This window comes from Pempheris klunzingeri, chromosome 16, assembly GCF_042242105.1.
Source record: "Pempheris klunzingeri isolate RE-2024b chromosome 16, fPemKlu1.hap1, whole genome shotgun sequence".
Classification (NCBI taxonomy): Eukaryota; Metazoa; Chordata; class Actinopteri; order Acropomatiformes; family Pempheridae; genus Pempheris; species Pempheris klunzingeri.
Window position 1 is genome coordinate 5,641,815 of NC_092027.1, and position 115,152 is coordinate 5,756,966.

Below are 115,152 nucleotides of genomic sequence, written 5' to 3' on the forward strand. Positions count from 1 at the left end.
ACTAGTTTTGTCTGGGATGGCTGTGGCTCACAAGATCATTAATCAGAAGATCGGTGGTTTGATCCCCAGCTCCTCCAGTTTATCAGAGGCCGTTGGGTTGGTGTGTGAGTGTGTGTGATAGAATAACCTCCTCCTGTTTGAATCAATCAATGTAGTGTAGACGTGCTTTTAACGGTCAAAAAGACTAAAAGGTGCCGTACAAGTACCGTCTATTTACCGTCTCACTAATCATTTACCATCTCAGCCTCTAATAATATAAACAACTTATGCATCGCCTTCTTTAAAAAGGCAACACAGACTCGTTCTCACACATTCATACCAGCTGTTTGTCTCTGCGGTCCCTAGCTGCCATTAGCTCGTCCATCACCAGATCTCAACAACAGCTGGAGGAGCAGGGACACAAACAAGCTGAAAGCAGGAAAAAAGAAAAAAAAAAGACCCAGACGCACCAAACTTTAAGAGATTAAAGCACAGATTTGTACTAACTGTACCGAGCGGACTGACACAGTCTGTACTGCTGGTGCAGAATTTTAAGCCTTTTCTGTACAGAAATGCTTAATGCAGGAAAAAGAGCCACCCTGCAGGTTATCTTCTAACACTGGTCTGTCTTATGTTGACACTTCAAGGCCTATGTGTGTTTTTAACAATGGGTGACGGTCCCACGGGGCCCAGCTTGTATTTTTATGTCACGAGAGTTTCCTGCAGAGACATCAAAAGTGAGCCAAGCGGTTCCCAGCAGCACTGTGGATGATTTGGACCTCGCCTCCTGCAGTTATGCTCTTTCCTTGGCCCGGACTCAAGTGTGTCTGGCTAATTATAGCAGCTCGCCGCCCAGGATGGCTTCACACATCTGGTGTTATGTGCATTTGTTACTCCTCCTTGTCTGACGGGCTGAACAAAGTTCACTCAGAGACAACACCCTGTTTTTGTTATTTAATCTGTGCTTTCCACTGTTGTTTGCCTGTAACGTGGCAGAAGGTCACACAGATCACTCTCTTTTTATTTCTGTGAGAAGCTGTCAACATTTTTATGGGTCAGTTGTGTGTTTTAGTGCTGAAATAGTCAAGTCTTTAATTAGTGCTTGACTGAAAATGAATAAACAACATTTTGATATAATAATTGATCAGTTAGTTAAAGACACAGTCCACTGCTTTTACACATTAAGTTATTGAGAATTTGTAGTTGTATACTGTAGCTGTATAGCACCTCAAAGGGCTTTAACACTACATTCACACACACCATTCGTACACTGACAGCCTGCTCTACCCCTGAGCCACAGCCGAATGGCACCGGTGAACATAGACATGGATTCAGGGATTCTTCATGTGGTATGTAGGATCCAGTGAGATGATTTTGGCTACTTGTGGTAAGGTAGTATTTAGCTATGGTAGCTGATGACAACATTAATGTTAGCTTCTGTGCATTGTTACTAAATCATGTTTACTAGCCATTAAAGATAATTGTTAGTTAATAGGGTACACAAGCCCAAGATGATATAACCACGTTGACGAGTGCTTGAGCAACACTTTAATGGTGACTTGGTGTCAGTGTAGCTGGCCATGCTTGGCCCCTTTGCTGCTTTGTTGCTTGTAACGTGAATATAGCATTAGAGCGGCAAAAAATAATCATCAGATTAATTAAATCAATAGTGATAATCAAGAGTTTTAGTGTTGGTGTAGAGACAGAAAAACTAGGTTCCTGGGTCATGAAAGTTTGCAAAGAAAGTACAGAGCATGTTTTGCATTTAAACTATTTAGCTGATGCTTGCAGATGATCTGGAGCAAATGAAAAAGACTCAAACAGCAGAATAAGCTTAAATTAGCAGATCAAAAAGCAGCAGCGCATGCTAACAAGAGAGAGGTAAGTGTTTGGTCAGAGCCTGCTGGTAGGGGGGCAAAGACACAATAAATAAATAAATAAATTTATAAATAAATAACTTTAAAAAAAACCTTCAAGCCAACAGTTGAAAAGCACCAGAACCGACAGTAATTAGTGTTGCGTGTTGTTCCCACTGAGCAAGTGAAGCACCAACCAGGGGAGGAGGAGGAGGGGGGGGTGTTGGGTGATGAAGGTACAGCACAGCTAAATACAGTTCAGCGGGGACGAGTTGAAGATCCTGTGGGATTTGGGCTGCAGATAACAGACTTAGAGACAGATCACTGCAGACTTGCCCCTCTTTTCTCAATGAGATCTGTAATCAGGGAGCCTGCTGATGCGGAAACCTGCCACGGGACCAGAGCCGGGCTTCGATGGTCGCATCGATCGCCTGCTGTCAGCTGATTAGTCTGCTGTGGAAAATTCCACTTGTGTTCCTACAGAGCAGTTTGAAATATAACGTGGCATGAGGTCAAACACTTCAAACCATATATTAAATAAACCTTATGATGACTGATGGCTATTTTCTGCCAGTGAGCTAAAATGCAATGTTCTCAGTTTGAGTGCAACCGTTATTTTATTAGATTAGATCAGATCATATTTGAAACATTATTCCAGAGCCATTAATACAATAGAAGCATAGTTGTAAATCATTTAGGACCAATAATGCCTGGTCAGCCCTGGCCTCTGATTGGTTAAAATGTAAAGCATGCAGCGTGTGTATTATGTTTTCAATATTTTCTCGCCAATTTTTATTTTGCACTTAAGAAGAAAGTTTTAGTTAACAGTTGAACAGAAGATAACGGTCTACATCATTGATTGGACTCTATGGCTTAAATGGGCTTTTAAAGAAACAGATGGAGCCACACTAATACACTGCATAACTATAAACTATTTTTAGATAATTCAGGTAGTTATTTTGAGGTTTAGAGGTTGGTGGCTAAAAATCCATTTGTGTTAATAGAAAATGTGCATTTATGATAAGTGAGCTGTTGTTGGTGGGTGTTGGGCTGCACACAAAGGCAGGTATCAGTGGGAGGGAGCTCCTGACAAGCATGTTGCCCTGGTTACAGGCCGCTCACCTGGCCTTGGTCTCCCACTGCTTCTCCCCTTTGTTCAGAAGTCGAGAATAACTTCAGCTGACAGGCTAACGGGATTTACTCACACAGGGTGATGAGGGCGCCGTCAGTCGCTGCTCAGCGGTCTGTTAGAGGACTGAGGTGACTCACCTGTTGACTTACACGATACCCAACAACAGACTGTCCTGTACAATTCAGAGATTAAGAAGACTGTTTAAAAGAAGTGTGAGCGATGGGTATAATTAACATTTGTTTGATGCCTCATCGTGACAATAACAGGTGGTAGATTACAGTAAGGACATGTGTTGGTTATGATCTGGTCTAAATGAGGTAAAGTGTTATGCTGACATGGATAGGAGTCATAAGCTTTGGCCTCATCCTACTCCTTTTCAGTCAGAATGATATCATCAGTGTGCATTATGGGTAAAGATATATTATGTTTGCTGTAGGTCAGTAGAGGTTATGCATGTGTGGGTTTATGTACTGTATTTACTTTTTTATTTCTTTTTTTCCTTTTTTTTTTCCTTTCTCTTTCTTTTAATTTAGTTGACTGATGAATACATCCATCCATCTGTTGTCTATCTAATCCATCAGGGTCACGGGGAGCTGGAGCCAATCCCAGTTGACAGGTTACACCCTGGACTGGTCGCCAATCAATCACAGGGCCAACACATAGAGACAGAGAACCACTCACTCTCACACCTAGGGGCAATTTAGAGTCACCAATTAACCTGCATGTCTTTGGACTGTGGGAGGAAGTCAAAGTCAAATGAATGGATATAAACCAAAAATACTAACCAACCAATCAAGGAAAATCAGTTAGCACCCAAATTAAAAGTGGGAGTGGATTAAAAAATGGGAGCCACTGTAAAACACACAAGCTGTAGCTGTGTTGCCAATTCTTCTCCTTTTTTTAAAGAGGACATGTTAATATTTCTCGCTGTGTCCTCAGCAGCTCATCTACAGGAAGGACATGACACAGGATGCATCAAGCCTCCATAAAGTGAGTACTCAGGACATTTTTTAGGCAGAGAAGGAAAAAATTAAGATAATCTGATAAAGTCATTGATGCATTCAGACATGTGGAGTACTCTGGGGAGTTGGTGAAAATATCCACCCTCCCCATATCTGCCCCTAAAAAGGATTAAATCCATCAGAGGAAAAAATATCCAGTTTCCATTAGCCACTGATAATTGATTTTCCCAGTGGAGCCCCTGTGTAGATTAAAAAAAAAAGTGTTCCTGCATGGGCACCATTAAACCCTAATAGCTTGACTCCCGGCAGGAGACGCAGTGACACCGTGGCTTGGCTTTGAACAACACCCACAGGTAGACTGGGAAACAAAAGACCAATTATGAGCGGCAGCGGCAGATCAGCATGTTCTGTCCTGGACCTCCTCCCTCTAACCTGGCCTGCTGTCAAGCTGCCCCCCGCCTCCGTCTGCCTCCTCACATCTACTTCACAATTACAGCCTGTCTGATAGAGTGATCATCACTGCAGCGATTGAATCAGGCTTCAGATCTGCTCCTGTGTTTCTCTCTACAGTATCTGCCGGGCCGCTCTGATTAGGGCATGTAATCAAAAGCCAATCGAGGAATGTTAAAGAGGAGGTCACCTGCATGGTGGCAGTTTGGAGAACTATGAGTGGTGGAAGTCCTCAGATCCTTTATTTAGGTAAAACTCATCTAAAATACCTCATTCTCCCAAGTAAAGTTCCTGAATTCACTTGTACTACTTAAAGCAGCTTTAAGGAGTTTTTACCTGGTAATGAAACAGTCTCAGTTTGTTGCTGAGGCCTCAACATGACCTACAGAAGCAAACAAGACCATCAACAGGATGACTGACGTTTCTATTTTGTTACTCTACATGCCAGTCACCGAGTCTGATTCCCCGCAAAATCAGACTGAAAGAGCATTTACATTTTCTAAGTGACTATTTACACCAGGCGGCTGCTATCTGGCTGTTTACATCCAGTCCTTTCATGCAGTATAAAGAACAATAAATTCCTATTCAATAATAGCTCCATGCACTAAAAAGTAACCTATTTTTGAGGTTACGGGCTATTAATAAAACATCCGTGGCTGTAGCCTCGGACGCCCCGGCCTAACGACGTCACTGCTCCCTGAACAGCTTAAACAGACAAAATAGACATTATACATAATACATTTAAAAAGCTCTTTTTCTAGAGCGAATCTGAGTATTTTTCCATCAGCTGAGCCTGAATGTGAGAACATGTGATGGATCAGATTAAGTGTGTCAACTGCATGCGGATAAAAGAACCGCTGTGACCTGAAGCTACTTCAGCCTGAGTTCGAAAGTAGAGAAAAGGTGACATGTGACAGAGCAAAAACCCATAAATCTTATTTGTCCCAATGACAAATGGAAAAAAAACAAGCATGACAACACACTTTGTCAATGTTGTGAACACTTGACGTGTCCCTGGTATTTTTATGGGCTGTATTTCACAGGACGAACCGGAACCTCAATAAAATGTGACAACAAAACAATCACCACCTCTCATTTAGGGGAAGAAATCTGTTGAACCATTGCGACAGATGTTTGAACAGGCTGCACTATAACTTCTGTCGCTGATCATAAAACCACTCTTATCTCTAATGCTGGTGTTCTAGTTTGTGAAATACATTTTGTGTGCACCATGTTTCTGGCTTGTTGGCTCGGGAACAAAACATTTTGATCCACATGTACTGTAAACACTCATGAGTAACCATTTTCCCCGACACTGTGGGTTGTGAAATCCAAACACAGCATGCAGAAGGTGTCCTGCAGAGTAATGCTGCTCAGGACTCGAGGACTCATGTGCAGGACACGTTACCACAGTGCGAGAGTTATTCAGGCGCCCTGACTCAAAACAAAAGGACACCGGTTGCATGCTGTTCACTCATGACGAGGATTTCCCAGAACTAATTAGCAGATATGACGCTGGGAGGTGAGAGTGGCGAGTGGAGAGTATCTGCGGAGTCATGAAGCCGGGACACTTCAGGAGGATCTGGCCTCCGTAAATAACCTGGATTTAAGCCTTCTATGACGGTGCAATTGAGAGAAAAAGAGACGGGAAAAGCCGGTTAGGTGGTGGAGGATGGCGTGGATGGGGTGATTTGGTGGCACACAGGAGGAGGAGGAAGAAGAGGAGGAGGAGGGGTGGGAGAGGAAAGGCTGAGGCTGACTCAGAGTCACAGAGAGAGAACATCCTGCCTCGAGTGCTGTGCGGCGCTAAGAGGCTGACTAAGTCTGCACGGCGGGAAAATCATGTACTGGAAAACTTCTTAGTGTATGATCCATCTCCTGAATTACAACTGCACACGCAAATGAACCAGCTGCTCTCTGTTCAAGTGACCAACAGTCCATACGTGCTTTGTTCATGTAGTTTCAGGCTGAAAGAAATCAGATGTTTAACCAGGTGGATCTATATTTATAAGCTAATGTTGTGGAGCCAATACAAAAGCACTGATCTTTATTTTAGATTTTAGCAGTGGTGATACCAAAACTTCAACAGCGGAGGCCTCGTTGCTGCTGCTCAACAAAAATGTGTCTTGTTTTCAGCGAATATTTAAGATCCCTTTTACAGACGAGTCTGCTGGAGCTGATTGTCGGCCTCTAATTGAAGTCAAGACTCATGTTTTCAAAAATCACTGTGAATTTAAATGGTAAATGCTCCTCTGTTATTACTCTAAAGTGTATATTCGGTGTATGCGAACAGGAAACTTGCAGCAACATGCTAATACAAAAATATTGATTATAAAAGCTTTAATCTGGATATTTTTTATTTTGTCATGTTTCTATGGTGGCATTTTTCTACCAAAGGTTTCTCAGTTGGTGAAACAGCCATAAACGGCATCCTAATTTGAGAAAACAATCTCACCGCAAGGTCCATTTAGTAGCTGCGCTGGAGCTTTCTATCACAGCACCTGATCTTCATCAGCAGATGGAGCTGAAATTGCAGTTTTAAAGGCACTGATGAATCTTGATGTCCAGTCTGTGTAAGAAGAAAGTCAGGGATGACTTTTAAGTGGTTAACGTGGCATTGATGCACTCAGACTTAATAAAGATGACAGTACTTGACTAAATGCACTGAGTTCCAGTCCAGCATTGAAATGTTGAAAACAGAAAGGAGGATCACAATGACGTTGGGGCCTTTTTCTCGACCCTGTGGAATGAAGTATTTCACCTCATTTCGGTGAACAGGGATCAGGTGAAAAGGATTATGTGCTCATTAAACCCCCAAAGTCTGAATCAAACCTCAATTATCCTCAAACTGGGAGCGTAGAGCCTCTCAGCGCTGCGTGGTTTCATAAGAGTGGCCGCGAGCTACTGTACAGGGGAACCAGCTGGAGCCTCAGCTGCACCTCGGCTGTCCGCTGTGTTTCTGTCGCTGACGAAGAATCCTGATCAGACTGAACTGTGGGTCCACGTGAAAGTGCCCCAACACACAGACTCAACCAGACGGGGCCCTGCCACTTAACATTAGAGTCAGTAGAGTCAAAGTAGAGACAGAGCTTGCAGAATGGAGTAGACAAGGCATCCGTAGAGTCCCACTTTTCATACCGGATGATTCAAAAGATTTGAGTTCCACTGGCGCAAAGTAGGTCCAATTTTGACGAACATGTACTTTACTCGATTATTTTCATTTTATGCTACTTCATACGTCAACGGCAACAAATTTTAGGAAGCAAATATCACACTTTTTACTCACATTATCAGATTTGATCAGATTTCAAGCTGGAGTAATTGTGTACACGATATTAGAAGAAGACACACCCTCTGATGTGTGTGGGTGTGTGATCTGTTGGCTCTGATGTTCACTATTTTCTAACATTTTACAGACTAAATAGTATTAACTATTAACTACGGCAGTCTCTCAGTCAAGCTGGCATCTCCTGGAGCTGTGTGACGGTGGTCAGCTGACAGGAGGACACAGCACACGCACACAAAGGCATTATTCACATGCCGACGCAGTGAAGTCTAATGCCGCTTATATAACTCTGATGTAAACCTGTAGTCTTAAACAGTGTCTCCCCTCTGTATGTATATTGTGCAGCATTTGAACAAAGCGAGGATATAAACTCAACAGAGTAAAGGTGCATTACGCGGCCTCAAAGTGATTCTTAGAAAATGCTCTTACAGGATGGAGTTGTTACGTATGACTCTCTCAGCTGGAGGTGATCCTCAGAGTGTCACTTTTAAACAAATCAGAGAGCTGTGACGACATTTGGAGCGGCGTTCACTGCGCTGTCTGCCTGCCAAGAGGCCTTCAGGTGGATTACAGCACTTGTTTGGTAACGGAGTGGTTTCTATGATTGGGCCAATCCTCAGACTCAAGGTTGATTCAGCAGTCTAACTTTCCTGGTCAAGGTGTCTGTCGCCCTTTAGCAAACCCTCCTGTTGTTATTGATGGCTGTGGTTACTGCAGGGACAGTCAGGATTTTAGAAAACCCTTTATTTAAGAAATTTAAAGACGTTTAAATCATGTTATCATGTCATGTTAAATCATGACATTTTAGTTCAACCAAATAATCTTAATATTATATCCACTTATTAGCATTTTCTGGGGCTTTCAACTGTAAATAATAGTCATCTTCAGGGAGATGGAGATGTGTCATCATTACTCACCATAGGAAGTAGAGACAAAGACATTTGAGTCGTCTCTCTGAAGGCCACCATATGTGGTTAAAAGTACAGGAAAGGCTTAACAACTATTTTCCAGGTCTACAATAAAATAATAAAGTAATGCTGCTCTACCTTTTAAATTCTTATTGAAAACAGTAATAATTGATTAGTGACTTCCTACCAAACAGTAGCCTGTTTACACATCGAGGAACATGGAGCAACATTAGCATTGCTGAATTTAGGTCCAACATATTCACTCGCTTTCACTTTTTACTGTTTCACCAACTCGTGAGAAAAATATCTGACTCTTTATCTTCTAAACACTCCGGTATATTCACCAGCAAGTTTGTTTTAACTTTATTTGTCTACGGTCCGTGTACGGTGGGTTTATCAGAGCCAGTGGGTTCTGGGTCTTCCCCGGGGTCTCCATCCAGTTGGACGTGCCCAAAGACGTCCAAGGGGCGGCACCCACATGCCTGAACCTCCTCAACTGGCTCCATTGGATGTGAAGGAGCGTTGGCACCCTGTCTCCAAGGCTGAGCCTCGACACAACATTTTTCGGCAACTTCTATCCACCACCTCCTGTTTTCAGTCATTGCCCAGAGGTCATGACTATAGGTGAGGGATGGAACGTAGATTGACTGGTAGATCAAGAGCTTCACCTCCTGGCTCAGCTCCTTCTTCACCACAACGGTCCGGTGCAGCGCACTGATCCATCTCACACTTTATTCTCCCCTCATTTGTGAACAAGAAATATTTGAACTCCCAGCCCAGAGAGGGATATCCGTCATTTTCTGGCAGAGGACCACGGCCTCAGACTTGGAGGTGCCGACTCTCATCTCAGCCAAGAATAAAGTGTCAGGTGACAGCTGTCAGCGGGTTTTTCACATCAGCCTTTTGACATTTAACAGTTTGCCAATATGAGAAATCAATTAGTGTCGCTCTAATTTCATTGGTCTCAAGATTTCTTTTTAAATCTACTCTAAACCCTCCCCTCATATTACAGAGGACATGAGCTCACTGCCGTCAGCCGCAGCTACAGACCTGCCTTATTATGATTTGACAGTTAAACTAACTTTTGGAAAAGCATTTTAGCCATTGAGCTATTTTAAGAACCTGCCCAGAGGCTGAGATGTGATTATCTGATCATTCAAATCTGGTAAACTATTTCAAGCTTTGCCTGAACTGCAGTGTTTGTGTTGTTGGTATTGTACAGACGTATTAATGCAGCCAGACAGACTCTTTCAGGACATGGTTGAAATAGGAGATCAAATTATGGTAAATCTACAGTATGTTGTTTGGTGGAGTCTTTGGGGACAGTGGGTGAAAGATAGGCAACCTTTTCTTATTTATAGATTAAACAGAGCAGTGATGCTGAAGACTTTGCTTGGCTCCACTTTTGTTTTTACAAGATACACAAACTTTCTCCCAGTCGTGCATTAAACGAGCAGCAGCTACCACAGCCTGTGTTTTTGTCTAAACACAGATTCAGATTGTCAGTTTTTGGGCCTTCATCAGTATGCAAACCACGTCAGCTGAGCAAGTGGTCAGCATCACTGCAGGCAAACAAAGCTGAAATTCATCCTGGACGTCTGCTGATGGCGCAGGCCGCTGAGAAGTCTGCTCCTCTATGGTCTGTATTGTTGTACGGCAATGCAGTCTGAGTCATCCACCACGAGCGTCCTCCTCATGGAGCTGCCAACACCCACCAGCAACGGCTGTCTACTGGCTTATCAAAGCCCTCCTACATAGAGATGGTCTGTGGTGGCTGAAAGGCAGGTTCTAAATCACTTGTGGATGTTTTTATCTTACAGTCCTTCATAACCAATTTGTCCTTCCTAACCCTAAAATGTTGCAAAAACAAAAATCTGTCCTAAACACAACAGCTCTCTCCTGTCTTATAACTTATCTTGACTGTAGTACCAAGCTGCAATGTTCCAAACTTTCATGTCATCAGTGTACAAGGGGAAATGGAGATCATTTTTAAATGCTGTGATCGTAATGTAAGGACTTTTCCGTTCTGTAGGCCTCTCTCATTTTGGACCTCATGTCTAAAGGTGATGATCCCTCTGACATTTCCAGCACGAGGAAGTGATTCAGCCAATTATTTTACAAACTCCTTTTAGAATAGAATAGAATACATTTTAATGAATAATAATACAATGTTTTGTTTTGTTTTTGGGGGGATGTACTTACTGTATTAGACTCACTTTCACCATTCATCGTCATGTATTCCTGTATGTAGGCTATTCATCAATCCACCTAATTTCTTCAAGGTTTAACTAAAGTTTACTAACTTAACTAAAGTGCTAGACCTTTAGTTATTATTATTTCATCTTTATTTATTCCCAGTGCAGCGATCCATTTAAATATAAAAGGGACTTTCACCCAAAAAAAGTCACATTTTTAATGTTTTTAAAGACAAGATCACTTCAGCTCAAATATCCGTCCGCCATTTTTGGTACCTGACTGCCCCCTGCAGGGCGACCCCGTGCATGGCTCAGGCCTCCAGCGGCGGTAAGACACCAAAGAAGGACAAGAAGAAGAAGAAGAAGAAATGATCTACGTCACATCCGGAAGCAGCTAGGAAGTTCATTTCAACTATGGACTGCGGGAGAAACAGAGGTGAGTTTATTTAATCCACTTCCATCCACCTTAAATTTCTAAATGTATTAAGTTGCAGACTTTTTAAGCTGTTAATTGAAGTGATAACTGATGATAACATGGCGGTTTTGTTTAGGAAATGTTGAAATCAACTGTTCGTCTGCTAGTTGTATCACAAAACGTGTGTCTTGAGTTTTTAACAGCTATTGTTTATATTTGTTTTATTTACAGACAGAAGACGTGAATGCAACGTCGATCATCAACATGGGAAGGTAACACTGCTTTTTAAAATGCTGCTCTATATAGACAGCGATGTGCCAACACGGCCATGTGTATGTGCTGGATGTGGCTTTTAAAAGTTCAGACACGTGTGTTAGTAGCTTCAGTGGGATCTTTCACTGTTAAAGTAGTTATTTGTGCAGACCTTTCCAGCGAGGCTCAGCCTGCGGTGGCTCTGTCCTTTCCTGTTGTGTCTGCTAGAGAGACGTGGGGCTGTTTGAGGCCCTGCTGTGGCTCCTCACAGCAGGGTTATAGGTAAACCTCCGACAAACTGGAGAATCTAGTGCTAAAATGATCCACTTAATGGCTAAAGTTAATCAATTATTGAAAAAAAAAAAGGAGCCTATTATTTTCCCTCTCCTGGAGCCATAACCATGTGTCATGAAGGGCTGAGCTGCAGGTTTTCACTCCTATAAAATATATTATTCTTTCCAGCTGCAATCTTGGCTGCTCAAAAAAATCCAAATATTCAGAGGACAGTCTTTTCTCATTTTATCACTATCTGTATTTTCTGTCTGTTAATTTGTCAGTTACTAACGTGGTATTTTCTCCTGGTCAGTGTCGTATAGTAGAGCAGCCATGATAAATGTAATCAGTATTTCCATCCATCAGTGCAAAATGGGTTATATTTTATAATATTAAAATACACATGCCTGATGCTCGCTCATGTGGGAGTTCTTAAATCCTTCACTTTGAATTCTTGAGTCTGTTTTGATATCCCCTACTTTAAGAGAGCAGCTTCAGACCTGCTCATTATGGAGAGAGTCATGAGACAACATTCATGAACTGGGGCTGTATGAATAAAGATTGGTTGACATAGCACTTAGTTTGTGTGTCAAGCCATTCCCAGTGTTTTTAATTTGATAAATTAGCTTCATTGTTAGCCTCTCTACAGTATTGCACAGATCTCTTTAGGAGAAAACAACCCACTAACTGCTTTATACTGACAACTACATTGTGTTGTTTCACTCAAAGTTGGCAAAAGATTGCACAGCTTTACATGCACTTTGAAAACTCGTCCCTTCATGACACATTAAGCATTTTGGATACGTTTTGTAAGAATGTCCAGTACTTAATGTAAAGTTTTTAAATGTGTTTTATTTTCTACAGCCCCTGTGCAGATGAAACCAGGATGCTCAGGCCTCCTGACTGACATCTGGTGCTCAGCGATGACTCCAGGTCAGTTTTTGTGATGTACAGAGAACATGAGGAGTTAAAGCTGTGTTGTTTCGTACCTCTGCATCGCCCTGGTCCACTCTCCTGCCTGTAAACAGTGCTCGTGAACAAAGTAGTTTCTTGTATTTAAAGTCAGTGAAATAAATCCTTCAGATGTGATTAGTTAACTTGCAGGGTGGTTTAGTGAACACGGGGATGGATGCTGCTTTGCTAGCTACCCACCAGCTAACAGTAAATGTAAAGAAAATGTATCTTATTTTGACTGCCTCTAAGTGAGGCATTTTCAGGTCATCTCAATACACTGAGATTAGGATTTGTGTCAGATAATTAGAGCTGAAGTGTGATAATCAAAACGTACTTCGGATTCCCAGCTCTTGTATACAACACCATCTTGTAGAGCATTAAAGCTGACGTGTGCAGACCTTTCCAGCGAGGCTCAGCCTGCGGTGGCTCTGTCCTTTCCTGTTGTGTCTGCTAGAGAGACGTGGGGCTGTTTGAGGCCCTGCTGTGGCCCCTCACAGCAGGGTTATAGGTAAACCTCCGACAAACTGTCCTCACCAAATGCTTGGTGTGCTCCTCCAGTTTGCACATTTGGTACACTTGGTACTGTTTATAGTGTATATTACACTTTGTATTTATTTACCTGCAACACACAACATCTTGTACATTTTTATTTTGCTTATTGTTTGTATTCATGGTGGAGGTCACTTTTTCTATACTAAAACACCAGAATTTCCCCCCAGGGATCAATAAAGCATTTCTATCTATCCAGTCTGTTAGCTTATTGACTGAATCTCTTCTCGTTTTGCTTTGCAGGAGTGGAGAATTCAGCAGCAGTGCTGTCGGAGCTGCTGTCGAGTGCAGAAGCCTGGACGTGGAGGTCATGTGGTATGTTTATCTGAGCTGTTTTACCTGCAAATGTAACAAACATTGATCCCACCTGTATTATCAGGATCCAGTTTAATGCAACATACAACTGATTTACCACATTCTTATATTAAAATATAGTTTGTTGTCATTTTATTTGCTTAAATGCTGCTGTACTCGGTCAGAATCTGTACATTACCTTCTTTGTATAAAGTCCAGCTCAGTTCCCTTGTATTAACATAAATGTACAAAAAGTGTTGAATACAAATGAATACGGGGTTTTTATTCTTCCCCTGGCTGCACAGCTTCCAGTCCGCCTCAGTGAAAAGAGTTTACTAGTAACCATGTGGATACGCTGCAAACTTCCTGGTTTCACGCACATGACAACTTTGATGCAGATGAAGACACGGTTTGTCCTCCAACTTTTGTCTGAAAGCTCTTCATTTTTTTACAATAAGGAATTTATTATTAATGCGCCGTCTTTATCTACAGATGTCGTCTGAGAGTTGGCGAACCAGTTCACCTGCTGCGGGGAAACGAAGGGCATGTTTGGATGTTTAATCTTCAGATGATTCAGTTTTGCCTCGTGTGCAAATGTCATAGGTCTGCAGAAAAGTCCCAAGTCTGTAATAGTGGAGAGGAAAAATAATATTTAGGATTTATTTTGATGTTGGAGTCATGTAAGAAATATTGAGCAGAAACTCTGAAATAAACATCCTGAACACATTTGCTGTGGTTGTAACTTTGTCTGGTTGAAACACAGTAATGAGTTTCCTGTGTTTTAATTCTTTAAAAAGAAATAAATTCATACTACAGCTGGTATCACATTAGATTGTGGTGAACATCACGTATTCATGAATCAGGATTCAGACTTCAGCCAACTGGAAGAGAACAGATTAACTTCAATTTAAGTCCAAAAACTGAAATGTTTATAAATCAAAAAACACTGCAGTAAAGTTCTCGTCCTGATTGGGTGATAGATGCAGCTTTTTCTTGTCACGTGCAGTTACCTGCCTCTAAAACAGCTCTACCTGGTGAGTTTTTGAGATCAAAACACTTTAAAATCTCTATTTGTGGAGACCCAGATGTAATCCCATCAGATGTCCATGATTTAATACCTGAAATCACTTAAATCAGGCCTGAAGTTTGAAATTTGTGCGTAATTTCTTTATTCTACATCAAAATGTCTCACTGGTTCAAATCCATGTGAGGGCGATGCAGCACCACATGTAAACCACAGGACAGGATCTCTGAGGAGGAACATCATTTTTTAAATATGAATCTTGGGACCTTTTTACTGACATTGTGGATTAATGAGCTGTAGTTTGTTTTCATTCTCCATTTAATACCAGTGAAATTTAAATTATGACTCCTCTGGACATTCTTACTGTGATCTAGCAGGGATCTACCTCACAGCCTCAGCATTAACATGTCTATTAATTAAAGGGAAACTTCCAATCAGCCAAGTGATGGATTAAACCTTTAACTGGGTCAGATTAACATCTTATCTCTCTTAGCTGCCTTGAAGGTTTTGGTCATAGCCTGTACATATCCTTTATACAGTCTGAGGTTTTGGCTTATTTCTAGTGACTTTAGTGAATCTTGTATATAAAATATTCCTTTATTAGTGCCACAATGGGGAGATTTAAACGAGAAATGTATGTGTGTGTATATTATGACTGCTTAATGATAATGATATAAATGCTTTCACTGAGATACACCCAGTGGCCACTTTTTTGAAAGTTATTTGTTTTAAAGTCATTGAATGTGAATAAAGAGACACTAAAACAATAAAACACTAATTAAGCTCAACTGTTTTCTGCAAAGTTTCATCCTACATAGTAAATTCATTTATTTTATTTGTTAATTCATCTGTGGCTTTTATCGCCCTCTACTGACCATCAGTGGGAGCTAAAGTTAAATTAAAGTTTGTATTTTCTGAATTCCTTTGTCTGGTTGGATACTATATGAAAGCAGAAGTGGTCAGTTTTGTCACTTCATCCATGTGCAGACAATAAAGGACACAAAACACAAGTCTGTTGTCCAGACACTGATAGTTTTGTCCACTATTATTATTCACTATTATACTGTCAGTCAGGTGACGTAATATTAGAATAAAAAGTAATGATGATAACAGTACGGATCATATACAGTCTGCGGCACTGACTCTTTTCCTTTCTTTTGAATAATTACATGACTGGCCATCAAAATCGCCAACCTTAACAAAGTGTGACAATGAGATCTGTGCCTCTTTCATCTCTATGTGTTTGTACCACAATTACATTGTGTCTCCTTGTCTAATATCAGTGTGTGTTTCTGTCCCTGCAACACCTGAATGCATCATCTACAGCAGATGGAGTCAGAAACGTGTGTGAGGAAGCCTGAGCAGGAAGTGAAAGAGTCAACTGACGTCAGGCTGAGAGAGGAAGTACTAATTTCGATGAAGATCTAACAGGAAGATACGGTTGCAGGAAGGTAAGAAGGTTTGACTGGACGCTGCTGCCAATGTGAACTATACAGTAAACTTCAGATAGAAAAAAAGAAGAGGCAGCCAAGAAACAGGTGCTCCACAGTAGGTCGGTGTTTTGTATTTCTGACAAATTGAAATGTTTCAGTCTGATGGTAAAGTCCCTTTACTCATCATCCAATCAATGTTTGTATCAGGTATTCATTTGAGAGACCACTGAAACAGGGCTGCACTGATGACTGTGCCTCGCCTTTCCTTTTTCACTCCATCACTGAGCTTAGTGCTGTGGTTTCCTCCTGTTTGTTTTTGTCTTGCTGAGAAACCAAAGATAAGATATAAAAGTTACTGAGAAGTCTGACAATAACTTCTTTGGACTTTTTTCATTCACTTTTCTTTCAGCCAAAACCAGGAAACGTAAAGAGCACGGCCAATTTTGAGGATTAACATTTACCTCGTTTGCCCAAATGACAAAAAAAACACAAATCAAAGATGAATCTGGATTAGAAATTGTAGACTGACAAAATAATCCCAACTCAAAGTCCAATTACCAGCTTTTTCTGGAGCAAACAAGGTCCTAATCATCAGATTGAGTTTGCTCAGTTGTCATGGAGATGGACCCGCTGACATGCAAGTGCAGTAGGACTTCTTGTCCATGCAAAGTTGATCATCAATGTTCATTCTTTGCCTTCGAAATGGAAACTTGACAGAACTATTCCAACTAAAGGTCGACTTACCAGCTTTTTGTGTTTGTACTTGTGCCTGTGCATGAAAGCCATATGTTTGGGATTGTTTTGTCCAGCAGAAGCTCATCTTTTGTGGTATCTCTCTCGATGCTAGATGGGCTCTTTTTGGTTTGCTTTCTTTGCTAAAGTGAAACATTTTGTTGCAAATGTCCCTTTTGGTTTAGGCTGTCGACAGGTACGTATGGGCTATTTCTTTAGTGGAAAGTGGTGCAACGGAAACAGTTCACAGCCATTGTTATCTACCATAAGAGGCACTTATCTCAGACAGAAATAAAATCAAAACTATCTGCATGGCTACACGCCACTAGAAGTACCAGCCCTTTAAATTTTAAGTCAGAGGTGTGACCTAAATAAGAAGTATGGTATCGTCCAGCATTAGTGAAGGTTGCATTCTTGTGTTTCATACAAAGTAGCTGCTCATACTCATCACAGACACTATTCATTAAACAGACAATACAGGCGCTGATTTTCGCCGTCACGGAAAAAAACATCTGAGTCATGTACCGAGCCGATGATTGGAAGGAGAAACACACACTGCTGAAACATGTTGGAGACAAAAGGTCAAACTCAGCATGTTAGTACATCATGACCTTCACAAAAAGCTGAGAGAGACTCAAATTCGAGGTGGAAACCGTGAATCAATTTGCACGAGTTCATCCATGAGACAGAATTAGCTTGATGGTTAAAGAATAAATAAAGCTTTTAGGATGTGTGAGTTTTCTGTTCTGCAATAGGTCAACTGTGAAAGATTAGGCAAATATGATGAAGATCAGGCACATGTTGGGTACTTTTTGGCATGCATTAGACAATCTACAGCACAGGACACATGGGGAAATTTGGTCTTTGTTTGTCATTGTTTTGGTTTCTCTTCCTCCAAGGCTTTAGCTGGAAGCAATTGCAAAACAGTGAAAACAGTTAAAGTAAATAAATATAAAAATACTAATAATTTAAAAAAAAAAAAGGTAAATGAGAGTGACGTAGAGTTCATGTCACATCATTCAGACTGCATTTATGTACTGCAAAACCTGTTTGTGTCAGGTTACGTCCAAGTTGTAGTTATCGCTCTGGGAAATCAGGATTTTCTTACAGCTACAATACAACAAACTTTGTGAGAAGTAGAACTAAAAAATGAACCACAAAAGGCAGTAAACCCACCATTACTAATAATATTAATAACAATATCGATTCAGCAAATTTTAAGTTAATTAGCTTTAAAATGTGATTAATTAACTAAACTGTTAAATTATACATTCTGAAAATCAAAGGAGAAAAAAACCCTGAAGACCACAAAAGAAACATTAAAAAAAAAACAAGGACAGACTTTTTATTTATGTTTTTCCCAAATATTTCAGTGACTAAAATTGGGCCTAGTTAGCGAAATTACAAGTGACACAGTGAAACACGCAGCTGCTACGGAACTTTACCAGTAGTGGTTGCTATGGCAACGGAATGTTGCGGAAAGCGAACACGCAAAGCTTCGACACCAGCGACCCCTCAGTGTGACGTCAAGATAGCGTAGTTTAACTTCTTTCTGGTACTAGCTGTGGCTCAGGCGTTCGTCACTTGGAACAGTGTTCCTCTGTGGGGACAAAGGTATTCACTAGAACTGTGAAAAGGTTACCGATTTCAAGAAAAACATCAGGTGGTGGTGAAAAGGGATTTAAAGATCAAGTGTCTCTGCTTTAGTCAGCATTCCCTTACACTCTCTGAACTTAATCACACACTCCCACGCACGCTTACATTTATCTTATACATGACTAACAGTCCTACTCAGCCTTTTGGCTCCAGTGTTTAAAAACTGGCTTTCTCAAGTTGCAGCTTGGCTCTGCTGTGAGGCGGAAACCTCTAGTTTGGAGAAAAACCCTGAGGGACACGTTGTACTGCCAACGCTAAGTGAAAAAAGTGAAATGCCACGCTCCTTCCCACCAGATAAAGGCTATTTTCTACCCCCAAATTTGCAAAGTTAACTCCACTCGTCTGGCTGTACGTCAGATGTGGGTTCCTGTCTCTGGGAAGAAAAGAGAGATAAACTCCACGTAGAATTTAACGCTGAAAAGCAAGAACACAAAGCCTCATAGTGTGAACCGCACTCAGTTTAGTGAGTGGTTTGAAATTTAGAGTGGCAGGAAGAGAGAGACGGAGGAGGATGCAGAAGTGGTATGAGCTTTTAAAGATAGCCTCCTGTTATTTATATAGATATGCATGAGGGCATAGGCTGAGTGACAGGATGACGTGCTGTAGCTTGCAGACCACAGCTCTCTGTGACTTGACAAAGCACACCCTAGAATCCACCAAAGAGCTCGCCACGCCCACACAGCACACTCTCTACACTACCGGGCCCCAGAAGTCGACCATACTTCTCTTTCTTCTTCCTTGAGCTGCTTTCTGTTCCTCTGCGTCTTGCCCGGCTCTTTATTTTTAGTGTGTTTGGTGAAAACAGGCCGGGATGGCGGAGCTGGAGGGCCTGGAGTTTGGGAAGTCAGACTTTGTGCTCCTGGATGAGGTGACGATGGAGCAGTTCATGGAGAATCTGAAGCTGAGGTAAGGCCTGAGATACTGTTAGAGAGGAGGAAGGGAGGGGAAGCAGCTGGGTGGAAGAGGTGCAAAGGGTAACGCTTCGTACGCGCCCAATATATGACAGAAAACTCCATGCTTCTCCAACTCTGCTTAGGCAGCTACGAAATACGTTAAAATGAGTGTAAAATAAACCAGATTTAGGTTTAAGGTCTCTGTCATTCACAAATTTACAAAACATTGTCACATTTGTCACAATAGAACCAAAAGTGGACATAAAAAGGACAGATGAAGTGAAAAAGAGAGAGACAAGCATTAGTCACTTCTCCCTCACTGTTCCCGCTCACCCTCATGTTCAGATATACACTTGTGGTCATCACCGCACGACACACATGTGAAGCAAATGAAGCACACGACAAGTTAAGTTTTGGGTTTTGTCTTGTGATCTTTCTGCTCTTTCTTGGCTCAACGCTTTCAGATTTGACACTTGCCCTCGTCCAGACAGAGGCGTTTTTTTTCTTGTCCATTCTCACTTCCTCAGTGTCTTTCGCAGGTACATCATGTCGTCAGTTCAAACTGTGAAAATTACACCGTTTTTTCCCAGCAGTCATCTGAGGACCAGCAGAGGCACCGAAATGTCAAACAACATCATATAAGATCTAGAGAAAACGACCCACACTTTCTCAGTAGACGTGTGCACATCAGATGGCTCTAAATCAACATTTTTCACAAAGTTGCACTGGTTTGGCTTCTTTGTTGGTTGGCAAATGATGAATGCAGAGTTTCATCACAGAGCCTGATCAGACTTGTCTGGTGGTGAAGCATAATGGCACTAAAATTTGTGCAGATACGTGTCTACTTGAGATCCCTCTGTCTTGTATGTGATGTAGCTGTGCAGTGCAGTGCATTACCAGGAAGCAGGCTGGTCCTACTTCTCTATTTTTTGGCACCAGGCCCAACTCTTACTCAGAGAAATCCTAGAATGTGTTGCACCAGTGCCGGAGCAATATTCCTGCTTTCAAGGCTGATTTTAACTATTGAAATAAATATATATAAACAAGCCTCTCAGTGGCTGATGCAACTGTAATCGTCTATAGCTGTTTCTCAATACAGCGGCAGGAACCTCCTGCCCACACAGGCCGGCCTTTTACTGAACCTGAACCAGCTTTTATATCCCAAATGACATGCTGGTGTGTTTCATGTTCAATCTTCAAAGTAACTTTCACTATTGTGACGGAGCAAAAAATATAATGTTTTATGGTGCAGTAATAATAATAATAATAGTGAGAACTGGAAAAGTCACTTAATTAAAGTGAGTTAATGTATTTAGTTTCTCCTGGATCTTTAATACGTAATTACTTATATGTTTATGATTTGCTTTTATTCTATATCATTGATCCAGTTATATTTTTTATTTATTATCATATTATTGTAATTATATTATTACCTCCTGTACACCCCTATCTATAGTAATAATAATAATAATAATAATATAAAGACAGAAAGACTCAAAGACACACATAAGGTTAAAAATACACAAGCAGTTCTCAAGGTGTGAATTTTGATCAGTGTGAACATGGGGGGGATCTATCTCTCTATCTATCAGTGTTTACTGAGACGTTGCACCAGCTGGTCTTTACTAAGCCTGGTCCTTAAAATGGACTTTAAGTTGGTTGCACCAACCACACTTAAGCCTGGTCTTAACTACACCCGGTCTTAACAATGGGCGTTCATGTGAATGGCTGTTGCTTGGCAGAATGCGTTGCTAGATTACACTGTTGACAGTCTCCTGCTGTTTTACTAATTTTGTTGCTGTTAATTTCTCATTTGTATTTCAATAATTTCATCAGTAGTGAAATACAAAAATGAATAGAGCTGTACACGCAGAGCAACTGCTGACTGCCAAGCAGTCCGACATTATTACAGATAAGAAAAATATTAACATGAGGCGATGATATAAAGGAAAAGAGTGAATTGTGACATGTTCACCCAAACGATGTTTCACCTCCAACTTGTCCACAACACTGAATGTGTATAAAGCTACACATGCAACACAAATGCTAACTAGAATTTCATTTACCCCTGTGGTGTGTTAATTTGACCCCTCCGAGCTCAACAAACCAACAGGAGGTTACACAAGGCTATGGAGCCCTTTAAACCACAAGTTTCATTTCCTGCCTTCAGTGTACACACACTTGTGTCACTTCCTGTCATCTGCGTATAACATGAATGGTACTTTTAACTCAAGGGTTTTTTCCTGGGTGGTGTGACAATGTCATGGGACAATGGCGCTTAACGGCTTTTTGCCCTCTAAATCAAATACAGTTAAATACTTACATACATACTATCCTGTAGATGTAGTACACAGCATATAATCGCTCTAAATCTAAATGTATACACACATAAATTATACTTGTACGTGTTTGAGAAGTATGCCATCAGTATGAATGACTGTCTTTTGTTTGGACAGGTTTGAGAAGGGCCGTATCTACACCTACATTGGAGAAGTAGTCGTCTCCGTTAACCCCTACAGAGAGATGGACATTTACGGCAAAGACACCATTGATGCGTACCGGGGCCGGGAGCTGTATGAAAACCCTCCTCACCTGTATGCAGTGTCTGATGCCGCCTACAAGGCCATGAAGAGGCGTGCCAAAGATACCTGCATCGTCATATCAGGTCTGTGTGCATCACACTGTTAACCCATAAGAACCTTTTGTCCTTTAAGTAAAATTATGGGGGATATAAAACAGACTAAATGGACCACAAGGAACACATTTCCGAACTTATTTTGAGATACTACAACTTCTGTCCAAGATCTGAAATCTTAAACAAATGTCACAGCATTACTTTTGGAAGTTGTTTCATATCAAGTTTTTTATTTAGGATTGGCAAATTGTTTGAAACTGACTATTTAATAACAAAAACAAGCTTTTTAAAATCAGCTAGTTGCGTCACAAGTTTTAATCAAACAGATTTTCACATTTTCAGAATGGTGTCATGGGAGCACTAATTGACACTGGGTCACATGACCGCTCCAGGATGCTAAATAGCTGTCACTGAGGGACTTCTTGAGTTAAATTCAAGGATAAAGCTGTGTAGGGAAATTTCCAGGATATTCAAAAGGTGTGTGACACCTATATCATGGTGTTTTCTGGGTTAGACTTCACCTCATGTGACCTCTCTGCTGTTTACGGCCTGAAGCTGTTGGACAGCGTTCAATACACTGGTTGCAAAAAACAAACTCTTAATTCTCTTGTCTGTGGAATGATCCCAGGTGACATTTTGTTTGATTAGAATTAATGCCGATCACATCCATGGAAACAAATCTGCTCGATGAATGTGACTGAGATCTTAACCTCTGTTAGTCCAGAGGTTTGGTCTGTGTGTGGCGCCAGATGAAAAACTATGTTGTAACCTCGAACAAAAGAGTTCATCCTCTGTACTGTGGCTATTTTTTCTGAGGCTTTTCTCTACATTGTCAGACTTGGTTCAGGTTCCATCAGTCTAGTTCTGCAACCAACAACAATTATTATAATTATTACTATTATTATTTATCTTACATTTTCGTTAGGTATTTTATTCCTTTTTTATATTTTAACTATCTTAATAATAACTTTGTTTTGACAAGCGCTGTATGAATAAAGTGTAGCCTATTATCATTAGGCCTATTATATTATTGAAAAATATCACTTGTTAAAGCTGTTGCCAATTAACCTATTTTTCTGTAGTTGACCAATCAATCAACCAATCAATCAATCAATCAATCGTGTTTTTTCTATGTCAGTTACTGCGCCTTTTGGTAGTTGGTCTCCTAGCAACAGTGTTCGAAAATATGACCTCATTGCACACATGCTAATGTTGTGTTAGCATTAGGCTAACTCATAGTTAGCTTTAGCTTTAGCTTTAGCTTTAGCTCAGCGGGCCGCCTGTTCTTCATCTAAAGTGAAGCTTTTTAGCCAAGTGGAGGCGCTAAAGGACAAGTCAGGATCACCAGAGTTACTCGGAGTCACATTTTAGGAAGCGTCAGTGTTTGTAAGTTTACTAAATAAGCTAGCTAGCTAGCTAGCTCAGTTGTCGACATGTTTTACTTGTAACCAAAGCAGTGTGACTGTGGCTCAGAGGACAGCAGCCCTGTTTGCCAGTTTAGGTGATAAATCTGTGGTGGAGACATGAACGTGACACCTCTCAGGTGCTCTTCTACAGGTATCTGTCTGCATGTTCAGACATTTAGGACATTTGTTATTTATGTGCCTTTTCTGGCAGTTCTCTGGGGTTATTTGCACAGTCACATAATACTGCTAACGTTACAGTACAGTGGGTACCCAATTGTCTAATCTAACTTTAAGGTTTTGATTTGTCTTTTATATCTATCACTAAAATCTTAAGCATAAGAGGTTTTTGTTTCCATCATGGTCTAAATACTGTTGGACCCTGCCAGGAATACAGTTAAGGGACCAATACTAATAATGCTAACAATGCCTGTGCTGACACACTATTACTTATCTGTACAGTAGTTTCTGCATCTCCATTCATTGTGCATTTTAAACAGAAAATATATGTCATATGTTAAGTGGATCTAGATATGGCTGTCATATTCTTCATGCTAGAAATATAAAAAACAGTAAAGAGACACTTGGTGATTGTTATGATATGAGGCTCTTCACCAGTGTTGTGAAATATCTGTGTGTTTTGTGTTTCAGGAGAAAGTGGGGCAGGAAAAACAGAAGCTAGTAAATACATCATGCAGTACATTGCAGCCATCACAAATCCAAGCCAGAGGGCGGAGGTTGAGAGGTGAGTGACCCTGGAGACATTACAGCGCCCTTTATTTATCATGAGAGGATCCAACACCAATAGATAATTGGATCCAAAGAATATAATGTTACCATGAATCATCTCACTTTCTTCCTGTAACTTCATTTTCACCCCCCTAATGGCTGTTCCTCACGCGCTTCCATCATTGGCCACCGCGATGCCATGAATCAGTGTGAAGAATGTGCTGCTCAAATCCAACTGCGTGCTGGAGGCCTTTGGGAACGCCAAGACAAATCGCAACGACAACTCCAGTCGATTCGGGAAGTACATGGACATCAACTTCAACTTCAATGGCGATCCCACCGGAGGACACATCAACAACTACCTGCTGGAGAAGGTGAGGACGGGTGTGCGGGATGATGGAGGGGGTTTGACTGCAGACAGGAGACCTAACACAGAAACAACAGAGTTATACTGTCTTTTGAGACATAATGAGCCCACCTCTGCAGGAAAGTACAGAAAAGTTCTGCTCATTTAGTTTTTAAATTACATCTTTGCTCCTGCACATGAATGTTTCATGAGGTGATGACAAAGAGGTGTGAGGGAACATCCATGAATAGATGTGTCTGTGAAGCTGCGCTGCTGCTGTGGCTGCTGTGGCTGCTGTGGCGTGTTAATGAATGGCTCACCTGGGGGTACTTGATGCTGCTGAATTTATCCGCTCTGTTAAACAACCGTCTGGCACTCAGAGCTGGTGTGAATGATGGTGCCATGATTCATTTTCAGAGCTCAGAATTACCTGTGTCTGTTCTGTCCGGTTTCTGTATCAGCGGTTAAAGTGGTGCTGTCACACAATTTGTAATCACTTTGGTCAGAGTCTTGAAGAAAAAACACAAACCAATATACTTTAAACACTGTTGTGAAAACAGCTGGTGCAAAGATGTTATCTTTATATGTGTGATTTCTCACGAGAGCTCAACAAACATCCAGGGAAAAATCAGATTTTAACCCCTGAAAGTGACCATTGACTTCAGAGTGTTACGTTCACTGTTTCGTTTGGACTACAAAACATGCCTTGACCCTCAGTTATTTGCCTCGTGTTGCCTCAAAAACTGACATAACTGATTGCTCACCTCTCTTTCAGTCAGTAGATCATTTGCTCTACCTTCAGATGCAACCAAGTGAAGTTTGAGACAAGCTAACATTCAATCTCTAGTAGTCGAAAAGCAATTTTGTGGAAAAATTAAAGTAAGAATTGACCGTGCAGGTAGGACAGCAACACTGAACTTTAAAAACGAACTCCAGGGATGCACTGGCCATCACACAATAATTGTATAACAGTGTAAGAGTGTTTGGTTACTACTGTAATCTGTCCTGTTCAAGTCCAGGGTGGTCCAGCAGCAAGATGGGGAGAGGAACTTCCACTCATTTTACCAGGTAAACTGTAATCTGTGCTGCTGCTGCAAAACATACACAGATGAAACACAGATGATGCTCCATATTACTCTTTTACTGCTCTGTGAACTTTGACAGGAAGACTTTCTCGTCCAAAGTAACCACAAAACAAATCAAAAAATACTTCTTCACAGTGTAATAATCATACTTGATCTGAACTTGAGTGTCTGATGTGTGTCTAACAGTTACTGCTGGGGGGCTCAGATGAGATGCTGGAGTCATTTCATCTACAGAAGGATCCTGCTGTGTATACTTACACCAAAGAGGGAGCAGAAACTACTGTGAGTTAGTCACCTTTATAAGTTTTAGTCGAAGCATTAAATGTGCAGTGTGCAGGGGGTGGGGGGGGTGGGGGGGTTATTTGGCAGAAATGGAATATAATATTCATGATTATGTTTTCAGTCGTGTATTATCACCTGAAACTGAAAATTGTTAACTTCGAATGAGCCCTTTATATCTGCTTGGGAAGCATGTCCTCTTCCATAGAGTCTGCCATGTTTCTATAGTAGCCAAACGGACAAACAGAGACTTTCACGTTTTCATGTTGAAGTGGTGGCTTGACTTTGGTGGCTCGAATGTACTGGTTGGAAGACGAAGATGAAGAAAGAAGAGGGATGTCGTTCTGTGTTGTGACGAATGGAGGATTATACTTATTGTTAGATTATTTAGCACAAGGAACAACAAGGGACCGTGAATCCTCATTGGCCACCGTAATGTTCTCCCACATGCTCGGAAGGGGAGTGATGAGCCGAGGGGGATTCATTTGGTTGTAATCTGCAACCTCACTGCTGGATGCCACCAAATCCCACGCACTGCACCTTTAAGACAAATTGAGCTATTTGAAAAACAGCTGTTGCGATACGAAATTACTTAAATGTTTGATTCGTACTTCTTTGGCATACATTGCAAAAATCCAGACTTCAGAAACGTGATATTGAACTTCACCTCATTATTTGGCAAACCTTTTCTAATACAAAATCCGTTTCTGTTTTCAGACGTCCAACAATGATCGCTCAAGCCACAAAGCGGTGATGAGTGCCCTGGAAGTGATTGGCTTCTCAAAAGAGGAGATTAACTCAATTTATCAGATCCTGGCCTCCATTCTTCTTCTGGTAAGTTATAACATGGATTGTTTTGCATTAATGTGGACGAGCCTGTGATTCTTGAGCTCCCCATCAGTAAAAGCATTAAGAAGTGATGAAATCACGCCTTTATAATGCGCTGTACTGTAATGGTTTGTTCTTCAGGGTAATGTTCAGTTTGAGACTGATGGTGAGAGTGTTCAGATCGTGGGGCTCGAAGCCATTAACCACATCTCTGAGCTGATCGACACAGATCCAGACTGCGTCAGTAAGAGCTTGCTGTACCGCACCGTGGCCACCGGGGGAGGCGAGGTCATCGAGAAAGGACACACGGAGACGGAGGCCTCCTTTGGTCGGGATGCTTTCGCCAAGGTGATGTTTATTCATGTGTTTATTCTCAAATCATTCAGTGCAATTTCCCCAGACAACATTGCTTATTAGGATAAGATTTATTTTTAACATCATAACATCATTTTTTATTCTAATTATCACAGTTGTCACATCATTTTAACCTCTGGCTCTATTAAACACACTCACTCTTATTTTCCCGCTATAGGCTCTATATGAGAGACTTTTCAGCTGGATTGTAGGACGCATCAACACTGTTATAGAAGTTAAAGACTACAACCCAGTGCTTCATGGGAAAAACACAGTCATCGGCGTGCTGGATATCTACGGCTTTGAGATTTTTGACAACAACAGGTTGGTGTTGCTACGTTAAGCTATTTATTTATGTATTCAGTGTCCGAAATTGACTCACCGTCAAACTCTGACACAGATAACCGAGGTCACAAGCGGTGTGCCCATAAATGGCACCAAAATGCAACAGAGCCTCTTAAATTAGTTTTTTAAATTACATGACTATTTTGGCGCAAACATTTCACCGATAGCCTTCATGACAAACTGAAAATCGAAACGCCTTTGATGCTTCGTGGGCGTTGGTATGTATTTAAATGGAAAGAAATCTAGAGTCATTGTTGCTCAAGTGTTTGTTCCTCTGTTGTTGGCCAGCTTTGAACAGTTCTGCATCAACTACTGCAACGAGAAGCTGCAGCAGCTCTTCATCGAGCTGATCCTCAGACAGGAACAAGGGGAGTACCAGAGAGAGGGCATCACCTGGCAACATGTGAGGGAAAACACACAAACAAGAGCACACGTGTGCAAGAGCTGTCGTGCCACACAGAAAAACACGTGCATTTGCAATTAGCTGTTCTGCATTTTGACGTTCAGCGTGACGTTTATGCAGGAAATGGTCTGATGTTAATGTGTGGTGATAAGTAAGTGTGTGGAGGTAAGAGGAGTGAATGGAGGAGAGTCTTAATTATCTTAACATGATCCCAAGTTTTCTCTTACATTACTCAAGTGTTGCCTCACAACAATATTTTCTCAATAAATGAATATATGATTTTTTCTCTGCTAATGTGAAAAAGCTGCATATGAAAAGTTATTTGTGGCAGATGCATTTGGTGCAGATGTGACACACAAGCAAGTTTTTAAGTGCAGCAGCATGCACTTCAACAAAACCACACACACAGCACATGCACACACACTAAAAACACTCACAAAAACACACTCCTGTGCAGAAACGTGATTTATAAACATCACTACATTTCCCCATTTCCATAACAATCTTTCTGTTCATACATAGATTGATTACTTCAACAACCAGATCATTGTGGACCTCGTGGAGCAGCCACACAAAGGCATCCTCTCCATTCTGGACGAAGCTTGCCTCACTGTTGGTCAAGTCACCGACACGGTCTGCCTGGACAGCATGGACACCAAACTGGCCCAGCACCCCCACTACACCTCCCGCAAGGTGAGAGCAGATGACAACATCATCTGTGAGGCTTCATCTCTCCTTCAGAAGAGATATATCACGATATTCAGAAGACCTTTTCTTTTAAACAATCCCTGCCCCACATTGATAGGTCGCTGCTTGACATGAAACTGAAAAAGGATCTCTTTTGCAGGATGTAAATACCAAAGTGAAACATTTAAATTGTTTAAAATCTGAATGAGGTGTTTTTTTTATGTGGTTGTAATTGTGGGCGGATAGAATCAAAAAACCTGCACACTAAAAAAACAGAGAAGCACATTGCATGTGGCCTCTAGTTGTTGAAGCAATTTCCGGAGAGATGTTTTATGCATGCTGTCCGCTGAGGTGTCATGAATTCAGACACTTAAAAATAAAGCAATTCTAAACTGCTGGGACTTAAAAATAGGCAGTTTTTAAAAAAAATAGGCTGGCTGACTGTTGAATGTTGCATTATGTGACAATCAGGACAGAGAGTTGTTCAAAAATCTATGAGTATATTATTGGTTGGTATCGACCACTAACACCACAATAAAGAATGAGACTATACAATCAAAAGTTATATAATAAAGAAGCCCTTTTTCTCAAAAAGTTGCATATTTTGGTTTTATTTTATCTAAAAAGAGCAAATAGACTCCGTTCTTCAATATAACCTGTAACACAGGTGCAGTTTTGCGTTGCAGTCAGTAGAGAGCAGAGTTTCTCCAGTGTTTTGCCTTCAGAAGGAGGTTTTCAAACAGGGAGCCTAAAATGCAGCCACCATTCTCTCCTCTTAAAGCTGACATCTGCACACTGTAAATGTTTGTAATGCACGTTTAATGAGAAAAAGTTTATTTTTTACTGTCGGCTCTGCACTCACAGTGTCTCCCCCTCGCAATTTCAGCTCAGCCCCACGGACAAAACCATGGACTTTCAGAAAAACTTCCGTATTCGCCACTATGCTGGAGACGTCACGTGAGTCGCTCACACATTCACACACTTTTTCGCAGTCATCTGCTGCGGCCCGTGCCAGTGTGTGGCTGTAAAAGTGACAGGATGGTTGTGCAGAGTTCATAAGTGTAAGCCATATAATCCTATTAAGGAGAGGTCAGTTCATGACATTGGTGGCAGTGTGTGAATTCACAGCGGCATTCCTGTGGTGTTGTTAGTACAAACTGTTATATTATTGTGATTATCTTATGATCTCATATTTCAAAATGTATTCCCAGAGGTTGTAAATATCCAGTGCACAATTTGATATGGGTATATGTGACCCGTAAGCTACGCTGTATGTACTGTACATTTAATTCATGTGAAAACAAATGAAGAAAACTCACCCGCACACAGAACGTGCCTCCACTAATGTGTACAGCCGGTCATACAGACACAACCATGTACAACACACCTGCCGTTGTGGACCCGAGGTTATTTCACAGTAGTTGTCTGTTTAGATTTCGCAGAATCAGTTGCCGCAAATGTAGCAGCTCTGATTTGTAACATATCATGACTCATTTAATGACTACACTTTGTTTTCCTGTTCGCCTCTATTTGATGGCTGGTGACAACCTGAATCCCTTGGTTGCAGTGTTTTTCTGTCACAAATATTAAGTCATTGAAATATCGTACATGCACACTCTGCAACAAATTGAATTAAGTCATTTTGTTGTATTTTATTGAATAAAAGCAGGGATATAACCTTTTGTGTTAGGGGAATTATAGGAAAGAACTGATCTGTGATGCAAATGTAAGTTGAAATGAAAAGTTGGTTATTTTTGAGATCATCACAGTTGAGACAGGTAAGCAAGATTTGTTCAGTTCAGATCAGATTCAAACACAATTTATAGGATTATAGGATCCATCATAATCACATTCAAGGTTATAAAAAGATGCATACATATTAGGGCTTTTTAACTTTTATCCTATTCTGAAAGTCATTCATTTTTGCTTATGTTAGTGATTTGCAGACTAGAGATCAAACAGTTTGTTCAGTTCCCTTCTCCATCACTGCTCCACTTCCTTAATGTGTTCACTGGATTTAAACGTCACAGTGGCCAGATGAGGCCCCTGGCCAGCAGTCACCCGTCATGGCTTTGGTTCCAGAAGATCCCTACCGCTCACGTGTACTGCCCTCAATCTAGAGAGGGGAAGGACATTAATATGTCAAGGGAACACGAGAGGAGGAGGAGGAGGAGGACGGGGAGGGATGCAGCCAGCTGATGAGACAATTTTGGCTCTGTAAGATGTAGCAGCAACAGTAATCAAGGAGAAGTGGAGTAGGGTTTACTGAGGTTCTTTGACTCGGGGAAATCCAGGCTAACACGATGTCGAACACACACCGAAACACAGAGCAATTTCATCCATGTCTGAAGCTCAGCAGAGCTCTCACAGACAATCACTGCACACAGTTTTTTCTCCCTGACCACCCAGGTCAACTCTCAGTGGTGGAGGAAATAATCTCGTCCTTTACTTAAAGGTATGATATGATTATGTCCACATTTAAGGGTTTAAAAACCTCTACACCTATAGTATGTTGGACATTTTGTTGACCTTATCTCAAATGTTTCCAACAATGTCCCAATGCAGAAAAATCCATAATTTTATTCAAGGCAACAGTGAGTTTCATCTGGTCAACTGTCTCAATGTCATCAAACCACGTCTTTTGTTATTGTTTTGATTGAGAGACCCCCAGTGGCAGAAATTGCATACTGTGCAAAAAGTACCAACACTAAACTGGTAAAGTGCTTTTGTACAAGCATTGAAAATTCTACTTAACTTTTCTATAAATGAGTATTTTCATTATTTTTCTCTGTTTGTATACCACCAGAACATAGTGAGAAAGGACCACGAATTAATCACAGTTACCTAAAGTCCAAAGTGACGCCTTCAGATGTCTTTTTCATCTAAAAAACGAATGATTGTTGTGCGTTTAGTGATGAATGTTTAATGTTATAGAGAATTAAAACTTGATTAAATGCACTTCCACCACTGCCAGCGTTAACATGACGGGCTGGATAAGAGCATGTGTGACAGACCTGCAGTGGTAATGACAGATGGCCGTCCCTGTCCCGGCATGTCCCCGTCACCCTGCCTCAGCTTGTCTCAGGGCCACGTCGGGGTCGCTCCAGCTGAGCTGTCACCCCTCGTATATCGCTTCCTGGTGGCGCTGGCCCCCCATCATCCCCTGTCACATCCCACCCCATCTTACTCTGGCTAAATATACCGTCGTCCTCGCCACCCGCTGGCCCCCGCCTCCGCTCTCACCGAACCACCACTATCACAAGCTTTGACCTACTTCGCTCCCTCCTCCTCCTCTTCTTCCTCCTCCTTCTTCTCTTTCCTCATCCTGTTTCCTCGTTTTCTCCTCCTTCTGTACTGCAACTCTCACCTGGCTCTCTTTGCAATCCACATTTTAATTCCCTGCAGTATTTCAGCCTGCAAATGCAGCACTTTGAGCAGCCATAAGATACATCATATTCCCTTACTGCACAACTTTATGCTGCGAGAAATCTCACATTCCTCTCAGTGTGCACTCCCTTTAACCTTGTACAACGCAGCCCTCTCCTTGCACCAGCTTTGACCTTCATACTTAAATATACTTTCCTCTAAATCATCCTCCTGTCTCTGGAGAGCAGCTGCCTTTATCTCTGCATGTCCTCTCTCTTCTGTCCTGTCCCAGCTCTGTCCTGTGCTGTCCTTGTAGATGAGTGTTGTGGCTTGTTATTGTGTGTTCTGACTGCTCTCTCTTTTCCTTTTGCGCTCTGTCTCTCTTCAGCGAGCTTCCCGGGATCTGGTCAGGTGGTTTTGGGCACCCATGAGCCAAAGGGACACATCTGTCATAGCCAGCCTCCACTTCTTTGCCTCCAGATGTGACAGTCTAGGACACAGTCGCAGACAGGGCCATGCAGACGACATGTGACATGCTGTGTGTTTGTGTTTTTCTTTTGTGTGTTTGTTAGGGATGGAGTATTTCCAATTTATGTCACTTTATGTACCATTAGCTTCAACCTTTTTGGCTTGTGACCTCTCTATGTGTTTTAGAGGGGAAATCAGTTTTTTGTAGCTGCTAAAATGTCTCACATGAGGAAAAGAGGTTAAAAAAATTCCATTATTTCACAAAAAAGCAAATATTAGAGAAAAGTCTCAAAAACTGAATACAAATTTGTGTCAGAACTTAGTTTTTTCTTCTTTTCTTCTCCATTAATCATCTCATGACCCCCAGAAAGTATCGTTACTCTGTTACTCTAAACTAACTAGCTGTGTATAAAGTTGTTAAAAGTACCTTGACCAGCTACAGCAGTGCATCAGTATTAACAGTCTATAATGTTTACTAGTACCTAGTAGTCATGGTGGCCATTTCCTCGTGGAATGAGTTTAGCAGGTAGTACCTCTTTACTCAGTAGGATTTTGAATGTATTTTTTAAGTGTCCACACTGTGTAAGTTGCATTGTGACTGAGAAAAGAGAGGGAGAGGTTTATTTGAGGCAACATTTGTACTACAGCAGGACTCTTAACCCCGCGGCTGGACGGCTTATGTAACTGTGCCTTACAGTGCTCCCGTGACCTCCCACTGATGCCTCACCAAAACCAACTGAGCAGTTTGATAAAAGGCAGACAGATCAGTTTGCAGACAGTTCAACTTTTTTTTTTCTGTTCTCCAAAACGTGAGCCGTGGGGCGAATTTGATCATGTTCCTAATTTGAAAATCGTCTAAGCGGCATGACCGTTGTTCTAATCCTCTGGCCTGAGGACTGTGAATCATGGAGCACAGAGTGGAGCCCGTTAACGTGTAATGATAGTGACCCTTATAGTGTCTTACTGCCTAAACTGTGTTACTTTCTGTCTGACTTCCTTGTAATTTTAACATCTTGACTATTTTTCTGATACTGCTCCTCAGTGGGGGCCGTCCTCCTTCTCTTGAACTACTTTTGGCCAATCACTCTTGATTACTCTCACTTTCTCCCTCTACGTCTATTACAGATACTCCGTGGAGGGCTTTTTGGACAAAAACAAGGACATGCTTTTCCAAGATTTCAAGCGTCTTATGTACAACAGGTGCCAAACACAGTCTCACTGCCAGTCTTTTCCAACATCATGATGCTCTTGACAGTTCAATAACTGGGTTAAGTGTATAAATTAGTTTCTTGTTCCCTCTGTTTCCAAATCACTCCATCGCTAGCCTACTTAATGACGCCCTTTGTTCGCTCTTTGCCCCCTTTTTTCCTCGCTCCTCGCTCTCTCTCGCAGTGCCAACCCAGTCCTGAAGGAGATGTGGCCAGATGGTCAGCTGAGCATCACAGAGGTCACCAAGCGACCTCTGACCGCGGCCACCCTCTTCAAGAACTCCATTGTGGCTTTGGTGGATAAACTGGCCTGTAAGGTCAGTGGTTTGACTTCCTGTTCACTTCTCTTTAACCTTTAGCAGTGGCATCTCATCTTTTAGCTGATACATGATATAGCTGTGTGTGCAGTTAATGTGATTTGGCCTTGTTTTTTAGTTATTGCAAGTTTTCTGTTGCATAAAAAAGTGCTGCATGGTAAGATAGATGCCAAAAATTCACAACTCAGTTCTGACCAAATATGTAGTTACTGTGTTTTGGTTCTGCAGGACAGAACTGGTGTCATAGCAAAGTCACAGGAGGCTTGATTTTGGAGTATTAATATTAAGTGCCAGCTTAGATATCCCCCTAGTTTATGGTGCTGCCATGATGAGGTAGATGCTCTGCACCAGTTTGCGCTGTTCTGATTCTTGTAAAGCCTGTATGAGTCACAGGCTATTCTGAGGCTGCCAGCGTAACTGTGTGATGTCAGTTCGTCACCATGCATGACAAAATATGGAGCGAGAAGCAGTATGCAGATGTCCAGGAGGAACATGTATACATGGCAATGTGCTCTTTTTGGTGTCAGAGAGTAACGGTTTTTGTAGGTCGTCAGTTTTCATCCTGTCTGACTGCGTGTGGAGCTGGGAAGGTGGTGAGGGGGAGGTGGTGGTGGACCACAAAATGTTCTACTCACCTCTCCTGGCCTCATCTCACTGACTGAAGTCTGACATTTCCTGCTGTTATTTTGGGATGGCCTGCTGTCGCGCTGTTGTAGCATCTCGTCTGAGGTAAAATGAAAGGAAACTCCCCTGGCAGCTGTTTTTTTTTTCCTTCAGGTCACATTGATAGAGCAGACGTTTTCTTCAACTGCTGTACAAAAGCACCTGTGCCCAGTCTGCCCACCTCATTTGCTCCCAAACCCCATTAACCAACTCCCTTCTTGAACCTCTGCTGAGTGGAAACTGGGGGCACACATGCTCATACATCATTGATGTGACGGACGACAGTGTAGGGGAGCGCTCAGAAAGTGCTCACCTCGTTCTGCCTTGTTCATCTTTCATGGACAGAGAGTACGAGACAGTGAAAACACAGCAGTCTCTGCTCTGTGACAGGATATCGTGTCCCTCAGAGATCCCTGTCGAGGTGCAGGCGTCCAGCTATAAATCCACACTGGAGGCTTAATGGTCTTCAAAGTTGTAATGTGCAGTTAAATGTGCTGTTAATAAGTAGATGTGCTGAATGTGTTATGAAGCTCAGCTGCTCACTGTAGCGTCTGTTGAAATATTCTGCAAGTCTGATTAAGGTCAGTGAACGCAGCTTGGCTGTGAAGTAGTTTACAAGCTGAGTGCAGTTTATTTACTCTCACAGTGAAGAACACAGCAGTGATGAAAATGATGACAAAAACATGCAAAAATCAAACACAAATACAAGTTTTTGCAGGTGATAAAACAAGGGTGTTATGAAAAATATCACCTCATACAAACACAGAATCAGTCCAAATATTGGAGGCACAAACCGCTGTACGTTTATTGCATCCCTGTAAATTGATGCACAAGCTAGTTACAGTAATGTGATGATGTGATACTTCACTGATCCCCACTGGGAAGTCAAGTAAAATATCTTACACAAAGTAAAAGCAGGCATTTCATGGTCTCTGGTTGAAAGATGATTTCTCTACTCACTCTTCAGTCCTTCAGCCCAACAACACTGGAACAAAGTCAGCTGAGAAGCTACCTGCATCTCTTTTGTCTCGTCTTTCAGGAGCCATACTATGTGCGCTGCATAAAGCCCAATGAGATGAAGTCTCCGGTGCTGTTTGACGACGCTCGCTGCCAGCACCAGGTGGCCTACCTCGGCCTGATAGAGAATGTGATGGTGCGCAGGGCAGGCTTTGCCTACAGACAGCCCTACGCTCGCTTCCTGCAGCGGTAAGTGAACACGATGCACGAAGCAAGACTTCTTCAGTGTTTCAAGTTCTTCCTTTGCAAATTCCTCTGAGAGGAACTTGAGAAAATGTCCTGTATTTGTGTACAGCTTCAACAGCTCAGGGTAACATCAGGGCTGTATAGTGTACTAAACTATCCCAGCTACTCTAGCAGGTGCTTCTATGATGAAATTTTACTTAAAATTAAGATTAATTGAGTTTCCATTTTCCATTTACAAGTGGAGGACAAGGGTGCACGCAAAGATAGAGAGCACAGAAAGTACAAACTTGATCCTTTTCTTTGAAAGTTAAAAGAAAATGTACACAGTCAAATAAAACCAGACTACTTTCTCCTTTTGAGACCAAGGCTGTTTTCATGATACTACAGAGTGCTCCTATTTTAGACGAAGTGGCCGAGTTGCCCTGGCTTTTAAGTCCCTTTATATGGGTTAAGGTCTAAAATGTTAGATCCTACACTTCCCATAATGCAGCTTGATAGATCCTTTTGTTAGATCCTCTCTGCCTGTTAAATTTGAAGCACTTATCCATGTGCATGTTTCTAATGTTTCTAATGTGGGCTAAATGTGTTTTCTCCATGCCTCTCCAAGGCCAACATACCTGGGTGGTGTCACTTGAGTAATTTTCTTAGACTTGACAAAGCTTCTCCAGACCCACAGAAGACAATATACAACTGAGTAGTTGTCCACAGCTAAATCAAAAAGCCTCTCGTTTACAGTAACAAGAGCAGCTGTTCCCCTTTTATATATTCGGCTGGAGATGCTGAACAGCACCCTTGTCGTCATACATTTCCACTTCCTCCCTCTGACCATTCTGCAGGTATAAAATGACGTGCGAGTACACCTGGCCGAACCACCTGATGGCCTCGGACAGAGATGCCGTGGAGGCCATCGTCATCCAGCATGGTTTCCAAGACGATGTGGCGTACGGACAAACCAAGCTGTTTGTAAGGACGCCGCGGTCTCTCTTCACTCTGGAACAGGAGAGAGCCGCCCTCATCCCCATCCTGGTGCTTTTCCTGCAGAAGGTCAGCCATATTAGTATAACTATATTATTTATTTAGCACTCATCCACAGTGTCAACACGATTAGAAATTAAAAATGTCAGATCTCTGCAGCTATTAAAGTTGTGATTGTATTTTGATATGGCTGTATTGATCTGACAGTCCAGTTAATTGACACAGACCTAATTTATCATCACAGGCAGCTCTGATCATGTGATCACAGTTAATCACCCACAAAGTTATCTTCTCCTGTTACCAACGCAAGCCTCTGGGTTTCAGAGGGGAGTTTGCCTCAGCCTCATGAATATGTGGCTCCTGGTTATGTTTGACTGAAATTCATCTGCCAGCCTGAATCTTAATTTCCTGTAACAATAATTGGGATAATTAATGAGATCCAGAGCACAGTTGCATTAAAGTCAATTACCTCACTTGCTCAATGAAACACCCTTCTTCTTTCTTTCTCCTGACCTACTTTTGATGACTCTGCAGAGAAGTCTGGCTCTTTAACTGGAGCACAAGTTTGTCACTGGTACTCTCCTGTTTTTCCTCTCTTGCTTTCTGTCTTTAACACGTCCCTCTCTCGCTAAAACTCACAGGTGTGGCGTGGGGCTTTAGCTCGTATGAGGTGCCGGCGGATGAGGGCCCTCTATGCCATTATGGGCTGCTACAAGCGCTACAAGGTGAAGGCCCACTTCTGGGAGGTGGAAAGTAGGTTTGCTAATGTGCGAACCATGGCAGACTATGGAAAGAGCGTGGAGTGGCCGACCCCGCCTGCAGCTCTGTCCCAGTTTCACAACATCACAGTCATGCTGCATCGCAGGTCAGAACCCACAAACATGAAGCTCACACTCAGAATATTTATGTGATATATTTAACCATATTTTACTTTGAACAAACTGTCAGAAAATTACAAAATGCAGCTTACGTTTGCTTTAAAAGAAATATTTTGACATTTTGTTCTGGAAATATGAAAAGCTACAGCCAGCAGCCAGTTAGCCTGCTAGCATAGATACTGCAAAAACAGGGGGAAACGGCTAGCCTGGCTCTGTACAAAGCGAAGTCTGAAGACTCCAGGAAGTCACCGTGCTTGGCCAGGAAATAGTTCAGCAAAAACTGGCAGACAAAGGAGGACAAGTACAGATTATATTCACAAGATTCAACATACTAATTTAGTAAACTTTAGAGATGCTAGTCAGCAGACTAGCTGTTTCCACTCTTCCTTCCACTTCCAGTTGTATCTTCATATTAAACACACAGACATGTGTTGGTGCGGTGGCATCGATCTTCACATCTCAAACTCTAAAACGCTGATTTATATTGAAAGCAAGTCAACTTATTTTTATCTCTGGCAGATTTTTTCAGTGTGAATAAGTTCTCAGCAACTGCAGAATAACCAATAAAGTGAGTCTGTGGGTGAGTGAGTGGAGTTCTGGATCAACAAGGATGTCTTTTGGCACTGCAGATAAAGCCTATTTTTATCCCTCACAGACCTAATCTTGCAGCTGTTCCTCTCGCTGTATTGTTTTCTGTTGCACTTTGGTGTATTACTCCACCCACGTGACATGCCGTCTCGTTCTCATCCCCTGTTGTCAGGTGGTGGGCGAGGCAGATCGTGAAGAACATCCCTCCGTCTGATACGCTGGAGGTTCGGGCCAAAGTTTCGGCTCTGGCTGCGCTGAGTGGAGAGAGAAAAGACTGGGGGGTCAGCAGAGCCTGGGAGAGGGACTACCTGGCCAATGTAAGACTCACACATGAACCATCAACTAATGAAATGCAGTCTGGGTACTCGTTTTAATGTCCCAGCTGGGATCCACAACACATCATGCCTAAAGAGTCCATGAAGTCCTTAATTATGCTGGAGATTTGCTTTACAGAAAACTAATTAAGTATGGAGATTCATTCTTCACATCTATGTTAAAATATTCTAAAATCAAGGTTTCAGTTACATTATTTATTTATTTATTTATTTTAGATCTGCATGTGTGACTATTTTAATTATTATGTAATCTGACCCTCAGACCAGACCCAAGCCCAAGTTAACACCCTAAAAACTGCTTTTTTTGGCTGAACATCAGCCCAAAACCCAAAAGTATTCAGAATACTTTTAGGCCCTGGGTGGATCCCACATAAGAACGACCCTAACAGTGTATATATGCCTGACCCCCCTACCAGTCAGTTAGAACTGAAGAAGCCTCTTGGATGGGAGGTGAAACGTCTTCAAGTACCTTTAACAAGTCCAGTTGACTTTTGCTCAACTCCTAAGGAATAACTATGACCTGGATGACTGAGAATCGCCTTATCTACATGATAATAGGTGTGTCGTTAAGGTTAATAATGAGGTAAAGCCTTTTATTTTCATCATGGTTTCATTTATATTTGTTGTGGGACATTGCCCAAAGCTCAACACAATTGAATTTAGCAGCACTAAATTAGATTTTTCAAATTTTATTAAAATCTTGTAGGAAATATGCAGTGATATGACACTTTTAGTTTAATTATCTGTTTTTGTAGTTTCTACTCTAATGGACACGGGTGCAAAATAAACAAATGTTACTGGAAGCATTTTTGACAAATTCGTCACCACAAGAGGACCTCATTTACTATAAACAGTACAATGTGATACACCACACAACAAAACACTAATTCCTTTCATCAAATTGGGAAAGTCCAATGACCGGCAGAATTTCCCCCCCGAATTATCACAGCAGCAAAGATTTGAATGACCAGCAGTGTGTAGGATCACAGAAATCATCTGTTGTTGTGAATATATACGGTGCATGTCACGAGCCTCACAGTAAACAGCATGACTAAAGGAGGACGGCGCTTGTGAACACAGCCTTTCCTTAATGAGTCCCACAGTCGGCTCATTTAGCAGCTAATCTGGGGTTGTTTGGTGGATGGAGGATTGAAGGACGCCTTCAGGGAGCGTGAGCATGACTGCTGCAGACTCCTGAGTCACTCCAGCTTCACGTGATCGTTGCTAATTCCACAAAGACCTATAGATAAGTGCATGTAAAGTAGCATGCAGTCGGGCTGAATCGTGACTTGCATGTGGCTTAAGTTGTTTAGATCAAGTGTGTGAGTTCAGAGAGGGCAGTAAGACCAAGTAGTGTATGTCATGTATTCTCAGAAACCTTCATCAAGATCACAAGATTCATTAAATGTACTTATTTTGAAATGTAAGCTCATTTTGAATGGAGGGGTGTTTCTGTCGCGAGGATGAAAGTGAGAAAAAGATAACATCAAACCAAATGAATTTCACTATTTGGTCGTCTGTGCGTGTGAATTTGTCCCTTTCTCTAATTAGTCAATGTCAACGATACATTTTGTTTATACAACCTTTAATAATTATATTAAGAATTGGCAGTTTTATAGCACCTTTCAATGAATCCAAGGACTCTGTACTCTAACGGAGGCAGACAAAGCAAATACAAGAACAGAAAATACAGAAATGTTTGCCATGAGGCAGCGTTTGACTTGATTTGATTCAACTTTATAATTAATCAGAACAGTTATGCCGCCTTTGAATTGCCATCAGATGCTCCATTTCCTGCAGCCATTTACATAAAATCTTCCCAAACATAATCATTAAAAAAGGAGCAGCTGTAAAACAATTAAATAATAAATAATTAACAAGTCTAGTTAAGACGTATGATAAAATTACTTCACACCCTCTTGTATGGGGGGAGCCGTGCTCACCGAGAGAAGGACTCTACTGAGCAGGCTCCACAAACCTAAAAACTTTGGTAGCATGCTAAAATATCATAGTATGCTGCAGCATTGAGATTTCCCCCTTATTGATATTAAGGGGCTCAGCTTAAACCATGAAAAACCAGAACACAGTGCGAACAGGGTCCTTTTGGTATATTGATATACTTTAAATCCAGTGAACATTTTTAAAACTCATTGGTATTTTACCCAATACACATTTAGTTCATGCAAAATAGTTCTTAGGAAAAATGGTCACATAAAAGAAAAGACTACACGATGGAGAGTATGACACGGTTTTAGATTTCCTTCTTAGTGGCCCCCGACTGTATTTCTCATCAGGCGGTTTAGCTCCACTATCAGCCACCCTGCTCCCTCTCTAAAGGCACGACGTCAAACGCCGTGTCTGGTAACAGCAGCCCGAGGCCCCGAGCTTTGATCTGCTGCTTATGGAATTAAAGTGATAAAAAGGCTTGAAAGAGGCTGAGAGGGGTCACCCAGAGTTTCACGACCAACGAGGAGATACATTCCAGTACAGTAGCTGGTGGCTTCAGCCGGCTTCTTGCAATAATACGGGTCTTTAATTTCTGCAGGTGCGAGACTGCCCTCAGACCAGCTCCAGCTTCATCCGTGTTTCCAAGGAACTGAGGAACAAAGACATGTACAATCAGGTCCTCTTCTCTGGCTTCTGCAGGAAGGTACTGTACGTTGGAAAATAACATGGTAAAATGAAAATAGCTCTCTTTCTACAAGGTGTTTCTTTTCTTTTCTTGTTTCTGTTGAGCTTTTTGATGTTTTTGTCACCTACTGTGTTCCCTGTCATACCCCCAAGCACTTTCTCTCTTTTGTGTCAACACGTCTGTCAAGTTTTCGGGTTCATGTACCAGCGGTGAACACAACCCTCTCAGAAAGGAATATAAAGAAATGAGATTTTAAAAAAATCAGGGGATTAATCAGGAAAGGAATTGAATTATGAATTCACTACATTTTTTTCTTACCCTTTAAGATGTATTTAGCAGAATGGAGCCAGCTGAAGCCCTGCTTATTTTCATCATCATCATGCCCCTGTGGTTAATAGTAGCCATACTTTCCTTATCAGGGATTACAGAGAGAGGGCTTCCATTAAATTCTGGGTTCAGCTTTAGCCAAAGTTTATCTGAAGACATGTGGCCTTTGCTAAAGTGAAGTAAAACAACCTCCAACACTGACAAACCCACCAGAGCCGTTGCTTTTTTGTCTGAATTTGCCTTTTCTTTTCTTTTCTTTTGTGTGTTGCTCGTTAGCAGCTCCACAAGGAGAGAGGGTAGAGATAACCCAAAAGATCCTACAAGTTGCAACAAAAAGGCCCTTAACAGAAAACAAGTAAATGTTCAAATGTGGAGCTTTATTCTTTTCTTTCTCCCTCCTCTGCTCTCTCAGGTGAACAGATTCAACAAAAGCACAGACCGAGGCCTGCTCGTCACAGACAAGTACATCTACAAATTAGAGCCAAAGAAACAGTACAAGGTTTTGAAGAGGCTTCCTTTAGATGCTGTAAGTACTCACAAGAGAGAACACAATCATGCACAAACACACACACGAGCATCCAAATACTGTTAAAAACACATACAGTATAAGAGCCTTACTGTTGGATCATTGTGAGTTTATTCTTCCCAACATTCAGGCAGAACAATCTATACTTTCGGTCCATCATGTAGGTCAGCCTGTAGGTGGATGTTGTATTTCCCTCCACTGCAAAAATGCCCCGTCAAATGTAAGGCCAACCTCTCTAGATACTGTATAAGAGCAAAAACACTCATTTCAAGCAATCTAATTAAGCTTAGTTTGGATGTTTTACAGAGTTTCACCTATTTAAAAATATTTCAAATAAAGACAAAGCTGCTTATCAGGGCAAGGTAATTGACATTTACTTAAATTAGGTCAAAGGATTTTCCTTAGAAGGCATCAAATAATCCATTCATACTAAAACTAGTCCAACTAGATTGTGAATCTAAATATAAGATTATGACGCTTGGTTATATCTGCAGTTTTCTCAGTACTTGGTGTCTTTTGTGGTTATGGCCTGGTTTTCCTACCAGGTAAACAACTACATCTTTCAAATTCTATTTAGGTTTCCACCAAATTAACTGTCTGATGGGACAAAGAACGTTTTGAGGAGGTCGGTTAGTAAACCGGAGGAACTGCAGACCATATTTAGTGCCTGGGAGATTGTTCCAAGCCGCAAAAAAGTCTCTGCTCAGCGGAGTAGCACTTTCCAAAAGTTCAGCAACTTTTAAGGCGGGTTTGACCAAGCAGCTCGGTCAAACCATTGTTCTAGATATCAAAACTGATGTTGTGGATATCTGAAATTAAAAGCCCAATTCACATGAATGGCAACAGTGATGTGGATATCTGTTCATTTTGACAAGGAAGGCTTAAATTACTGCAATATATATCCAGTCAAAGTATCAAATGTTAAAACAGCGTTGCCATACAGAACTCACTATACTACTTTGTCCAATAAACTGTTAAATAATGAACCTCAAAAGAGGCCACCGACTCACTGTGCAGCACCAAGTAGCAGCTCCACTTCCTAATAGCTGCCACCAATGTGGGTCAGACCACTTGTACTTTATCCCAGCTGCCCTTTATTTTTTACTGTGTCCTCTCAATTGTGCACACACATATACACACACACACACACACACATCTTCCATCATGTTTGACCTTGGTCACTGCCATCCATCAATAATTGAGGAACGAACAAGAGCAATAACAGGACTCAGAGAGAGAGAACACCGTCTCCCTTTGACTCAAATGGCTTATGACCTGTTTTGGAGAGTGAAGATTTAAGAGAGTGTGTTGAGCAATTTATGTGTATGTGTGTGTGTCTGGAGTTGTGGTTTGTGTGGAGACAGCAGATGACAACTTCATTTAATCTGATGCTACAAGGTCCCTTGAAATAGCTTTGGTATTATGATTTTCTCCCTTGGTTTGAAACAGGATGTTGTGAAGGGACCTGTAGACAGCGGGAACTTTTTAAGAGATTACAAAGTCAGAGGCATTGTGACAGCTGCCTCTTCAGTAAGTCTCACTCCAATAAGCTTCCTGTTCTTCCAAAGGAATTTATTTTCGAATATATTAAATAAAAGTAAGAAAAAGGAAATCAGATAAATTACAATATGTTGGAAACATTTTCTCAGCTGTAGCTCGCTAGCATTATCTAATTACATGTGAGTTACTGTAGCTGAAAACTCGAGCCGACCTTTTAATGTTTCCAGCTGATTCGCTCTAAAATCAGCAGCATATATTAAAAATATGATGGCTTCATACATGATATTATGCTAAAAGACAGATGATCCATGTAACAGACATGGAATTAAAGAAATAGTGTTGTTTGTGTGTTTATGTAAATAAAAGTGTAATGAAAGTGTTACAAGAGAAAAGTTTTTCAGGATGAGGACAACCAAATATAACTAAAAGTAATCAAACAGAAACTGTCTGTGGTTGCTGGTGTGTAAACGTTCCCTGCTAACAGAGCTGCTAATGTTAATGCTAAACGCTGATATTGAAGCATCTTGTATAGATGATGTTTCAGACCTGAAGAGGGTTTTTTTCCAACCTGTCACCCCACAAAGTAACATAGTTGGCTGATGATATGCTTCTTGGCTTTGAAAGTAGCACTGTGCACTACTGTACAAGCTTCAATGATAAGGTGTTTTCTCCACTTGCCCAGTCAGAATAGAATAGAAAAGAATAGAATTTTTGCACATATTATGTAGTGTACAGGCGTAATAATGCACAACATATTGGTTTGTAAACAAGACTGAAATGACCATAGTCATATAGCACATGGCTGGTTGCAGACATGGATGGAGGAATGGGTGGAGGGAGCGGTCGGTGAAATGGTTAATTGTCCAAAGTGTGAATGGGTTGTGCAATGAGGTGGAAGTGGTTCAGGAATCTACTTGCCCAATCTCCCTCTTTACTTTATTTATTAGTGGCTATCAAATAACAACAGTAACGCTAAAACACAGTAATATGAATGGAATAATTTCATGTAGTTTGTTTATAAGGAAAAAATGATTGAAATTGTGAATTGAATGTGGTATTAAAATATCTTTTATCTTTAGGCCATTCATTTTTATAACTACTTGCTAAGTAGACAAGCCTTATTATTAACCCATGCACTAGGCACCAAGCTGGTTAGCTGGTCATGCTAATGTTTGTATCTTAGAGCGGACAAGCGCACTGTTTAATCTTTCTTTACAATTGTGCTCTTGTGTTTTTTGTTTTGATGAGGCTAAAAAAACAAAAGGCGCAGCCCTCCAAACTGTTTCTGTACAAAGTATTGCTCTCACCACAGCCTCACGCTCACTGCTTCAACATGCTGAGAGATCCAAAGTTTGACAGGCCTGCCGTGCCTCATTACAGATGCTTTGCTGTGATTGGAGGATCACTGTTCAGGGAAGGGCTTTGGGGAACAGTCATGACATATTTACTTTTACTTTTCTTTTTTAGTTTGGCATTTCAGCTTTATTTGACAGTGAGAGTAGAGAGAAACAGGAGAGAGAGGGGATGACAAACCCGGGCCGCTGCGGTAAGGACTCAGCTTTGATACATGGCATGTGCTCTGCAAGGTGGGGCGCCCCCAATTTTTGACATTTGACATATTTCTCATAGAAGCAGGCGTCAGTCAGTTTATTGATATGTCAAATGTCATTTATTTGACAAATATAAAATAAAAACACGTATAATTTTCTATACTGTGTTTGTTATGGTTTGCTGTCATTTCTGTCATATCAAATCTGTATATTATGTCCTTTTGGAGTTCATCACTGTGGGGAAAAAAAGTGAAAAGTGAAGTGAAAAGTGAAACAGTAATTGCATGACACAGATCCGTTCACTACTATATAATGTAATGTAATTTCTCTGAAGGTTTGTGTAAAGACCATCAACACCTACATAGTACATGAGGCATCACAGCTGGATGTCCAGCAGTGGTTTTAGAGCGAGGGAGAGAGAGAGAAAGAGAGAGAGAGAGAGAGCTCAAACCTGCCAGAGGGTTAAAAACCATCATTATGCAGCAGCAGAGCGGCTAAAGATAGCTGATGCCATTAAGCTCTGCTGCTCAGACTGAGGGGAATGAGTCTTATCCAGGTCAGAAACAGAGAATAGAGCGGTAAAGAAGCAGTGCAGCTCAGTCCTCACATTGTGCCACCAGACCCGTCGGTACAGAGTCATCAGGTCCGACCGTCGCCACCGAAGGCTTTAATGTCACGCAGGTCACAGACCAGCGTTACGAACACATGGAGCAATGTGACAAAACAACAGAATCGCTTGGGCTCATTTGTGTTTGTGTGAAACTGGTGAACACAAGCCTGAAAACAAAGTCACACAAAACAGCTGACCCTAATAGATTTCTGCCTCTTTTACGTAACATCAAATACTGACACAAGAACTGCTATGGGTGAACTGTGTAGTTGATTAATTAAGCTTTTGGCTGTTGGTTTGACAAAATCTGACACTTTGCACTCTGAGAATGATTAATTCAAAAAGTGATAAAGTAATTATTAATTGCAGCTCTAAAAACAACATATTTTGAATCTATTTAGATGATATAGCCTTGTGCTTACAGCCCAGTACAAAAAGTGTCACACATCAACAAATGATACTCTCTATCAAGAAACTTTAACTTTATTTATGAACACTTTTTACAGTGTTCACAAAGTTCCTTACAGATAACAAACCCAAAATGGCAACAACGAAAATGAAAAAAGAGGTAATATCTGCCATAAAAACTGCAATAATGTCAAAATAAATAAAACCTGCAATGACTAAGTAGCAAAATGTGTCTGTTTATCACATTTTCTGTAAATACAGTGAAACAGTGAGCACAGCTGGGTAACTCGTGCAGCTCTTCTGTCACTGAGGGGACGGGCTGTGCCAGAATGCGGCCTTGACAATGCTGCACGCTGCCGTCCCTGCTGGATTAACCTGTGTGTGCTGGGGGCCGTAAGAGGCTTAGTCCACCCTGTCCCTATCTCCCGTTCCCTCTCTAAAATCTGTGACGCAAATCTCTGTCTCCTGGTCTGTATATCCCTCATACTTTTTGTTTTAAGCTACACGCACTGTATTTTACTTGGGTGTTTATACAGCACATTTTATGCTACTCTGTACTTCCGACACTTTCTACTCCACTACATTTATGCGACAGCTTTAGTTTTTAGTTATTGTATAAATTTAGATTATTAATTTTAAGATAATGACCACCACTTGCTGTATGTTATTATTATACAGCCTCGTACTAAGAAAATCAACAATTTGACACAAAATACTGACTAAAAAATGATTTTAGCAGCAGTATATAAAGTAATTTGAATAAGCTCCACCTTTACCAGCTGTGACGTTGCAGTGTTGCTGCGGTTGCTTGTGCAAAAATCTGAATATTTCTTCCACTCGTCACATTAAATATGTACATCGTTCCAACTGGGTCACACCTCATGATGACTTTCACTTCACTGAACCCACACACGAGCACCGCGGGCTGAATTTCTCTCACCCTACATACTCAGAGCAGAAATAATCCACTGACTTCATTCATGGCCTTATCTTTGATCCAGGATGTACTGTATTAAATTCACAGGTATTATACATTGACGTGATAATCCCTGACATTTTTGTACAAATGAATCTCCAGCACTCTCATATGTGCCACTGAATATCGCTACCGTCATTCAGCCTGTAGTCGGGTCTTGTCCACAGCAGTGGCAGTAGAAGTATTCAGATCTTTTTTTTTTTACTAAACCAAAAATAGCAATGCAGCATTTAAACAATACTGTGTCACAAGTAAAAGTCCTGCTTTCAGAATTAAGTAAAAGTACAGAAGTATTATGAGTAAAATGTACTGAAATGTAGTAAAAGTGTTAAGCAGCATTTTACTTTTGTCTCTGGTCAAACTGGAGCTAATTCTAACTAAATTATATTCTGTTGGGGAGTTTAATGTGTAACAAGGTTTCATATTTTATCATAATTTGTAACTGCAGCTGTCAAGTACCAGACTAGCATTCATGTAACTCAAAATTGTACTTAAGTGTGCTCAAGTTGTGTTTCATCACTCTTGCACAGGAGGCAATAATGTTTTGAATCACTGGAAGCAACAAGAAAGTTTGTTTCTGGCATGAGAGCTTCTGAACAACATTTTAACAAACATTTTAAAACTGTTTGGTGAAGCTGATCTTCAGGGCCGAGACAAGGCAGAAACTATTGTCGGAAAGGTCAACAAACACAAAAACAAGCCTCATGGAGTACTACTGTAGTAACTCACGAGGATTTATATAAATAACCGTTAGTGTCACACTTTCTGTACAACTATAGACAGTGTTTCTCTTATCCTTACGGGGCTGTCTTGACTTCGTGGAAAAATCTGTGTTGTGTTTATGGGAGCAACACTGGAAGTTTCTTTGCTGTAGATGAAGGAAGGTTGTAGAGAATTAAGGAACCAAAATCGTCTTATTTCCCTCCAGGTATCGACCAAAATAACCCAGTACCAAGTAGTATTGAAACTTCTCCAGTCAAGCGATACCTGTGTTCGATCCTTTTTGTACACAGATCTAGAAAAAAAACACAATTTGTATGGTTTTTACTCGCAGCCAATCACAACAAGCGTTGTCCAGAGTGCAGGATGTCAAATAGTAAATACCTGAATACACAAATATCCTTCACTGTGGTCGCACACAGTCTGAGTCTGAGAACCGACTTTGTGGTTTTGTTTGTCCCACAGTTTACAGGAATGAGCGTGACCAGCGGTGTTGACCAGATGGTGGCGCTACACACGTCCTCCCAGGATGACGTGCTGCTGTGTCTGCTGCAAGGGGAGCTGTGCCCCAACCAGGATCGAGTGGGCGAGCTGGTGGGAACGTTGGTGGACTACTTCACACGGTCAGTTCCACAGACAGACGCTGTTTTCTCACCAGGGAAACCTCGGCAGGTTTATCCTGAGGTTTCCTTCCCTCTGTTGGCACTACGGCCTTTGAAGTATCCACATGAGGTGCTCGATAGCTTCAGGGACATCAAGCTTCTCACACTTAGATTTAGGACCTCTGGTAACGATTTCTCTCCACAAAGAGACGGTCACTGCTCCCCATCTGCGACGGTGCAAAGCTGAACAAAGTCCCAAAAGCTCAATCTGGACCAGATCATGAAGATTTATTCTGAAAACAGCCGTCAGAATTTATGGACAGAGCAGGTCGTCCATTAGTGGCAGGGCCGGTAGTTTGATCCCTGCCTCCTCCCATCCACATGTCAAAGTGACCTTGTGTGTGTGTGTGTGTGTGTGTGTGTGTGTGTGTGAACAGATGAATGAGAGGAACATTTTAAAAGCTCTTTGTCTGTTAAGGTAGAAAAGTTCTACATAAGTGCAGTGCAGTTGTAGATATTTCTACAACTCCAATCCTAACAAGAAAAGATGTAGCACTTTGATTTGCCATAGATCAAACTTTTTTTTTGGTCAGTGTGTCACGAGCAAAAAGTTTGTTTTAAGAACACGCAGGCACCGCTCATACCTGACATAAACACGCACCGTGGGTGATCACATGAGGACAGCTCTAAATGCAGGTGTGAGTGCACCTAAGATGCATTGAGGACAAATTCGGTCCGGGCCGTACAATTCCACATAGCAGGTATGTACATACAGCAGGCAACAAGAACAACAGCAGGGAAATTGGATTTTTGTGGATGGAGCCCACATGAAACACGCTGCCTGATTTCCATTTGGGCTGAAGATCCGGTACAACCAAAACCATAAGATTCACAGATTCATATCGCCATTGGACTTCTGCCCAAAGGCTCAGCGGGCAGAACCTGGGATCAGACGATGCCACCACCGGCGCCATCATCCCCCAGACTAATACCCTCACTGAAGCATTTCATACACAGTATAACGATGCATATTTGCATATAAAGCGGAGAAGTGAGATGCAATCACACTGGAGACGCACTCTAATGTCAGGTGTGACATATTGAGAACTGTCATCTTGTGATCGGAGCACCCAAGTGTTAATAAATGCTGGCTATGAACCATATGCAGGTGGGAGGAATGACATCAGCGGTGTGCAGGATTGTTTGGTTTTTTCAGTCAGTCCGACTGAAAGAACCAAACAAACCCTCAGTCACACCTTCAGAGGACTCTCTGGAGTGCAAGAACAGTGTTGTGATTGTTAAATACTAGTACTTCCTCTAGTTCTGCTACATCTAAAGACTCAAGGGTCTTAACCAGCAGCTGAATTAAAACGTTGTTTAATTAAGTGAAGATAAATCAAGATTTTTCTATTTGGTCCGTCTGATGCTATTAATGAAGCTGTTTAATTGACAGTATAGTTTATTTTGGTTGGTTAATAATCACACAAACAAAGAAGAAAAACAGACAACACAAAAATGTAAATTTCAAACAAAACAGTACAAAAACAGGCACTACAGTTTATTGATACCAAAAAGTAACATCAGACTTGACTGGCAGTCTCATTTCAGTGACCATTCAGTTATTAGAATTAGATTTATTAGAATTATAGAAATACAACAGACTGTTTTGCATTAGTCTGGAGCCTTTGTTTGTTAAATTCCTCTCAAATCATTTTAATTTTCTTTCACTTTTCATAACTTCTGGATATTTTCAGGTTGTAGCAGTTTCTGAGTTGCCTTGGTAGTTCTGTAAAGGACAGCAGAGGCGTTTTTCATACAGAAAAATGAAACGTGAATTAGATGAGATAGTGATTAGAAGTTTTTGCTGATGCTGATCATTTGTTTGTTTGTTATAAGATTAGACTGGTTTTCATTAGAGGGAAACACTTCAGCAGCTGATTTCACTCATTAGAAAAGTTTCTGCAGGAAGGAGAATTTAATTAGTGAGATCAGCTGGTGAAGTGATTTTTCGAAGGGAAAACATGCAGCCTCTAGGTGTCACATGCATGAACCACGCAGCCTCAGACCCATTGTTACTGGTCAGAGATCCCGGCTGAAGCAGAGTCCATCAATGCGGCTTAACAATTACGCAAATCATATTCTTGGCATTTATCAGCGTCATAGTTGTCGGTGTCTGCGACCCGCTCTGAATAACTGCTGTGAAATGAATCAGTCACGCTGACATTTATCACATTTATCACTCTGAACCTGATTTGTCAATGCTGTTTATAAAACTGATTCACATCCACGCACATTCATCTCTGCCAGACTTCATTTGAATGGCACAGCCCGCAAGTTTTCACACAGAGCAGACTGTTTTGGTTGTGTCGGTGGGCGTGTGTGTGTGTATAAGTGTGGGTGTGTTGTTTTAAGTCACTCACACAGCACCCAGTCTGCAGTGATTGGTCTCCCAAAGTATTAATCCTCCAAATCCTGCCAGAACCACACTGAGTGACGTAGAAAATGGAAAAAAACACAGAGTAGAGCTTGTCCCCTGGGAGAATTCATTGTGCTTCCGCCAAAATCCATTTTTTTTTTGGCATTTTTAGAGGTCTGACTCATTATTCTGGGATTTTATCTCACAAAAAGGAATTTCATCAATGAGCTTGAAGAGTCTTGAAAACAGGGTCCTCTTATCTGATGTTTCTGAAGCTTTCAGCCACTAATTATGATACAAAATTACATACAATACAAACTAAACTAAACTATCCCCATTTGTTTATTTGGATCCTTGTTAGCTCACAGCCTTTCTCCCAAGAGTTCATATTAAGATCATCACGATAAATCCATAAAATATTCCCAATATTTCCCAAATACAATGTATTTATATATACACATACACATCATACATAAGCCTACAGTGATGACATACACTCAGCTACCAGTTTAATGGCTACACATTGCTTTAATTCATGCAATGCAACAATAGTAATACAACAACCCTGCTGTTTAGCTGTATTGCATTACATTATGAGGTGTTTCTAATATTTTGTCCACCCCACTTAAACAGTGAAGGTAGACAAACTTGAGTTAAACAAAACATAAAATTCTTTAATCTCATGTAGATGTGAAACATGAGATGAGCTGTCAGGTTCCTCATCTGTGTGTTTTTACATCTTATGTTCTCTCACTTATTTTGTTTTTGCTCGGCTCAGAGGTCAGCAGACGTCAGCCGCTCCAGGGTGTGTGTTCCCACTTTTATGAGTCTGTCTGTGTGTGTGTTCAGCTAGCTGATCCCAGATCCCCGGTGAGGCTTTTGTGGGTTTTACGAGTCTTCGACTTTTGGTCTGGGTTTGGTGGGGGTTTGTTTTGGAGAGGGGGGTGTCTGCATCACCGGGGTCCCTGCAGCAGCTGCGCGGCTCTGGTTGGGGTGCGGCGGGCGTCGCAGAGGAGAGTCAATCACAGGGAGTCAGTTTCTGCCCTCCGCCTGTCTTTGTGCCACCATCTGCGGTGAATGGAGGGGGTCACGACCTCTACCAAGCTAGCTATAGAAAGACCGATGAGACAAAGTCAGGGGCGAGCTGTGTAAGTGTGTGAGCATGTGCAACGGGGGAGAAGAGGGTGAGAGGAGGATGACAACACACAAACACACTCCTCTTGTGCTTCCTTCTGTCAGGAAGTTAAATCCCACACTACGAGAGTCACGCGCACGTCATTTTACTTCATGAGGTTTGGAGAATGGTCAGGGGAGGAAGCCGTCAATGGGTCGATTGTGACTCCTGCTGTTTTTCTCTCATCTCCCCATTTCAAACATGAGAGTGGATCTGTGAGTGTTTACAGTTTAGCGTGTGTGTGTGTGGCTCAGTGAGTTGTACAAAACTGGGTCAGCGAACGCAGCGTTAGAGGCACAAGGTAAAATCTGACTTCAAAGCCACTCCGTGTTGTCGGTGAGGTCGGCAAAGACAAGCTGTCTGGTTTTCTGTCATGTCACATCCGTCTCTCGTTCCCTCGGCAGAGCGCATTCCTCCGCTCGCTCCTCTTCATCCGTCGCTCTTTCCTGTACGAACCCCCCTCATCCTCTCATCCCTGTCTCTCTCCTGCTTTCTCTTCCTGTCACCTGGGTCTGAGCTGTCAGCATGAATGAGGCGTGTGTGCGTGCTTGTTTGTGTGTAGGTATGTTGTTTACTGAGAGAAAGATTGTGTGTGTGTGTGTGTGAGTGTGTGTGTGTGTGTGTGTGTGTGTGTTTGGGGGGGGTTGTACTCATGGACCATCTGCTGGGACAGCTGGGGGAGTATGAGTGAGCTAAAGGCAGGATTTAGGGTATGATCTGCCCCGGCCTTAAAAGATCGAGGAGGATTCTTTACTTAAAAGGCAATTTGGGGATTTTATTATCTTATCGATCACTGACTCCTTTCAGAATAGAGGTTTCTAGAAGAGCTGTTCATTTGTCCCTTTTTCAAGCACATGTAGAAGTTTACATTTACAATACAAATACAAGCCCAATTTCTCTGTCCAGTCAAATACATATATTGGCAGAGTTATACAATATATTATGGCTGATTCAAACTAGATTGGGAACCACTGAACTAAACTATTAACTGTATTTAAAGTAGATCCAATAAGCTCAACCTCATTCAACAGAAATGAAATATATACGCTGATGTATCAGCATTAGCAATCATTATCAATCAGTTTCTCTGCCAAATGATCCCCATAACTTGTGATAACTTAAGTGGTTTTGACTGATAATACATTACTACTTTTAATAAAGTAGGATTTTGCAGAACTTTATGGTTAATTTGTTATGGAGTATTTTTAGATGTTGGTACTTTTATTCAAGATCTCTGTTGTGTTGTGTCCCTGCTGACGGTTTTCACTGTTTTTCTTCATCTGAACATCACATTCCCCCCCTTTTTTTTGATTTTGCACTTGAAGTTTCATCATCATGTCGTCATCAAACTTGCCTTAGCAGGGATAGGCCATCATTTTCGAATGTTAAATTATAAATAATTGAATCATTTATACGGCTAGCGTCTTGTTTTATATATATTTTCCTCTGTTTTTAACTGGCAATTAGTAGTACACCCGTCCGGAGCAGTAGCTTAATACAGGGTGTTGGGATGAAACCAGGTCTCTGTAAAGAAGAGCACAAATAGTCTCTGATTCCCTTTTCATCCAGCCAATCTTCCCGCAACCGGACTCAAGCTAGGAGCAGCCTTGAGTTCTAGCTGAGGCTGACTTATGGGCAGGTAATATATGTTTCAACAATAAAGGCAAAAAAATATATAAATAAAAGATAATGAAATGTAGCAAAGTTTGATTGAGCTACACCGGGGTATTCATATAATCTTCGAATAGTTCACAGTAAGTATGAAATAGTATTTTGGTTTGAAATGTCAGCCCCCAAGCCATAGTAACCTTTTACTCGCAACTCAGCAAAAATTTGAGGAAACTGTACACTGCTCCTGCCGTCTCTAGCAGACCAACCACTACTATGTGATGGAAGCCGCTTGTGATTTTTCTTGTGAATCGCCACCAACACCAGTTTGTAAAACTAAAGAATACCGCAGACACCAAGGCTTTCATCAGTGGGCTACAGGCTTAGTCACCATGTTGGAAATAGATAAAAAGACTGAAAATCTTCACGATTATAACTTAAAGTACAGGATCTGAATGCTTCTTCCATCACTGCAGCATTGTTCTTATGTTCTTAATTCGTTTCCTTAATATTCCTCTCCCTTATTCTGTTTTCTCTCATTTCTACTCTCCTCCTCTGCACTTTATTTGTTTTCATTTACTCAATCTCTTCCTTCGAGCCTCTCCAGCATTTTCTCTGCTCCTCTAAATCAGCACTTTCGTTTATGAATATGGAAAGACCTGGGACGGTGTTGCAATAATAGCAAGCTTCTGGGTCACCCCTCCCCTCCCTGTGTAACAACAAAATGAAGAGGAAAAAAAAAAAAGCAGATTTCATTAACCTCAAAGCATGCACGAGCAGTCTTGTGATGTGTCTTTAATGACCAAAGACGCACAGAGAGCTGTTACTGATGTCGAAGGACTTGTTGACTTTCTTGTTTGACTGACCTTGTTGGACATCAACAGTTTGTCAGTTCGAGTAGGCGTGAGCGAACTCGGCCCTCTCTATTCTAAAATCACTTTTTAGGTCGTGAAAGGCGTCATCCTACGCCTGAAATAGCTTCCTCTGTCTCTCTGCCTCCCCTCTTTTTTTTCTCCCTCTGTGGCTGTCCTCAATGTGTTCGTCTCTCAGTCGGTCCTGCCGGACGGAGCAACAGGAGAGGCAGCTTGTGCTCTGAACTCTCCTCTGTCGGCTTGTCCCCTCTGCTCACTTTGTGTCCCTCGTTTCATGTCTGTTTTTATGTTTTTTCCACTCCATAGCTTCTAATCTGGTTCTAGTTCTGGCTTCATATATGGCACGGGATCAGCGCCTCTGCAGTTTTGATCATATGGAGAGTAACTATGGCAACAGCTTTTAACCCAGGTGGAAGTAAATAGTGTATATTAACACTGACCTATTTCCTTCTCAGTCCCCATAGAGCCGGCTGGTCATGTGGTTCAGTCATTTAGCCACAAAGTCCAGCCTGAATGTAGCTGTTGATTACAGCCGGTCTGTATCAAGCAGGCTTGTTATCATCTGCAGCGTGTGACTGTCTGTGAATAATTCAACCTCTGTGCAAAAAAATATCTTGTTTTTATCATTTATAACATAAATCTTCATGGCATACAGGCCTATTAGAGACTAGTATCTATAAGTAGAGCTAGCAGTCTTTCTGTGTCCGTCTTTCACAGTTTTCATGCATAAATGAATAATATTTAGGTCACATAGTACAGTCTGGCATAAAGAAACTGCACTGTATATTTTTGTAAATAAAAGAAAATGTCCAACTTTAAGACCGGTTAGCTGAATTTTTACCATGTGATTCTGCATAATTAAGTAAATATTGCCACTTATTGCATCAAAATAATTGCTGCAGTAATGATTTCATACATTTTTCAGTCTTAGCAGCACAATAACTCTTCTACAGTTCTCCCGTTCGTTACTTTCGCAGTGTGTATGTGCTCTCAAGCTGCAGCCAAACTACAATGAACTGTCGCAAAAATACAATGCAAATGATTTCTCCCATAGTAGGATTTTCTGCCTCTTCCACTACATATTTAGATATGTTGTTCTTCACTTTTAATAGTATAAAATCGTTCTGTCAGTCGTTCATTACAGAATTAAGTCAAGGTTCCTCCTGCACCACATGGCTCTGCTCATCTGACGCCGTTCCTGAGCTCACAAACATGAACATGACTCTAAATTCCTCTACATGAGGAGTCTGGGGAGATGGAGGAAGTTCAGGAACTTCAACTACACCATCTTAAACAAGACAAGAGAAAAATTGACCCTCACAGTTGTTCAATTGCACACAAAAGGAGTTTTATGGTCACATGTTCCACATCCTGCCTCTAACACTAGATGGTTCAAGCAAACATGTGCTGCTCATTTCGTCTTCATACACCGAAACCAAGCACTGCATCGTCACTGCTACACCACTGACAGTGGGTGTATGACAGACTTACAAAAGCCCCATTCAGGCAGGATTAATTTTACAGGAGGAGGTGGGTAAGAGAATATTTCTCTTCCTTCCTTCAATAAAAGTTGTCCTTCCGGATGGCATTTTAGAAACTGGCAAATTACAAGAGCTGTTAGGGAAAACCATGTGACCTTCATCACAGGCGGATTTAGTACTGTATTTGAAATTAATATCATTGTCCGGTAATTATTTAGGTTTATTTAGAAAAACCACAGACATACACACTTCAGACAGGATTAAAATCACCGATCAGCAGGTAATATTGAAATTAGCTAGGTGGATAAGTTGTGGTTGGAGGTTACTGGGATTTTTTTCACTGTCTTGGTTGGCATTAGCTTAGCATTTTTTCTAGCGTTACCCAACACTAAGCTACTGGCTGTGTCTGAAGTTCCTTACCAACATGCTATTTAGTATGCTAAACTAATAGTAAGTGACTAGCATACTATTACAGGCCAGGTCTTATTTTAGAAGCACTTTTTGTCGTAGTGGTTGAAATTCCCAGCCCGACAGCAATCAATAAATGAAAGAGTTTGACAAAATATAGAAAACAACCTGGTGTCTGTGGCTGTCACAGGACTGTTATAAACTGGTCCAATCCAATGAAATGACTGGATGGCCGACCTGCCTGTCTACCTACTACGCCTGCCTGCCTGCCTGCGTACACACTGCAAGTGCACACATTACGCGTGGCCGTAGTCTCCCAGAAGGCTAAAGCTATTGAGATAGTCGCACAGGAAGGGTGGAGAAATTGAGGCCAAAATTTAATTCTCGGCTCAGTGTGGTAGTAACTGTCACTAGTTACCAGGACGAAGCGCACACACACTGAGCCGAAGAATGATAGACCGCCACAGATTGTCGATTAGTCAGCAGCACAAAGCATAGCCTCTGAGCCCAGTTAGTAGTTGCTATCAAGCCCCCAGGAAGTGTGCCAGACTTTGAAACCAATTTTACATAGTGGCCAAGCCGTGGAATTACAATAATTGCATCCGTCACATGATGCCATGGGACCCAAAAAGACTTTTTTCCATAGACTTACATTGTGAAAGAGACGCCTGTATATCTGTAGGGGGGTATTATCGGTTGGATATTTCCAGCTACTCATGCTAGTTCCTCCATCGTTGCAGACTCTGCCTTTACTGGGGAGAGGGGTTTTATTTTATATGGTGTGTAAAATATTCTAAATGAATAACAATGTTGAAATTGAAAAGTCTGGAGTTTATTTTTACAACTCTCTGCTATGACAGAGTGAGTGAAGTACTGAAAAAAGGTATTGTTTAGTCCCCAGCCCTAACTGTACTGAAGTGCTTTATCATATTTAGTTGATGCAATTATGTCGGGGTAGGATGATGTTTTTCATTCAAAACATCTGCCAGTGAACATGATTATCAGCTTTTTCTATGACTCAGTCGTATTTAACCATGTGTATTGTACTGACTGATTATGTTGATGCTCATGAAATCAATGAAGCCGTTTCCCAGGTGAAACCAATTTCACAAGAAGGTCCAGGCGGACATAAATGGTGCAGAGGGGGTGATTTGTTGTAGAGGAAACATTTAGTACTATGATTGGATGAGTGGGAGACATGAAGCGTTTAGCAAAAGACTCAAAGACGGTGAATACATTATATTTCCCCAGTGAACTCATTCCCTCAAGTTTACATCAAAGACCTCAGCTGTGAAGGAGCAGATTTTATAAAGACGTCCTGACAGTGCCTCCCGCTCGGTTGTTAAATCTCTGGGACTTTCTGTTCGAGCGTCTCAAAGCCTCCTGGGTGCACTCTCAGAGTTGGCTACTGACCTCGAAACTGCACCAGCATCAAAAGGCCTCTTTGTGGATTCAAACGGCGCACACGTGCTGCCTCTAAATCGACCTCAAAGTGCAACAATGGATTCCTCAGCAACATTTTCACTTTAAAGTACCACACAGTGATTCATCAGTAAAAAAAAAACCCACATTTGGCTGTTTGGAACCACACGATGAGTTCAATAACAGCCATCACTAAAAGGCGCCTGTCCAAAGACTTGCCCTGCGGTGGAACAAATGTTCCTCCTGCATAAAAACCCCTGATAACGTTCGACCATCTTCCCTCATTGATAATCGATTTGATGAGACGCTCGCCTCTTCGTCTGTGTGCTCCCTCACTGACTCACTGTTAAACTGATTTTCTTTCGCCTCAGAAACGTGTCGGTGGTCTCGAGAATTAATCAAAGGAAATTATTGGCGACAGTGCTTTCAAAGTACATCACACTTGATGACACACATTTATGATTCAAGTCATGTGCGTGCACGAGACCACAGTGTGTATTTTGCATCTTAAATCGTATCTGTACCATGTATAGAAATCCCTCTACATGCGTTCCCCCGTGCTGTCGTTACAGTGTGACTCATTCTTCTCCCTATAACAACCCCTGAGGAGACTCAAGACGCAGGGTGCAGCTGGTTCAAATAGGCCCACTGTTTCTGATGACGCTGATGGTGATTAATATGGATCAGTGATCAACACTGTGATGCCAAAGCGAACCCTGCGGGTTGATCCGCTCCCCACCTGCCCAACTTCCTCACACTCGTGGAATTAAGTGGCCTCGGCCCACGTTGCCGCCGCCGCAGACGCTGCTGTTGCCTCAGTGATAGTTGCCAGGCAGCTGAGGAAGTGCTAATTGAAAAAGTGCTAAAGATTGCAAGGAGGAAATTGCAGGCTTGTGTCAACCAGGTGCAGGTGGGTGGGATGGAAGAACGAGGGGCTCTGGGATGGAGGAGAAGCTACAGGTGAGTGCAAGACAGCTTCCTGTTGTAGTCCTTCTTCTCATATCTGTCCTTACAGTACAAGGCTACAGTCAGTTGCTGGCTAGCTTAGCTTAGCATGAAGAGTGGAAAGTGGAAGACCGCTAGCCGGTCAAAGAGTAACAAAGTCCACCCACCTGCATCTCTAAAAGCTTTGTCATTCTGTTGTGTCATCGGGAATCTTAAAGTTTCCACCTCACATGACTGATCGATGATGGGGGGGCCACACATTAAGATCTTTCACCAGGAGGACTCTGTCTGGTCTCCAAGAATATTGTATTCAAGAAAACACAGGAGAGAAGATCTAAATTTTCCTCCATTTCGTGGATCCAAAAAGTCTGCAGAGCTTTTCTTGTTTTCTGGCTGCTGCCACAGTTTTCTTTCTTCAATCCATCTCGACTACTCCCCTCCCCCTGCTCATGTCTGCTCCTATTGTCTATAACTCGTCGCATGGCTCCCCAGCTCGCCCAGATATTGAGCCTGCTTGATATCCTCCGGACCTCTGCGATGGCATCTTTGAACGGTTCACACATTGCAATTGAGCACTGAAAAACTGTTGGTGGTTGAGGCTACAATCTTGTAGTGTGAACTCGGCATAAAGCTTGCCAATTACAAATAAATATGAAATATGAAACTGGCAATGAACCGGCTGTTTAGATATGTCTTGACTCTGAACTGGAAGTTGCTATTCCTAGCCAAGAAAAGCACAACTGGAAGTTTTTCCAGTGGGGAATGAATGCATTTTAGTGCACAATACTACAGCAGAGTTTGAAATGGGAAGAAGTCGCATTGAGACACATTGATTATGTGGATACAGCAAGTGAGCGTGAGTCTTAAATAACACTGTACATGCCTCTGCAGAGGCAGGTGGAAAAAGCGCAATAGGAACAGATTTCCATTGACACGTCTCGTAATAGCTGAGAACAATACCTGTAACTGTGCTTTTAGCTTCCAACAATGGTGACTGTGCTAGCCTGAGAAAAAACTTTGTCACTGTTCACAGCAACCAAACGTGTAAATCAAAACCAAAAGAAACCTTGAGCGCTGACAATTTGACCTAAAGCAAAGCAGTCAGTGTCACTTGCAGCATGTCGTTTACTTATTATTCCTTAAATAAAAAATGCCAAAAACATCTCACGATAAAACTTAAAAATCTTTGATGGAAATAAAAGCATCAGACGTCATAATTGTTTAATCCAAGTAATGGATCTAAACCTAAAAAGTGGTGTCAGCACCTGTGAAAGAAAGACAGAGTAAATGGGTTAAAAAGGTTCAAAGGACACATTTATTTATCTTTTTATCCTGAAGCCCTCATAGCTAAATTAGATAAGCAGGTGGGTTGTGAGTGCCTTTCAACACAGATTGACCTTAAGATTAAGGTAGGGTTAAACTTAAGTGACTTAAAGGATAAACCTGGGCCCTATTTCTACAAATGTTGGGTTCAAAATGACTGGTTAGTAAAAAAAATCCCCACAGAGATACACCTGTAAGATACTCTTTGTTTAACGAGGAGCCGCTCTCTTCAACGCCACAAGACTTCATTAACAAAAACAGTAATTTTGCGTCAGAGTTGCTCGTCTAGTTGCTGTAAATTTGGTGTTTTAACACATTAGTTTGGATGTGAGCGAACCTTTTACAACACTAAAGTCAGACAATAACACAAACAAACCAATTAAGGCAGCGGTAGAAAGCATGAATAGGGCCCAGGTTTAAAAATACCAGAGTTATCCTTTAAGGTTGTTGGATGCAAACCTTAGTGTCCGGTATAAAAAACAAATCCTTCACCCAGCGTCCTGCCTCAGAGGTTTGGCAGCACCGTAACAACATCATGTCACTCCCACCTTTGTTTTTGAGATTCACGTGATTATCAGACAACTTGTCTAAAAGGTTTAAAGACATCACAGATGCTGTTGTTGTTTCTGTCTTGGAAAACTTGTGGTTGTCGTACATACATACATACATACATGTGAAGTCTGCACGGTGACTTCCATCGCTCTTGTTTACCACCCAGCTGTGACTGAACAGAAGCACTCTCGTGAGGTGTGAAGCCATATTCAGCCGGCTGTATTTAATCGTTGCCATGGACAATCCCAGCCTCCACAGTCCTCAGCTCTCTCCCTACATTTCTGCATCACAGGCCTTCACGGTGGATCATCCACCATCCTCAGGCGCAGCCGGAGGCTTTCCTCAACACGCACTCTGCTGGTGTCTGGTTTCACATGTGGTAGCCAGAGTGATGAGATCAGTATCACACAAATCAAAACCCCGCAGAGGTCAGTGGGTTTCCGCGTCGGGTTTGTCACAGTCCCAGTCGGGCCGGACAGCTGGTTTACAGCGTTCAGGGAGGCGGGGTTTGGGTTTGACGAAGGGCCAAGGGGGACTTTGAAAAAAAGAAAGCAAGGCCACACCTGTTGGAGTGACTTTGGATGAGCAAAGACACACATTTGGAAACGTTCAGCGACTGAGTTCAAATTCTTTTAGCATTAAGCAAATAAAGTGGCAGCTTACAGAGAAATTCATAAGCTTCCTACACAAACTGATATTTTGATCATTTCATAATATTGTTATTTACCCCAAATGATTTGCAGCTTGCATGTTTCGATCCAGAGTGACAGGTTAGAGTTATTTTTTTAATGTAATTTATTAAGAAACATGTCTCTCTTTCTCTCTCCAATTGTCTGCTTCCACGCTCGTCATGTCTCGCATGTAGACACCCAGTGCGCAGTAGGACGGTGGAAAGAGACAAAGGGTCAGATTTAGTGAGGCTTTTGTGCCAGATGTGACGTTTTCTGCCCCAAATACATGTGCTATATTTATGATTACACATGTCATTTGTGTGAGTGTCTGCAAGGTGCGTCCGTCTCCTCATTGCATATGCAATAATCGCAAAATAATAGAGGGAGACATGTATTATGTATTTAGGTGGATTTACTGAGGTCACACTATTTACAGTTTTGTAAACACGGTGCAGATGGGATTTACAAGAGCCACAAGGAAGATTGTAGCTCAGCACAAAGGCTGGAAGCACGCGGGTAAAAGTTAGATTTGATGAAAAGACGCAGAATATAAAGACTTCCTGGTTGTTTACATGATTGTTGTTTGCTCAGTTAGTAAAAATGTCTGAAAATGATTTATTTACTCTGAGGACAGGACTCTATCCAGTGTGTTTATCATTGAGCAATGAGTGTCTGTTTCTGTCTCTACACTTTCATTTCAAAAAGGACCTTTGACAGAACTTGGTTAACTCATTCTCCTGCCGCTTGTCTTTGTGTTAGCTAGGCTAAACATGTTCGAACAGGTTGTGATTAAAAACAGAGAAATTACTCCTCCGATAAATTGGAAAAGTCACTCAATTGCTGTTTTGTGAAGAGTTAGATGAAATGATTGATATCCGTGTCATCTCTGTTACGACACAGAGGTAGCTCCGTGAAATTTGTAGCCTGGCATAGCACAAAGAGAGGAAGTGGGCAACCTGTCACAACCACCACAATACTAAGATAGATATTAGATATAGATTACAGAACGGTCTAAATTAAATGTGGGACAGTTCCTCTATTTCATACTGTACATTAGTCAGATTGATCTGTATTTGTAAATGTTAATGTATGTGCAGTATGACTCTTTTTTTAATGCCAAAACCAATAAATAAAGTTAAAGAAAAATGACACAACAGGCACAGAAAGTACCAATAATATATAATATTCTAATAAAATAGTTATTAAAGTGATGACTCCACTCTCAACTCGTATCTCAACTGGGCGTGTACACTTTATTTCTGAGCTTATTGTTGTTCAGTGTATGTTCACTACATATTTTGAGTCTAGAGTGTGATTTGTGAGAGTTTTTTAGTCCTGTCTCTGCTCTCAGATTTTCGTCGGTCTGATGCACTCACCTGGTGTGTGTTTATCTACCGTACTAAACCAGATTTCCAGCCCTATTGCATAACAGCAGAAAATTATATAATCTGCACAAACAAAGTTCACCTTTGAAACGTGGGACTTCATCTGCTGTGATTTTCATCCATGTTTTTGAGGGGGACCAGTCAGTCTGGGGAGAATAAGGCACTATTGGTTACGTTAGCTTGTTCTTGCCAAAGTAGGCAGGCACTTGCCAAGTTGGCTTATATGCACGAGCCAGCGCTGCTTATCAGTCACATTATCAACATTCAAAGGTGTCCACAAATAGCTGTTTGGCAAATATTGTTCTGCATCTGCTTTCTAAAGCCCTCATGTTGGCTTCAAACAAAGTGCGTCCACCGGCAGAGACACAGGAAGCCAATCTGAAAACATTCACAGGAGAAATATCCTCACAAGCAGGAGTATCAGTCGTGGGCTTCAGGCTGTGACGTAGGTACGCACACTGCAGAGGCCGAGCCATGTGCCAGACTGGTGGGCTCACCCCGGCCAGGCCGAGGCTGCAGGTCCCCTAAAGGCCGAGAGGAAGCAGCGACTTCACGGTGGATCATCTTCAGCTGACTGTGCAGCCACGCGTACGTGTCCCAGCTGTCAGCAGAAGGATCGGGTGTGTGACACCGAAGCACCTGCACTCTGAACGCGGCTGTGATTGGTCGAAGTCGTCCAGCGATGGCGTGATCAATGACAAACTTTGTGGTTTTGTGTTTGTGGCTCTGGTGTTTGTGAGGCACAAATATCATCACGTGGCCGATGAGAGGAGACAAATTATCACTGTGGAGCTGTTAAAGATGGGTAATGGCCTTCAAACACACCTGTCAGTTTTAAAGGCTAAAGTGCGCCAGGGGCGTCTGCGTCGTGTTCCGGTTGCGTCATGGATGCCGGCGCCCGCTCTAGTCAATGCTTTAAAACTCAGCATCCCAGAAACCGCTCCGCTCCACTAAAGATGCATGCCTGGTCTATTTTCAACCAGTCTGGTCAACCAGCACAGCGCAGACAGACAGACAAACAAATGGCAAAGATAATCCGTTTTCAAAATAAAAGACCCCCCGTGCAGACTTTCAATCGTATGTTCCACCACCCCATCAATATTATTTTAGAATCGATGGCACCAGGCCAGACATTAACCAGTCAGAGGGTTTTTGTTCGACTAGAGGTTTGTCTTGGATGCAACAAAGCAGTAAATACACACAAGAAACACATTTAAAACAAACAAAATACAAAACATAGCTTGGACGTGGTGATTAGTTCCTACTCTGGATGACGTATTGCTGATCTGATCGACAGTAAAACAAAAATGTGTTTGTGTTTTTCTTTTTCAGCGTAAAAAAACTCCAGTTTTCCGTGAAGGTTTGCCGTTCGGCCGTTCAGCTTCACATGCGGGGCAAACCAAAGAGCGTCGCCGTAGAAAGCAAGCCCGGCCAGACCAACGCAGATTTCAAGAAGAGCCGAGACGGTTTCATCCTGCTCGTCCCGGGTAAATAACAGTGTGTCACCTCGAACCACCAACAGTTTGACCTGGACGAGACCTGGTCCCTGGACAGAGAGACGCTTCGATATCTGAACTGGCAAAATATCACTGAGGTTCACGTAAACGACAAAGAGGAGGTATGCAAACATGCCGGGACTGCCAACAGCTGTTTACTAGTGAGGGTTCTATTTTTCTTAAAGGTTTTAAAGCATCAGAGTTGCTGGCAGCCTGCTTTCTCAATCCTGAGCTGTAGGACGCTCATCGGACAATTACAGAAGAGACAAATAACTTTGGAAGAAACTTTGAGACATTAGGAGGTTTATAGGTTTGTGTAGAGACGCAGGACGCAGTTTCCGTACATACATGTGTGATACTGTCTTTAAGTTTGCTGTTACATGAGATATTTGTAAAAGATTGAGCAGAAAAACAGAAGTAAATGCACTTTTTGAATGACAAATTGTACATTACAATGCATAAAAACAACCAAGACAAAACAAACCAAATATATTTTTGTACACTGAAGTCTTTTTGTGCCTTGTTTCATGCTGTCGCTTTAAAAAAAGGGCAAACTGTGACAATTATTCCACGACAGAAGAAATAAAAAGGGGAAAGAGAAACCAGACAGTGGAGGAAAATAAATTATTTAAGATGAACTTAGGCGAGTTCTGTGTGTTAATTTGCCTCTAATGCTTTGCCACATGAATAGACAGTGTGTCTGTAGACATATTTTCATTATACAGTGATTACAATATTTCTCTAAAGGTTCTTTGGGGCTTTGAAGGAGAACTAAAGACATGAAAATATGAATGAAGGAGGTCAGGAGCCTTTCAGTGGAGGGTTTCCTGTACAAATACAGACTATTTCCAGTATCAGTTGAAGTTCTGGTGTTTGTATGAGCTGTTCTGAACAGCAGCGATCACTGAGCTATTTCCTCTGTTGTCCCCTCAGTGTCCTCTGGATCAGATCAGCTGGGCTGATAAACACACGGACGCTGCAGAGTTCAAAGCCTCAATGTGGTTTCAGTCAAACAGAGTTCAAAGAATTGATTTTAATTATTTAGTGTTACTCATATTTAGAGAAAGGAAGGAAACACACACACACACACACACACACACACACACACAACAAATAAAATAAAACATATTGTTGTGTTGGTTTTAAATTTAAATTATATTTAAACAATAGCTTGGAGAACTATTTCAGTAGCTTCTGGATCATAATAATAAATATATAATAATAAATACTGTTGTTTAATGGTTATCACTCAGTTCTCCACTCTTTCTTCTTTTCCAGTAGTTGAACATTTAACTAAATGTTAAACAGTTTAGGATTTAACACGCTAACGTTGTAATTTGCCACAGTGACCACTGTTGAGCAAAGTTAAACAGATTTAGCATCACACCTCTGTAACATAAAAATAAAAAAAGGATCAAAGTCAATGCAGCACAGCCACAGAAGACGTCTTTTTTACTCAACATATTCTTCTCCTGGTACCTACATTACCCATAATGCAACTAGACCACTGATTAGCGTTGCTTAGCATAAAGACTGGAAACCAAGCCCCCATTTGGTCCAATCACATTTGGAAAGTCTAGAAGAGCTGCATGATTAAATCATTTTAGCCCCACTCAGGTTAGCGGAGGGCTAAACAAGCCCACAGGAGGTGCACCAGGATCTGAATACAACAATGGGGTCAGTCACATGACGCCACTGAGCCCAAAAGGACCGTGTGAAAGAGTTGTCAGTAAATCGGCAGATATATTTATATAGATATATAGTTTAATATATATTTATATTTAGTTTTATTATAGATATATAGTTGGCCAGTTGGGCTAACTAACTCTACAGCACGCACAGGGCCTTCATCACCACAGGAAGTGGTCTTTTGGCTTCATGCGCCACTGACCAACTTTCATTGTACTAAAGGATCCCCACCACCATCACTGCAACCATTTCAAAGAAGCACCTAAAGAGGTCTGCTAAGTTCACTTCTTTGTATCTCCACACCTGTAGACATCACTAGAGGCGGTTTATCAGCTGTGGAGCCACAAAAGGCTTCATACAACTTTTTTTTCACATATACAGCCACATTGCCACCTGACACCAGACACCTGGACACACACTCTGCTGTGTAAGATGGTGGAGTTCCCCTTTAAGGCTTAAATTAAGGTTCATTTTAAACACAGATGATAACGTCCACTATTTATAAATGTAGTTACTGAACAGCCCGTATTGTGTTTTAAGTGTGGACTGAAACTCTTGTATCTCAGTGAACAGTTCGGTCTGAGAGCTTTAATTCTGTCGTCCGCTGCCAGTTTTCATCCCGTCTCTCTCCGCAGTGACCTGTTAGTGCGACTTACTGACAGCCTGCCCTCACTGTGACTTGGCTTTCACCGCTCTCTGACACACTCCCTGCTGTGATTCCCCCAAATCTCACTGCTCAATAATACTCTGACACTGTGTGTGTGTGTGTGTGTGTGTGTGCTGGTTGGTGTTTTTATTTTTGATGAGTGGGATTTGCATAATGTGGAGACGGGACGTACTGTGCTTTTTCTGTATAATTTACACTCCACTCGGCAAAATCTTCTGTGTTCATTTAACTCTTGAGACTGTAAAAAAAATCATCGCTGCACTGCTGCGTTTAAATACGTTCACACTTATGAGAGTCAATTTAACACTTCAGCACAGTCCCGCACCTCCTCAATCAACACCCTGCAACTTAAAATAACTGTAACTGCAAAAACAAATGTACATCATGCTATTAGAGCACGGCCTGCGAACATGGATCTCTGCAAATGTCGTCAGTATCTCTTTCTTTGTGCGCCTCCACTGAAAACATTTAATCGCATCTATTTTTAGTGCTATTGGGTTGTTGATGTAAAGCAAAGCTGCAACAAGAAAACTTTCCTCATGCTCCAAATCTACTGTTGTGAAACCCTCTAAATCCCATGTTTAAACTGATGGAAATTTAAACACAGCTTCCCTTTAATCCTTTGAAGCGTCCTCGGTGCGGCAAAAGCACAATGATGCTCTCGACTTGTCGTGTGAGCGTCGTCCTGATTGGGGCCCGAGGCGGCACTTATCAGCTACTTACGAAGCCGTCCTGAGACATCCTCCTCAGGACGTTTGACGCCAATTCGCACCTTTATCCTGGTAACTTAACAATTCTCACATGACTGCGGTGTGACCCGCAGGTGATGTCCACGTGTGAACGACACAGAGGGAAGTCAGAGTGTCTGGTTCAGTCCATCAGTCAGGAGGACAGATCCCGTGTGGAAGGTGAAACATGCAGAACAGAACAGCAAACTTTGGACTTCCACATTGTTCCCAAACTTTTTTCTGGCGTGACTGAAATCATTCAGATTAAAGGTTCCAACTTAACTGTTTACATGGATGCTAAATAAAGTGAGCCCACAAGATGTGTGTGTACGTAGGATTTAATCAGAATATAACTTTTTTTGACATGAGCAAAGCGGTTCCACCATGTGAGCAGCATCTAATCTGCCCGAAATATCACAGAAGACGACGTTATCTTTACCTCCACGAGGGGCAAACATGTGCAGAAAGAATTAGCTTATTCCAGTCAGAGGGAAACAATTGTGATAAGCATTCACAGGGTCATTAGGCTCTAATCCTTTCCTTTCGAACGGATTATCAAAGTTTTTACCCCACCGCTCTCAAACTGATTTAAAATTGCCTCTGATTGGAACGTAACATTCAGCTCAACAGACTGGACCAAGATTTGCAAAGGGATCTTCCCCAAATGTGCTTCAACATCTACACATGAACAACGTTTTAGATTCTTCCATAGGACTTATTTTACACCTGCCTGCCTCCAGAGAACGGCCCCCAACCGCTCAAACCTTTGTTACAAAAAGGCAAAGTTTGCATACAGAAATTTGGAAAGGGGGTTGATTCTGTGATCCAGGAGGTCACCGGTAAACAGTTTATGTTTATTAATTTGTGTGTTTCTTGCTAAAAAATGTATCCTGCTGCTGCGATCCTCTCAGTCAGCATCACAGATATCAGACTCATGACCTCCATCATGAACTGAACACATTCTGGAGACTCTTACAGTCTTTCTTACAGAAACTCTGACTTGCTTGTCCGTGGAAGGAATTGGCTGATTATCTCCCTTTTTGTGTTTTTTATTTATTTATAGTCCAGTACTGTCTAGGCTTGAACATGTAACGCACTTTTTAATACACTGCAGCATTTGTTGTTGTTTTTGGTTGGGATTTTTCCCTTTTCTCCTTTTTTTACTGGGTTATTTGGATTATTAGTGGAATGTTAGGGTCCATGATTAAGCAGCTAACGAGTGGCGGCACTGAATAAATTAGAGACAAAAGGAGCCAGGTTTATTAACATAACATTATCTATCTCAAACATGGTAGAGCGTCATAATACTTGGCTTGTATCAGCTGTTGTTTGTGAGAACGGGGTCTTACAGGATGGAGCTTCACGCTGCAGTGACACAGAAAACAGGCCGATAATGTGCTCCATTCATTCAGTGTGTTGTGCTGCAGGGAGGTATGTGGTGTACAAATTTACATCAAACAAATAATTCATGTTTACTCAATCAACTGCTCGAGTGCTGGCGAAGAACGAGACCCAAAAAAAACAGGGTGCTGGTGCTGTGATGATATTTAGGATCTGGTGTGTTATATGGAACACAGACAGCTGCCTGAATGCCTGATGCTAAGCTCATCTGACTACCTGCGTCAGTGCAGGAAACGTCTTTGAACTCCTCCACATGCAGCTCATTTCTGTCTCTAGTGCACTAAACTAAAGTTCAGTCCTTCAGGATGAACCCCGGTTTGTTTCCGTCTGTCTGGACTCTGCTGTGGTTTCTCACTCTGATCACTGGTGATGAAATACGAGAGTGACGATAACGATGACTACAACGTTTGGGCAAAACTGCTCCTGAGGACTTTTAAACTGTATAATCACTTTTTCATTAACTGCATAAGCACCTTTTATTACTGACATTCTGTTTTATATATATAGTTTGGCTTATCATATTTATTTATTTATTATATAACTCTCGCTGCTGCCGTACCTCATTATCTCTCATTCAGTTTCATTCATTTCCTCTGTATATAGATCTTTATATATCTTTATATTCTATTTATATATCTATTATTTCTTTTTTTATGGACATCTTTCTGTAATGGAGCTCCCAGCCGAAGAATTTCACACGAGTGCACAGACAGCGGACATCTTGAATCCTGAATCTTGAAGTTTTAATGTTGTTTGGTGTTGGGATGCCGATGGTGAGCTTGGTGCTGCTCTACTGTCGTTTATCTGTGGTTGTGATTTTGCGGACGGTGTTTTAGTGATTTTTATCTCTGTAACCTTCTCACCATTAGTGCATGTATATCAGACTTTCATTTTAGGTTGTCTAACTGCCATGTTTTTGGCTTTGCTAACAAAGGTACAAGCACACATTCCTGATGGATTTTATTTTGTAGCCAGAACACCATATTTTTCCTGTTTACCTCACAATCGTCACAACAAAGGATAAAATAATTGCAGGATATAAATGGATACTCTAAAGACAGGATTATTATGTGTCTGTGCAGTTTCCATTTTGATCCTGAAAAGTGCCCCAGCGTTACCCACAATGCTTTTTGCCTTCAGGTTCTAGTAACTAGGTGACTTTAGTCAGCAGCTGTGCACCAACACATGAATTTTCCAGCACTTTTGGAGTGCTTGGTTATTTTGAGATCTCATTAGTCAGAGTAAAGTGCAAGTAAACATCCGGCAGAAATAACCGTCCTCCACACTTTGCTCTCTGGCTCTGTTTTGACTAAAAATGTGGTTTAGTGGCCAAACAAAGTTAATTGTGAATCTAATTTAAAGCCCGATTTGGTCAGAAAGGTCACATCTTTCTGGCACCACTGAGCCTCGCACTGGTATCACATACTGCGGAGGCTCTTTGTGTCCCTGCGCCAAGTGAAGGCCTCCAGCTTTGTGCAAATCTGCTGTCTCTCCTCTGCAGAGACCATCAGCTGCTCGATGATAAACTGGACACCACAGCTCTTCTCCCAGTTACAGCTCCACCAATCAGATGAATCACACGCCCCAAATGTTCGTATGTAATCAGAAAGAGATTAGAGCGCATATGCTGAATATGTTTATGTGTAATCCTTTAATCACTGATGTAAAAGCCACGATTTATAAAATTAAGTGTGAAATCAGTCTTTGAAAATGCAAATTGAAGCATATCCTCCCTGTCACTGATTATCAAAACGCATTTTGTGCGTGTGCTTCCTAAACAGATGAAGTGTTAATCATTCGATCAAATGAGGACATTTGGATTCACCAAAGCAGAATCTTTTTCAGAGACACAGAAGATTTATTCAGCCTGTTTTGTTTTTCTCGACGAACCGTGATAAGTTTAGTTTGATGGCAGCTTTTCCTTCCGTACAAGTGCGACAATTATTTCCCCGATTGTTTCCTCGTCACATCCGCGGCGGCTGCATGCTGCCAGGCTTTTTATTCTACATAATTTTTCCAATTATTTTCTCCAGTCACATCCCTCCTTGCTGTGACAGGCGTGTGAATAAAAACCACACTTGCAGAGTGACTAGCGGACGTAAACATGACATTTCCATCAATCCAGTAGTTAGAAAACAGACATGTTTGAATCAGTTCTGATGATTTAATCTGAGATTTGTATTGGATTGTGATGAAGTTTCTTGGTTTCTTCTCACTGTGCTGCACAAACACAATTCTTCTGCTCCTAATCTAATTTATCTGGGCTGGCAATTGTTGATGCAATCACTTAAGGCACCATGCAATTCCATTACAAAAAGACTGGCACCTGGTCCGTCTCTCTTTAGAGATTAGCAGCCCTGCAGCGAGGATTTGGTAATGAGTTGGAGAGGATTTACCAGTGGGAATATAATATGTGTCCCAGAGCTGCTGTGTTTTTCCCTCTAAATCCTCTCAGGGCAGACCGGCCACTGGTTTGGTGAGCGCTGCAGGTCCTCCAGCAGGTTTCCGTCATCAGCCCGAAGGGAGGTCACATGCTGGAGATTACAGTAACATGAGGGGGGAGATTGGTTTTTACTTTGGCTCACTCTGAACCAACATGCCATCAGTCTGAATGCTTACTAATCAGGAAATATTTGAGAAACCAGAGCACTCAAACGTGATTTTTTTTATTGGTGTAACCAAACTACAGCATTCAAAACCACTTCCCAGCGTTTAAAATAATGCATATTAGTATTTTGTTAGTTGGCAGCGATGGAAGACACTTTATTGAAGTAAAAGTAATGTTACCAAGTAAAAGTCCTGCATTCGAAAAGCACCTTAAACTTAATAGTTCACCAATTTGGAAAACACACTTATTTGCTGTCTTGCCGAGAGATGAGAAGATTGATGCCACTCTCATATCTGTACGATAAAAATAAAACGATTCAAAACATCCTTACAGCCGAGTGGATATCCATCAAGACTCTGAACCACCACGGCTCCGCGGCCTGGTCTCTCATTTGTTCTGTACACAACCTCTGACTGACGGCCTCTCTCAGCTTTTCAGTCGAACAAATAAACAACTCTGATAAATGCCGCAGTCATATTAAGACCAGCAACACAGTCTTCATGAACCTAATGTTAGCTGCAGCGTTCACAGGGCTCAGAGGCTGTTAGCTCGCTACACGGCTCTGTTGTGCTTCATACTGAGTCCAGACTGTCGTTGAGTCACGGTTTGAATTTTGGCTGCGCTCGTGTGACTCGTTCGCTCAAAGACGCGTGCAGGTATGTAGTTGGGTTAGTAGACAGGCAGGTCGGCTGTCCAGTCATTTATTTTGGGCCAAGTGAAATGAAATGATGGGTTTATTACAGGCCTGACATTTCTTTCTTTTTTATGTCAAATCATTTCATTTATTGACTGCCGTCTGGCTGTGATGAGAATATCAACAGATATCACCATTTTCTTTCTAAAATAAGTTGCAGACCACACCTGGAAGTACAGTAAATACATTTACTCTGGTGCTCATTTACCACCACTGCTGTTGGTTTTAGCACTTTATAAAGCTTTAACAGGACCTCTGATTGCTCTTCAGAGAATCTGACGGCCCCTCCGGCGGTGTCCTTCGCCCCCCACTTACGGGTGCATGGCTGAGTGAACCATCTGTTCGCCCAGTCGGGATGTGCCAGCAGGCTGCTGCTCTCCAAGGTCCCAAACTGTATCGTGATCTGTAAAGAATCTCACAGTGGAGACTGACCCCCATATCAAATTATACGATTCCTCTGAACGCTCAGCTGAGGCACCGGATCTTTACCCTGATGATGGTTGAAACTGCCGGACGCTTGGATGAAGTAGTTAGACTTATATTTTATTTATGCATGTGTTGGTCACATTGGTAGTTTAGTTTATAAAGAGTTACTGCTGCTACGCCTGTCAGTCTCTCTGATCTCGTATGGCACATGTGAAGTTTATTAAGATTATCGTGTCAGGTTTACCTTCAAAATATTAATATTTCTGAAACAACGTGCCCTTATTTTCAGACAGAAGTACACAAAAGCAGGTTTTTCAGTTCCAGTTGTTGAATTGAGCTGTTTCTAGCAGATTTTATCAGCTAGCTAATGATGACTAGCTGATTAAACAAATATTGGCTCCATGATTTGGTTGAGAACACTCTCCCCAGCTGACCTTTTATGGTTTTTAAAGTTTGCAAATGAAAATCTTGAAAAGAAATGTGCAGTTGATGATGTACAGGACACAGCATTGTTCTCTAAGAGCCTACGTACTGCAGGTATTGGCAGTAAGATGAGTTAAAACGTAAAATCTGAGTTCTAAAGTGACCGTGTTTGGCAGCTGAGCTTCCACACTTGTTTGTACTTTCAACCAGTTTTAATATTACAAGAGAAAAGGCTTCTTGGATGTGGACTAACCAATGAGACTGGTGAACTTAAAGCTATCTCAGGTTACTGGAGCACATTCTTTTTCATTGCTCTCATGTACATACAGAGAACAGACATACAGGAAAACAAGCAAAGCTGAACAAAGCAAACACAAACATTTAATGTAAGCATTGACATTTAACTGCTATGTGCAGATTTAGTATCTATGTGAAAAAGGTGGTGTTAATGTGAGGTTTAAGTCTGATATTGATTACTACACAGCTGTGGGGATATAGTGGATGTGTTACTCATGAACAAGGTTGTTTAATATAACTTTTTTTTTTAATTATTATTTTCACTCTTTTCTTTCCTTGTACTTTGTTTTGGTGGTTTGGACGTCGGCTGCTCTTATAAAAGTCAAAGATTGTGCTGCAAATGATTGAAGTTATCTTTTAAAAATACATTTTTTCGCTATTTAAAGCTGACATGAGCAGTAATTTGTGTTGAGATTGAACAAGAAAAGTCATACCAGCCTTACAGCACAGTTTGAATTGATAATGTCTCTAGGAAGCTTTGACAGAGGGGGGTTTTTTTTGGAGCATGTGAGATCCCTGAGGGCTGATAAAAGGCAGCAAACAGCAGCAGCCGAGGCTTTCAGAAAGCCACTGGGAACGCACTATAGAAGTGTGACACTGGGAGGCAGAGAGTTGCGTGATTTGTGTCCTCGGAGGACAGGAGAAAGCTGGAAAGGACTCAGTCAGGCTGTGGCAGCCATCTGCAGCGATGCCTCTTCATTTCATCTCATCTGTCCTCTTTTTTTAAATCAAAGCATCCTGGCCTCACCTCTCTGCCCTCTGAGGTGTCCCCAGCCTCTGCCACTGACCCCGGCTCCATATGGTTTTCACCCTGCTGCCCTCTCACTCCCGCATTGTGAACGGATTATAAATGGCATTTAAATAATCATTTTCCAATACCTTCACACAGGCAGATGCATCACGCCTCGCCCAGTAAGCTGCTTTCACTGAAAAGTCATTTTGAGTCTTTTGAGACATTTGTTATATGATGAAAGAAAAACGTATGTTGAAAATGAAAACCCCCGCACTTTTATTCTGGGTTGATTGTGGTTTTAGCCCTCTGCTAACTTGAATCGGGATAAAATGATGTAGTCGTGTGGCTCTTCTAGACTTTCTTGAATGTTATCGGACTGAATGGATCAAATTCTGATGTTAAACAAGTCATTTCACAGGGGACATCTCTTTGACAATGTCTTTTTGTGCCCAAAGGCATCACGTGATTGGTTTGGTTACTGTTAGAATCTTAATTTGAAGATTAATTAATTATTCATTTTTCTAAGCAACTTTTCGAAACAGATTACTGAAACATTCATGTTTTTAAAGGATATTACAGTTAGCTTAAATCATTTGCAATATGAGATTTTATACCAGGAACAGATGTCATCTAAACAGGTTCGATGAGTGTTTTCCTGATGTTTGAATCGTCTGGTAAACTTATGCTACAATACTATAAAAGCAGCACAAAATGGAAAAACTGACTAGCACTGAATTTGTACTTGAAGTAAATGGCTTGACTTGTGTGAATGTGCTTCACTCACCACTGGAAATGCACAAACTGTTGAACTGAACTCTGGGCCTGAGTATTTCATAGTGTTTATAAAGTCGTGTTTTCATTTGATTTTGCCACTAAAAGTGAGAAAAAATGTAAGATTGTGTGTAAACCAAGTGCACAGTTTGTGTGTGGAGATCAGTGATAACACACACTGACAGGCAGCCTGAGGCCGACGCTCTGCTGACCAGAGCTGCACCTAAAAGCTGCACATGAGAGCTGCTCTCCTCATTTTAAACTCACAGAACAAAGCACTCTGAACTCTGCAGCGCAGACTTTGTCCTTGCTTGTTTCTAGGCTGCACAAAGTTTCATATCACACTGAGAGGAGACTGTTGCTGAGCCGAGGCGGCATCGCAGCGTTTCCACCTGTGGTCGGAGCAGAGAGGTTGGTTGATTGACTGCAGAGACATGCTCAGATGGAGCGCAGCCCCCCCTGTCAGGAAGCCAAAAGGCCATCTGCAGCGCTCGGGCTATTGTGTGCCCGTGCATTAAGCTATTTTATGCCCCACATGAATTTACTGCCAGTCTTCAGTTAGCTGGATTGCAGGCGGAGAGTATATCGTGCGTACTGTGTGGAGAACAAAGGCAGTTTTAGTTAAGTGTGTGAGCCTCGCAGATGTAAAGCTGCATGTGCATGAAAAGAGAGAAACACCAGATCTGGATTTCAGCTCAATACTTTATTAAATAATCAACATAGTAAACATCGTCGTCATGAAAACGGAAAACAAACAAACAAAAAAAAACATGAAAAATGAAACAGTCACATTTGTTTTTCTTCAAGTTTTCCCCATCAACAGTATTTTACTTTTAGCTACACACACACACACACACATTTTAGTGGCTTTACAAAAGTCACTGGAGGTGATGTGCTGCCTCGTTTTGGTGTGACAGTTACAACGATGGCTGACGAAGGTAACTATGGAAACTCGGGAGGAGATGGACACTTGACGGTTTTATATTTATCTCCGTATTAACATCGGTCCGGTGTCGACACAACACAAACGTGACGCTGTGATGGATGTGAGGTTGTGAAATTTAAAAGCTTTCAGTGAAAAATGCTGAAGCGTTAGAGGCGAAGATATACAATCAGTGAGGACCTCCAGGCAGAGCTGGAGCTGCCTGCGACAAACGCTACATGTACAATAGCTCTTTGTGTCATCAGCTGGTGCACTGATGAGAAAAGCTATTGATAGCCGCTAACTTGATCATTTCTATATGCACACTGTACTGTGAGTGTGGGAATCTGAAGGGGCAGTGAGCAGTAGAAAACACACCATGACCACATGAGACAGCTGAGTTTAAAGTAAGAGATGTTAAGTTATAATTCTGCTCATATGAGTTCACATGCTTTGCTATTTCAGGACCAAGCTTGAGAAAATGAGAGTTGATTATTGTTTTTTTTTGTCTCTATTGTTTCTAAATATGAACAGACCACCATAACGATGATAGTTACATCTGCAGTCAGAAGAGACTTTTTAACACTGTTGACATCATGTTTCCTATAAAGAAAAACTCCATTGAGATCCAGTTTTAAGTTAACAAAGAAATAATATTTCGTTTAAAACATCACATATAAAAATCAAACAAAAGCAGAGGTAAAAAAAAAACAAAAAAAAAGAAGAAACATTTCTACACTACCTGGCTGGCATGCATGCTACTACACAGCAAGAGTATTTCTTTTTGTTCGTTTTGTTCATTCTTAACAGCTCTTTTTGTTACACACCCACATATTTACATCATCAGTCTAAGGTGTACCTTTGAACTCTCACACCAACCTACAGCAGCAGCATACTCCAATAACTCAGCACAACTCATAGAGCTGTGGTATCTTCAGGGACACGTCTAGTGGTGCGCCATGTTTGTCTTATTGTCAACAAAAGAAGATAACTAACAATGAATTGATCGACTATCAAATACTGTCACTGTGATTAGAGCCTGATGTGTCTAACACCTCTGAGCCATAGGGGTCATTTTATTAAAAACACATCACTGTCTTTTTAGAAATTAAAATGTGTATGTCTGATGTACTTTTTACTTCTGTGTGAGTGATGTTTCCTACAAGTGCCCAGCTTTTTTAGGAAGCTATTTTGACATTTTTAAGAACAAAAGTAAACATTTACGGTATATTTTTAAAGATTTATGTCTTTAGTAAGAACAAATGGGAAGTGTGAAAGTGCTAAAATACGCTCTGATGCACGGCACTTGCTGACAATAAGAAAAATATAGAATAACACCAGACTTATCCATTAAATCTTTTATCACATTGTTCACTCAAACCCAAAAGTCTCCAAAACAGAGCCGGTCTAAGGCCCATCTGAAACATTCTGTAAAGCCGAGTGGTCAAAGTCCCCGATGAAGATCCGATCCACAGAGAAAGGTCCAGTTTGCACTAAAGGTCCTAAATGTCCATTTGTTTCTACGCGTAAAGAGTCCTAAACTATCCACGGAGATGTCACAGGCGTCATGTGTCTGTTTGCCATCAGTCAGGTTTAGAGCTCGGGAATCATGCTGAGGGGTTTTGATTGGATGAACAGAATTAGAGCTCCGGTTGAAATGCGAGTTAAGTGGCTTGGAAACCACACCACTCTGTGAAACGATTGGAGGAACAGCTACGTGATCCAGCTTGGCGACTGATTGGACAGAGGTACTCAAAGAGGGGACAGTTGCCTTTTTTTTTTTTTTGGTCATCACCAAATTACACCACATTTAACTAACTGCGTTAAAGCTTAAACAGGTTTAAACGAATAAGGTTCCTCTGTGTCTGTGCCATCAGTGAGCATGAAGAATGAGCCAAATGTGAGTTGTTTTTCATCAACATGCTGTACTGTATCTTCTGATATGATTAACATCCAGGTCTACAGGAGATGGGTGGTGGAAACAGATGCTGCCCTTAACTTTGACCGACATTCACGCACAAACACAACCAACCCGATGCCAACAAACAGTCCCATTCTGCTCTTCCTCGTCCTGACAATGGCTGGCGGGTGTGGGGTGTCAAATCTAATGAAACAAGCAGGGAACAACAGCTGAGTGTGTGTGGAAACTGGGTTGGAGGGGGCGAGAGGGGGGTGTGAGTCAAGACACAAGTGTCCTTGTCAAAGTCGGGGCCGGGCCGCAGAGAGGGAGAGCTGCACTGGCCGCAACAACGAGCCCAAAATGTCTGCCAGTCTAAGCTCCAGAAAACGAGACGGCGGTGTCTCTGCGCTCTGCTCTCTGAGCGTGAGTCACCGCCGTCACTCCCCTCTGGTTGACTGGTGTGAGCTCATGCGAGATCCCTCAGGCGAGCAGGGAGGCAGGCTTGACTCCAGCAAGCCTGGGTGAGCTGGAATAGGCATCAGGGCTGAGCTTTGGGTCTCTGAGGCCTCCGGTTTGTTAGAGCAGGATTTTGAAGACTGTATGGGAAGTGTGACACCAAATCTCATCGGATTCTGAACCGTTTACTTATTTCCCTGTGTTTTCATCCCTCGCTCCCTCTCTCTATTTGATTGGGTGGGAGGATTAGGACTGGATTACCCAAGGAGTGGATGTGTACCACAGTGTTTGTTTGCACATGTGTGTAAAGGTCGGCTCTCGGAGGGATGCTTGTTTATCATATGACCTTGTGGGTGAGCGTATACTGTAGCGTCTCAGCAAAGTGTGAAAGCGCGCCTGCTACATGGGGGAGGGACGTGGAGTGCCAAAACCTCCAGATGCCCGAACACAATAAGATTACGGCTTTACCACATGCTATTGTGTGCAACACATCTTGGCAGAAGACAAGCATCCATGTTTTTAGGTTTGAAGCAGCTTCCTGAACCAACAGCATCCTAATTAAAACCAGTGGTTTTCTTGGAAATTACTGAGTAATTGTACTTTTTCAGGACTCTGAATAAAATCTTTGGTTAGACTAATAAACCAGTAAACATATGCGGGGTTGCAGGTAGACTTTGTTTCATTTTAAAGAGTGAAAAGCCAAAAACCTCTGTCCTATAAAAAGATAGAGCCCAAAAATCTGTAAATGTATCCACTCTGGTATGAAAAAATTCAGATGAAAATCTGAATTTAAATATATCATTTGCAGCACATATGCTTTGCAGTTTAACTGTTTAATGTATTTTCAAGACACCCTGATGCATACTTAACAGTTAATTTGTGCTCTTTTGTCTATTTTCTACTACTGGACACTTTTTCTGAGCTATCAGCACTGAACATTGAACTGTAAACTTCTTTTTTTTTGGATGGCTGAGAACAAAAAATAGAGATCAAATTATATTTAATCTGATCTGCTTAAAAACATGTGCAAATACACATCAAAAACACATGGGAAATAGAGATTAAAAGCCTTGAAGCACAAATATAAATGTGCATTCAAGGGGATAATTTAGTAAGGGGCGCGAGAGGGACAAGAGAGTCTCTCGATGGCAGATGAGGATGCACAGGTGACTGATGAGAAAGTGGGGCAGATTCAGAGGCAACAACAACAAACCCCGTCAACCACAACCGCATTCATCTGCCATTCCTGCCTGGTTGCCTCTCTGAGAGCTTTGCTGCCTCTGCGTTGTACCCTGAGCTGCACACGTGTGTCACACAGCGTTTTATTCATGCACCGAGGATAATAAAGCACACACGACATGGTATTTAAGTGTGTGTGTGTGTGTGTGTGTGTGTGTGTGTGTGTGTGTTTACAGTCCAGCCCGGTCCAGCCTGACCTGGATTAGCCACTGAAGCTCTGCAGGGCTGCCGAGTGGACAAGAAGAGGGCAGAGGTTGAGAGGGGGGAGGGGCTGCAGTAATCTGCTAATCTCATTAATACCACGTCTGTGGGTGCCCTGTCAACAAGACGCAGGGAACAAAGGATGGAGTAAACAGCTGATGACCCTGGCTGCCGTCCACTGCACAATGCCTACACACACACACACACACACACGGCCAGGCATACTCTCACACAAAGCATGTCAATCTTAAATCCATATTCTGCCTCCACCAGGAAACTCTCCTGAGATGATATAAAATAGAAACACAGAGTCCACTGGCAGGTTTGAGGGAGAATTAAAAAAAAAAAGGCAACTGTCCCTTCAGGCCAGACGACCCCCAAAAGGCTCCACAAAACATTGCCTGTTCGTTGTGCTTTAGTGATTACACGGCGCACAGCGGGACCTTACGTGGACCTCTCAGCTGTTCCCATCAGTCTGAGTCACTTTTCACTGCTTAGCCAGCAGCGGATGTCATGACGGCTCCATGTACTGTCCAGGAAAATATAACTTGGGTGGATTTTATTGTCCTGTGAATCCACTGGGATGTTCAGAATATAACCAGTGAAAAATCCTTGACGGTATTGTGTGAGTGATGACGGCATCTCCTCCTCTGTGCACACTGATTGATCACATTCAGATGGGGGAGGGGAGGGGGAGGGAGGGGGGATGCTGGGCAGCCTGACTGTGCAGATCCAGAGGGGCAGCTGGGACGACTGGGACCAGACACAAGAGGTGAGATGGGACAGGTGGACCAAATGGTTCCTCAATTCAAGTAAGCTCAGGTGGATATTCCAGGAAAAACACAAGTGTGTTGGCCAATTATCAGAGAAAATGTTGGGGGAATTGTTTATTTCTATCTGTGGATGGAAGGGACAATGGCAACAAACACAGATGGAATGATTAACTATGTCTATATAACTCTGTCAAGATAGGCCTTCATCACTCCTGCAGAGCAGCAGAAGAAGTACAAAAGGAGGGAGGACTGTGTATGAGATAAATGTGTGTGTCTGTGGACAAGTATAAGTGTGCATGAGCGTACAAAAAGGCATGCGGTCAGCAAGGATGGGTGCTCAAACGTCCTCTCACCGATCCAGCACCCGACTGTAGTCCTGAGGGCCACATCCGCCCTCACTCTTCAGTTCAGCAAATACTTGTGTGAAAAAGTGCGGGTCCGCGTTGATGCGCAGCATCTTGGCGCTGGTGGCGTCGATGATGGCGAGGCAACGGTCCCAGAAGGCCTCCTTACCCGCCTCAACCAGGAAGGGCTTGAGCGGGTACGAGATCTCGTTGCCCATGTAGGAGTAGGACAGGTAGAGGCAGGTGAGCAGGATGGCCTGCAGCTCGTGCTCCGACGCCACCAGGTCTCCATCCACGACGTCTCGGCACAGCATGTAGACGAAGACCACGTTGGCCGGCGTGACGAAGGCCTGGTCCTGCCAGCCCTGCAGCAGCAGAGAGCGGTCCACGGCCCGCAGCCAGAGCACCGGGTCGGCTGGAGACAGATGCTTCAGACGGTAGCAGCGACAGCACAGGAACTCCCCCAGGCAGCGCAGGAGCTCGCTGGTGGAGGCCTGGACGATGACCCGCTTCGGCGATGAGGCCACTGTCCCCTGGGGAACTTTTTTCACAGAGGAAAGCTGCTGGGACTTGCTGTAGCCACACCCGTGCCCCTGGCCCAACCCCAGGCCGTAGCCCAGCCCCAGACCCAGTCCTGCTGGGCCCTCGTAGCTGGACAAGTTGGCACATGACAGCGACTTCTTCACATTCTCACGGTTGAGGTGCAGCACGGGGTCCTTTTGGTAGATGTTGATGCTGTTGTTGTTGTTGAGAGGATCCCCGAGGGCCACGGGGCCGCAGGAGCCTTTCTTGGAGTTGCCCTTCTTCTTCGTGGAGGCCACTAGTCGCTTCCATGTGAGCGCTGGGAGGAAGATGGACTGGCCCCTCTTCAGCCCGCGGTCCTTCTGGCTGTTGAGAGAGCGGCTGCTGATGCTCGGGTAGTGGCTGAGCGAGCCCGGCCGGTTGTCATAGTACCCTGATTTCCGAGTGCCAGGAGACAGTGATAGTACAGTGCCCATGGTGAGTCAGTGCTCCCGAGATTATACTGCCTTACTGCTGTTGTTGAGAGAGGACGCGCTTGAGATAAGAGCTCTCTTTTATTTCTTCATATCCAGCAAATCTGAACTCTCAACAAGGAAACAGCATGAACAGACGGGAGGTGCAGACATGTCAAAGTGAGCTGGACGGTTCAAATGACTGTGGCTGCAGAGACAGTACCTGCAACAATGAAACACACGGAGGGAAAATTTAAATGAAGGTACAGTAAAACAGACACACACAACAACATCTAACCCCCCTTTTATTAATACATATGAGTCACATGCTGTAAAGTGCACCTTAACCTCTTCACTCCCACTGATCCCCTGCCATTAAAACCTAGAAAAGTATGATTAAAACCACACTTAAGAAGGTAATCAAAGTTTCCAAAGGTGCGAAAAATTGCTCGATACTGATGCAAAAACGACATTTGCAGCCATGAAAGCACAAACAGCTCCAATGAAGAGGCGCCAACACAGAATACCAGCATGCGTAAAATTGGATTTTAAGCAGTTAAACGGCCTAATTTAATCTATGAGCTCCTGCTCTCTGAAACCTGTAAAGATTCCTGGATTTAAGACTATTAAAGGGACTCTTATCTTTCTCCTAATGACTGAATGAAGGAGCCAAGATGGTAAACAGAGCGCACACTTCGGGCTTGTGACACACATCACTCTTATTCTTCTGTAACAAGCTGCCGTGTGTTAAAAATAGATGATGTAGTTTCCTTTTCAAACGCGCTTCTTTTAGTTGAAAAATATGACAACTGTGGCATCACACAAAAAGACATATGTAACATTTAATCTGTCCTCTCCAGAGCTCACTCTCACCTGTGCGTACGAGGTGTCCGGGTACGAGATGCCAATTGTTTTTGCCGCAGTCTGCGGTGGTGCAAAGATACAAAGGAGCGCAAGAAATGCGCCGTTTCTGCAGCCACAGCCGACGGCAGGGAGCAGGATGGCGATCTGTCTGCAGAATTAGAGACAGAAAGTCACTCTTGCAGGAGCTCTGACCTACTCTTCAAAGATCCAAGTCTGGAACAGCGCGTCGGTCCTCGCCGGGTGGGGTGCAGGTGTCATCCTCCGCTGCACCTCAAACCAGGGCGAGAAGAGAAGCTGACTTTGGAGACGCTGCTTGTCTCTTCGTCGGTGTCTCCATGTCCGAAATGAAAACTTTCACAGTGTCTGAGTCCTTTCAATGCATTCCATCTCTCAGATCCGAGCGTAAAGTCTCCTCTGTCCTCTCCCGGTTCAGTTGCCGGTGTCCGGTGCAGCTGTGGGTCCGCGCTCTGAGCTCCAGACGCCCACTGACCGCGGATCGGTCCCGGCAGTCCGACCTCTGGACGCGCTCCGCTCACATTTAGGGCTGAGCAGCCAGTGAGAGAGCAGAGCGGCTCATCGCTCCCGCCCCGAGACACAGACTCCTCCTAACAGGGGCTCAGCTGCCGCCTGCACACACACACACACACACACACACACACACACACACATACACACACACACACACACACACACACATAAACAAACAGCACAGCAAACCAGAATCGTGATTATTGATCATCATCATCATCACCCTCATCTTTCCTCAACTGGCCTTCACTTCTTCCTGAGACTTCTTCTTTTCTGATCGAAAGCTCCTCAAACAGCTGCTAAATGGTCCCTACAGTCACATTTGCCCTGTTCTGCTGTTTTCCAAGTTCAAGAATGAACTTTGAGCCTCAAAATAAAAGAAAACAAAAAAGATGTAATAAATGGAGAATGAAACACAAAATCCTTCATTATGTTTTTAAAGTATAAAAGTATCAGCCTCGGAATACTGTGTACTTAAAATATAGAAAGTAAAAGTACTCATAATGCAGAATTATGCATTTCAGAATATATTATATTATATTATATTATATTATACATCAATGTTTACACCACTTTAATGTCACAGCTTATAAAGGTGGAGCTTTGCTGCTGTGTAGCTTATGAATTTCATCAAGGGATCACTAAAGGCTTTACCCATAATAATAGTTCACCTTTTAGTTATTACATTTTATATCATTAATCTGAGTCCGGAAAATATCTGCAGTTCTCAAACAAAACCAAAAGTACAATATTTCCCTCCGACTGTAGAGGAGAAGTATAAAGTAGCAGAAAATGGGGAGTATGGACTTAAAATACTACTTAAGTACAGTACTGGAGTTACATCTCACCACTGTAGTAGCAGTAGTAGTACTGGTAGTAGTACTGGTAGTAGTAGTAGTAGCAGTAGAAGTGCAGCAGCAGCAGTAGTACCTTTTGTTTAATAAGTAAAATTTGCTTTTCGTCTGCTCTGCATAAATTACTTCATCTGCCAGTGGTGCAGAATGCATGTGCAAACTGCAAATGGTGCAGAATATATGCAGGTCAACAAAAATGTAATAATTTGAAATAAGTTATATAATCATCCCTCAGAAGTCTGGAAATATATGTGAGAAATACAGATGGATAAAAGTCTGAAGGTTCGTATCATTTATAGGATTATTAACGCACATGTCTCTCCTGAGTGTGGTGAGAGCTCCTCTCTGAAGTTTTTGTTATATTTACTGATGTTTTGATGCCTCTGTGCACAAATAAAGCTTTGTGAATCAGATCATGATGAAACAGGAGTGAGTAACCAACACCTGGGCGTCTCTGCTGCAGGTTACAGTACGTAAGCCGCCCTTACGTGGTGGCAGGTCGTCTCTCATTATGCAACCGTCTTCATGGGTCCATCCTGTATTGTAGGTCATGGACCTGCCTGAGCTGTCGAGTGTAAGAGGATTAGATACATCGTTTAGAGGGATGGGCAATAAAATATCAATGACACCATCACTGTGTCCTTCCATTACGGCTTTAGATCTGTCTGTGCTGCTTATGCTCGTCTGTTAACATTCAAATAAATGATGCAGGAGGCATGAATACACATGTAATGGATGAATAGATTGTTAATGTTATATAAATCAGTGATAAGCAGTGGTGGAGGGTGGATTCAGATTGTTAACTTAAGTAAAAGTATTAATACCACAGTGTAAAAAAACTCTGTTACAAGCATAAGTCCTGCATGTTATTTTAAAGTATGTTAGTATAATCAGGAAAATGTACTTCAACTATTAAAAGTTAAATTAAACGGAGCAGAAGAATCTTCCATGTGAGTATTAAACTATTTCAAACAACATAATGAGATTATTATTACTCATGAATTAATGTAAAAGCAGGATTTTACTGTTGTAGTTGGTTGAGCTCATTTTAAACTATTTTGGGACTGTAACTAGTGATGAGTTTGATTGTGGATGAATCTAATGATTATTTTCTCCCTCGTTAATCAACTGATCGTTATGTTCATAGTAAGAAATGTGGTCACGATCACCCAGAAGTGAAACCTTCACACAGAGTTCAGTCTAAACAGTTTAAACCTTGACATTATTAAACATCAACTAAAAATATTAAAACAATTCCAAGAAGAGTAGAAAATCCTCACGTTTGTGAAGCTGTTTGTGAAAATGACAATTATAAAGAATAAAATGTTAAAAATACAAAAATAAAAGTCAATGAAATAAAATAAATACATAGCAGGTATAAAAAATAATGTGACACACTGGAACTTTAAAACTTAGAATAAAACATTACTACAAATTAAACTAATTATACCATAAATAAATGATTAAGCCATAAATAAAACAATTGTTTTATCAATCAAATGCTTTTACTTTTGATTTCCCTCACATCCCTTTGACATCAGTGGACGTCTAAAGACCGTTCTGGGAAACAGGAGGAGCTGTTAGGTAACTTCATGAGAACTCCCTGAAGACGGGAGCTTGTGGGAAACCAGAGAATAAACAACGTCAACAAATGATAACGTGCAGATGAGATAAGAAGGGTGGTAGTGTTCACAACTCTTCCTAGAGGACACGAGGAAAAGGACGGATTGTTTTAGGAATTTAGTAGTTTTACTACTCTACTTCTTGTCTTTAAACATGTCATCATGATCAGATTCAAGCAGCCGATACCAGAGTGATCATTTTATTATTTCCAGCAGCTGACAAAAACATGTAATAAAAATTAAAAAAACATGTTTTTGTACCTTTTGAGTGGGTTCAGCTGAACCTGCCAATCATCCTGTCAGTCCACACATGAGACCGACTGTTAGCAAGTTGAAAAACATTGATCGTAGCAGCGATCTGGACTGAACACAGACCATAGGGAAAGGAAGGCTCACATATGAAGAATGAACCTGCTAAGCCAACTGACTCCCAGTGGTGCAGGTGGCCTTGAGGTTAGATGGTGCAGAAATGCAGGAAATTTGTTTTAAATTACACTTTTTTTTCTAGGCAAAGATCCCCGGACTTCCCCGCCATTTATGCACCTTTACAAGTTTGTTTTTAAAAACATAACCAGGCCCCCATTCGCACTCACATTTAACAACAAAACATCACAAACTCAGCAACAGAAAGACACCAATACAGACTAAGTGACCACCGCCACAACAGTGCTGCTATTATTAGTCAGCTCAATATAATTAGATTCCAGTCTAATGCGGGCTACAAGTAGTCCAACCAACACTGAGTCCAGATCAACTTTGACCTTTGATCTGGTTCCTTTCTGTTTTCTAAGAAGCACAAGTTCATCAGAGTTTCCTCCGCACTGTGCTTAGCTCTAAAAATACACAACTGCAGTAAATTTAGCCGCAGAGACGATTGTATCATCCATCTAAAGGTGTAAGCAGCCCTCCCCAGCACCATGTGTGCCAGATAACTGTTTGTGGCACAGCACCATTCACTATTCTGGGTTTGTACAAGGTCTGCCAGCGGCCTCCAGGACAGGAAACTGGACCAAAGCTCAGGAGTTGTGAAGGACGGAAAACCCTCTGAGACTCAAAGTCATAATCCCATCGTTCAGACAAAGCGCGGGTCTTGATCTCTTTATGTGGCTCTCATCCTTCGAACATAAACCTTTATTTATTATTATTTACAGTAAACTCCAAATGATAGTACTAATACCACACTGTGAAAATACTCTGCTACAAGTAAAGTCCTGCATTCAAAGCCTCACTCAAGTAAAAGTATGTTAAGAACCAGAAAGTAAAGCAAAAGTGCCCAAAAATAGTCCCTGTCAGTGTTTTACTAATAAAAATTATGGTTTTGGATTAACGTTGCTGCTGCAATATTGTATAAGTTTTACTCAAGTTTATCTTTCAATTTTAAGGTTGTGCTAATTTCAGCTGCTTTATATACTGTTGGGCAGTTTAAGCTACAGCAGTGCTTCATGGTCTATAACATCATCATGTGTTTATAGTGTGGCTGTTTTTAGAGAACCACACCTTCTATGAAAAAGTCAACTTTTCATCAGAAACACAGCCTGTTTTTAATAATAACACTGAAAACAATAACAAAATATGTCAATATAACATGAATAAAATAAAAAAAACAGTATATACTGTATAGTAGATAATTACATGAAAATAAAATAATGAGATGATTCCTTATTCAGTGTTATCTAACGTAGATCAAAAATATGTTGGTGCTGATGGAAAGCAGGAAAAAAGAGTCCTACAAACAAGACTTTATTGCAGTGGCTAAATTAGTAAAAAAAATATTTTGACCACTGAGGGTCTTCATCCAGCAGCTGTCTTCCTTTTTGTTTTTCTTCTTTGTACTGTTTTAAATCAATTATTTAGCTTAAGAACTGCTTAAGAAATCCAATTTATCAGAGAGAACTTTGGAGATTCCTGGTTTTAACTGGACATGGAAAACAGCAACCTGAAAAATAACTGAAGCCGTCAGATAAATGTAGTGGTATAGAACTATAATGCTGCATAAAATGGAAACACTCAAGTACAAGTACCTTTAATTTGTACTAAAGTACAGTAAGTGTGTAAATGTACTAATTTACATTAAAACACTGTTAATGAGAGAATCTTTCCTGCAGCACAATACTGAATACAACGGTGGAAAAGACAAACATATCAAAGGACCTCTCAGGAGTTCCTTCAGAATCAGAAGCTCTTTGGTTAAAACCACTCATCTGATTGATCACCACTTTATAACCTTGCTGAATATGTCTAAAAGCTTGTTTGGCAGCATTTCAAACAAGCTGTCAGGATCACAGCTGTCCACTGCATTTATTAGTGAGTCATCATCCAGAAGAGAGGAGCCTTAATTTGTGCTCTCAGACAGACAAAAACCCCTTACTGTGCATTTACTGCACCTTTATTGTCCTGCATGTTTAATGCCACAGCAGGTAGAACTGAGACATGTAGACCAGACCCTGTTTTTCCATCCCGCTGACCAATGAACAACCACACTCAACCCTGCAATAACAAACAAATAAATGCAAGGAGTAGCTTGTGTGATAGATTTTGTAGCCAGTTAGCTTAGCTTAGCATAAAGACTAGAAATAGGTGGAAACAGCTAGCGTGGCTGTGTCCGAACACACTGTAAGTTGTCGTTTTTACTAATTTACATTTTTATGCATTACACAAACAAGATAAAATGTGTTAGTAATGAGCTTTAGCGGCGCTGCTAAGTAGATTTTATTACCTTTGGACAGAGCTCAGCTTTATGCTAAGCTATGCTAAGAGTGGTATCGATCTTCTAACTAAGTTTGTGTGCCAAAATGATGAACTATTGCTTTAAGAAAGACAACCAAAGAGAAATATTTCTATAATAAGGAAGTAAAACAATAAAACTAATAATAGTGTGACAATGTTTGTCATAATGTACTTCTCACACTGTTCTCTAATTGATTTAAGTATTAACAATAAAAAACAGAATAGATGAGTGAAGTTTTTGAGTTCAGGAAGGTGAAAGAATCATACAATCAGTCACTGAATACCAATTCTTGCTGGGTATATCAGTGAAACCTCTCAGTGTGTATGTAATTTCTCCAAAATGAAGACTGGACATCAGATATTCTCACCAAGAGGAGGCAGGGGGTTGTTTGTTTTCCATCTGAGAAGAAAAATGCCTCCAGGCTGTAAGTGATGTTAAGGCCACAGTGTTGTAATACCAGTCGATTCCTCAGATGCACCACAAATAGAAATCAACAGACAGGACTTCAGGGCAATACTGAGAGCTTTAGACACTGTTATCATCTCTTTGAGTTCAGTTTTTCTTAATTGCTCAAATAACATCACGAACAGAACATATAATGCGTGAAAGGAATAAAAAGGGAGTAAAGAAATCTCACAAGACGAGATCAAAACGTATCAATGAATAAAACAAGCAGTGCAACATACAGAAAAAAGCATCACAATTAACCCCAAATGATACTTAAAGATACATACATAACTTAAGTTGTTATAAAAAGGCACATTATTCTGAGGTTAGTGACAGAGGAAGTTGTGTTACAGTGTGGTGGGATTCCCCTGACAGAGTTGTCTGGTGATACATGTGTAAACCATCATTAAACCATCTCTCTCTCTCTCTCTCTCGTTCAAACCCAAATAAAATGCAGAATGAGTAGTTTTATCCCACGTCGACGGGATGCAGACAGAACAAGCAGGAAGCAGTCCTCCTCTGGCACAAACAATCTCTGTTTTCTCCTCTGGTCGGGTTTTTACGTCAGTGGTCGCTGTCTGATTGGCCAGAAGAGCTGTATAGGGGAGATCTCCTCATTCAACACACACACACACACACACACACACACACACACACACACACACACACTCACACACACACACACACACACACTATGTTTCCTTCTCCATCCTCACTTTCTCTGCTGTTCTTCCCTCTCTCTCCCTTCAACAGCTGCAGGATTCTCAGCATCTCCTGCACAGCTGACCCGGATACACTGACGGCTATGAAAAGAACTGTTGTTGTGGTGGTGGTTGTCCGGCACCAACAAACCCCCCCCATCCCTGTGCAAACACACACACACACACACACACACACACACACGCACATCACCACTTTACAGATATTAAGTAGGAAACACAAGCTGTGGTGGCTGTTGGTGTCATCTTAATCCTCATTTTGACTTTTTACTGAGATCAAATGTGGACGAATGGCCTCAAACCACAATAAAAACACATCTGAAGACAGAAACAACAAAATATGCTGATTTCTAATGACATATATGAGCACCTTTTAGCTCCCTCCATAGGATGGATGGGGACCAGCCATAAGCAAACAAACTACATAGCAAATGACATCACATTACATATGTAACCCTAACGTTGTGAAACAGTCACAGTTTGGTTAGGTTTAGGAGAAGAATTCAGTTTGGGTTAAAAGTCAATTCAATAAAGTCTTATGTCATCTGAAATATGTCAGTTTAAATAGGTTAGCGCTGACTTCTGGTTTCACACGAGACACAAACAGCAGTTTCCTGGAAGAAAGCATGAATTTATTATAAGACCTACTGGACTGAAGGTCCGAGATCATACGGCAAAACATTTTTTAGCCTCCAGGTTCTTTCCCTGCCCCTCCCAGGCTGATGAATGGCTCCTACCACAGCAGTGGCCAGCAAATAAACAATACAAAGAGTGATAATTAACCCTGTTTATAGCTGGAGCTTCCCTGTTTACATGTTTACTGACATCTTTTTAACAGTGGTGGTTTATAGAGGAGATTTTCTGTTGCAATTCTGCGAGTGGCCACTGGGAAACATTGGAAGTAAGGCTGAGCAGCAGTGCTGCATCCAGGTCTTATAATTCATCCATGGGTGAAAGTCCTGTGTTTGACCCGTCCATCCATCCCGGCCTCCTCCCAACTTTATCTTTTACTCCTGGTGTAATTACTCCGGCCACTAGGGGTCACTCTAGTGGAAAAGACGACCAATTCAATTTCAATTCAATTCAATTTTTTTGTATAGCCCAATATCACAACAGAGTGTCTCATAGTGCTTTACAAAGCCAATGGATCAGTCCGGTGGATCTGTCCATGGCCACTGTTGCTGTTGTCAGTATGAAGATGGGCTTGATATTAAAGCCACTCACACCTGCCGAGAATCTTAAATGCCCATGTTAGTGTTTTTAACTGCAGTGTTTATTTAAAGTTTTCACGGTTTTGTTCCTTTTATTTAAATCCTAATTTTGGGTCCGAAATATTTTTCTATACCATTTGCTGTAGTTTGACCCAGTTGCATTATGTAATTAGGATTCGTCCTGTCTTGTCCCTTATTCTGCAGCAGGGGAAGAAGACTGGTGCAGTCGATAAAGCAAACTGTTTTTGAACCAATACCTCTATTACAAATGAGGCCCAGTAGCTGTAGCTTTTTTCTTTCCTCTCATCACAGACACTTTCATCCAGATCCAAACGCTCAGTGGATCTGTCTTGCCTTTCTGTCACACACCCACTGATCTTATTTGATTTTTTTTTTTTTAAATACAGCAGCATGAATTCACTGAAATGAAACCTAAAATTAGTTTTCTGTAGCAGCAGGGGCTACTGTTTCCTCATTTGTATCATTATCATAGTTTTTCTTGGTGTAATTGTGGCTTCTGTTTTCTCATAAAGCAGCTGTTGTAATGGAGCAGCTTGCCTTGTTTGCCTTAAACTGAATACTTTATAACCTTGTAGCTCGGCCAAGTGCTGCAGCCTCATCTGGCGTCTTTTCATTTGGACTCTGAGGCGATTTGGGTTCAGTCGGGGGCACTTCAGGTTGGAGAGGATCCCATTCACAGCTCTTTAAAGGGAAGAAACAAAGGCAGCCACATCAAAACAAAAAAATGATGAACAGCATCAGAAAAGAAAGAAAAAAGAAAAGACATCAGAAATGAGAGGAAACCAGGGCAGTGGCTTCAGAGAAAAGGAGTGGGTGAAAGGCGTAAAAAGAGGACACAGACAGAAGGGGGAATAGAGATGCAGGAAAAGGAGAACAAGAGTGGGAAGAGACAATGACTGGGGGCTGCAGAACGAGGGCACAGACGGGCAGAGAGGGACAACAAGCTCAGCTGTGGATGCTGCTGGAGTCAGACAGGTTCACCTGATGACACATCTGTCAGTCTGACTCACCCAGACTCTCTAATCTGCCCCTTAAAGACCAGCACAGAGCAACAGACGACGCCGAGGAGAAAGACAACACACGCCACAGCGGGATTACATGATGTTTCATTAAACATCAAATAATCACATGTTGCACTGTCCACTGCTGACAGCGTCCTGAATGAAACAGTCTTTTATTGTCTTCTCACATCTAATTCTATCTGAAAGAATCCATAAGTACATTTACTCAAACACTGCACTGATGTACACATTTGAGATACCTGTATTTGTCTTTTATGCCACTTTGTGCTTTTACTTTACAGCATTTCTGAGGTCAATTTTTACTCCATTACTCTACAAGTTACTTTGAAAATAAATAGTTTACATAAAAATAACATAAAAAAAATGATGAGCTTATAAAATGTGATGCACAAGCATAGATTAAACTTCCCAACTGTATATAAAACCACAATTATGCAGTGGGTCCAGCTCAACATCTGCATAATTGAAATGCTACCTACACATTAATGCATCAGAAATAGTAATAATGTAATATCTAAAAATGCGACGTGCACAGAGGGCATTTTCTGCCTTGAATACTTCTAGTTTTGATTCTGCATTAACATTTTAAAAGACGGATATTTACTGGTAATATAGTATTTTCTGTTTTTACCGTGTGGTAGTTATAGTTTTATTTAAGTAAAACCAAAGATCTGAGTGCTGTGAGCTTCAGTGTCCCCATAATTAAACTATTTTTCAAACTGATGGGGCCATGATAGAAACTCTGAATAGTTGCATTTGTAATCTCTTATAAAAACAGCTGAATGGAAATGATATGTCATGACATCAAACTTAGTGTGCTGATGTACAAGACTACAACTACAAGTGCACATATTCATGAATAATATAAAACTGGGTGCAAGATTGGCTGTTACTGTTTGATTGAGTAAGAGGGCTTGTTGTCTACTATATGAACCAGCACTGTTCTGCATCCACATGGTAACACTGCTCTCTAGTGGACCATTTAAGTCCATGTCTTCTTTTCTGGGAGGTTCTGCTTTAGATCCACAGTTTTAGTAATGAGAAAAGGTGTCCATGCTGGAAATGTGAGAACTGGAAGTAAAATGTGTACTGTCTCAGTGGTACTGACATCTTGCACCTAAAGTAAAGTAAAGTAAAAGTAGCTACCTTGATGTGAAAATACTCTACACTCTACACTTTGATTAATCCAAATTAATCTATGACAATTTATCACATCTGGTAAATATAATGCCGTAAAAAGTACAATAATGGCCTCAGACATGTAGTGGGGTAGATGTGGGGAATGGGAATAATACAGTGCAAGTGTCTCATAATTTAAGAGAGTGCTTCAGAAAATACAGTTACACTATTAAATTAAATTCATTTGATTAAACTGGCCGATCATAGATATCCGTGCTAGCCGATGAGATCCAAGTTTGTGGCGGCTTAAAAATTGATGGCCAATTATGAGATAAACGGCGTGTTTGTCTGGTTGATTTGAAAAAATTGTGATATTTGTATGGAGACTTGCAAGGGTTCGGTGAAAAATTAAAGATGGCGGACGGCTGTTTGGCCAGGTGGGAGTGGGCGTGGCCTGTGACGGTGCGTTAATAAAATAACTGACAGACAAACAAACCAACATGAGGGACTGAAAATTAACCTTCATGGCGGAGTTATTTCTCAAAACAACCCAAACCTGAGTGACCGAGGAGCTGGAAGAAAAGTCCGTGTGACATTTAGCGTTAATTAATTCATCATTAGTGTCACCTGCAGGAGGAAGAGTGGCCCGTCAAGGTAACGTCATGCTAACATGGATGCTAACTGAAGCTAGCTTGATTTGTTTACACTGTCCAGACACTATTTAGCTGCTTTCTGCTCTTCTTTACCTGAGTTTATCTGTCATGTTAAGTTACTGCTGCTGCTGGACACAACTGATGCATCTCAAATAAGTAAAATATGCTTTTACAGTCAGTCACCTATTAAACTTTAGCAGCACTGACTGGGTGTTGTTGCTGGAAGATGTTAGATAGTTAACTTTTTCACCCTCTAAACCTTTTATATTATTCATCTTATCTGTGCGCTGCAGCCTATTTGCTTATTTACCTGTATTGGCTCTGATTAGTTTATTATGAGTGCAAATTTATAACCAAAAACTGCACCTATTTGTTGTGTAATTGTTCAAAATTGCTAGAGGAATATGTGTAAAATTACCTGAGACAGCTACTGCATGTGGTTGGTGCTGAAGACACTGAGTTAGAGCTGCAACAACTATCAGACTGTTTATCAGAAACTATTTTTATAATATAATAATCCAGTGATTCATTTTATAAACACAAATTTCAAACGTTTGATGCTTCCAATGCTCAGATGTGAGGATTTGATGCTTTTCCAGCACAGCATTTCTCTCTGATATTCACCATATGATTACTTGATTGATCAGTTATAAAAGAAATGGTTAGTTGCAGCCCTATTATGAGGTAATGTATGAGGTATTTTACCTGGAATTTGGTGGTTTCAACAACCTTTTGGGAGTTTATGTTCTGTGGTTAGTAGAGATTTTACAGGTTGATTCCAGTATTTTTTCAACAAATGAAGCATTTTGTACCAGAGCAGCATGTGGGGGCTTTGAAACAGCGCCTGGACCTTCAAATTTGTATTAATGAACAGTAACTGACTAAATAAGATGGTGGTGGCTCAGATTCAGGAAGGTTTCAGAAAGCTGAAATGATGCTCATGTGTGGTCACTGATTTAGTGTCTCCTGATGCTGTCGACAGGACGTCCCAGTAGAGGGCAGCAGGTACATGTGGTGAAGTCGGCTCCTCTTGGCTGTGCGCCTTTGCTTCTCTGCACATTGATTGATGTTAAATCCTTGGGTGCCAGTTTAGTTTGGACCGAACCTGCTTTGGCAGTGTGCTAAATGCTTTTTATAGTCTCACTGGGCTTGGCAACGGTAGTAAAACTCAATTGACTGCCCCAATTAAAGTGAAGCCTTTTATTCCTGGCAGCACTGCTTTTATTAACAGTGATGGACTGGTTGTTCATATGTTACTGCCGGGATCAGAAATGCAGCAGACAAGAGGCCGCAAACAGTATTCAAATTCCCACAAATCCTGGGAAATGATTGACGAGTATGTCTGGTATGTTAATGCGGTGGAACTAAAGTGCGGTCCAGGGACCTTCCGAGGTCTTTGAGAAGGTCAGGACGGCCCAGAGCAGCATGACAAATAGTCTCATAATGATTAACAAGAATTTATCCCAATAGGACAAAGTAGAAACGCAGTGATTTGAATCATATGTTTGTCTGCATCATTTTTTTATGAATCCAATAATATCAGATTATGGCCCTCACTAGAGCTCAAACAGTTAGTCAGTTAATCGATTAGTCAGTTGACAGAAAATAGTCATCAATCAAGTTTTCAGCTAATATGCCGAAACGTTTATGATTTCAGCATCTTAAATGTGATTCGGCTGTTTTCTTGATTTCTTCTATGTAATTAAACTTTGGACTGTTGGTCGGACAAAACAAACAGTCTGAATATGTCGCCTTTAAACATTTTCACTATATTCTGTCATTTTAAAGACAAAACAATCATACAATTGAATAATCACAGAATAATCACAGCCCTTCTGATATGACTGACATGCTAATGTAGTGAAACTACATTTGGCTGCTTTGTGTACTGTGAGCTGATTTATAATTTAACAATAATTTTATTCCTGTTTTGAACTTCTCAAATGTATACATTTTCAGCTTTTTCTATTTCAAGTCATTGTAAATTGAGTATTTTTGGGGTTTGGACTGTTGGTCAGATAAGATGGACAATGTGAATATGATATCTTGGGGTCTGGAAAACTGTGATGGACATTTTTTACTATTTTCAAACATTTTAGAGACGTGCCAAGATTAGGCGACATAACTACCCCGCTACCATATCTACCCTCCTTGTTTGTGTGTTGGCCAACCTGTCTGTCTTTGACCATCATGCCTTGGGGGGGGGGGTTGTAGGGTCAAACCTGTTAACCTCTCCATTGAAGAACACATCATCGGGGGGGACGATGTGCAGTTCACTACACCTTTAGGCACACAAACAGACACCCTGATCCCACAGGCAGAACGTAGCTTTCAGCACCGAGCAAACATTTGATCCGACAGCGGATCAGCCAGCGAACCCTCACCCCTCATTAGCCCGCCGCGTTTCACTCCATTGCTTGTTTTTGACAATGTACAGATTGAAAAGATGCAATAGAGCTGATGGAGGACAGATTAATCTCCTGAAAGATGACATGTATATATATTTATATATATATATGCAGCCACAACATCGTCTAGCAGCTTCGTTCATGTTGGCGACTGCGGTGTAGAAAGTGAGACATTAGCTGTGTGTTCAGCATGTGATCTAAATACCAGAAAGTGAAGCCTTTCAGCCCCCTGTTGTGGGATTTTGGGGACAACTTGTTTGTTGTTGGAGAGCCGTCTGTGGTGTTAACCCATGACCCCGCTGCCCTCTGACCCGCGGGACGACAGCTCCATCCACGCGTCAGGGAGAGGGGCTGTCACAACGGAAGCGTCCGGGCCGGACTGATGGGGGAGGCAGGGACAATTGGGGTTGTCGGGGCTAAAGCAAGATCAAAAATGCTGCACGAGTTAAGAGTGTCAGGCTACCGGATACAAGATCTGTCTGCAGGAAAAGTGCAAATAGATGCCACCGGCTGGACGAGGGGGGGTCAGGATTAAGAGCTCAGTTTGGTGAAAGATTTCTTGGAGGAAGTGATGTGTCAGTGAGCGGGTTAAATCAGTGACTCGACACTGAGACCAGTGGCAAAGATGGTGACTGGTATGAAAAAGTAAAGCTTGCAATGTTGCACATTTTGATTGTTTTCTATTAAAGCAGTTCCTTGTTTTTACAGTAAAAGTCTGGCTTTTATTGAATTAAAGTTTAAAAAAAGAAGTTTAAGTTTGTACACACTGATGAAGAAGGAACATACATGTGGATTTTGGATTAATCAGACTTAATGAGTCATCTGTTGAGCGAAAATGCAGAAACTTCCCTGTTCCCAGGTTCCTAACTGAATATCTTTGGGGTTTTGGTCTCGCAGACATTCAAAGGCGTCACTTTTGCTGATTTAATCAGGAAAGTGATCAATAGTTGCAGCCAGAGCACATTCTAGATGAAATGTTAGAAAATTATGAAAAATTCCCACCAAGAGTTCCCAAAGTAACATCTGCAAATCACGTTTTTTGTCCGGCTCACTGTCCAAATCTACTTACTTCCCAGGGATTTACTGTAAGACAGAGAAAAGCAGCAACTGATGAGTGTAGATGATTGAATCTTTTGTAAAAGCACAAACTTTTCAATGTGCCATTTTGTAATAATGACACAACCATAAGAACAGTTTCTTGGATTTTGATTATTTTGGTTTATAAAATATCAGAAAATAGAGAAAAAATTTTCATCATAGTGTCTCAGAGACAGAGCATGCATCTCCGAAAAGCCACAATATTCAGTTTAGATTGATAGAAATGCAGCAATTACTCACATTTATGAAGCTGGAGTGAGAAAGTGTTTGAATAATAATAATTGTTTTCTCTTTCTCAGCTGATCATTTTATTGACTTTGTGTTGAATACATCTTCCCTTTCTTCTGTGAAGAGGCAGAACTACAGCGACTACGGCCTGTAATATTTAATAGAATAAGAATATTTAAAGGTATCATTTGATGTTACGGTGTAGCCATAAAAAGATGCTTTGGATGGAATATTTTACTTTCAAGTTCGAGACATGAGGGGATTCTTTCGCCTTTCATATCGCTGGAGAGCCGCCTTTTTCCTGGGTTTGTTTTGGGGAAACATTGCATGTTTAATGTTTGTGTGAGGAGCATATGGAACGTATATCAAACAATGTCTCACAGTTTGGAAAGAATGTTTCAGCTGAAGCGACAGAAAAGGGAAACTTGAGGGGAACATTGGGGTTCAAGTGGTCGAGGTTCCTGCTTTACATTGGCTGTTTATTTTATCTGGAACTCTGCATCCATCAGATTTTGATGGTTCGCTGAATTTATCACCGGTTTTTGCTGATAACCACCTTCCAGCGAGGTTATAAGGTCCCACATTTGTCACGTATTTTTCCAGGTGACAGGTTTTCCATCTACCTTACTGACGTGTCCTAATGTCTGCATCGGCATCGCCTCAATATCAGCTGAGGGAGGCTTTTTTCATCCCCGTGTGCGAAGCCTTCAGGCTGTCAGAGGAGAATGTCGAGGTGGGTGACCACAAACATCCGTGTGCCCGCACAGTGTCACACATGTATCACACAGGCTCACATTATCATCAAAGCCTGTCGCCTCAAACATGTGATACGACCTCAAAAGAAAAAAAAAGGGCAGACATCTTGCATTCCTGAGCCCATTCCACAAAGTACAATAACTTCCTTGAATTCTTCGACCCTCGACGGCGGAGCCAGGGCACATCCTGTTGTCCTCGCGGCACTTCCTGCTCATGCAGCTCAATCAGTCTTCCCCGTTGCCATGGCCACTGGAAAACACTGCGCTCACGTTTAATATGCACGCTAGCAGGTTGGATGATCATGGAGGGAGAAATAAAGAGATGTGACAGGAGGCTCTTCAGTCTTAGAGCGCTGATGGTGGTTCTGGCTGGTTTTTAACCCCTTAACCCTGGAGAACCCATGGGGTCAAATTTGGCCGCTGTTAATTGCTGCTACCCAAAGTGAACAAATAAAAAAAATTGTCAAATTTAACTTCAAAAACCCAGAGTGCCACTTCTGTCTTAGTTTCATTGTCTTAGTTTCATTTTTGATTTTAGAAACTTTACTGTTGTTAAAATCACACACGCTGACAGTATAACATATGTGTGTTCTGTATCTGCTTGTTCCTTCCCTTCACTGAAGTTTTACAATGTTAGACTCCATGTTTTTATGGCTGCACATTCAGATGCAAGATGCATTGTCTTATAGGTATCTAACTTTTTTAAGTTTACTTGTACAGCACATTTCAGCAACAAGGCAAAATTCAATGTGCTTCATATGAAAATATTAAAAGGACATTTAAATACAGCAGAGATGATAGAAGATAAAAACAAGCTGAAATAGAGCAAGACAGGTATAAAAATACAAGAATGACGGTTACAGTTAAAGTATTCGGTTTAATAAAAGACAGCAGCACACAGAAAAGTCTTCAGCCTGGATTTAAAAGAGCTGAGAGTTGCAGCAGAGCAGTTTTCTGGGAGTTTAAGAGGAAAACTGTCATTACGGTGTGTGATACTGTTAAAATTATATTATACTCAATTCTGAACATGATTTTATTCTCTCCATCTCTGTCTTTGTTGAATTTTAAAATTCAGAGAGCACATTCGAGGTGAGGTGCAGCCCGGTTGGGATGCAGGCAATGCAAATCCACTGAAATAAGTTTTGGTTTAGATGTTAAGGATAGGGAAGCATCATTGTGTGTGTGATAGTTATGTGAACAATGCAAGCGGAAGTGTGCGTCATCCAAGAGAATCTGTTGTGATACTTAGCTGGAAACACTCGGCTCTGAACATTACATTGCTATGCAAGATAGATTTAACCTAAACAGCCTTAGTCAGAGCTGTTGCTCCTTATTGTACAGCCCATAATAGCTGCATGCTGTATATTTACTTTTTGGATGAGCGCTTGTTTTGTTTCATAATCACAGTGTTGCTGCCAGCCCGGCGTTCATTTGTCAGCCTCCAGCAAGGCAACCGTGGCCAAACTTTGTGAGAGAGAGACAGAAGGAAGGCAAGCAGGCTCTCTTGGGTATATACGAACCCTGGAGGGATGCATTCAATTCTGCTTCCTGCACTGCTGCGTCTCTGCAAGAGCCCACAAGCCAGAGAAAATCAGGCTGGCAACAGGCCCATGTAAAGGAGTGTTTACCAGGTCAAAGGATTTGTTTGAGGAGGAGTGTTTTCCTCCTTTTTATACTTTGCTTCATGCAAGAATTTGTGCTTTTCATCTTATTTAGAGGCGTTTTTTTTTTTTTTTTTTAACCGTCACTCCACACGAACCTCACCTGCAGACACCGCGTCACTTAGCGCCAGCTTTGAAAGCAGAGGAGGGATGTTACAAGCCCTCATACCCCGATGGGATGAGGATGAGCGAACGTTTGGAATGGCCAGAGATGGCAGACGGAGGTGGCGGTCCATGACATCATGCATCAAGAAGGTGATACCACCTCGCCTCTGGCAGGGGTACACCCGTATGCCGGCAGTCTGAACGCCACGCCTCCATCTGCTGCTTGTAAACATGGCGTCTGACACCGGCTCCGGCATTAGTACAGGAATGATCAGAATCTGTTTGGGTCTGTTTTATCAGTCAGACAGCTGGAGTTTGACCTGCATGAAGTGAGGAGTAAAACTTTATTTTTTCAGTGCATTATAATTTTTTTGCTCTTCTGTTTTCCCCTAAATCACCCAGTTAATTGTTATGTCACAACACTACTGACATTTAGTGGAGACTGCTGTAATGTTAAAGATGACGATGAGGGTATTCGTGACTGTACACTTTTCCTCATGACGAGTCCCGTATCTCGTCATGCTGAGGAGTTTTCACGCCTTTTGGATTAACCGTATCAGATGGCATACCGGATACATGAGTATAGACGAGGGCGTAGTTGAGCTCGGATATTCTTCAGATCAGGTTGTTATCTGAAATGCCCCTACACGACGGATCCCAAACATACACAAACATTTTAATGCAGCAACAGGAACATATGGACATTCTGTTTTGCCGTGATATGACGTTTTTAGGGTCTCTGGCACCAAATACTGTATATATACGTTATCATGATGTATCAGTATGAAATCCTCCTGTGGCTGCAAATGAAGTTACGGAGGTAGGTAATCATTGGAGGTGATCTCCTATCTTAGATGGTGCTGAAATTTCTTTGACATTTCCAATCATTCACTTTCTCTCAGTTATGACGTTATTTTGCTCTAATCACACTGAAGAAGAAGTGCCACTGATAAACATTTCAATAAATGTGGGTAAGATAATGGTTGGTGAGATTATTAGGCTGTCTTGGGTTAAAGGGATGGTGGAGGAGAGTGGAGCAGGAGAGAAATCTCCATCAGCCATTGGATGTGCATCTGTCCAAGGCTACAGCCTGTCTGTCCTTGGGAGCTGGATCTCTCCTTCACTGTGGTGCTCCCGGAGGTTTCTCTTTTCCCACTGGGTTTTTTGAGTTTTTCCTTCCCGAAGAAGGAGGGTCATAAAGGGCAGGTGATGCCTCGGACTGATCCATCGGACCGATCCATTGGCCTCATCGACTGCTGGACTCTTTATTAGATTGTTTGTTCGCTTACACTTGTTTATTTCAGTGAACTTTGTAAAGCACTATGAGACACTCTGATATTGGGCTATACAAATACATTGAATTGAATTTAATTGAAATCAAAGACTAATCATGCACTCCAGACACCAATTGTTCTGTAAGTGGTGGGTCAGAGAGGCCTTGTGTGTGTGATAGATCAATAATAAATAAATATGTTCTAAAGGTTGTTTTAAACGTTGGCAGCATATGTGCAGCACCCAGATACAACAAAACCCTTTCCCTGTGCTGCTGCACAACATCCCAGTAGAAACACTGAAGAATACTTTATAAGCTGTTGATGCAATGAATGACAGGTCGGCACTGATTGATATGACACGTCACCTCTGCACGCCTGCGGTTGGCTGATTCAGTGTTTCAGACATTTGTACATGTAATCATGTGCATGTAATCTGTACTCATAACATTTCAGAGTCACCTTGCCAAACGTGCTTTTATCTTAACTATACAAAGCATTTAAATCCTACTTTTTATTAAGGAAGTCAAACTGCATAACCACTTATTGGAGCTTGCAGGACACTTGCATGTTTCTGCCAAGCATCCATTATAGTTGGAAGTATTATTGCCTTCACATACCTTTTAGGTTCAGACATTAGACATGAGTTAAGTTGCTGTAAAATTAGATGGGATTATGCCACAATACAAACACACGCAGATCTGAACACCGGGTTCCAGTCAGTGTACCTCAACATTTGACATGTTGAAACAGATTCACTTTATTAGCGTTTTCAGTGTTACAGTGATATTTTTTTAATGTGCTCCACTCTGAGCTGAACTGAGCGACACCGTTTATTGGCTCTGACATGATCGTCGAAATCCTCTTTAAGCCTCTTCCCCTCAGCTCTGCACGCTCATCAAACTTCACTCAAATATGTTATGATCTTCTAACTGCTTTCCCCGACAGGGCAGCATGTAAGGAATGCTGCTTAATGTCACCGGCTGTCAGTCCGACTTAATGCGAGCCGCTCTGTAACACTGCGAATATGTTAAACCCTGTGATGTCATGACGTGAGAGTCGGGGAAAGAGAAACTGCCGGCACGCGATGTTATTAATAGAGCGATGTACGTGTGCGTGCACTGTGTGTGTGTGCAGCTTGAGGAGCAGACAAGGAACAGATTTGTCTAATCAGAGCTCCCAAAGGTATTTTATTAGAGGTGCAGATGTGTGCAGAGATCAGTGCAGATTAAGAAGCGTATGTAGGAACTCATGAAGGAATCTTCACTTGTTGCACTCAGTAAGGTGTTTTTATATTTAACTGTTGTGCTGAGTTTGTTTGATGGTTTCGGTTTCGCTTGTAAACTAAAATTAAAGGGACACTTTAACTGATTTTCACGTTATCTGCAGTTGCATTGCAAAACAATGATGTCAAACTCATGTCTGTGCTGCTGGAAAGGAAAGAGTCATGGCGGAGAGGAGGAAACTGTTCAAAGCTTGGCTTCGTTTTACATAGTAAGGTGACAGCAGTGCTAGTTAGACTATCTGAAAAATGATAAACTTGATTAGGCACGAGGACAGAGCAGCACGTAATGTGTGCATGAAGAATGAGTGGTGGAGAAAGCGATGGTGAATACAAGCGGAGCAGCGGAAAAGCTTTGCACTTTCTTAACAGTTTGTTAAGAATAAAAGCTGCAGCTCTCTAAGAACAACGTAAAGCTCCTGTGTGTTATTTAGCTGCTGTGAATGTGGCAGTATTAACCCCAAAGTAGGAGTCTGAGCAGAAAGGGCCGACAGTGGAAACACCAACTAGATGCTGAAACATCATCAAGAGAGAATCAGAGTGATAAGTAGAGTCAATGATGGCTTTGGTATCAATAAAATTGTCAATTTCCATCCCAAGTCATCTCTTGGATGTTTACAGGTTCAAGGGCCGTTGCTTGAATGAATATCTGACTTAACAGTTAAACTAATGAAAACCGTAACGCTGCAGGCATAAAGTAAAAACAATGAGCTTAAAGATTTCAATTACACTACTCACAAAAAGTTAGGGATATTCAGCTTTCAGGTGAAATTTCAGGATGAACCTAAAATGCATTCTAACCTTTCCAGGTGAACTTAATGTGACCTTCTCTAAACTTTTGAATGCACATGTCCAACTGTTCAGTGTCTCAGTACTTTTTGCACAAGTTGCTGTTCTCTAACAAGAAGCTTAACAGCAACATTCACAACAGGTTTGATCCATGAATCCACCAATACATTTCCTGCTTCAGTTAGAATTGGTATTTAAACAGTCCTCCTCATCCTGCTGTTCACATTCTGACATCATGAGACCAAGACGACACCTAACAGTTGATCAGCAGCACCTCAACACTGGAGGCTTCAAACAGGAAGTCCTCAGACGGAGGTGTTCACTGAGCTTAAAGGGTCACAGAGTGTCATCAGGAGGTTGGAACAGAGATACAGAGACTGGAAGAGTCACAGAAAGGAGAGGAGTGGACGTCCTTTGGCCACATCCCAATTTATTGTGGCACCGAAAACATTTTGTTGTGGTATACCTACCACTGTTGTTAGATTTTCTTTCAATAAATTGTTTAAGATGAATAAAACTACCAGTGCATGCTTCTACTTAAATGCCCTACTTTCATGATATAATATCACCGTTGCATTAACTTTTTACATTTTCCATATATTTCATCTGAAAGTCGAATATCCCTAACTTTTTGTGAGTAGTGTATTTTTCAAGTCAAATATGGAGGTTGATGCTGCTCAGACCAGGAATGTTTATCTTGGATGGAAGAGTCTCAATCTCACTTTTATGGTTAAATAAATAAAATAAATTGAGACAAATACTTTTGTTTCTTACACATCACAAACTTGAAGTTAGACACGTGTTTACACCTGTTATCAGGGTCTCAAATGTGTCCATGGTCGTCTGGTTTGTAAACGATGTAGGCCTATGTGTGGATGTGTGCTGTGAGATAATATCTGATAATCGCTGCTCATCAGGTGATAAACGTGATGAAGATGGCTCCACCGCATTTTGTGAGCTCTGTTTTAATGGATTTTACATCAGCTGAATGTGCCAAAGGTCAAAGTTACACCAAAATATACAAAAGGCTGAATCAAAGAAAACACAAGAAAGAGACAAACCGACCAAAATCAATGTCCAGGAGCTTAGCGGGGGGTCAGGGTCTCCTCATCCAAAAAATGTTGGCTTTTTGAATAGAATAAGATATATTTGGTTGTGCATGTATTAGAAAATACATAATCATTAATGGGGTAAAGGCGAATTAACATGAATTAAATGTAGGATGATTTATTTTGTAAAATCTAAGTAATAAACTAATCAACACTAATTTCAACAGATATATTCAGATGTATTTACTGTCGTGAGTCCAGTTGGTGGTTGAAAGGGTTATTGACAAATTACTTAATGTATTCTGGTATTAGTACAATATAAGTAACCTGTACTGTTGTGCTAATATCAGGTATATTATTGCTTTTTACAGGACAGGACAAGTTTGAGGTAGATACTGTAGATCTGTTTTTGTTCTTGTTGTGTTTAAAGTAACAGTGAGGAGCTCCTCAGCAGTGATGTTAGTGACTCCGGCTCTGCTCCACGTGTTTCAGGAGCTCTACTACCTGCCTCACGTCCTGCTTTATTTCCCTGCTGCTGCAGCCGCCGCTGCTCGAGGGCAGCAATCCCATAATGAAGTGCTGGAAACATCCTGAACGCGGCGGTTGTGGCTTCTTACCACCACCTGAGGTTGGCTTGTCAGTTATCACAACAACACTAACTAAAAAAAAAAAAAAAAAGATGTTTAGATAACTAAAACTCTTGTAGCACTGCCTTGCTATGTAGCTAAACGACTGTCAGCATTACGCTTAATTACAAAACTGGTATCTGATCCAAAATGCAAATGACATAAACCACCTGTGGTTATGAGCTACAGGTCAACAGGTAACCTGTGACTGTACAATCCTGCAAGTTGATTTTAACCATTGAGAAGTTAACAGTTGAATCTAACATGACCTTGAGCACTGTAGATTCGAGACTTGACTTGGAGGCTTCGAGTTGGACTACATGAGATAAAAACATTGAGGACTGGGACTGAACTTGTGTTGAAGTGACTCAACTATAAGATTTAGAGGGAGTGTTTTGTTGTGAAAACCTTTTCGCCCATAGCAACATTTTTTCTCACAACCCTAATCCACATTACAGAAACGGTAGCAGTCAGTTCAAAGTCTGAATAACCACAAACATCAAACAACCTGTCTTTCAGTCATAATAACCTGGCGTTCTTCCTGGTCCTTATTACAGAGTCAGTGATGAAGAGGAACACATGTGATTGTTCCAGTTGAACCTGAATAACAACCAAACCGCAAAACACCGGCAGAGCCAGAGAGTGAGAGCGAGGCAGCAGGAAAGTGGTGGGAATGTTCATTGTTTTTAAGTGTTAGAAAGAACTCGGCGTTTCCCTGAGTCACCAGACTGTTGGGACCCTCGTTCCCTCTTTTATTTTTTTTTACCTGAATTCTTCGAAGGCCCTCGATTTTAAGCCCTCCTTCCTGTTACTTCGTCTGCGCACTGCAGCTGTTTTGATTGGTCAGGAGCTCCTCGTGAGGAGTGGTGAGAATGCAGCTCTGACACATATGCCAAAGTCCTCAGGGCATCCATAGTTCAGAGAGGTTGAATTCTCACCGAGTTAATGCTTGACAAATACAAAATTACAGCTTCCACACTCTGGTGCCCTCTTAGTCTACAGTTTTAATACCTAGGTCAGAGTAGTCAAATTAATCTGGAAATCTATTGTAATCGCTGATTGAATGATTGATTTTGACTGACGTTGCTCAGGGCAAAAAGAAGCTTATTTGGAATCTCTTGAAAGAGAAATAAAATGAAACCTGTCTTGGTTTTGTGTAATTTTAGTCCTGACCATGTTTCCTAGCAATAATACTAATGTATTGCTAATTTGAGAGCAAATATGTTTTGACATAAGTCTAGTGGTGCCTGGATTATGATTTTTATCAAAATGATGAGGCTTTTTTAAAGAACTAATCTGCCAAGTAGCAAAATGTGAGTAGTTAATATAGATGCAAAGTGATGATGATGATGGTCTGTTCTCCCTGTAGTAACAGTTTGTAGCATGATTTATGTTTTTATGGTTCTTGGGGGTTACTCTAAGTCATGCTCTTGCCTGGAATTAGATGAGAAGACTGATACCACTCTCCTATCAGTGCTTTAAGTCCAACATGCAGCTGAATCAAGAACTAGCTTAGCATAAATACTGGAGACAGGCTAAGCAGCTAGTGTGACTCTCTCTGATGTTCAAAAATACATCTGTTAACATCTCCAAAGCTCACTAATGTACATTATGTTTAATCACGAATCTGTGTACAAACTGAAATCTAAAAGAGACAAAATGGTATTATGGGGAGTCACGTGCTGTCATTTTTTTGGTGAACAGCGGCCGCAAGCAGTGACTGTGAGTTTCATGTATAAGATACAGCATCTTAATTAGTTTAGAGGACCTCATAGATGTATTTTAGAGGTTCAGACAGGGTTTCCCCCTGCTCCCAGTCTTTTTGCTAAGCTAAGCTAATCGCATCCTGGCTGGAGAGTGGTACGGATCCTTTCATGTAACTCTTGGCAAAAAAAAGTGTAAAAGCATATTTCCAAAAATTACTTTTTGGTCACTCAAAGCACCTGGTTACATTTAGTGAAATATTGTCTTGTTCAATGTTAAAAACCCCAAGTCTTTTTTCCTGCACAGTTTGGGGTGTGGATTATCAGGCAGTTTCACAGACTTTTCAGAGATTTTCTTCCAGGTTTGTGAGCGCAATTACTGGATTTTCTTGGGAAAAGGCAAATAACTTCTGTTGCAATGAACTCTATAGACTGGAACCACAGATCAGTTGATGTAATGAATGCACATAATTTACTAGCTGGAAAAAACCCACACAGGACAACTTTTGTGCATAACGATCCTAAGACTGGAGAAAATTTTGGCAGTGAACGTAATCCAGGGAGCAATTACGCTTCCTTCATGTATTTGGCAAAACCATTGAGTAGCATGTAGCCATAATTTCTTGGAGACAGGGTTGTTTAGTCCATATCACAATTTTAGCATTTAAGCCACAAATCTCAAATTCAGCTGAAATTATGTTTTAATTGATGTTTACATTCCAATTTCAGCAATTTCCAGATATACCTGCTGCATCCTCCTTTTCTGTCATGTCATTTCTGTGCTGCTTAAGGAGGTTTTTATGTAAGAGCCTGTATCTATATTTAAAATGATTAATCTAAGTTTGTGATGATTATGAGGCCTTGAAATGCAAGTCGGTGCAAACCACAAGTTTGTTTATGACAAGTATATCCTTCGAGGGAACAGATTCATTTTGCGTCTCATAATCACAGAGTGTGGTGTCTGCAGTCAGCTCTGCAGTTTGTCAGCAGCAGCACGCCCATCACGTACCAGCTAGTGTTATATGATAAACAAGATGTTAAATAAATGAAACGCCTGACCTCGTTTGGTGTTGCATAACACAGTGGAAGGCGTCTTCCTCAGGCCTCCTCTGCCCGCTGATGATAAAAGCCGATACATGTGTTTGCTTTTGAAATACTGGTTAGTATTTTCATAATATTTCCATGCGTGGAGACTAACAGCCAAGACATTTGACATTAATTGGAAGTCGTCCAGGATTCTTGCCCAAATGTGCGGACGTAGCCAAACCGGCATGGCATACTCAATCCTTTCACCTTGACTTCCCATTGAGGTTATGGTTGGAGAGGGCGTAGAGGTGAGAAAAGGATTTAAAGTGAGCAGCATTCCACAGGTTGTTGTCATTTTATGTTTTCCATTACATCAGAGCCGAAAGGCATGAAAGGAAGAAAATGTCTGTCAGTTAGTGAGACAAATGTGTCTCGTCAACATAACATAACATAACATAACATATCATTATGAGCCCTGACATTGTCTGCTAAAGAATAAGAAGGGACTCCATGATGCACACAGGACGGCGTTTTGATGTGTCATGTACTGAACATTTTGGCTTTGTCCTCTCAGGTTCCTGGCAGCATATTGTCTTGAATAGCTGAACATTATCGACATTATTCACGACTGGTACTTTTTATGAGGCAGCTTGAACGGCCTCAGGTCCTCATTCAGCCTCGCTCTTATCTGCAGCGCTGCAGGAGCCACTCTGTGGTTCCTGTTATTGCGATCCCGCGTTCTGCAGGCAGATACTTGCACCCACTGTGGCTGCAGCCAAGCTTTCGAATTTTCCACTGCCTGACAATTCAGATTGTATAAACCTCGATGGCAGAAAATAAGAATTGTTTGTTATTACAATGCCAGTCTACAGTGGCTTGAGCGTGTGTTGTTTTGACTCTGAGAACAATCAACTGTTGCAATAAAAGAGCCTCCCTCCCTCCCTGCACAGCTCACCCCCTCCCCTCTAACCCCCTTCCCTTCCCTGTTTATTTACAGCAAGGATTCCTCTAAAACTGTCAGCATCGGCTCCTAATTCTTTACTTTTACTGGAACAGGGGAAACACCACAATTCTTTGGAATAAACCGTAGAAGAATTTCCTGTTGTGCTGACTGTCAGCAGGTTGTCTCAGTTAATTAAAGGATGATTTAAAGGTGTGTTATGTAACAATGAAATTTAGATTTGAGACCATGCCCACTGCACTGTCAACACCTGTACTTGTTCTTTTGGAGGTGATTCTACATTGTGCACATGAATGCACTGAAGGTCCCACTTTTAAAACCTCCTTTACTCCACTGCTGACCAGGCCCACTACACCTGTCTAATACCTGATGCTTGCTCATGTGGGGATTCGTGAATCCTTAATTTTGAATTCTTGAATCATTAAAGAGTTTGGTCTAGACCTGCTCTTTATGGAAAGTGTCTTGAGATAACACTTGCTTTGAATTGCCGTTCTAAGTAAAGATTGATTGATGACTGATTGACTGTCAAGCTTTGTACATTGCCACAGCTTACTGTGTGTCATTAGTATTTTACAGTAACAATTAGTTCTCTCTTTCAGACATAATGAAAACAAAAGCAGGCTTCTAGTTTCTAGTTTGCTGGCTGAAATGACAGCTGCTGGCAAATTTACTAACTACATTGTCTGTGAGTTGCATAGTCTTATATTGACAGATCCTGTCCACCCCACTGATATCAAAGAGTAGGTTAAATTACACAAACACATCTCTGTATAATGTAATATCAGGCTGACGGGCAACTGAGTCAGAAATCTACTTTTCCAAAGTCATATTTTTACTTGCCCCAATGCAAACTGTTTTATTTATTACCAGTTATCAAATAACAGCAAAGACTAAAGTTAATGTTCTAGTTCATCTTTATTTAACTAAACAAAACAGCTGTTTGAGTGTGATCCAGGTATCTGCTCCCACAAACAAACACAATAAAAGTAAAAAAAAAGTTCCAAAAAAAGTCACTTCCACCTCAGTCGTCTAGACGGGGTTCAGATTTGTAGTGTCACACCTCGAGCAAACCACTGTCCGCTGTGAAGCTTGTCTGAAGTCTGTGACGACTAAAAGCAGCAGCAGGGCTGATTTACATGCAGCAGCTACAGGTAACATTACTAGAATCATTTCATGTAGTTTGCTTTTAAGAAAAAATGATTAAAATGGTAACTTGGGTGAGGTGTGAAAAAACTTTGTTATTGTGAAAACAGTTCAACAGAACCACAAACTGCAGCCTCCAGAATGATCATAAAGGTCAATCAACACATCTCTGACAGTTTCAGCAAAAACTGAATGTTAAAACCTTCATGACAGTCTGATTTATTGGATGACTGTTGAATTAAACTGCATTAGTTTTAGATAAGTGTATCTAATAAACAAGCAGCTGAGTGTTTAGAGGATCTAGAAGTGCTGTAGAAGTCTGGTTTCTTTAACATTTCTTGATGTGATTATCAGAGGCTCTAAAGATAAATTAAGAAAACTCAATATTAACTCACACCGAGCTTTAATGATCAGTCAGTGTGTGGGAATGTTTGAGAAAGTAACATAAGTGATCAGGGATCAGGAATCAATAAACGATGTGGAGGCAGAGAATCATCCATCACGCAGCATGGTACGGAAAAATTGATACCATCACCTCACAATGTACTGTACCTTTTTGAAAAAAAACCTCAACGTGACCTAAAATCTGATTGTTGGAAAGTCCGGAGAAAACAACAGGAAGCTGAGCTGCATGTTTGTGGAGCAGGTAGCTTACAAATAATTATGTTGCTTTTGTGAGCAAGATAAGAAACAAAGGCTGTGAATTAAACAGAGAAACTGCCTGAAATGGAAAACTACTTACTGATAGACTTTAAAAGCTTTTCAGCTTTCCTCTCCAGACTTTCCGTGTGAGGGGGATTTAGGGGGGCTGTAGGTGGACAGTGGGTGGTGGAAAGGTGGGAGTCTCTCCTTTCAAAAGGGCAGAGAACAAAACAGGAAACCATCCCCTTGTTTTGGCTCGTGGTTGCTACAAGTGTTTGGAATTTTGAGGAGGTGAATTCACATGTTATGTTCACGTCTGTGCTCAGGTCAGAGCATGCACACGCAAACACAAACACATCCACATACATTCACACACACACACACACACACACACAGCAGAGGGAATGTCTGGCATGCCTCTATAAGCAGAGACACGAAGACTGCGAACCCCCCGTGGATGTTATGAGTGAGCGATCGCTGAATAGACTAAATACTCGCTGAGGTGGTTCGGCGACCTTGGTCAAATCTGGACTCCTATTCTATGTGGGTCAAAGTGCTATCGAAGCTTGTGCCCTCATGAGTTTGGCTGACAAGTTCAAAAAGCATCATGACCTCTTTTATGTACCGTAAACTTAACACAGGTCCTGGAGTTTTATCTGTCAAGTTTAAATGCCTTCTTTTTTTTTGTTTTAAGTTGCAGACAAGCAGAGAGCATGGTTTCTTGGAAAATGTCTTATCACCCCAAGCAGACAACAAGAAGCGGGGGCAGAGCTCTGTTATTGTTTTGAAAGAAATCTGGGAACTCATGCTGTTGTTGATGTTGTTGTTGCTGCTCAGAGGAGGCTCTCCTGCACTTCCTCTGGCATCATATTGTTTTGGCATACTTGGCATCCTTGTGCAGTTTGTGTGTTAAGGCTACCTGGCACCCTTCGCCCCCTGACGACAGAGCCATCAAAATAAGTGACACCTATTCTTCTCTGCTAATGCGAGGGAACCTCCCTGGCGGATGTCTTCCTGTAGCTGTCAGGTCTTTGCTTCTAGCCTCATGATAAACAATGTCTGAAGAGATGCGTCTCCTGAGATTAAAGTTTTTTAATGCTTCCTATTATTGTGTGAAACAATTCGGTAGCATCGAGGTCAAAGCTGCAAAGAGAAAACAAAGAAAGTTTTGCCTGTAATTGATACATCGATTGTTTCGAGTAAGTAAAAGCCATCAGTCAGTCTTTTCTCTGCCACAGTGTGATACTTTTGACTTGATATTTAGGGGCGGAAGCAGGGGACAACTTCCCACTGGCACTCAATCAAAAGAAATGTGATCTGAAATCTGGTTTGTTGAATAATGTTTTTTTGGACTACAGAATGTTGCAAGTAGCAAATACTTTCATTATCACTAATCTTACAATTACATTTTTGATTAATTGATTACTCATTTAGTCTATAAAATGTGTGAAAAATGAATGGACATCTTTTCTTAAGTCCAAAGTAACATCTTCATATCTTTTTGTTCAAACAACTCTCTAAAACCTGAAGAGATTCACGTTTCTGAGACTAAGAAAACAGGTAAATATTAAAATTCAAGAAGCTTAGAAAAGTAAATTTTAAGAGTTTTTTTTGTTGCTTGACTAATCAATAAATGAACAAATTGTTTCAGCTCTAGACCAAATAGATCATACCTGATCAATGCTGTGCTACTGTACTGCTATAATTATTACTTTTGTCTTCTTTTTTGTCCTTTCAGATTTTTATTTAGTTGTTCATTCTGTGTGCAGTTTAGTTTGGATATGAACACTGTACGACATTTTAGACATAGGGTATTAGATTTTACTTAAAAACTACCCATCTGATATCTGTTATTTATTTTGAAAGAGTACAATTAATCAAAGATGTAAAAAAAAAAAGTCACAATTTTGTGTTTTAATTTGATCAAAAGTATCTTGGAAAACCAACAGTTTGAAGAATAACGTGGAAAAGAGAGACTACATTTTCCTTTGTTCCTGTGAACTCAACACTTCTCTCATTACACTCTGTGTTTTTTGTTTACACATACATGTTGTCACTCCGGTTCAATAGCATGGACCTTTGACCCCGCAGAAGTACTTCCAGGTGGGGCCTCTCTGGTCTCGCCCTGACACCGAGCAGAGACCTCCTGCAGCTACACACAGATATTCCAACCCTAAACAAACAGTGATCTGACCACTCAGAAATGTCACGTGACCTCTGCCAGCTCGGTCATGCAAAGACTGACGTGCCTGAAAATTGAAAACCACCTTTCTGAACTATCATCCAAGGTTTTTACTGTTTGATTGTTCCAAACGATGTAACGCCGAGAGACACATTTCTAATTTTGAAAAATTGGCAGGGATTTTATCGCAGTGGTAGGTGTGTGGCATCTGTATAAGTCTTACTAGCATGTGTGTGTGTGTGTGTGTGTGTGTGTGTGTGTGTGTGTGTGTCCATGGCTAATCTCTCAAACTACTGGAGCAGCCTAATATTGTTTGCGTACATTTATGCCTGTATACTGAACAAGCTCTTGTGGTTGTGGTGATTCACAGTTTTGAAAAAAACCTGTTTTATGGACTGTTTCGTACAGTCACTGACTGCTGACTCCTCTGTCCTCTTAACAGGCCAGGCAGGGACACTAGTCTTCAACAACTGCTTTAGTTTGACATCAAAGAGCAAAAGGCCACATTTTGGCCTTTTTTGTGGCTCAAAACCTCCATCCATAGACAAGCTTGGTCTCGTTTTAAACCGGAGCACCTGCAGAGTAATTCTATACACAGTATGTTATGATCCACTAAAGTTATTCACGATACAACATGAATAAATCCCTGTTTCTGTTATCTATGCTGCCATAAGGGAGCCGATGTTAACACAGCTGTTGTGTCGAAGTCTGTTCGCCCATCAGATAGTGTTCCCTGTTGGCATGCCCCCTGCGGTTGGGTTAGTTTTAGGGTAGATTATGGTTAGGCGAAGCAGAGATCGTCTGGAAAGCTGCACTCTACTGAGTGCACTTGTCTAGTTTTAAGTAATTTATATACTGCTGAGGAGCTTAAACTATAATAATGCACCAGAATGTGAGAGATTTTGTATTAATAATGTGAATCTGCAGAGTAACTAGTAACTAAAGCCACCACATGAATGGAGTGGAGTAAACAGTACAATATATCCCTCTGATGTGTTGTGGAGTAGAAGTATAGGGTTTCATAAAATGGAAATAATCCAATAAAGTACCTCAACCCTCCTACCATAAATGATTATGATCGTTACCACAGTACTAATTTATCCATTCAACCTTTCTATACCATGCTGATTATCCTTTTACATTACAAAGAAGCTGATCAAAGTCAGTTCTGCATAATGACTCGCTTGGTTTCATCTCTTTCCATCACAAACGGTGCTGCCTGTGGCTGCAGATGTGGACAGTATCAGCCTGCCTCCTCATATGCGTGCTGCATATGAGGAGGCAGGCTGATACTGTGGCTCCTGTGGCTCCAAACATCATCAGCTAAAGATCAGCTGTCAGGCCATCGTTACCCAAATCTGCTCCATGTGTCAGAAGAATGTGTGCTGGACAAAGGCTGCGACTTGTTGCATTAGCGAACCTGGAAAGAAATTATCATGCCTCCCTCCAGTTCCTCAGGAATGCTGGTGTGTGAACCGAGGGGTCACTGCAGAGCACACAGAGCATGAATGTGAGGAATTTCTTTTTCCAAAATCCTTAGCAGGTGCCTGCAAGCATGCTTACTGTACATGTAATCTTCCCTAAGGGGACTGCGGCGCCCCCGATATCACGCAAGCCTCCGTGCGACTTCTTAGTCATATCTTTCCTCGTCTGCTTTACCTGCGTGTCTGCGTGCTAAACATTCAACCAGTTAGCCACCAGGATGACTTATACAAGACTGTCTTATGTTCAACACTCCAGACGCCACCCCTGAAGTGGATACCTAATATATGGAAAACAGCTCTGTCATTATGTCTGCCTGCTATGTGGAAAATGCTCAAGAGCATAAAGTGTTCACAATGCTTGAAGTGTCTCTTAATAGAGTTATACAAGTGAATCCATCCTCGTTTTCCAGCCGATTTCACTCAACCTGAATGCAGCAGTTCATGGAAAGTTTGCAGAACTGCAGGGAGGTCTGTCGGCTGTGACAGACCAGCGAACAAACAAACTCGGGTGCATTAAGATGACGCTGAGAGAGGCAGCAGGCTGAGGAAGGGGATGCTGTTCACAGTGTGGTGGTGAATGAATGATGCCAGGTGCCACCTGCACTGGACAGACCCCACAAGCTGCATCTGGTTGAGTTGAGAGCCGTTTCCCCTGATTTCTGTCCTCACGTTCAGCCTGTTTATGTGACTGGGTTCCAGTCAGTAGGCCAGGCATTACCGGGAATTACCTCCAAGGTTCCTGTTGTTCATCTCTCTCCTCCTCCTCCGCCTGTTTTTCTTCCTCTTCTTCTGTCAACTTTCCGTTTGGCCCAGTAATACGAGGTAGTTTTATTGAAAGTAGACTCTAGTTTTAGCAAAATATGTCCAAACATTTGACCAGGACTGAATGCTGACTATTAAGATTGCACAGGATTTATTAATTACATTTTCTACAATTCTACACTGCATGAATCTTTAGGAGCTTTAATGTTTTTCTAAGTCTAAATGTGCCTGTGCACACATGTCATTGTGCGGGAGATGGGTCTAATATAATCTCTACAACCCTTGTCAGGTTATATCAGATTGTGTGATGAAAGCCTGGTGAATCATCACATGTGAATCTGTGATGTCTGAGCCAAGAAATGTGTCGTTTGTAGTTTTACCCTCCAACAACTCCATCCTCCTCGAGCAAACGACTGCAGCACGACTCCAGAGATAAGCTGCGCTGGTGTTCATGAAGCTTTAATAAGCTTTTTTATTAATTACAAGAGGCATCACTCTGTTTTTTGGGTATTTCATTATTGTTGGGATACTCCTATAGAGGCACTATGATTTTTTTAGATTCTTGTTTATATTAACGGTGTGAATTAACAGAATATGTTCTGACCTATATCAGGATATGAGGTTTTGGTCATATCATACATCCAGCACACTTGGATATACCTTTTTTGAGAGGAAATTTGCATCTTTGTACTGGATGAAGAATTGTTTACTCATGACATCAGGCTCTGCTTAATGCTTTTTTGTGATTTTTTCTGTAGCAGTTGTTACAAAACATCTATTTTTGATTACTCTGTACCTCTGCTCTTGAACATGCTTTACAAACTAAGATTATTGTTGTTATATAATTGATATTAAAGAATTCAGGTGCAAGGGTGGAACGTGTCAGAAGCTTTTTGGCGTCAGTCATCCCTCCTCCCTCTGGGCATCACTGGTGCCTTAAACTCCTTCCACCCTAAACCCTTCCCTCACACCCCTCGACTAATTTACCCCCTCATCTCCCT

General features: G+C 41.5%; 2 protein-coding genes, 1 long non-coding RNA gene and 2 other non-coding genes across 5 annotated transcripts; 4 read left to right on the top strand and 1 right to left on the bottom strand.

The window, feature by feature from the left end:
• The first annotated feature begins 11,144 nt into the window (after positions 1-11,144).
• LOC139216022 (uncharacterized) lies at positions 11,145-14,231 on the top strand. Its single transcript, XR_011585534.1, has 6 exons — positions 11,145-11,204; positions 11,415-11,455; positions 12,573-12,641; positions 13,455-13,526; positions 13,811-13,914; positions 13,998-14,231. It is a non-coding gene; the product is annotated as an uncharacterized lncRNA (long non-coding RNA).
• LOC139216090 (small nucleolar RNA SNORA9) lies at positions 11,600-11,734 on the top strand. The gene has a single exon (XR_011585551.1). It is a non-coding gene; the product is annotated as a small nucleolar RNA SNORA9 (small nucleolar RNA).
• On the top strand, positions 13,053-13,187 carry LOC139216089 (small nucleolar RNA SNORA9). Its single transcript, XR_011585550.1, has one exon. It is a non-coding gene; the product is annotated as a small nucleolar RNA SNORA9 (small nucleolar RNA).
• A 4,861-nt stretch (positions 14,232-19,092) lies between the features above and the next one.
• Positions 19,093-64,580, top strand: myo1g (myosin IG). The gene is made up of 22 exons (XM_070846744.1): positions 19,093-19,256; positions 21,700-21,908; positions 23,933-24,026; positions 24,219-24,384; positions 25,371-25,424; positions 25,628-25,723; positions 26,438-26,554; positions 26,690-26,896; positions 27,081-27,226; positions 27,536-27,650; positions 28,173-28,343; positions 29,224-29,294; positions 33,297-33,371; positions 33,564-33,696; positions 35,399-35,565; positions 36,399-36,606; positions 37,179-37,402; positions 38,176-38,320; positions 40,884-40,988; positions 41,710-41,823; positions 48,053-48,210; positions 63,779-64,580. Exons 1-22 carry the CDS (start codon positions 19,162-19,164, stop codon positions 63,939-63,941), a joined length of 3,033 nt encoding a protein of 1,010 aa, XP_070702845.1. The 5' UTR covers positions 19,093-19,161; the 3' UTR covers positions 63,942-64,580.
• A 15,624-nt stretch (positions 64,581-80,204) lies between these two features.
• LOC139215969 (cyclin-dependent kinase 5 activator 1) lies at positions 80,205-81,212 on the bottom strand. The gene has a single exon (XM_070847016.1). It carries the CDS (start codon positions 81,210-81,212, stop codon positions 80,220-80,222), a length of 993 nt encoding a protein of 330 aa, XP_070703117.1. The 3' UTR covers positions 80,205-80,219.
• Between the last annotated feature and the right edge of the window lie 33,940 nt (positions 81,213-115,152).

What these genes read in the sequence shown, in the direction of transcription:
- myo1g (XM_070846744.1), top strand. Translation starts at nt 19,162, where the DNA reads ATGGCGGAGCTGGAGGGCCTGGAGTTTGGGAAGTCAGACTTTGTGCTC. An exon ending in ACAACTACCTGCTGGAGAAG is followed by an intron (nt 24,385 to 25,370) that starts GTGAGGACGGGT and finishes GTCCTGTTCAAG; the next exon opens with TCCAGGGTGGTCCAGCAGCA. An exon ending in AAGAGGGAGCAGAAACTACT is followed by an intron (nt 25,724 to 26,437) that starts GTGAGTTAGTCA and finishes TTCTGTTTTCAG; the next exon opens with ACGTCCAACAATGATCGCTC.
- LOC139215969 (XM_070847016.1), bottom strand. Translation starts at nt 81,212, where the DNA reads ATGGGCACTGTACTATCACTGTCTCCTGGCACTCGGAAATCAGGGTAC.